Source organism: Mobula hypostoma, chromosome 30 (genome assembly GCF_963921235.1).
Source record: "Mobula hypostoma chromosome 30, sMobHyp1.1, whole genome shotgun sequence".
NCBI lineage: Eukaryota > Metazoa > Chordata > Chondrichthyes > Myliobatiformes > Myliobatidae > Mobula > Mobula hypostoma.
This window is the reverse complement of record NC_086126.1, coordinates 13750886-13870847: the sequence shown is the minus strand read 5'-3', so window position 1 is coordinate 13870847 and position 119962 is coordinate 13750886. Positions and strand designations below refer to the sequence as shown.

Sequence of the window (119962 nt, the reverse complement as noted above, 5' to 3'; positions counted from 1 at the left end):
TGTGTGTCTGTGTAACTCTGTGTGTGTGTGTGTGTGTGTGTGTGTGTCTGTGTAACTGTGCATGTGTGTGTGTGTGTAACTGTGTGTGTCTGTGTAAGTGTGTGTGTGTCTCTGTGTGTTTAAGCGTGACCGCTCTCCGTGACGAAGATGACCTCATTTGAAAAACTCTCCTCCGCCAATTGCAACATTCCTGGTCTCGGGATCGAACGGGTCGTGAGGCCCCGCCTCCTCCTGCCCCACGTGACGGGGCCGGCCAATGGGCGGCGGGCAGCCTGTTACATTGTTTCCATTTCTCAGTGATACTGACTCGCTACAATCGCGGCGCTTCCCCGGGGGATAGTGCCGAGAGCCGGCGTGCGGGGTGGCTGCGAGACCCTGTTCCCCCGGGAGGGGGGACGGTGCGGAGGATCGGCAGCTCCTCATGGCCAGGAAGGCCGGCGCAAGCGGCCCCAAGCCCGGGCTGGACAGGAACCGGATCGGGGAGAGGCTGGAGGCCAGCGTGGCGGGCCTGCTGGAGCTGAGGCTGCTGCGGGAGAGGCAGGAGGAGACGGTACGGAGGGTGCTGCAGGAGGAGCGGCTGGAAGGCGGCGGCGATCGCAAGCAGATCCCGGGGGATCTGCAGCCTCCGGGAGGGGCCGGCGCCCGGCAGGTGAGCCGGGGGGCGGGAGGGGGTCAGGCAGAAGCGGGGGTGTGGGGGGGGGTGAGACAACATCTGGGCGCAAGGGTCAACATCTGGGAACGTGTTGACACCTGGACCGGTGCGAAGTTCAAAGCTGGATGTGGAACGGGATCGCCCCGGCGATTCGGTCGGACTGTGTTGGTAAACAGTCGGTATCCCCCTGGCACGGGGCTCGAAGGGCTGAACGGCCGCCCTTGCCCACCCTGGGAGTCGCGGGGCTGGGTTGCAACTCCTCCCATCCGCGGGGTCCCTCTCCCGGACTCCAGCGCCGGTGTCTTCGGTCCGGAGGTTCCGGGTCCGAATCCCGCTCGGGGCTGAGCTGGGGCAGGGAGGGAGAGGGGTCAGAATTACCCGCTTGGGGGGCGGGGGGAGGTGGGATCGGTCAGGCTCTGCTGCCCTGGGGGAGACAACCCGGGGGGGGCGGGGGAGAGTGGGGACAGTTGTGAGGCATCCGTATAACAACCACCCCCCACCCCCTGGCCGCCACTCCCCACGGCCAGTGCAGAGACAAACCCGGGGTACCTCCTGTGAGAGGCCGACCACCACATGCAGGCCTAGGACCGGAGAGCAAGCCTGAGGGCAGAACCTCCCGTTGGATCAGAGATGAGGAGGGGTTTCTCAGAGCTGCAGAGAAGTAACAGCGCAGAAACAGGCCCTTCGGCCCGTCTAGTCCGTGCCGAGCCATTAAAACTGCCCACTCCCATCGACCTGCACAGCCTTCCACACCCCGACCATCCATGTACTCTTAAACGTTGAAATGGAGCTCGCGTGCACCTCTTGCGCTGGCAGCTCCCTCCACTCTCTCACGACCCAAGTTTCCCCTCGTGTTCCCCTTAAACTTTTCACCTTTCACCCTTAACCCCTGACCTCTGGTTGTAGTCCCACCCAACCTCAGTGGAAAAAGCCTGCTTGCATTTACCCTATCTATACCCCTCATAATTTTGTATACCTCTATCAAATCTCCTCTCAATCTTCTTCGCTCCAAGGAATAAAGTCCTAACCTATTCAATCTTTCCTTATAACTCAGGTCGTCCAGACCCGGCAACATCCTTGTAAATTTTCTCTGCACTCTTTCAACCTTGTTTACATCTTTCCTGTAGGTAGGTGGCTAAAACTGCAGAGGGGGGTGGGGAATCTGTTGCCACAGACGGCTGTGGAAGGCATGTCACCGGGTATATTTAAAGGGGAGGTGGGTAGGTTCTTGATTTGCTGAGGGGAAGGCGGGAGAACGTGGTTGAGAGGGATTATAGATCAGCCATGATGGGAATGGCGGGGCAGACTCGATGGACCGAGTGGCCTCATTCTGCCCCCGATGTTTTACGCTCTGAGCTGCGGTGCAGCGGGTAGGGTTGCTGTCTCAATGCTCCCGGAGTGGCGGGTTCGATCCCGACCGCTTCTAAGAGCAAATTCCTCATCAACACCTCCCGACGCGCCACCCCTCTGCTGTCGGCTGTCCCTTGGCGCTGGGATTCCTGCCAGTGGGTGCCAGTCTCCCACAGCCTGGTGCCCTGTGACTGTTCGGGGGGGGGGGTGAGAGAGGGTGCTCATTCACGTGACCTTATTCTGAGTGTGGGATCGGGTGCGGGCCTGTCCAGCACGGACTCGATGGGCCAAAGAGCCCCTCCGTGCTGCGGTGCGGAATTGGCTCTGTGCGCAGGCGGCGGGATGCGCCGCTGCTCGCCCCGCGGTGAGAGGGGAAAGCCCGGCCGCGAGAGCTGCCGCCGTGCACCCATGGTTTACTGACCCTAGCCCGCGGGCGGGAGGAAACTGGCGCGTAGTTACGGTAGGAATGTGCGGACTCCTCGCGGGAATCGGACCCGGGAACGTCGGTGCTGTGAAGCGTTACGCCTGCCACTGCGCGACTGGGCTGCTCACAAAGACTCGGCCTCCATGGCAACGAATTCCACAGACTCGCCACCCTCTGGCTGAATAAATTCCTCCTCACCTCCGCTCAGGGTGGGAGAATTGGGAAGAATAAGGGGAGCAGTTGACGGTCAGCACGGGCTCGATGGGCCGAAGGGCCCCAGTGTCTCATCAGCCGAGGAAGCAGCCCGTCTCTGACCCAGGCACTGTTCAGACGGGGTCACCGAACGCCAGCGGGCGCAGGCAGCGCGACTGGGGCGTGTTCGCGGTTTGCGGTTTCCCGGTTCCCCTCGCCTGAGCTCCACTCTCGGCCTGCGGCATAATCTCCCCTCGTGACACGGCGCACAGCAGCACGCCTGTCGGAATTTCTGCCAAATTAATCTCTTAATCGTTCGCCTGTCGGGTACCGACTTGTCAAAAAGTCTGTCTGATCCACAGCGAGCCTGAGAGTGTAAACACGAATTAGGCTTTTGTGACGAACTGGGACCTCCCGGTTCACTTGGAATGGCGCCTCGGGCAGGAGGGAGGCGGTTCTGTCTTCAGAGACACCGCAGTGTGGTGGGTGTTAACACTGGCACTCGGGCAACACCTCCCCCTCTGTCCATCCCTCGCTCCCTCCCTCTCTCCCCCATCCCCTCTGTCCATCCCTCCCTCTCTCCCTGTCCATCCGTCCCTCCCTCCCCCTCCGTCCATCCGTCCCTCCCTCCCGCTCCGTCCGTCCGTACCTCCCTCCTCCCTCCCTCCCCCACCGCCCGTCCCTCCCTCCCTCCCCCACCGCCCGTCCCTCCCCCCCTCCCCCACCGTCCGTCCCTCCCCCTCCATCCGTCCCATCCTCCCTCTCTCCCCCTCCATCCATCCCTCCCTCTCTCCCTGTCCATCTGTCCCTCCCTCTCCATCCGTCCCTCCCTCCCGCTCCGTCCGTCCGTACCTCCCTCCTCCCTCCATCCGTCTGACCCTCCCTCCCTCCCCCACCGTCCGTCCCTCCCCCTCCATCCGTCCCATCCTCCCTCTCTCCCCCTCCATCCATCCCTCCCTCTCTTCCCCTCCGTCTGTCCCTCCCTGCTCGTCACTCTCCCTCCTTCCCTGCCCCTCACTCTCCCTCCTTCCCTCCCTCCCTGCCCCTCGCTCTCCCTCCCCCTCCGTCCCTTTCTCCCTCTCCCTCCATCCATCCTTCCCTGCCCCTCACTCTCCTTCCCTCCCTCCCTGCTCCTCACTCTCCCTCCCTCCTTCTCACTCTCCCTCCTTCCCTCCCTCCCTGCCTGTCACTCTCCCTCCCTCCCTGCCTGTCACTCTCCCTCCTTCCCTGCCCCTCACTCTCCCTCCCTCCTTCCCTGCCCCTCACTCTCCCTCCCTCCCTCCCTGCCCCTCACTCTCCCTCCCTCCCTCCCTCCCTGCCCCTCACTCTCCCTCCTTCCATCTCTCTCTCTCCCTCTCGGTCCGTCTCGCTCAGCATCTGACGCGCACCAGTCTGCAGTACCATGTCCCGATCCGGGGCGCAGGTCCCCGAGCTCCGGCTGACGTTCCCGGTGACAGAACCTCAGGAAAGAGCCCCGCGGCTGCCGGGAATCTGGAATAAAACCCGGGGAGCGGTGGAAGCTCTCGGCAGGTTGGGCAGCCTCTGTGGGGAGGGACCTGGCGGGACCGGGAAGGAGATTGAAGACGTAGGAGTCGGGCCGCAGAGAAGCGTGCGAGAGGGCGGGACAGCTCAAGGGGATAGGGTAGGGATTGGCTAAAAACACTAGAATCACCATGACAACCCAGCTTGTCTATTTCCCTTGCCCTGTCCCCCATCCCCCGTCCGCTCTTTCGTGTTTCCATCCCCGTGCACGCTGCCAGACCTCCTGGGTGTTTCGAGAACGTTTTGTCTTTGCGCTCGGCGGTGTTTTGCGTTGGGTCGGTGCCTCGGGGGGAGGGGGGTCAGGTTGGTGGCCTGGAGACATGCCAACTGGTGTCACTAACTAGTAGGTAAGGAGAGCCCGCACCCCACCAGCGAGGGAGACTTCCCACGGCCGGGACGCCCCGTTATCAGAGAGGGTCACAGAGGAGGCAGAGAAGGGCGTTTCACCAACCACTTTTATTGCCGTGGTCCAATACCATTAAGCAGAGGGGACCATGGACTCCAGGGTGAGAGCCCCTGGTGTGAGGTGTCCTTGGACACAGGCCCTTTGGCCCATCGAGTCCCTGCTGACCCATTTACACTGATCCCGTTCTTTTCTCCCAGGAACTGGGAGAAGAGGTTATACAAGCCTGGTCTGTTTTCTCTGGAGCACCGGAGGGCGACGGGAGCCCTGACAGGGGCTCGTCAGATTCTGACAGACGGAAGTCTTTCCCCAGGATCGAAATTCCTAATGAAGGAAAAATGTGGGGAGGTGTGCGGGAGAGGAGGGTGAGATCGAACTCGGGGCGGGTTGAAGGGTCAGCACGGCGCGACGGGCCGAAGGGACTGCCCCTGAGCGGTACACAGCTGGGGCGCCCGAGGGTTTTGCGCCGTGCTGTATTTGTCAAGGTGGAGCGGAGAGCGATTTTATCTCTCTGGCGGGAACAAAGGGTGTGAGGTTAGAGTAGAGCACCGCAGGACAGCTGGCAAGGGTGGGGCAACTACAGACACACCCCAGCCCTAACACACGGGGCGGGTACATTCGATTCCAAACAACCGGTTTACTGATCATTACAGGACATCTCCCCGGTGCTTCCCTCTCCCTTCCCCTTTTCCCAACGCAGACCTTCTCCCTGCCCCCCCTCCCCACTCGCGAGAGACAGCGTGTGCTCTGATACCAGAAGGCGAGAGGAGGAAAGTTGAAGGAAGTGTGGGGCAGGACTGTTTTCTCAGACGCACGGGGAGTGGGGGGTGCGCGGGAAGCTCGGCCGAGGTGGCGGAGACGTTGGAGGGGTGTAATACGCTGTCGGCCGCGTGGACAGGCGGGTAGCCGGGGGTGATACGGATCAGGTGCCGGCAGAAGGGATTCTGTTCTCTTCGGCATGGCGCCCAGCAGAGTTAGTACGGGCCAAAGACAGTATGGCCCCTGCCCTGGGCTCACCCAGTAATCGGTCAAGGCCCAGTTGGGTGAGCATAAAGCTCAGTGCTAGTGTTTTTTTCCAGTTTGCAGAAATATTTTTATAGATAGAACGTAGAATAGTACAGCACAGTACAGGCCCTTCGGCCCACAATGTTGTGCTGACCCTCAAACCCTGCCTCTCATATAACCCCCCCACCTTAAATTCCTCCATATACCTGTCTCGTCGTCTCTTAAACTTCACTAGTGTATCTACCTCCACCACTGACTCTGGCAGTGCATTCCACGCACCAACCACTCTCTGAGTAAAATACCTTCCTCTAATATCCCCCTTGAACTTCCCACCCCTTACCTTAAAGCCATGTCCCCTTGTATTGAGCAGTGGTGCTCTGGGGAAGAGGTGCTGGCTATCCACTCTATCTATTCCTCTTATTATCTTGTACACCTCTATCATGTCTCCTCTCATCCTCCTTCTCTCCAAAGAGCAAAGCCCTAGCTCCCTTAATCTCTGATCATAATGCATACTCTCTAAACCATCCTGGTAAATCTCCTCTGTACCCTTTCCAATGCTTCCACATCCTTCCTATAGTGAGGTGACCAGAACTGGACACAGTACTCCAAGTGTGGCCTAACCAGAGTTTTATAGAGCTGCATCATTAAATCACGACTCTTAAACTGTATCCCTCGACTTACGAAAGCTAACACCCCATAAGCTTTCTTAACTACCCTATCCACCTGTGAGGACAGGGATTGCCTCCGTTACCCCCCCCCCCGTTAACAGATACTTATTTATTGAGATAGTTATTTATTTGAGCTGTAGCCCAGTAATCCCCCGATTTAGCCAAAATCACAGGCAATTTACAATGACCAATTAATCTACCAACTGGTCGGTCTTTGGACTGTGGGAGGAAACCCACGGGGCGAATGTACAAACTCCTTACAGGCAGTAGCGGGAATTGAACCCGGGTCTCCTGCACTGTGAGCCGTCGTGCTGATTGTACCTCCGCCGAGGCTGCCTGGCCTACCGAGTGCCTCCAGTGTTTTTGTCTGCGCGCACTGCCCTGGGTTTCCAGTGTCTGCTAGAACCGCGGGTCGACGGGACGTTCTCCTGAGAGATGGGGTGGGGCTAAAATGCAACCAGAAGAGGCGAGGAGCAGCCCCCCCCCCAAACCCCGCAGATGTGTGTGTGTGTGTGTGTGTGTGTGCGTGTGTGTGTGTGGTACACGGCCTCTTCCAGCCCGCAGAAGAGACAGCCGGCTGGGGAGAGGACGGCGGGTGGTGGGTGTCGGGAGTGGCGGGCGAATGAAGGGTTAAACGAGGGGAACGTTTTCGAGCGGCCGGAGCGTTTCCCAGGTCCGCCTGCCGAGGGCCGTTCGTTTCTGGGCTGCCTGTTCTGCGGTCGGGCGCCCCCCGGGATCAGATAAGGGGGAGTGGGGTCAGGCGCAGTTCACCTGAGGCCTGGAACAATGGGTACCTGGCATGGGGAGCGGCTGGATCTAATCTCTGCTCTCACCTGAGCGCAGAAACCGAGCCAGTGGCTCTAGTCAGCCGGGGGGGGGGGCGGGGGGTGAGGTTTCATCTAGCCTGGAGGGTGGGTCTGGGATCAGAACCCCTCCCTTGGCACAGTCTCCCCCTTCCTCTCCCACTGGTCCACACCCATTCTCTCTCCCCCCACCCTGTGTTCCCTCACGCTCTCCTTTCCCTCTCCCACTCTATCCCTTCCTCCTCCCCACATTTTCACACTCTCTCCCTTCCTGTCCCACCCTTGTGCATTCCCCCTCTTCTTCTCCCCACATTCCCTCTCCCCGTATGTTCTTTCTCCCCCACATATTTCCCCCCCTCCCACATATTCCCCCTCTCTCTCCCACATGTTCCCCCTCTCTCCCCCACATATTCCCCCCTCTCTCCCCCACATATTCCCCCCTCTCTCTCCCACATGTTCCCCCCCTCTCCCCACATATTCCTCCCTCTCTCCCACATATTCCTCCCTCTCTCCCACATATTCCCCCTCTCTCCCACATGTTCCCCCCTCTCTCCCCCACATATTCCCCCCTCTCTCCCCCACATATTCCCCCCTCTCTCTCCCACATGTTCCCCCCCTCTCCCCCACATGTTCCCCCCTCTCTCTCCACATGTTCTCTCTCCCCACGGTCCCCCCCCCTCCCCCCATGGTCCCAATCTGTCCTTCACACCCACACGTTCCTGTTCCCCCTCTCCCAACACTTTCTCCCCCCCCGCACACATTCCCTCCCTCTCCCTGTGCATTCTCTCGTTCCCCACCTTTTCCCTCCTTCTCGCCCGCACATTCCCTCCCCCCACACGTCTCCCACCCTAGCACACATTCCGCCTCTCCCCACGCATTCTCTCTCTCCTTAATCGTTTTCACATTCCCTCTCTCCCCACACATTCTCTCTCTCCTTCCTTAATCGTTTCCTCTCTGCTCTCCGTCCCCACACATTCCCCCCTCTCTCCCCCTCCCCCCTACGTTCTCCCCCACATGTTCCCCTTCTCTCTCGCCTCCCCCCCACATTCCCCCTCTCCCCTTCATGCCTTCCCCCTCTCCATCCCCCCCCCCACCCCGGCCTCTCTGGTTTAACCCCGAACATCCGTGTTCAGAAGCATTTCCTCTCTGCTCTCCGTCCCCACACATTCCCCCCTCTCTCCCCCTCCCCCCTACGTTCTCCCCCACATGTTCCCCTTCTCTCTCGCCTCCCCCCCACATTCCCCCTCTCCCCTTCATGCCTTCCCCCTCTCCATCCCCCCCCCCACCCCGGCCTCTCTGGTTTAACCCCGAACATCCGTGTTCAGAAGCATTAGGACAGGCCCCCGCCCTGCTGCCTTGGAACCGTGCCCGTCCCCTGCTGGGTGCCGCCCTGCTGCATTTTCCAACACCTGCTGCTTATCAGCTGCCCGGATGGCGGGCGCGGCGGATGCCGGCCGTGCCTGGACCTGCGAGCTGGAGCCAGGGTGCAGAGTCCAATGTCAGTGGGAGAGAGAGCTCGGCGCCCAGCCGCACCCTGCGCCCCGGGTCAGCTGCTGCGCTCGGGGAGGGAAAGCTCCCTCCCCGCCACCAAGCAGGCAGCCACAGTGCAGGAGAGGGCCGGCGGGAGGCCATTGGGGTGGGCTAGTCTTCCAACTGTCTCTTGTTTCTACTGTGTGGTTTGCGGACGCCAGTTCCCTCGGTAAAGCGTATCTGCATGGTGAAGCTCTCCCTGCATCAGTCATGCCTGTTATCCCCTCCCCGCATGTTTGCCGCCAGTCACGGAGTTCGAGTGGGCGCGTTGGGGGGGCTTCCATCCTCAGACTGAGCGGGGGCTCCGGCAGCCAATTCTGTTGCTGGGGATGGGAGGGGGCCCAGGCAGGAACGCAGTGTACCTCCCAGCTCAAACTCGCTTCACTCCGCTAACTCCGTTCACCGTCAGCTGCACCGTAGACTCTGTAAGGGATCTGAACGCAGGTCTGTGAAAACCAAGTTATTGGATTGTAGGTGGCCTGGACGTACTCTGAACCAGGCAGCAGGTAGAATTCTCGGATTCACCTCCCTCTATCCCAGGGGCTCCCAACTGGGGACCCTTTGCCTAATAATATTGGTCCACAGCTTAAAAATGGTTGAAAAACACCCTCTCTAAATCTTGGACAGCCTGGCCTTTAATCTGGGCCTCTGATTCTCATCATCATCATTACGTGCTGTATCGCATGACATCATTACGTGCTGTGTCGCATGACATCATCATTACGTGCTGTGTCATATGACATCATTACGTGCTGTGTTGCATGACATCATCATTACATGTCGTGTTGTATGACATCATTACGCGCTGTCGTAATACATCATTACGTGCTGTGTTGTATGACATCATTACGTGCTGTGTCGCATGACATCATCATTACATGCCGTGTTGTATGACATCATTACGCGCTGTGTCGTAAGACATCATTACGTGCTGTGTCGTATGACATCATTACGTGCTGTGTCGAATGACATAATCATTACATGCCGTGTTGCATGACGTAGGCGATCATGGTCTTTCCAGACCACGATTGGTTCCTGGCAAACTTTTCTACCAAAGTGGTTTGCCATCGCCGCCTTCTGGGCAGTGTCTTTACAAGACGGGTGAGCCCCCCAGCCATTATCAATACTCTTCAGAGATTGTCTGCCTGGCGTCAGTGGTCGCGTAACCAGGACCTCTGGTTCTAGGCTCCCTGGACTAGGGGAGACCGATTGTTTAGCCCCCAGGAGACGGGGGAGTGGTGGAACGGGCACCATTCTGGCTGGGCGTCTGTGACTAGCTGTGCTCCCCCGTTTGTGAAAACGGAAATAGGCGGATTAGGTAGATGTACAAAATGCTGGAGGAACTCTGCAGGGTCAGTGGAGGGCAATAAACAGACGAAGTTTCGGGTGGCTTAGTAAATTTACAGATTAGTACGTTTTAGAAAGATTGGGGCAGTTGTGCACAGCGAAGAGGTTGTCAGAGGATACAACAGGATGTAGGTTAGTTACAGATATAGAACAGTACAGGCCCTTCGGCCCACAATGTTGTGCTGACCCTTTAACCCACAATGTTGTGCTGACCCTTTAACCTACTCCAAGATCAGTCTAACCTTCCCTCCCACATAACCCTTCATGTTTCTATCATCCATGTACCCAAGAGTTTCTTAAATGTCCCTAAAGTACCTGCCTCTATCACCACCCTCGGGAGTGCGTTCGACGCACCCACCACTCTCTGTGTAGACAAAAACCACCTCTGGCCCTCCATACTTTCCTCCAATCACCTTAAAATTACACCCCCCCTGGTACCAGCCATTTCCACCCTGGGGAGAAAGGTGCTGGCTGGCCACTCCTTAGCTATGCCTCACCGTATGGGCAGAGAAATGGCGGATGCAGTTTAATTCAGGTGAGCTTGAGGTTTGTGCTTTGGGGGGGGGGGTCAAATGAAAGGAGAAAGGAGTTAACAGCAGGACTCTTAGATGTGGTTGGATCTTAGGGTGCAGGTCCGTAGCTCCTGGACAGTGTGTACATAACTAGATAGACATGCTTGTCTTCATTAGTCGGGGTAGTGAGTCCAAGAATTAGGAAGTCATATTGCAGCCACTGTGTGAAAAACAACTTACCTCTGATATCCCCCCCATACGTCCCTCCAAATGATGCTGTCTCGTGTTAGCTATTTCCTCCCTGGTTAAAGTTGCTGGCTGTCCACTCGATCTGTGCCTCTATCAGGTCTTAGGGAACAGGCCATTCAGCCCACAGTGTCTGTGCTGACCTGGCTAAAAAGCAAATCAAAAACACCCAAACACCAATCCCTCCTACTTGCACCGTGTCCACATCCCTCCATCTTCCTCACGTCCATCTGCCTATCCAAACATCTCTTAAAAGCCTCTGCCTGTACCACCACACCAGGCATCCACGACTCTCCGAGTAAAAAAACTTACCCCTCACATCCCCCCTCTCACTTTCAACGCATGCCCTCTGGTATTAGGCATTTCAACGCTGGGATACAGATACTCCCTGTCCACTCTACCAATGCCTCTCATAATCTTGTAACCCTCGATCAGATCTCCCCTCTGATGCTCCAGAGAAAACAACCCAAGTTTATCCAGCCTCTCGTGATAGTACACACACCCTCTAAACCAGTCAGCATCCTGGTAAACCTCTTCTGCCCCCTCTCCAAAGCCTCAGCGTCCTCCCTACAGTGAGCCAGTCAGAACTGTACGCAATACTCCAGATGTGGCCTGACCAGAGTTTTAAAAAGTTGCAACATAACCTCCTAACTTTTGAGCTCAATACCTCGACGTGTAAAAACAAAGTCTTGCAACACACACAAAATGACAGAACTCAGTGGACCAGGCAGCGTCCATGGAGAAAGAGTACTCGGAGCACTCCCTGAGTTCTCCAGCATCGTGTGTGTGTGTTGCTTGGACTTGCTGCATTCGCGGATCGATAAGCCTTCTTAGCCACATTATCGAACTGTGTTGTCACTTTCAACGAGCTAGGAGCTTGGTCCCCCAAGACCCTGGAGGGACTTGGCAGGTCGGGCAGCATCTGTGGAAATGAGTGAACAGTCGACGTTTCGGGCCGAGACCCTTCGTCAGGACCGAGAAGGAAGGGGGAAGACACCAGAATAGAAACGTTGTGGGGGGGGTGGTGGAGGGGAAGTAGATCGGTGGGTGGGAGAGGTCAAGGGCTGGAGAAGAAGGAATCTGATAGGAGAGGAGAGTGAGCCATGGGAGAACGGGATGGAGGGGGGCACCGTAGGGAGATGATGGGTGAAGTCGGGTGGACGGGAGAGGTCAAGGGCTGGAGAGGAAGGAATCTGATAGGAGAGGAGAGTGGACCAGAGGAGAGAGGGAAGGAGGAGGGGACCCAGGGGGAGCTGATAGGCAGGTGAGAAGAAGTAAAAGATCAGAGAGTGGGGGGGGGGGGCTATTTTGTTCACCGGAAGGAGAAATCGATGTTCATACCCTCAGGTTGGAGGGTACCCAGAGGGGATACAAGGTGTTGCTCCCTCCACCCTGAGGCACATGAGGAGGCCACGGATCGCCACGTTGTAAGGGGCAAGTTTCTTTTTTAAAGCGGAGAGTGGTAGGTGTCTGGATGGGTCTGGGAATTAGATGAAGACTTTTAGATAGCCAGATAATCGTTCAAGGAATGGAGGGACAGGGATGAAGACAAGAGATTGTGCTGACGCTGGAAATCCAGAGTGACACACACACACACACACACACACACACAAAACACTAGAGAGACTCAAAAAGTCAGGCAGCATCTATGGAGGGTGATAAACAGTCGCTGTTTTGGACTGAGACCCTTCAACGGGGCTGGAAAGGAGGGGGGAAAACCAGAATAAGAAGATGGGGGGAGTGGGGAGGAGGAGTACAAGTTGGCAGGTGATGGGTGAGACTGGGTCGGGGGGAAGATGGGATGGTGCCGGAAGCAGGGAGGGGAGGGGTGGAGGAGGCATACGAATGGGATTCAGATTAATTTGTCATTACGCTCAGACGTCAAGGGCTGTCGGGCCAGTTCCTGTGCGGTACTGATCCATGTTGTGCTGTATGCCGATGAGACCGCCTGAGAGCGAGCGCGGACCACTCGAACCCGCGGCGGGGCGCCGCGCTCCGCCCGTCGCCGGTTCAAACGCTGACGAGGGCTCTGGTTTACTCCCGACAGCCTCCGCAGCCGGCCACCGGCGAGTTGGAGCGGGCTCCCGCGCGAGACGTTAAGCTGGAGCTGGCGGGCAGCCGGGAGCACTGCGCGGATGGGCTGGCGGGGCCAGGCAGCCCGACTCCCCTGCCCGAGGAACTGGGCGGGGAGCAGTGGAGAGGAGACGCCGGCGGCCTCTCAGCGGAACCGGGGACCTCGGCCAGCCCCGCCCCGGAGCATCAGGAGCCGGCGGGGCGGCACGACTCTGTGACCCAGCTGGTGGAGAGGGGCCCGGACAGTGGCGACACGGACTCCAGGCCCAGCTCGGGTGAGAGGGGGCGCCGGTGGGGAGAAACGGGAAAGGGAAGGGGAGACGGCGGGAGGGAAGGGGCAGGAGAGGGAGAGGAAGGGGATGGGGTGGGGGAGGAACAGAGGACAGTAGGGAGGGGGGAAGAAAGGGCGATTGAGTGGGGATTGAGGGGAGAAGTGGGGGAGCGGTTGGAAGAAGGGGAAAGAGAGGTAAATGGGATGGTCCGAGGAAGAGAGAAGGTTAGAGGGTGCCGGTTGAGGGGGAGTGATGGGGGGCCTGTCTGTTCTGTGTGTCGGGTGTTCCTCCCCCGCCCACTGTAACCTGTCTTCACCTCCCCCCCCCACCCCGCCTGCCCCAGGTTTCTACGACGTGACCGACAGCGCCTCATGCTCGCTTTCCACCTCCTGCACCTCGGTGTACAGCGAGGGCCCCTCCAGCTCGCTGTGGAGCGTCCAGTCGGGCCCGCAGGTCAGCTGGCCCTGCGGCGGCCGCAGCCGGCCTCGCTCCACCGACGACGGGGCCGTGCGGCCGGAGCCCAGCACGCGGCGGGCCCTCGAGGGCGAGGGCTGCGTCTGGGGCAGGGTCGTCAGGAGGGGAAGGACCTCCCAGCGGCCCGTCTCGGCAGGTAGGGGGCCACCCTTCCCGCGGGGCGGGCTGGGGGGCACGGGTGGACAGCGGGGGTGACCAGGGCTGGGTGGGACGGGATGAGAAGGGGACACTGGGGTTGGGGTGGGGAGGGCGAAGGCAAGGCTCGAAAAGTTCTACAGCCCAGAAACAGGCCCTTCAGCCCATCTAGCCCATGCCAAACTATTATTCTGCCTAATCCACTCAAATTTATCCAAACGTCTCTTAAATGTTCAAAATGAACTCAAAACCAGCTCATCTTACACTCTCACCACCCTTTGACTGAAGAAGTTTCCTCTCATGTTCCCCTTACGCATTTCACCTTTCACCCTTAACCCATGATCTCTAGTTCTAGTCTCACCCAACCTCGGTAGAAAAAGCCTGCTTGTATTTACCCTATCTATACCCCTCTGTCAAATCTCCCCTTATTCCCTACGCTCCAGGGAATAAAGTTCTAACCTATTCAACCTTTCCCTAGAACTCAGTCCCGGCAACACCCTTGTCAATTTTCTCTGTACTCTTTCAACCTTGTTGACATCTTTCCTGTAGGTAGGCGACCAAAACTGCACACAATACTCCAAATTAGGCCTCACCAACGTCTTGTAGAACTCCAACATAACATCCCATCTCCTGTACTCAATACTTATGAAGGCCAGTGTGCCAAAAGCTTTCTTTACGGCTCTACCCACCTGTGGCATGACCTTCAAGGAATTATGGACCTGTATTCCCAGATCCCTCTGTTCTACGGCACTCCCCGGTGCCCGGCCGCTCACTGTGTCCTCCCAAAGTGCAACACCTCACACTTGTCTGCATTAAATTCCATCTGCCATTTTCCAGCTGGTCCAAATCCCTCTGGGAGCTCTGATAGTCTTTCCCGCAGTCCACTGCACCTCCAATCTAGGTGTCACCCGCAAATTTGCCGATGCCATTAACCACATTATCATCCAGATCGTTGATAAAGATGACAAACGACGGATCCAGCACCGATTCCTGCAGCACTCCACTAGTCACAGGCCTCCGGTCAGAGAGGCAGCCGCCTTCCACCATTCTCCGGCCTCTCCCGTGAAGCCGACGTCTCATCAAATTTACTACCTCATCCCGAATGCCGCGCAATGGGACCTTTTTGACCAAGCTCCCATGTGAGACCCTGTCAAAGGCTTTGCTAAAGTCCATGTAGACAACATCCACTGCCTTGCCTTCATCAGCTTTCCTGGTAACCTCCACGAAAAACTCTATAGGATTGGTTAGACGTGACCTGCCATGCACAAAGGGTGTTGGGGCGGAAGTGCATCTACCAAATGTTTATATATCTGGTCCTTAGAATACTTACCAATAACTTGTCCACTACCTGATTGTTCTAAAATTTCCTGGCTTATTATTATTAGAGCATTCCTTAAACAATTGACGTCAAATATCCTCCAATCCCCAAGCACCTAAGGGCGTCTTAGATCCCTCTGCAAGGGAGACTGCAATTCCTGTACTAGCCTCCCAATCATTCCTGGACCATTCCCGTGAACCTCCTCTGCACCCTCTCCAATGCCAGCACATCCTTTCTTAAAAAAGAGGTCCCCAAAACTGCTCAAGTACAGTGTGACTAATGCCTCAGAGACTTGGCATTACGTCCTAACTTTTATATTCCAGTCCTCTCGAAGTGAATGCTAACGTCACATTTGCTTCCTCACCACCAACTCAACCCACGTTACCCTTCAGGGAATTCTGCACAAGGACTCCCAAGTCCCTTTGCACCTGACTTCTGAACGCTCTCCCCGTTTGCAAAATAGTCTACACCTTTATTCCTTCGACCAAAGTGCACGACCGTAAACTTCCCGACATTGTACTCCTTCTGCAGACGCCTTGCTCCCCTCAACACAACCTGCCCCTCCACGTCTTCGTATCGTCTGCAAACTTGGCCACAAGGCCATCAATTCCATCATCGAAATCATCGGCATTCAATGTAAAAAGAACCTATCTCGACACCAGCCCTCGTGGAACACCACTGGTCACTGGCAGCCGAGCAGAAAAGTTCCCCTTTAATCTCACTGTGCCTCTGAACAATCAGCCAAACCCCTATCCAGGCTAGAAATATTTCCGATAATGCCACGAGCACATAGCTCGTTAAGCAGCCTCGTGTGGGGCACCTTGTCAACGGCCTTCTGAAAATCCAAGTACACAACATCCACTGACTCTACTTGCTCCAGGTGACCTATCTACCTTCAGACCTTTCAGCTAGCCCAGCACCTTCTCCTTAGTAACAGCAACTACACACACCTATGCCCTCTGACATGCTTGAATTTCTGGCATACTGCTGGTGTCTTCCACAGTGAAGATAGACAAAAATCATTTATTAAGTTCGTACAACTTCTCAACTTCTTTGTCTCATGTTACTACCTCTCCAGTCTGATATTTACCATCGCCCCTCTTTTATGTTTTCTATATCTGAAAAATCTTTTGGTATTCTCTTTGATACTGTCTAGCTTACCTACATATTTAACTTTTTCTGTCCTTATGGCTGGTTAGTTGCCTTCTATTTAAAAGCATCCCAATCCTCTTTCTACTAATGTTTGCTCTATTAAATACCCTCTCTTTTCCTTTTATGCTGTCTTTGACTTCCTTCAGCCATCCTCCCTTTAGAATACTTCATCCTTGGGACGTATCTATCCTGCGCCTTCCGAGTTGCCCCCAAAAAACTCCAGCCATCGCTGTTCTGCCATCGTCCCTGCTAGTGTCCCCTTCCAGCTTGGTCAACTCCTCTCTCGTGCCTCTGTAATTCCCCTTACTCCACTATAATACTGATACATCCAACTTTAGCATCTCCCTTTCAAACTTCAGGGTGAATTCTATCGTATTATGATCACTGCCTCCTAAGGGTTCCTTTACCTTAAGCTCCCTAATCAAAACTGGTTCATTACACAACACCCGATCCAGGATTGCCTTTCCCCTAGTGGGCTCAACCATAAGCTGCTCTAAAAAGCCACCCTGTAGACATTCTACAAATTCCCTCACTTGGGATTCAGCACCAACCTGACTTTCCCAATCCATCTGCGTATTGAAATCCCCCACTGGTATTGTAACATTAACCTTTTGACATGCTTTTTTTATCTCCCATTGTAATTTGTAGCCCACATTCTGGCTACCGTTCGGGGGCCTCTATATAACTTCCATCAAGTTCTTTTTTTTTCCCTTGCACTTTCTTAGCTCTACGCACAAGGATTCTACCTCTTCCGATCCCACGTCTCCCCTTTTTAAGGATTGGATTTCATGTTTTACCAACAGAACCACAAGGTCCTAGGGAATGCCTTGACAGCCCCTGGAGATTTATCCACCCTAATTTGCCTCAAGTCAACAAGTACCCCCTCCTCTCTAATCTGTATAGGGTCCATGATGTCGCTGTTGTGTTGCCTCACTTCTACAGACTCCGTATCCACCTTCCAGTAAACACAAATGCAAAAAAAAATCCATTTAAGATCCCCCCCCCATCTCTTTTGACTCCACACATCGATGACCACTCTGATCTTCTAGAAATCCAATTTTAACCCTTGCTGTTCTTCTGCTGTTAGTATATCTGTGGAAGCCCAAGGAATTCTCCTTCACGCTGTCTGCTAGGGCAACCTCATGCCTCCTTTTATCACTCCTGATTCCCGCGAGTGTTCTCTTGCATTTCTTCTGCTCCATAAGCACCTCATTTGTTCCTGCCTGCCCCTACCTGCTATGCGCCTCCTTTTGTTTTTGCTCAGTATCTCTCAAAACCCAAGGTCCCCGACACCTGTTATCTTTACCTTTTATTCTGACAAGCTTTGTACTCTCAAACTTTCACTTGTGAAGGCCTCCCACTTATGCCTTTGCCAGAAAAACGCCTGTCCCAATCCACACTTGCCAGATCCCTTCTGATACTATCAAAACTGGCCTTTCTCCAATTTAGAATCTCAACACAACAAGACCTGTCCTCCTCCAGAATTATTGAATGTAATGGCATTATGATAAATAGATTCAGCGTTCCCCTACACAAGCGTCTGTAACGGCCCTGTCTCGTTCCCAAACAGGATCACACTCTCTCTAGTCCCAACGTATTGATTTACAAAACTTTCCTGAACACTTTAACCAAACTTTATCCCATCCAGTATGGGGGTCCTGGGAGTGGGTGGAGGCATCAGGAGGGGCGGGGATGTTGGGGGATGGGAGGAATGGGGATGCCGAGGGGACAGAGGACGGGGGCACCAAGGGTGGTGGAAGGGAACTGAGGGGTAAGTGTAGGACGGGTCCTAAAACTCACCCCTTCTCTCTCTCTCTCTCTCTCTCCCCACCCCCCTCCAGGCGAGCTAACCTTCCTGCCCCGATACTGCAGCTCCGGCAGACTCTCCTCCAGCTGCCCGGCCGCCTCCTCCTCCACCTCCATCTCCCTCGCCTCCTCCATCTCTCCCTCCTCCCCAGGCTGCGGCGCGCGGCCCGACCCAAAGTTCCGCTGCGACCTGGTGTCCAGGCACGGCAGCGAGGTCTACCACTACCCGAGCCCGCTGCACGCAGTGGCCCTCCAGAGCCCGCTCTTCACCGCCTCGTCCGGCCGCCCCAGGGAGCTGGAGGGGGAGGGGGAGGGGGAGGGCAGAGGGGAAGGGGAGGCCGGGACGGGGTTGGGGGCTGGGACCAAGCCCGTCCCGCCGGCCAGCAGGGAGAGGCTGGACAGGTACATCTGCGGCCTGGTGCTCCGCTCCCGCTGCGGGGCCGGCTCCGAGCAGCCGGGCCCCAGGCGGCCTCCGCTGGCCTCGTACCCCAAGAGCCTGTCGCTGTCGTCGGTCTGGGGCCAGGGCCCGGCCGGGGCCTGGAAAGGGGCCAGGAGGCGGATCTCCACCAGCTGCCAGGCCCCGGAGCGGCCGCCGTCGCAGGACCGGCGCTCCCCGGTCACTCCCGAGCCCGCCGGCTTCGCGGCCCCTGAGGGCCCGCTCTACCGCGGCAAGCACCTCCACCACGAGCTGGTGAGGTGCCCGGCCGCGGGCGAACGGGACGTCCCGGAGCACGGGGGCCGCCGCGTGGACCTCTTCAGGCGGCTGGGCTCCAGGAGGAGGTCGCCCTCCCGTTCCAGCTCAGAGATGAATCTGAGCTCGGCGCTGCCGCGGGCTCCCGAGGCCTCGCTGGGGCTCGAGTGCCGGCCCGGGCCGGCCAGGAGGAAGCAGAAGTGGACATCGGTGCTGGAGATCCCAGCCCCGGGCAGGGCGAAGAGGGCCGGCTTCCTGGGCCAGGCCCAGGCCTTCCTGAGCCGCCGCCAGAGGTCCTCGCCCTGCGATTCCCTCCCTTCCTCGCTGGGGGAGGAGGGAGCTGGCTGGTTGCGGGGGGCTGAGACCCTGCCCCGGACCAGCCCGGTCTCCGAGACCCGGTTCCACCGCTCCAGATCCTTCAAGGAGCTCAGGAAGAAGGTGCAGTTGTCCATCAGGCCTTGGTCACTCAAGGCCAACAGTACTCCCAAATGAGGGGCATCTCCCTCACTCACTGGGGCCATTCCCCCTGCCTCATCTTTTCCTTTCCCAACCCCTCATCTGTAGAGGGGTTCGCCTCTCCCCCTGCCCCTCATCCATAGAGGTGGCCAATCCACCCTCCTCCTCTTCTAGAAGACATGATCAGAAGTAGGCCATTCGGCCCATTCAGTCTGCTATCATGGCTGGTTTAATATCCCTCTCAACCCCATTCTCTTCCCTCCCCCCCCTTCGTTTTTCCTCCTCCGCTCTCTGAGAATAAACCAAAACTGTGAACGCTGGGGAAGGAGAAAGCGACAGGGGAAAATCCGACAAAGACCTGTACCTAGTGCCTTAGCGTGCCGGACTGGCGAGGAGTCGCGTTAGTTTCAGATAATTATTTAAGTTGTCCTCCTGCTGGGCTGCAATATTTTTGGACGCTAGATTGTAGAGTTGGAATAAATAAAATTATTGACCAAAGACCCTGGACGCGTGTCCCATCTCCGTGTGTCGTCGGCGGGAGGGTGGGATCGGCGCCCTTCGCAGGGATATTCAGCTGGGGGGTGGGGGGAGACGCGCAGGATGGCCTCGACGCTGCCCGGGGCACAGCAGTCCACTCGGTGGGCAGCCCGCACCAACGCACAGCGGTACCCTCAGTGTCTACCAGCACCTGACGAAACAGGGGAGGCAAGCCCATGGTTACTGTAAAAACCGCTTTATCCACCAGATTGTGTTTCAGTCCCTGTGGTACTGCAGGTGGTCACCAACGTACACTCAGCTGCTGCTCTGTTAGGTACAGGAGGTACTTCGCTAAAGTGCCCACTGGGTGTACGTCGCTCACTGGGGAAGGGGGATAGGATGACTCCGTAAAGGAATAAAAACATATCACACACGATTCTGGCCATTGGAAAGTTCCAGTTGGAGTTGGAAGCTTATGTTACAGAACAGATCCTCGCAGCTAGATTTCGCGGTCGCGCGGACGCACGGTGTTCGGTGGGGAGGCCTTCAGACGCTCGTGAATCTTCCGCCTCAGGCCGGTACTGTGGTGGGACTGTCCGTGGGTCGCAAGCTGGCCAAAGGCCTCGCGCCGGTGTGCGCCGGGCACCCCTGGAGCTTCAGGAACCGCCGGCGCGCCGTCATTTGCCAAACATGCCCTTGTACATCGACCGCTCCTTCTGGTGATACCGGCTCAGGTGCTGCTCCGCCTGCTGGATGAACCGCTTCACGTTCGCATCTGCGGCGAGAGAAAAGGGCGAACCATCATCCTCCAGCCGGGCAGGTCCGCGGCCTCACGGTCCGATCCTGACCCCTCTCCCCCTCCTCTGTCTGAACCCCTCGCTCTCTCTTCCTCCTCTGTCTGTATCACTCCCTGCCCGTCTGAATCTCTCCCTCTCCCTCCTGTGTCTGAATCTGTCTCTCTCTCTCCCCCCTGTCTGAATCTGTCTCTCTCTCCCTCCTGTCTGAATCTCTCTCTCCCTCCTGTGTCTGAATCTATCTCTCTCTCCCCCAATCTGAATCTCTCTCTCCCCCGTCTGAATCTCTCTCTCTCCCCCCCATCTGAATCTCTCTCTCTCCCCCATCTGAATCTCTCTCCCCCCCATCTGAATCTCTCTCTCTCCCATCTGAATCTCTCTCTCTCTCCCCCCCATCTGAATCTCTCTCTTCCCCCCGTCTGAATCTGTCTCTCTCTCTCCCCCCCATCTGAATCTCTCTCTCTCCCCCCCGTCTGAATCTCTCTCTCTCCCCCCATCTGAATCTCTCTCCCCATCTGAATCTCTCTCTCCCCCCCGTCTGAATCTCTCTCTCTCTCTCCCCTCCATCTGAATCTCTCTCTCTCTCCCCCCATCTGAATCTCTCTCCCCCCCGTCTGAATCTGTCTCTCTCTCTCCCCCCCATCTGAATCTCTCTCTCTCCCCCCCGTCTGAATCTCTCTCTCTCCCCCCCATCTGAATCTCTCTCTCTCTCCCCATCTGAATCTCTCTCTCCCCCGTCTGAATCTCTCTCTCTCTCCCCTCCAACTGAATCTCTCTCTCTCTCTCCCCCCATCTGAATCTCTCTCTCTCCCCCCCATCTGAATCTCTCTCCCCCCGTCTGAATCTCTCTCTCCCCCGTCTGAATCTCTCTCTCCCCCCCGTCTGAATCTCTCTCTCTCCCCCCATCTGAATCTCTCTCTCTCCCCCCCGTCTGAATCTCTCTCTCTCTCCCCCCATCTGAATCTCTCTCTCTCCCCCCCATCTGAATCTCTCTCCCCCCGTCTGAATCTCTCTCTCCCCCCCGTCTGAATCTCTCTCTCTCCCCCCCATCTGAATCTCTCTCTCTCCCCATCTGAATCTCTCTCTCCCCCCCGTCTGAATCTCTCTCTCTCTCTCCCCCCGTCTGAATCTCTCTCTCTCTCCCCTCCATCTGAATCTCTCTCTCTCCCCCCATCTGAATCTCTCTCTCTCCCCCCATCTGAATCTCTCTCCCCCTCATCTGAATCTCTCTCTCTCCCCCCCATCTGAATCTCTCTCTCTCCCCATCTGAATCTCTCTCTCCTCCCGTCTGAATCTCTCTCTCCCCCCCATCTGAATCTCTCTCTCTCCCCCCCATCTGAATCTCTCTCTCTCCCCCCCATCTGAATCTCTCTCTCTCCCCCCCATCTGAATCTCTCTCTCTCCCCCCGTCTGAATCTCTCTCTCTCTCCCCGTCTGAATCTCTCTCCCCCCCATCTGAATCTCCCTCTCTCCCCCCGTCTGAATCTCTCTCTCTCTCCCCCCGTCTGAATCTCCCTCTCTCCCCCCATCTGAATCTGTCTCTCCCCCCATCTGAATCTCTCTCTCTCCCCCCATCTGAATCTCTCTCTCTCTCCCCCTGTCTGAATCTCCCTCTCCCCCTGTCTGAATCTCCCTCTCTCCCCCTGTCTGAATCTCCCTCTCTCCCCCTGTCTGAATCTCCCTCTCTCCCCCTGTCTGAATCTCCCTCTCTCCCCCTGTCTGAATCTCTCTCTCTCCCCCCATCTGAATCTCTCTCTCCTCCCTCTGACACTCTATCTCTCTCTCTCCCCCCCATCTGAATCTCTCTCTCTCCCTCCTCTGTCTGAATCTGTCTCTCTCTCCCCCCATCTGAATCTCTCTCTCTCCCTCCTCTGTCTGAATCTGTCTCTCTCTCTCCCCCCTCCATCTGAATCTCTCTCTCCTCCCTCTGACACTCTATCTCTCTCTCTCTCTGTCTAAATCAATCAATCTCTCCCTGTCTGAATCTCTCCCTCTCCCCCACTGTCTGAATCTCCGTTCTGGGACCCCTACTCATTGTGGTTTTCATAAATGACCTGGATGAGAAAGTAGAAGGGTAGGTTAGTAAGTCTGCAGGATGACACAAAAGTTGGGGGTGTTTATGGATAGGCTGGAGGGTTGTCAGAGGTCACAGCGGGACATTGATAGGATGCAGAACTGGGCTGAGAAGTGGCAGATGGAGTTCAACCCAGATAAGTGTGAAGTGGTTCATTTTAGTAGGTCCAATTTGAAGACAATTTAATATTAATGGTAAGACTCTTGGCAATGTGGAGGATCAGCTAGATCTTGGGATCCTTGGCCATAGGACACTCAAAGCTGCTGCACAGGTTGACAGTGTTGTTAAGAAGGCCTATGGTGTGTTGGCCTTCATAAACCATGGGATTGAGTTCCAAGAGCCATAAAGTAATGTTACAGCTGTATAGGACCTTAGACCCCACTTGAAATACTGTGCTCAGTTCTGGTCACCTCACTGCAGGGAAGATGTGGATACTATAGAGAGAGTGCAGAGGAGATTTACAAGGATGTCGCCTGGATTGAAGGACGTAACTCATGAGAATAGGTTGAGTGAACTCGGCCTTTTCTCCTTGGAGCGACGGAGGGTGAGAGGTGAGCAGATAGAGGTGTATAAAATGATAAGAGGCATTGATTGTGTGGATAGCCAGAGGCTTTTCCCCAGGGCTGAAATTGCTAACACAAGGGAGCATAGTTTTAACGTGCTTAGGAGTAGGTACAGAGGGAATGTCAGTGGTAAGCTTTTCACACAGAGTGGTGGGTGTGTGGAATGCACTGCCAGTGACTGTGGTGGAGGCGGATACAATAGGGTTTTTTAAGAGACTCTTAGATAGGTATATGGAGCTTAGAAGAATAGAGGGCTATGCGGTAGGGAAATTCTAGGCAGTTTCTAGAGTAGGTTACATGGTCGACACAACCTTGTGGGCCGAAGGGCCTGTAATGTGCTGTAATTTCTATGTTTCTGTGTTTCATCGGAGAAGCTCCAGAGGAGGTTCGTGAGAATGACCCCGGGGATGAAAGGGTGAAATGCATGATCAACATTTGATGGCTCTGGGCCTGTACTTGCTGGAGTTTAGAAGGTTCGGGGCGGGGGAATCGCATGTTCCCTGTAGTGGGGGAGGACACAGCGTCAGAACGCAAGCATCGATTCTTTAGAACAGAGACGAAGAGAAATTTAAAGAGTCTTACCATTAATACTATATTCTACCATCACATTTGACCTACCAAAATGAACCACCTCACACTTATCTGTGTTGAACTCCATCTGCCACTTCTCAGCCCAGTTTTGCAACCTATCAATGTCCCGCTGTAACCTCTGACAGCCCCCCACACTATCCACAACACCTCCAACCTTTGTGTTATCTGCAAACCCATCCCTCCACTTCCTCAGCCAGGTCATTTATAAAAATCACGAAGAGAAGGGGTCCCAGAACAGATCCGTGAGGCACACCACTGGTCAGACGCGATGGGACTGGCCGGCTTACCGTTGGGGCAGATCTTGGCGGCCTTGTTGAGGTGGCGCAGGGCTTGCTCGTAGTCGCCAATGTGGTAGAGGGCCACCCCTGCCCGGTACAGGGCCTTGCTGTTGTCCCCCTGACGCTCCAGCACCTTCAGGCAGTAATCCCTCACGCGCTCGTAGTTCACCTTCTCTGACAGGAGGAGGCAGGCTGTTGGGTTGGGGGAGGAAAGCAAGAAGAGGTGGTAATCAAACTGCGTCACCCCTGAACCGCTAGACGCCCCCACCCGAGTGAGGAGCACGCGATTATTGTTTCGTTCTTCTGCTCTGTTCACTGCAACAGCCTGGGTTTCCCAGTGGACACCCATTCCCACATGGTAGTCCAAGGCCTCCCATACCCCCACAGGCCTCTCTCAGGTTGATTTCACTAACTTTGGGTAATTTCTCACTCCTCCCCCTTCTCTTTTCCTCACCTGCCCATCACCTCCCTCTGATGCCCCCTCTCCTTCCCTCTCTCCCATGGCCCACTCTCCTCTCCTATCAGATTCCTTCTTCTTCAGCCTGTTACCTCTTCCACCAATCACCGCCCAGCTTCTGACTTCACCCCCCCCAGCTCTCACCTACCCGAGGGCAACAAGAGGGGAAACTTCTTCACTCAGAGGGTGGCGAGAGTGCGGAGCGAGCTGCCCCAGCGCAAGTGGTGGACCTGAGCTCGATTTCAACGTTGGAGAGAAGTTTGGATAGGTGCGTGGATATGGAGGGCAGGCCGATGGGAGTCGGCAGGTTAAATGGTTCAGCACGGAGGAGATGGGCTGAAGGGCTGTGCTTTTCTGTGACTCTATGGCCTGCCGGTTGGTAGTCGTCCTCCTCCTCCTCCTCCTCCTCCAACCACCTTAATCTGGCTGCTGCCCCCTTCCACTTCAATCCCGATGGAGGGTCTCATCAAAACGTCAACTCCTTATTCCCCTCCACGGATGCTGACAGACCTGCTGAGTGCCTCCAGCATTTTGTCTGCACCGCTTGTCCCGTGGCCGGATTCGACGCAAGGCCCACCCACGCCGGGGAAACAGGCCCTTCGGCCCATTGGGTCATGGCTGGCCCACTGACCGCGATCCTGTTTCTATCTGCCACCTTCCAGCCAACCACCCTCCTTACCCCCTCACTCAAACAGGTGGGGGGGGGGTGGATTATCAGTAACCAATAAACCCACTGACCCCAGGCGTCACTGGGATGTGGAGGGAGCTGGCGCACCCATGGGAGACCCGGGAAATCAGTCCATGTTTACGTGTATTCATTATAACAGAGTTCATTATGAATTGTACAATGAATTTTTATAATAGAATTCAGAAATTCTATTGTATTTCTTTATCCCCTGTAAGTGTAAAAGAAAATTCATCTCAAAGCGTTGTATGGTCACATATACATACCCTGCTTTGATTTTAAAACCCATACGGTCACAGGGAGAACGTGCAAACTCCAAGCGCGTGCGGGCGTGCGCAGACGTGTTGCCAGCAGCACCGGTGCACCGACTCTCAGGGAGAACGTAGACGTTGGCGAGGACAAGATACCAGAGGCACGAAGCAACGGCAAAGGCTCGGATGGCCGTCTATATCATGAAGGAACTCTGATAAACGTCTCTATTTCCTGAGGGGACTGAGGTCCTTTAACATCTGCCGGACGATGCTGAGGATGTTCTACGAGTCTGTGGTGGCCAGTGCGACCATCTTTGCTGTTGTGTGCTGGGGCAGCAGGCTGAGGGTAGCAGACACCAACAGAATCAACAAACTCATTCGTAAGGCCAGTGATGTTGTGTGGATGGAACTGGACTCTCTGACGGTGGTGTCTGAAAAGAGGATGCTGTCCAAGTTGCATGCCATCTTGGACAATGTCTCCCATCCACTACATAATGTACTGGTTGGGCACAGGAGTACATTCAGCCAGAGACTCATTCCACCAAGATGCAGCACAGAGCATCATAGGAAGTCATTCCTGCCTGTGGCCATCAAACTTTACAAATCCTCCCCTGGAGGGTCAGACACCCTGAGCCAATAGGCTGGTCGTGGACTTATTTCATAATTTACATATTACTATTTAACTATATATGGTTCTATTACTATTTATTATTTATGGTGCAACTGTAATGAAAACCAATTTCCCCCGGGATCAATAAAGTATGACTACGAATATGACTATGAAGTGATACCCACGAAGCAATTTCTGAATGGACACTGAACCCATGAACAGTACCTCGCTACTTTTTTTAAAAAGTTTCTGTTCTTTTAACTGAACTTTTTTTATATATATATATGGCCGCTCGTTCCACACTTGCGCCCCCTAGTGTTCCCCTTAAACATTTCACCTTTCACCCTTAACCCACGACCTCTAGATCTCATCTCACCTCACCTTAGTGGAAAAAGCCTGCTTGCATTTATCCTATCTATATAACCCTCACAATTCTATCAAATCTCCTCTGCTCCGGGGAATAAAGTCCTAACCTATTCAGTCTTTCCCTGTAGCTCAGTTCCTCACAACCCGGCAACAACCTTGCAAATTTTCTCTGTACTCTTTACCCGTAGGTAGGTGACCAGACCTGCACACAATACTCCAAATTAGGCCTCACCAATGTCTTATTCCCCAGGACTGAAATGGCTAGCACGAGAGGGCACAGTTTTAAGGTGCTGGGGAGCAGGTACAGAGGAGATGTCAGGGGTAAGTTTTTCACGCAGAGAGTGGTGAGTGCGTGGAATGGGCTGCCGGCGACGGTGGTGGAGGCGGATACGATAGGGTCTTTTAAGAGACTCCTGGATAGGTACATGGAGCTTAGAAAAATCGAGGGCTATGGGTAAGCCTGGGTAATTTCTAAGGTAGGGACATGTTTGGCACAGCTTTGCTTTTCAATGCTTCTGTCTTGTACAACTTCAACAAATTGACATCATGGGGTAATCTTGTGATTATAAAGTGGATTTCATGTCCAGAGGGAACTCACAGAAGCATGCTCAAACACCAACGTTCCGAAGGAGATGGGGGAAAGGATTCATTTATGAGACGGCCATTAAGCGCTGCTGGGAGATCGTCGGCTTGGTGTAGGAGGTCCTTTGGTTCTGTCAGAAACCTGTTGGTCCCCCGGCGCTGCCAGCACGTTCCAGGCTGCAGGAGGGCGCACTGAAGCTCGGTGTGGCCACGGCAGGGAAGGACCGCAGTCTGAGGTCCCGCGAGCGCCGGCGATCAGAAGTCCTGGTCAACAAGCATCTCGCGCATTTGGCAATGGCGCTTTGCACACAGACGAGTTAACAGCACAAGTTTCAGATCCAATAACACGAGGAATGTAAATAAAAGAGAACAGTACAGGCCATTCGGCCCGCAATATTGTGCTGACTTTTTAACCTACTCTAGGATCAATCTGACCCACCCCCTGTGTAGCCCTCCACTTTTCTATCATCCATGCCCTAAATCTAGGATCCCGTTAAATATCTGTAATGCATCTCCCTCTGCCAGGAGAGGCACCCACCACTCTGGGTAGAATACGTATCTCCAACATTTCCCCACCCCACTACTGTCACTTTAAAATTATGCCCCTGGTATTAGCCATTTCTGCCCTTGGAGAAAGACACTGGCTACATTTCTAATTGGACAGCTCTATCAAGTCACCTCTCATCCTCCTTCACTCCAGAGAGAGAAGCCCTAACTCACTCCACCTGTCCCCATAAGACGTGCTCCCTAATCCGGGCTTCCACGTCCTTCCTATAACGAGGCGACCAGAACGGAACGCAGTGCTCCAAGTAAATCGCTGCCTTTGTAGTTCTTGCAGATTATTTGAATCAATAAACCCCTTCCTTCGAAATAAAAAATACACTCTAGGAGCGTCGTAACCAGGCGCGGTGAAGAGTGGTGCATGGAGATTCTGGGAGGGAGGTTGCGAGTTTGGAGCAGGGGCTGTTGAAATCGTCGGCTGCTGACACGATCGAGGCCGGGCAGGGTAGGAGGGTTGGGAAGGGTGTGGGGGGGGTGGGTTCACAGAACCTCGCAGGGGCGTAAGGGGGCAGGCGGGGTAGGAAGGCCTGAGATCGTGCAGAGATCGCTCAGCAGGATGGGGGAGGGAAGTAACTGGTGAACGAGGCAGGACAGATTAAGAAATGGGGCTGCAGACTTTGTGGGGGGGGGGGGTGAGTCCAGGGAGCGTAGGGCCTGGTATAGTGCAAGTTGGACCCAATAGAGGAGGGTACACACCTTGCAGCACAGTCCCGCCTCTCCTAACCCTCCCCACCTTGATAGGTACAGGAGTGGCTTTCTGCTGCTGTAGCCTGTCCACTTAAATGGTTCGACGCGTCGTGCGTTCAGAGATGCTCTTCCGCACAGCGCTGTCGTAACGTGTGGTCATCTGAGTTCCCGTCAGCTTGAACCAGTCTGGCCGTGCCCCTCTGACCTCTCTCATTGACAAGGCGATTTCGCCCACAGGGCAGCCGCTCACTGGATGTTTTTGTTTTGTTTTTCGCACCGTTCTCTGTAAACTCTAGACAGGGCTGTGTGTAAAAATCCCAGTCTTGCACTTAGGTCACATCTCTTCCCCATTCTGATGTTTGCTCTGAACAACAGCTGAACCTCTTGACCGTGCCAGCATGCTTTAATGCAACGAGTTACTGCCGCGTGATCGGCTGATTTGCATTAGCGTGCGGGTGTACCTCATAAGCCAGCGGGTGCAGGAGCAGATCAGGCCATTCAGCCCATCGGGTCAGCACCAGCAGAGGCTGGAGGGAAGGGTTGGTTGGGGGGGGGGGGTGCCAGCTTACCGGCCAGGTTGTTGTAGCAGTCACACTCGACGCTGTGCAGCAGCTCGGTCTCCTCGGCCGTGAGCTTGCCCTTCTCGGCCCCAAAGGCCTGCGCCGGGGAGGGCTCCTGGGGATCCAGCCCTCTCAGGTGCATGAGGGCCCAGTGGTACCTGCTGATGGCCTCCCGAACCCTCTTCTGCTTGTAGTGCTGGTTGCCCTCGGCCTTGTAGCGGACGGCCTGCTGCAGCCGGGCTTGGAATTCGCCCTCCGGCTCGCCCTGGGGCGGGAGGAACAGCAGAGACAGGTGAGGGGCACTCCCGGGCGAACCCTGACCCAACCCCACCTACACGATCGTTAGACCCCAGGACGTAGGATCACAATTCGGCCACTCGGCCCATCGAGTCTGCTCCGCCATTTCCATTTCCCTCTCAGCCCCAATCTCCTGCCTTCTCCCTGCATCCCTTCATGCCCTGACCAACCAGGAATCTGTCAACCTCTGCCTTAAATATACATACAGACTTGGCCTCCACAGCCGCCACAGATTCAACCACTCACTGGCTAAAGAAATTCCTCCTCATCTCCGTTCTAAAAGGACACCCCTCTATTCTGAGGCTGTGTCCTCTGGTCTTAGACTCCCCCACCATAGGAAACATCCTCTCCATGTCCATTCTATCGAGGCTTTTCACAGTTTAATAGTTTTTAGTGAGAACCCCCCCCCCCCGCACCACCACCTCATTCGACTGAATTCCAGCGAGTTCAGGCCCAAAGCCTTCAAACGACAAGCCTTTGAATCCCGGACTCATTTTCGTGAATTTCCTCTGAACCCCCTCCAGTACCAGCACATCCTTTCTCGGATAAGGGGCCTGAAACTGCTCACAAATACTCTCAAGTGCCTTACAAAGCCTCAGCATTACCTCCAATCCCTCCTGCACGCAGTCTCATCGTCACAATGCACAGCACGGGGCCCCATTCAGACAAGAACTGACCCCAGTACCCAGCTCTCTATCCGGGTGCATCGCAGCTCGGTGTAGTTCAAGCCCCTGGGGCTGAACCTCACCCGGTCCAACCACGTAGACCTCACGGCGAAGGAAGCTCACCGCTCCCTCGGGAGGCTAGCGAAATTCGGCATGTCCCTGTCGACCCGCACCAACGCCCATCGACGCACCGGAGAAAGCACTGCGGCTTAGGACGGAGGGTTGTCGGCGCGGCTGAGCGCACCACGAGCCAGCCTCCCCTCCGCGGACTCTGTCTACACCTCTCCCCGCTGCCTCGCCCACCCTGGGCGATCTCTCCTCTCCCCCCACCCCAATCGGGGAGAAGTTGCAAAAGCCTGAAAGCGCCCACCCCTAGCTCAAAGAAGATTCCAGCCCTCTGCTGCCAGTCTCTTGAACAAAGCTTTTGTGCAATTAGACCGTTGCCCTCACAGTCTACCTCGTTATGATCTTGCACCTCAGCGTTTATCTGCTCTGCACCTTCTCTGTAGCTGTTTCAGAAATCAGAATCAGGTTCATTATCACCAGCACGTGTCGTGACATTTGTTAACTTAGAGGCAGCAGTTCAATGCAATGCATAATATAGAAGAGAGAAAAAAAATCAGTAAATCAATTACAGTATATGTGTATTGAATAGATTAAAAATTGTGCAAAAACAGAAACAATATATATTAAGAAATTGAGGTCGTGTTCAATTATAGACCGGTTAGCCTGACATAGGTGATGGGGAAACTGCTGGAGTCAGTTATCAAGGATGTGATAACAGCACATTTGGAAAGCGGCGAAATGATCGGACAAAGTCAGCATGGACTTGTGAAAGGAAAATCATGTCTGACGAATCTCATAGAATTTTTTGAGGATGTAACTAGTAGAGTGGATAGGGGAGAACCAGTGGATGTGGTGTATTTGGATTTTCAAAAGGCTTTTGACAAGGTCCCACACAGGAGATTAGTGTGCAAACTTAAAGCACACGGTTTTGGGGGTGAGGTATTGATGTGGGTGGAGAATTGGTTGGCAGACAGGAAGCAACGAGTGGGAATAAACGGGACCTTTTCAGAATGGCAGGCGGTGACTAGTGGGGTACCGCAAGGCTCAGTGCTGGGACCCCAGTTGTTTACAATATATATTAATGACTTAGACAAGGGAATTAAATGCAGCATCGCCAAGTTTGCAGATGACACGAAGCTGGGCAGCAGTGTTAGCTGTGAGGAGGATGCAGGGTTACTTGGATAGATTAGGTGAGTGGGCAAATTCATGGCAGATGCAATTTAATGTGGATAAATGTGAGGTTATCCACTTTGGTGGCAAGAACAGGAAAACAGATTATTATCTGAATGGTGGCCGATTAGGAAAAGGGGAGGTGCAACGAGACCTGGGTGTCATTATACACCAGTCATTGAAAGTGGGCATGCAGGTACAGCAGGCGGTGAAAAAGGCGAATGGTATGCTGGCATTCATAGCAAGAGGATTCGAGTACAGGAGCAGGGAGGTTCTACTGTAGTTGTACAAGGCCTTGGTGAGACCACACCTGGAGTATTGTGTGCAGTTTTGGTCCCCTAATCTGAGGAAAGACATTCGTGCCATAGAGGGAGTACAAAGAAGGTTCACCAGATTGATTCCTGGGATGGCAGGACTTTCATATGATGAAAGACTGGATCGGCTAGGCTTATACTCTCTGGAATTTAGAAGATTGAGGGGGGATCTTATTGAAACGTATAAAATTCTAAAGGGATTGGACAGGCTAGATGTAGGAAGATTGTTCCCGATGTTGGGGAAGTCCAGAACGAGGGGCCACAGTTTGAGGATAAAGGGGAAGCCTTTTAGGACTGAGATGAGGAAAAACTTCTTCACACAGAGAGTGGTGAATCTGTGGCATTCTCTGCCACAGGAAACAGTTGAGGCCAGTTCATTGGCTATATTTAAGAGGGAGTTAGATAGGGCCCTTGTGGCTAAAGGGATCAAGGGGTATGGAGAAAAGACAGGTATAGGGTTCTGAGTTGGATGATCAGCCATGATCATACTGAATGGCGGTGCAGGCTCGAAGGGCCGAATGGCCTACTCCTGCACCTATTTTCTATGTTTCTAAGGGTTCAATGTCCATTTAGGAATCGGATGGCAGAGGGGAAGAAGCTGGTCCTGAATCGCTGAGTGTGTGCCTTCAGGCTCCTGTACCTCCTCCCTGATGGTAACAGTGAGAAAAGGACATGTCCTGGGTGCTGGAGGTCCTTAATAATGGTTGCTGCCTTTCTGAGACACCACTCCTTGAAGATGTCCTGGGTACTTTGTAGGCTAGTACCCAGGATGGAGCCGACTAGATTTACAACTTTCTGCAGCTTCTTTCGGTTCTGTGTAGTAGCCCCTCCATACCAGACAGTGATGCAGCCTGTCAGAATGCTCCCCACGGGACATCTATATCTGTTTCCCTTTACTCTGCATTGTTACTGTTTTACCTTGTCCTACCTCAACGCACCGTGTAATGATCTGATCTGTATGAACGGTTCATAAGACACGCGATTCACAGCATCTTGGTAAATAATCATTGTCATCACCATGAACTGTGTCGTGCGACATCATCATTGTGTCCTGTGTCGCATGACATCATCGGTATGCGCCACGTCACATGACGTGGGCGTTCGTGGTCTTTGACCATGTTTGTTCTCGGCAAATTTCTCTGCAGAAGTGGTTTGCCATTGTGTACTTCTGGGCAGTGACTTCACAAGACGGGTGACCCCCCAGCTACCATCAATACTCTTCAGAGATTGTCTGCCTGGCGTAACCAGGGCCTGTGATCTGCACCAACCATCCACCGCCTGCCCCCATGGGTTCACTTGACCCTGATCGGGAGCTAAGCAGGTGTCACACCTTGTCCAAGGGTGACCTGCAGGTTGGCGGAGGGAAGCCGCCCGTTACACCTCCTTGGGTAGAGACGTCACCCAGAATCTCAGTACTTATGACGATGATAAACCAATTCCAATACCCTGTCAGCTCTTCACCCAGCTTGTGATTACAATCGCAGTGACTCTTTCAGGGGGAGGGGAACCCGGGAAGCAAGCCATTCAGCCCACTAGGTCCAAACTGTCTGACAGACAGCCAGCACTTGAATCTGAGTGCTCAGGAACAGAGTAGTGGACTCTGCCAGTATATCACCAGCACATCCCTCCCCGCCATCAGTCACATCCTCAAGGAGGCAGCATCTGTTACCAAAGACCCCCACCATCCGGGCCGGGCCATCTCCTCACAGCTCCCGTCGGGCACGAGGTACAGAGGCCTGACGTCCCACACCACCAGGTTCAGGAACAGCACTATAGCGTAGTGGTCAGCACGACGGTTTACAGTACCGGCGGCCCGGGTTCGATTCCCGCCGCTGCCTGCGAGGAGTTTGTACGTTGTCCCCGCAACGGTGGTTGGGAAGGTGTTGGACTGAGGGCGAGGTTTCGAGGTACTTGGTGACTAACGATGAAATAAGTCAAAGTCAGCATGGTTTCTGTAAAGGGAAATCTTGCCTGACGAATCGGTTAGTGCCCTTCGAGGAAGTGACGATCAGGGTGGACAAAGGAGAGGCAGTGAATGTCACTTCCTTGGATTTTCAGAAGGCGTTTGATAAGGTGCCACACATGAGGCTGCTTAACAAGATAAAACCTGTGGTATTACAGGGAAAGATACTGGTTTGGTAGCAGAATGCAGGAGGCAGCGAGTGGGAATAAAAGGGACCTTTTCTGGTTGGCTGCCAGTGACTAGTGGTGTTCCTCAGGGATCAGTATTGGGACCACTGCTTTTCACATTGTTTGTTAATGATTTAGATAGTGGAATTGATGGCTTTGTGGCAAAGTTTGCAGTTGATACGGAGATAGGTGGACGGGTAGGTAGTGTTCAGGAAAGAACGCAACTGCAGCAGGACTTAAGACAAATTGGAAGAACGGGAAAAAAGTGGCCCATGATGGAATACAGTGTTGGGATATGTACAATAATGCATTTTGGTAAAAGGAACAATAGTGCAGACTATTATCTAAATAGGGAGAAGTACAAACATCAGAGGTGCAAAGAGACTTAGGAGTCCTTGTGCAAGAATCCCAGAAGGTTAATTCACAGGTTGAGTCTGTGGTGAAGAAGGCAAATGCAATATTGGCATTTATTTCAAGGGGAGTAGAATATAAAAGCAAGGAGGTAATGCTGAACCTTTATAAGACACTAGTCAGGCCGCAATTGTCAACAGTTTTGGGCCCCATATCTCAGAAAGGATGTGTTGTCATTGGAGAGAGTCCGGAGGAGGTTCACGAGGATGATTCTGGGAATGAAGGGGTTAAAATACTAGGAGCATTTGGCAGCTTTGGGCCTGTACTCACTGGAATTTAGAAGAATGCGGTGGGGATCTCATTGAAACCTACCGAATGTTGAAAGGACGAGATAGGGCGGATGTGGAGATGTTTCCTAAGTGGAGAGGGCACAGCTTCAAAATTGAGGGATCACCCTTCAGAACAGAGGTAATCTTTTTAGGCAGAGAAAGGAGGAATCTTTTTAGCCAGAGAACGCTCTGCCACAGACTGCGGTGGAGGCCAAGTCCGTGGGTATATTTAAGGCGAAAGTTGATCATTTCCTGATCGGTCGGGGAATCAAAGGGATGTGGAGGCAGGCATACGGGGTTGAGTGGGATCCGGGATCGGCCATGATGGAATGGCAGAGCAGACTCGATGGGCTGAATGGCCTAATTCTGCTCCTACGTCTTATGGTCTTATGGTGCAGGTTTCTTCCTACAGTTCAAAGACGTACCGGTTGGTGTTAATTGATCATTGTAAATTGTCTTGTGATTAGGCTAGAGTTAAATCGGGGGTTGCTGGGCAACGCGGCTCGAGGGACAGGAGGGCCTACTCCGCGCTGTGTCTTAATAAATGATAAATAAACTACTATATCCCTTCAACCATTCAGTTCTTAAACTGGCACAACCCTAATCAGTACCTCAGAATAGCAACAGGACAAACATGGAAATAACTGCTGAGCCCCGACGCAGACTGGGAGACCGCTTTGCTGAACACCTACGCTCTGCCCGCCAGAGAAAGCAGGATATCCCAGTGGCCACACATTTTAATTCCACATCCCATTCCCATTCTGACATGTCTATCCACGGCCTCCTCTACTGTCAAGATGAAGCCACACTCAGGTTGGAGGAACAACACCTTATATTCCGTCTGGGTAGCCTCCAACCTGATGGCATGAACATCGACTTCTCTAACTTCCGCTAATGCCCCACCTCCCCCTCGTACCCCATCCGTTATTTATTTATATACACACATTCTTTCTCTCTCTCTGCTTTTTCTCCCTCTGTCCCTCTGACTATACCCCTTGCCCATCCTCTGGGGTTCCCCCCGCCCTTGTCTTTCTCCCTGGGCCTCCTGTCCTATGATCCTCTCATATCCCTTTTGCCAATCACCTGTCCAGCTCTTGGCTCCATCCCTCCCCCTCCTGTCTTCTCCTATCATTTTGGATCTCCCCGTCCCCCTCCCACTTTCAAATCTCTTACTAGCTCTTCCTTCAGTTAGTCCTGACGAAGGGTCTCGGCCCGAAACGTCGACTGTACCTCTTCCTAGAGATGCTGCCTGGCCTGCTGCGTTCACCAGCAACTTTGAAGTGTGTTGCTTGAATTTCCAGCATCTGCAGAATTCCTGTTGTTTATGGAAATAACTGTGTTTTTTTAATTGCATTCTTCCCTGTGAAAATTGCATCTTACTTATGCTTACGGTTTCCTTGAGCATGTTGTGTAACTGTGGTACAGCTGCATGGAGCATCACGCCTAGGGGGTACCTGTACACGCGGCAACGAACCGTACTTTGACCCATTTGGCCTTCTGTGCCGAGGGGGTTCGAGTCTAGACACTTTATAAATTATGCCGGTCCGGGATCGCCCAATAATTCGCCGGCAGAGCCGCCCACGGCCCCAGCTGCAGACCCCCGCCTGAGAACGTTCCTTCAGTGGTGCCAAACTCTTCACGTAAGCATTAACAATATCCAAAGACAGGCGGGTAGGGTCGTAAAGAGAGCTTTTGGCCCACTGGCCTTCATAAGTCAAAGTGCTGAGTACAGGAGATGGGATGTTATGTTGAAGCTGGACAAGACGTTGGTGGGGCCTAATTCGGCGTATTGTGAGCAGTTTTGGTTAGAGCCTTCAGCATTTTGGGCATCGAGGGAGAGAGGAAGAGGAGAGCCATCCGCAGTACCACCGATGCGGCAGAGAGGGCCTCAGGATGGCTGTGGCTCAAAAGAGGGGAGCCGTGGAGTCATAAGTAGCTAGCCATCTGGACACAAGCTGGGGTCTGATCAGCCCCGGCTTGGTCACCTGGAGGAGGTTGTATGATGTTGAAAGACCCGAAACACCCGATGATTCCAGCAACATCACTGAAGATGAGTCCAGAAGCAACAGTAGATGTATGCACACAGGTCACCTACCTACAGGGAAGATGTAAATAAGGTTCAAAGTGCAGCCAAGATTTACGAGCATGTTGCCAGGTCTGGAGGACTTGAGTCGTAAGGAAAGATTGAACAGGTTAGGATTTTATTCCTTGGAATGTAGAAGATTGAGAGGAGATTTGATAGAGGTATATATAGGGTAAATACAAGCAGGCTTTTATCCACTGAGGTTGGGTGGGACTACAACCAGAGGACATGTGTTCAGGGTGAAAGGGGAGAAGTTTAACGAGAACATGAAGGAAAGTTCTTCACTCAGAGGGTGGGAACGAGGTGCAAGCAAGCTCGATTTCAATGGCTAAGAGAAGTCTGGGTAGGTACGTGGATGGTAGGGGAGTGGTCCCAGTGCAGGTCGATGGGAGCAGGCAGTTTAACCGGACTTAGCACGGACTAGACGGGCTGAAGGGCCTGTTTCTGTGCTGCACCTCTCTACGACTCTGCTCGCACCCGTGAACATGCGAAGTGGGAGCAGCCTCCATTCTTGGGAACGGTCCAGCACACGCAGGCATTGCCCGGGGCGGGCCGGACACACCCGGGATCGGCCGCACCCAGCCCGTCTCGCCCGTCCGGCCATTCCGCCCGTCCTCCCCCGGGGCCCCGCTCCCGCGCCCACTGCCCTCACCTGCGTTGCCATGGCTCTCGGCAGCTTCCGCCACGCAACCTCGACCCGGAAGCGCAAACGTTCCGCGGCCGCTGAAGCCGAGCCGGAGGGTCCCACCCCTCCCCCGTCACGTGATACGGGGAGGGCAGTGCTTGGGGGCGCGGATACTAAGGAGCGGAGCAAAGTTTGTCTCGCCTTCTTTTCCTACAGATCAAACGTTACACAGTGTATTGAGGTGGTACAAAGTAAAACAGTAACAAGGCAGAATAAACTGCAACAGCTACAGGGGAAAGTGCAGAGCAGGAAATGATAAAGTACAAGATTTTAAAGATATAGACTATCTTAAGCGTTCAACATTCTGATAACAACGGAGTAGAAGTTGTCCTTGACTTCTGTATCTTCTTCCTGACGGCGAGGGAGAAGTTCATAGTCATAGTCATACTTTATTGATCCCGGGGGAAATTGGTTTTCGTTACAGTTGCACCATAAACAATTAAATAGTAATATGTAATTTATGCCAGGAGATAAGTCCAGGACCAGCCTATTGGCTCAGGGTGTCTGACCCTCCAAGGGAGTTGTAAAGTTTGATGGCCACAGGCAGGAATGACTTCCTATGATGCTCTGTGTTGCACCTCTGTGGAATGAGTCTCTGGCTGAATGTACTCCTGTGCCCACCCAGTACATTATGTAGTGGATGGGAGACATTGACCAAGATGGCATGCAACTTGGACAGCATCCTCTTTTCAGACACCACTGTCAGAGAGTCCAGTTCCAACCCCACAACATCACTGGCCTTACGAATGAGTTTGCTGATTCTGTTGGTGTCTGCTACCCTCAGCCTCAGAGAGAACGTCCAGGGTATTTGCCTCTACCACCACACCAGGCAGCACATTCCAGGCATGCACCACTCTCTGAGAGAAAAACTTACCCCTCACATCCCCCCTCTCACCTTCAATGCATGCCCCGTGGTATTAGACATTTCATTCCCGGGAAACTGCTGCTCCCTGCGCACTCTACCGATGCCGGTCACAATCTATGAACCTCTATCAGTTCTCCCCTCGGTCTCCGCCGCTCCAGGGTATAAAACCCAAGTTTGTTTAGCCTCTTGTGAAAGCAGACCATCAGCATCCTGCTAAACCTCTCCTGCACCCTCTCCAAAGCCTCAACTTCCTTCCTATAGGGGGCGACTGTACACAATACTCCAGACGTGGCCAAACCAGGGTTTTATAAAGTCGCGACATAACCTCCTGACTTTTGAACTCAATGCCTTGACTACCTTGTGATTCCTTCTTTCTGCATTCTTTACTTTTGCAACTTATAGTACTTCTGCTGCCGCAAAACTTCAGGTGATGTAAGTTAGCCATAGTAAGTCAGATAGCGCTCAAGTTGATATAAGAGTTTGAGGTGATTTGGTATCTCACCGAAGACACTGGTAAATTTCTATAGATGCTCTGTGGAGAGCATTTTGACTGGCTGCATCACCGTCTGGTATGGGGGGGGTTGGAGGGGGGCTACAGCACAGCATTGAAGTAAGTTCCGTTGAAAACTCAGTCAGCCTCCATAGTACCCAGGACATCTTCAAGGAGCGGTGCCTCAGAAAGGCGGCGTCCATTATTAAGGACCCCCGTCACCCAGGACATGCCCTCTTCTCATCAGGGAGCGGGTACAGGAGCCTGAAGGCACACACTCACCAATTCAGGAACAGCTTCTTCCCCTCTGCTACCCTGAGTGGACATTGAACCCATGAACACTACTTCACTACTTTTTGATTTCTAATTTTGTGCTACTTATTTAACATATTTGCTGTAATCCAGCCTTTTTCTCTATTATCATGTATTGCATTGTACTGCTGCCGCAAAGACAACAAATTTTACGATGTATGCCAGTGATGGTAAACCTGATTCTGACTTATTGATATATTTAATGAGGTAACCTCCGTTTCTCCTCATCTCCATCCTAAATCTATTCCCCTCGAATCTAGAGGCTACATCGCCTAGTTCTAGTCTCACATCCTGTCGAAACAACTTTCCTGCTTCTCTTTCACAATTTAATGTTTCCATCAGATATCCACTCATTCTTCTGAATTCCAGCAACTATACTCCCAGATGGCTCAATCTCTCCTCATAGGCAAACCCCCTCAAAGGTTCGAAGCAACATACATCAAAGTTGCTGGTGAACGCAGCAGGCCAAGCAGCATCTATAGGAAGAGGCGCAGTCGACGTTTCAGGCCGAGACCCTTCGTCAGGACTAACTGAAGGAAGAGTGAGTAAGGGATTTGAAAGCTGGAGGAGGAGGGGGAGATCCAATATGATAGGAGAAGACAGGAGGGGGAGGGATAGAGCCGAGAGCTGGACAGGTGATTGGCAAAAGGGGATACGAGAGGATCATGGGACAGGAGGTCCGGGGAGAAAGACAAGGGGGGGGTGACCCAGAGGATGGGCAAGAGGTATATTCAGAGGGACAGAGGGAGAAAAAGGAGAGTGAGAGAAAGAATGTGTGCATAAAAATGAGTAACAGATGGGGTACGAGGGGGAGGTGGGGCATTAGTGGAAGTTTGAGAAGTCGATGTTCATGCCATCAGGTTGGAGGCTACCCAGACGGAATAAAAGGTGTTGTTCCTCCAACCCGAGTGTGGCTTCATCTTTACAGTAGAGGAGGCCGTGGATAGACATGTCAGAATGGGAATGGGATGTGGAATTAAAATGTGTGGCCACTGGGAGATCCTGCTTTCTCTGGCGGACAGAGCGTAGGTGTTCAGCAAAGCGGTCTCCCAGTCTGCGTCGGGTCTCACCAATATATAAAAGGCCACATTGGGAGCACCGGATGCAGTATATCACCCCAGTCGACTCACAGGTGAAGTGATGCCTCACCTGGAAGGACTGTTTGGGGCCCTGAATGGTGGTAAGGGAGGAAGTGTAAGGGCATGTGTAGCACTTGTTCCACTTACACGGATAAGTGCCAGGAGGGAGATCAGTGGGGAGGGATGGGGGGGACGAATGGACAAGGGAGTTGTGTAGGGGTTCGAAGATTCATTTATTATCAGAAGTATACAACTCTGAAATCCTTCTTCTCCAGATAGCCATGAAACCAAGAAAGTAATGAAAAGCAGCACAGTCATCAACCCCCAAATCCCCCCTCCCCTCACAAAATGGAACAGGCACATCGGACCCCCCCCCACACAAAAAAAACAAGAAAGATCAGGTGAAAAACACACAATGTAAAAAAAACTAAAAGACTGGGGGGGGGGGGAGTCTACAGTCCAAGTCCATATCCAAAACACAGAAAACCTGGGTAACATTCTCCGAGCACAGTGGCAGGCCTTTCCCTCTCCATAGCCCAGCAATCCCACCAGCGATCAAAAGGCAGTCTGCCCTCTCCATAGCATACCCTACTCTCTCTACACCCACGACCGTGCGGCTAGGCACAGCTCAAATGCCATCTATAAATTTGCTGACGACACAACCATCACTGGCAGAACCTCAGATGATGATGCGAGGGTGTACAGGAGCAAGATATACCAGCTCGTTGAGTGGTGTTGCAGCAACAACCCAGCACTCAATGTCAGTAAGCAGCAGAGCTGATTGTGGACTTCAGGAAGGGTAGGACGAGGGAGCTCACACCAATCCTCATAGAGGGATCAGAAGTGGAGAGAGCGAGGAATTTTCAAGCTCCTGGGTCTCACCATTCCTGAGGATCTAACCTGGTCCCAACATATTGATGCACCTGTAAAGGAGGCACAACAGCACCTATATTTCATTAGGAGTTTGGGGAGATTTGGTATGTCACCAAAACCTGAGAAATCTCTACAGATGTACCGTGGAGAGCATTCTAACTACGTCACTGTCTGGTATGGGGGGTTGGTGGGGGCTACTGCACAGGATCGAAGTAAGCTGCAGAGAGTTGTAAACTCAGTCAGCTCCATCACGGGCACCAGCCTCCGTAGTGTCCAGGACATCTTCAAGGAGCGATGCCTCAGAAAGGCAGCGTCCATCACCACCCAGGATGTGTCCTCTTCTCATTGCTACCATCAGGGAGGAAGTACAGGAGCCCGAAGGCACACACTCAGCGATTCAGGAACGGCTTCTGCCGTCCGATTCCTGAATGGACATTGAACCCATGAACCCTACTTCACTACTTCTTTATTTCTGTTCTTGCACTGCTTATTTCAGTTTGTTGCCGCAAAATCAACAAATTTCACGACGTATGCTGGGGATATTAAACCTGATTCTGATATGGCGTAAAAAAAACCCCCACAATACATATAAAAATAAAGGCAATCCTTTTAGAAGGCAATGTACAAGTAATGGTTAAGTGTGGTCCATCATACATAAGATGAGCAGCCTTTGGCCCTGCCAAACTGGGTAATCAAGTTTGTGTGGATGCTGTGTGATGTACCCCACCCCGCCAAATAACAGACAATACACCATATGCGATTAAATGATTACTCTTTATAGATCTTACTGGAACTATGTAATTAATAGAGATACAATATAAAAGGAAAGTAAAAGGCACCAAACTTATCAAAGTTCAACCTCTTCGTGCACAAACAGTTGGAGCTCTAATAATGGGGTTGGTTTTCGACCATTCGATCCCCTCCGACCACCTCGACCCGCCGCCTGGGACCAACCACAGTGGTCGACCAGACGCTCCACACGAGCCTGTCTGCGTCTCCTCTCCTCGCCGAAGACCCTGGGCCTCGGGGTCCGCCCCGTCGCGTCCGCTCTCTCTCTCTCTCCCCACCATCGCGCCTTCTCCCCGAAAACCCGCGCATCACAATAGCTTACAGACACACAAGAAAGAATAACATCCATCCCAATTGGCTCACTCAGCCTCTTATCAATAATATAACCCAAACAAGCAGAGAGAGAGAACTCCTTACATCGCAGTTATTATTACAGAAAAGCATAACAGAGAAGCCATTTTGATTAGCCTACGCAGTAACATAAAAAAAGAAGCCCCTTACGTATACATGGGCTGAATGTAAGTACATTAAGTGAACTCAAGGTGACTCTGACAGAAACTGCAGCAGTGATTCTTGGCACGAGGAATCCTTCTAGGTGGCAGCAGGACAGTGACAGTGTAGGTATGAGGTGTAGAGCGCAAGGGTAAAGTGACAGGTCATGGGGGTGAGGATAAAGGGTCGCGGAGAGGAGTGGCCGACGTGGACGTGAAGGTTTAACGGGTAGAGGCGTTGATCGGCTCGGGGGGGGGGAAGTCTGGTGCTCCTGGGTGCTGCGTAGCCTCTTCCCCTCATGGGAGTGGGGCCAGCAGTCCTCGAGTAGGGCGGGTGGGATCCTTCATGATATTGCTGGCCTTGCTCCAACACAATTGCTTCGTATCTGTAAAGAAAGGGAGACACGGCCATCCCTGGAACCGAGGGAGACTTTGTGTCTCAAATTTTTTTTAATGTGCATGCAGTGGCCCCCACTTTATTCGGCACACCTGCTCGTTAATGCCAATACCGAATCGGCCAATCACGTGGCACGATACTCAATGCATAAAAGCATGCAGACGTGGTCAAGAGGCTCAGCTGTTCAGATCAAACGTCAGAATGGGGGAAGAAATGTGATGAGTGACTCTGACCATGGAACAATTGCTGGTGCCAGATGGGGTGGTTTGAGTATCTCAGGAACTGCCGACCTCCTGAGATTTTCATGCACAGTCTCTAGAGTTTACGGAGAATGGTGTGGAAAAAAAAATTCAATGAGTGGCAGTTCTGTGGGCAAAAACACCTTGTTAATGGGAGAGGTCAGAGGAGAACGGCCAGACTGGTTCAAGCTGACAGGAAGGCGACAGTAACTCAAATAACCACCCATTACAACAGTGGTGTGCAGAAGAACATCTCTGAACGCACAACACGTTGAACCTTGACGTGGAGGGGCTACAGCAGCACAAGGCCACGAATGTACACTCAGTGGCCACTTTATTGAGTACAGGGGTGTATATTTAAATGCTCCAGCCACGGTTTTGAACTTCCCTCTCTCCGGACCGTTCGCCCGGGCCTCGGGTATGCTAGTCAAACATCTGTTACCCCCCTGTATCGCCGGAACTAGCCTTGCAGCCCTGACGGGGGTTGTGACATCAAGTGCAGACAGCCGCAGATAGTTTGTCAAGCTGAAGAATCTCCGGCTCCTGGGAATCGCTGTCTTCTGAGGCAGCCCCTTGGGATGGTCAAGGGGTTGCCTCCTTCCCCACGGCCCAGGGCTGCGGTGCTTTTGACCTGGGGGAGCCTGCGATCGCTGGTGATCTGGCCCCTGCAACGAAGGTTCCTGTATGATCCCACACCGGCCTCTTCTGCCTCTCCCCACCCCCACAATCCCTCCCCACCTCTATTCTGATTCTATTCCTCAGTCTCCGAATCCACTCGTTCTTTCTCTGGCTCCCTGTTCAAAATCAAACTCAAAGTAAATGTATTATCGAAGTACAAGCATGTCACCATATACAACCCTGAGATTCATTTCGCCAGAGAAATTTAGAGCACAGAAACAGGCCCTTCAGCCCATCTACTCCATGCCAAACCCCTTAATCTGCCTACTTCCATCGAACTGCACCGGGATCATCGCCCTCCACACCCCTACCATCCATGTAGCTATCCAAACTTCTCTCAAACATTGAAATGGAGCTCGCGTGCATCACTTGTGCTGGCAGCTCGTTCCACTCTCTGAGTGAAGAAGTTTCCTCTCATGTTCCCCTTAAACTTTTCACCTTTCAACCTTAACCCCTGACCTCTGGTTGCAGTTCCACATGACCTCAGTGGAAAAAAAAAGCCTGCTTGCATTTACCCTATCTATGCTCCTCATCAAACACCTGTATCAAATCTCCCCTCAATCTTCTACAGTCTAAGAAATAAAGTCCTAATCTATTCAAACCTTCCATAAAACTCAGGTCCTCCAGACCCGGCAACATCCTTGTAAATTTTCTCTGCACTCTTTCAATCTTACTTATATCTTAGGTAGGAAAATGAATTTATGGGGAAAAAACATACATAACAAAGACTGGCAAACAACTAACATGCAGAAGAGGACAAAGCATGCAAATTTAAAAAAACACATGACTGAGAACGGGAGTTATTATGAATTCTTCAAAGTCGGTGTATAGGCTGTGGAGTCAGTTCAGAGTTGAGGTGAGTGAAGTTATTCACACTGGTTCAGGAGCGTGATGGTTGAGGGATAATAACCACTCCTGAACCTGGTGGTGTGGGACCTGATGGTTGAGGGGTAATAACCGCTCCTGAACCTGGTGGTGTGGGACTTGATGGTTGAGGGGTAATAACCGCTCCTGAACCTGGTGGTGTGGGACTTGATGGTTGAGGGGTGATAACTGTCCCTGAACCTGGTGGTGTGGGACCTGAGGCTCCTGTACCTTCTTCCCAATGCTAGTAGCTACCACTCTTCCCTTTAACTCTGGGTAAATTCGGTCCCGGATTTAAACGACTGACGAGACTAGGCTCAGGAACGAATATCCTATATCACTTTTATTCCATCGATTCGCCTCACGGTATTTATTTACAGAGAACGGGGAAGGGTGTTCTTTTTGCGCAGAGTGAGTAGAGGAGGAAGCTGCCGACAGTTCCAGACAGACAGGGCTGCGTTGTGTCGGGGCCCCCCGGCAGCAGGAGCCCCCTGGTGCCAGACGTGGGGAAAACACTGTCCCACCGGGGCATTGCCAGTCCCCTAGCGATCGGCCCAGACCTGGTCTTTCTGCTCCAGGAACCTGTTCTGGGAGAAACGGACGTCGTGACGGTTAGCGAGCATCCGGCAAGGGGAAAGTATTGGCACAGTAAATTCACTGGAATATTCTTTCATCCGGCTCTTACCAACATTCTCTCCAGCTCATCGATGTCTTCCTTATCCTGGAGTGTCCTGTAAATCGAAGTGAGCGAGCGTGGGATAGTTAGAACATTAACAAAATCTTCCTCCTTCCCTTCCTCCCAAGGTCCACTCTCCCGTCCTATCAGATTCCCTCTTCTTCAGCCCTTTACCTCTTCCACCTATCAGCTCCCAGCTTCTTACATTATCTCCACTGGCTTCACCTATCACCTGCTTGTACTTCTTCCCCTCCCCCCACCCCATCTTCTTATTCTGGCCTCTTCCCCTCCGTAGATGCTGCCTGACCCGCTGAGCTCCATGTCAACGTTTACAACAAGTTTGGATAGGTACATGCATGGTGGGTTAGGCTCAAGCAGATTGAATGGTTTGGCACGGACTAGATGGGCTGAAGGGCCTGTTTCTTTACTATGACCCCTGAGTTCCTCCAGTCCTTTGTTGCTAACCCAGATTCCAGCATCTGCAGAGGTTCTTGAAGAGAGTTGAGGCATACGAACTTTACCCTATTGACTCCCCCTAGCGCTGACCTGGCGCCGCATTCACGCATGCGCGCCGCTGCGATGACGCATGGCGCAGTTCTACTCGGAGCATTACGGTACCACGATCGCTCGGTCTATTACGGTAATATGAATATTAATGATCGCGCCCTCCCCCCCGTCATGAATATTCAACGATCGATTCCCCCCCACCTCTCCAGGCGGCCGTTCATCAGCCGCAAATTGCGACTCAGGGCCCGGGTGACGGCGGTCAGCTGCCGCAGGGCAGCGGCAAGCACGGCCGCCTCGGTGTGTCCGTCGGGGAGCTGAGTGAGGAGGCCGCTCGGGATCGGGATCGGGATCGGGATCGGCATCAGGCTCGGGTCCGTGTCCGTGTCGGCCTCGACGACAGCGCCGCCGCCCCTTGAATCTCCCGCCGCCATTCGCAGACCACGTGACTCACAGGCTGACCCCCACCCCCCTGCCCATTGACGTACTGACCTCGTGATTTGTGCATGGCATTATGGGAACTGTAGTCATTTCACCCTTGATGTAGGAGAGTTGCCTTATGATGGAAAGTTGAGATTGAGTCTGAACAGAGGAATGTCTTCCAGTTGTCTTCACCTACCATCCCGCCGGCCCTCCTCGTCCAGCAGATAATTCACCGTAACCTCTGCCATCTCCAACGGGATCCCCCCACCAAGCACATATTTCCCTTCCTCCCACACTTTCCACAGCGAATCCATAGTCCATTCATCCCTCCTGGCACTTATCCTTGCAAGCAGAACAAGTGCTAGACCTACCCGAACAGCTCCTCCCTCGCTGCCATTCGGGGCCCCAAACAGTCCTTCCTGGGGAGGCGACACTTCACCTGAGAGTCTGTTGGGGTCACCTACTGTGTCCCGTGCTCCTGTAGATCGGGGAGACCCAACTTAAATCAGGAGTCCGCTTTGCGGAGCACCTTCGCTCCGTCTGTCCTAGTGGCCACCCATTTCAATTCCACTTCCCATTCCGATTCCGACATGTCAGTCCATGGCCTCCCCTACTGCCGCGATGAGGCCATACCCAGTTTGGAGGAGCAACACCTTGTATTCCGTCTGGGTAGCCTCCAACCTGATGGCATGAACATTGATTTCTTGAATTTCTCATAATGCCCCCCTTCACCATTCCCCATCCCCTTATCCCTTTCTCACCTTACCTGCCCATCACCTCCCTCTGGTGCTCCTTCCCGTTTTCTTTCTTCCATGGTCTTCAACCCTTTCCTATCAGATTCCCCCTTCCCCAGCCACCTCTTTCACTGATTGACTTCCCTTACTTCACTCCTCCCCCTCTCCCTGTTTCACCTATCACCTTGTACTTCTTTATCCCCTGCCTTCCCCCCACCTTTTCACTCTGACTTCTGCCCCCTTCCTTCCCACCCCGATGAAGGCTCACAGCCCGAAACGTCACCTATTTCCGTGGGTTCTCCCTGGCCTGCTGAGTTCCTCCAGCATTTTGTCTGTGTGTTATTTTGATTTCCAGCATCTGCAGATTTTCCCCAGTGTTTTGTCAATTCCATGCATTTTTTCCGTTCTACTGTGAATGCCTGGTTCCTTCAGGTTGTCATAGCCAGGGGTGCGGTAATGGGGACAAGCTCCCACTGCCTATTAAATGCTCCCAATGTCGTGTGCCTCTGACAACCAGGCCCAGCTCCCGGCCTTCATGTGTGACTTAGCTACTAAGCCCAGCGGAACCGTTTCTACTGACAGGAGAAGGGGCGAAGGCGGGTTACTGGCGGCTTAAAACCGGTCACTTCGGGCAGACGGGGCTCGTCAGCCGTGGTTGGCAGCTCAGCTAGAAGGAAAACTGATCTCAAACCTCTGCTGCCTTGCAGCTTTGGGAGTAAACCCCGAGGGAAAAAATCTGGAGCTGGAGCCCCAAAGGCAGTCCGACATTGAGTATTATAAACACCTTGGCTACCGGAACAGATCAAATCCTGCGGCGTGTAACTGTCCACCATCTACAGGGCTCAGGTCAGGAGTGTAATGGAATACTCGCCACTCGCCTGGGTGAGTGAAGCTCCATCAACACTCGAGGAGCTCGACACCATCCAGTACCAGGCAGCCCACTCGATTGGTACCCCTTCCACAAGCGTCCAGTCCCTCCACCATCGACAGACAGTTGTAGCAGTGTGTACTATCGACAAGATGCACTGAAACAACACACCAACATTCCCAATGCAGCACCTTCCAGATCCACGACCACCACCATCTCGAAGGACGAGAACAGCAGATACCTGGGAACACCACCACTCGGAAATCCCCCTCCAAGTCCCTCACCATCCTGACTTGGAAACAAATCAGGAAGGAGGAGAAGATGGCGGCGCGATGCAGCGCGCGCGGCCGTTCCGAATGATATCGTGTGTGTTAACTAGGGGCCGTGCACAATCCGGATTTGATGGAGATGGACGTGAGAAGCACGGAGGAACATCTGGAGTAACTTCTGAAATGCCCGCTTCGCTGCCGCTGCTACTGTGCGATCGAGAATCTCCGGAGACAAAGGACCCAAATCCTCGGCTTTGCCTATTGCCTGTTGCTGGGGCCGGGGTCGAAGCGCCCGGCAGAGGTGGTGCTCGGTGCTCGGTGTCGGAGAGCTGGTCGGAGGCTTGGAGTTTTCAGACGGACTCGGAGTCGGACTGTGGTCGGATGCTTCATCGGCAAGTTTGCAGTGCTGGAAGTTTACTGTCTGTGTGAGATGATGGGACTTTCGAGAGACTTTGAGACTTTTACCGTGCCATGGTCTGTTCTTATCAAATTACAGTATCGCACTGTTGTAACTACATGTTCTAATTATGTGGTTTATGTCAGTTTTTAAGTCGGTTTGTCATGTGTTTCTGAGATATCATTCTGGAAAAACATTGTATCTTTTCTTAATGCATGCATTACTAAATGACAATAAAAGAGGACTGCGTGTCCTCATAATCTAATCTAATCGAATATCATCATTTCTACACTGTCTCTAGGTCAAAATCGTGGAATCCCCTCCCTAACAGCACTGTGGGTGTACCCACACCTCAGGGACTGCAGCGGCTCAAGATGGCAGCTCATCACCGCCTTCTCAAGGGCAACTAGGGACGGGCGATAAATGCTGGTTTAGCTGGTGACATAGGTAATCCCGTAAATTAATTTTGAAGAAGTGTTTTCTGTCTCACACACCAAACCCGCGAACCCGCTTCCTCGTTACAGGTTAGCTCATGTCAGAGTTCAATTCTGACACTGCCTGTAAGGAGTTTATACGTTCTCCCCCGTAACTGCGTGGGTATCCTCCGGGTGCTCTGGTTTCCTCCCACAGTCCAAAGCCGTCCCGGTTGGTGGGTTAATCAGTCACTGTAAGTCGTCCTGTGATTGGGCTAGGGTTAAATCGGAGATTGCTGGGCCTGAAGACCCTGTCACGCACTGTACCTCTAAATGAATAAATTAATTCCCCTTCACAGACGCCGCCTGACCTGCTGAGTTCCTCCAGCATTTTGTGTGCGCGCGCGGTGCGGATTTCCAGCGACTGCAGAACCGCCCGTGTTTGCGTCTTACACATTCTGCAGTTTTCCACTCACCGCTGTGAGCTTCACGTCAGCAAGGAGTTTCACTTCACTCCAATGTGTGCGACGACACACCGATCTGAATTTCTGTCCCCTTGACCCCTCTCCGTTCTCTCACCCACGAGGGTCCGGGCTCCTGCGTCGTGCAGGAAGCTTTTATTTGGCACCTTGCCCTTTGGAAATCAGAAATCCTTCCGGTGATTCCCATTTTATTCCCACAAAAACACTTGGATTCACAAAAGTAGAAAATTGTCCAATGCTGCTCCTGTTTGTTTAATAGCACAAATTTCTTCCCCTCGCTGGGTGTCTGTGTGAGACGGGGGTAGGAAGAGAGAATAGGGATAGGGAGAGAGAGTGGGGGTAGGGAGAGATGGGGAGGGAGGGACAGAGAGAGAGACAGACAAGAAATGGGGGGGAGTGAGTGGGACAGGAAGCAGGAGAGGGAGGGAAAGGGGGTTAGAGAGAGAGAAGAGGGGGAGACAGAGAGAATGAGGGAGGGGGAAGAGAGTGGGACAGGGAGCTGGAGGGGGAGGGAAAGGGGGTTAGAGAGAGGATGGGAGAGGGACAGACAGCGAATGGAGGGGAAGAGAGTGGGACAGGGAGTAGAAGAGGGAGGGAAAGGGGGTTAGAGAGAGAGGAGGGGAGACAGAGAGAATGAGGGAGGGGGAAGAGAGTGGGACAGGGAGCAGAAGAGGGAGGGAAAGGGGGTTAGAGAGAGAGGAGGGGAGACAGAGAGAATGAGGGAGGGGGAAGAGAGTGGGACAGGGAGCTGGAGGGGGAGGAAAAGGGGGATAGAGAGAGAGTGTGTGCGAGACTGCCATGTTCTTCCTGTGACAGTGTTGGTTCCCCACCCCTAGGTGCTCTGGTTTCCTCCAACATTGCAATGACGTGCAGGTCGGTGAATTGACTGCTGCGAACTGCTCCCCACCCAACCCAGTGTGCGAGAGAGTGATAAGAGTCTGGGGTGGGGTGGGGGGCGGTGGTTGGAAACTGGGAATAAAATGGAGCAACATTGGGAACATCTGAGGCAAATTAGGGTAGGTAAATCCCCGGGGTTGGACAACGCCTTCCCTCCTACCACATCGGAGACAAGTGCAGACATCGCCGGGGCCCTCGCAGAGATACTTAAATCGTCCTGGGTGACAGATGAGGTATTGAAGGATTGGATGTTGTTCCACTGTTTAGGAAAGGCTGTAACAATAAACCAGGAAATTATAGGCCAGTGAGCCTGACATCAGTAGTGGGAAAGTTATTGGAAAGTTATCCTAAGGGACCGGATACACGAGCATTTGGATAGGTGGTGTAGTGGTATCAGCTCCGGACTTCAAGGCAGGAGGTTCTGAGTTCAAACCCAGCCGGGTCCCAACCCGGGCAGCGGCAGTATCTTGCACAGAAGAAAGGCCTGGCAATCTACTTCCGCATCTTGCCATGGAAACCCGATGGACCATGAGGTCACAAAGAGTCAGACTCAACCTAATGACTGAACAACAACAGACTGTGGTGTTCCTCCGCCTTCCCTGGCTTTCTGGCCTCTCCTGTCCGATTCTCCCTTCTCCAGCCCTGTACCTCTTTCACCGACCAACTTCCCAGCTCCATACTTGACCCATCTCCATCACCTATCACCTTGCACGTCTTCCTCCCCTCCCTCCCAACTTCTTGCTCTGGCTTCTTCTCTTTTCTCTTCAGTCCTGATGAAGGGTATCGGCCCCAAACATGGACTGCTGACTCTTTTCCAGAGATGCTGCCTGGCCTGCTGAGTTCCTCAGCATTTTGCGTCTGCTGCTTGGACCTCCAGCATCTGCAGATTTTCTTCTTTGCAAACGGACTGATTGGGGGTAGTCAGGTCATGTCTAACTAATCTTATAGAGTTTTTCGAGGAAGACAATGGCAGAGGAAGTAAGGGACGTGGAATTGGGAGGGAAACCTGAGAAGGACCACATCACCCTTAACTGCTGAACAGTGAGGAATCCATGATCTAAAGCCGCACTCAAAAGATGTTCCTCACGGGCCGTGGGCTCTCGTTGAGTGGCCGCGTGTTTTCAGTGTCTCCAGGTGCGGCCGTACCGACAACCCGATTCCTCGCCGATATCACCGACAGGAGCGTTGCGGGAGATTGAAACATCGAGACAGCGGGCAGAGGCCACAGCTGCTGGAAGGCCCCCGAACTCGAGCAACCTCCCTCGATGGAGAGTGAGAGGCTGTTGGTCTTCGAGTCGGGGGGGGCGGGGGTGGGGAAAGAGACTCGGACAAGCGACGCGCCAGACCGTAACATCGAAAGAGCAAGCTGTTGGTCTACCCTCTCACTGTGGCAGGAACAATCTCTCCCGCTCCTTTTCGAATGAGAGAGCGCTCCTGGCTGAGACATCGAAGTGTTGGGATGGACGGTAGTTTCTGAGGGGAGTCTCGATCATGGTCTCTTGGGGGCTTTGATACTGCTTGCATGGGGGGGGGGGGGTTGATGCTCTGCTCCAGTGAGTGGGAGGGGGAAGGATGAAGGTTGATGCTCTTGTGCAAGGGAGGGGTTTAGGGGTTCTTTTTCTGTCATTTGTTCTTTGGGGGTCCCCCCTCCGTTTCATGGGTGTAAGAATTTCAGGTTGTATACTTTCTCAGATATTAAATTGAACCATTGAGTGCCTCCTGCTCTTTGCCACATTTTAGAATCTTCTACCATGGGAACAGCTATACAATGTTTGTTCAGTCCCTTGTTTTTTTTTCCATTCTCCCTATCACCAAGGGACTAATGTTTATTCTCTTTTTATATGTAATCATGGTTTTTGCTGTTTTGTTCACAGCTGGTTTATACTCAGGTGTGTGTATGTTTTTGCAAAACCCTTTCAGTTTTGCGAGCTCAGCCTCTGGTTGTGTGTCGGTGGTGAGTAAGGAGGTAGGGAGGAGAGGTAATGGGGAGAGGTGTTGCAGAGACGAGGAAATGGAGCTGCCATCCTATCTGACCGACAAGGGTGAAATTTCACCTGTCAAGGCCACATCGAACCATGGAACAATTCAATTCCTGAGCAGCTCTGCCAGACGGAGATCCTTGCCACCAGGAGCAGGCAAAAGACATCTCCCATCCTTACCTGATGTGCCAAGGGAGTAGGACATACAGCATTACAAGAAGACATCAGCCTACAATGGTGTGCTAAGCTTTGAACCTCCTCCAATATCTAACTAGCCCTTCCCTTCTACTTAGCCCTCCATATTTCTATCATCCACTTGCCTCTCCACGAGTCTCTTAAATGTCCCTAATGGACCTGTCACTTCCACCGCCCCATGCTCCCACCACTCTGTATTTTTTAAAAAACTTACCTCTGACAATCTCCGCACTTTCTTCTAACCATCTTAAAATTATGCTGCCTCGTATTAGCCATTTTCGTCCTGCAAAAAAGTCTCCAGCTGCCCACTCGATCTATGCCTCTTATCATCTTGTGTACTTCTAGCAAGTTACTTCTCATCCTCTGCCCTAAAATGCCCTGGCTCACTCAACCTTTCCTCATAAGACACACTCTCTAGTCCAGGCAGCATCCTGGTGAATCTCCTCTGCACCCTCTCTAAAGTTTCCACACCCTTCCCACAATGAGGTAACCCAGGAGTTCCCAACTTTTTCTTATACCGTGGAACCCAGGCCTAACCAGAGCTGCAACATTACCTTATGGCTCCTGAACTTGACCCCCCAACGAATGAAGGCCAACACACCATATGCCTTCTTAATCATCCCGAGGGTAAAGTGGTGGATGTTGTCTATATGGACTTCAGTAAGGCCGTTGACAAAGTTCCACATGGAAGGTTAGTTAGGAAGGTTCAGTCGTTAGGCATTAATATCTAAGTAGTAAAATAGTGGCGGGATGGGAGATGCCAAAGAGTAGTGGTGGATAACTGTGTGTCAGATTGGAGGACGGTGTGTAGCGGTGTGCCTCAGGGATCTGTACTGGGTCCAATGTTGTTTGTCATATATATTAATGATCTGGATGATGAGGTGGTAAATTTAATGCTGAAAAATGTGAGGTGCTACATTTTGGTAGGACTAATCAAAATAGGACATACATGGTAAATGGTAGGACATTGAAGAATGCTGTAGAACAGAGGGATCTGGGAATAATGGTGCATAGTTCCCTGAAGGTGGAATCTCATGTGGATAGGGTGGTGAAAAGCTTTTGGTATGCTGGCCTTTATAAATCAGAGCATTGAGTACAGGAGTTGAGATGTAATGCTGACATTGTATAAGGCATTGGTGAGGCCAAATTTGGAGTATTGTGTACAGTTCTGGTCACCTAATTATAGGAAAGATGTCAATAAAATTGAGAGAGTACAGAGGAGATTTACTAACCTGTTGCCTGGGTTTCATCTCCTAAGTTACAGAGAAAGGTTGAACAAGTTAGGTCTTTATTCTGTGGAGCGTAGAAGGCTGAGGGGGGACTTGATAGAGGTGTTTAAAATTATGAGGGGGATTGATAGAGTTGACTTGGAAAGACTTTTTCCATTGAGAGTGGGGGAGATTCAAACAAGAGGACATGAGTTGAGAGTTAAAGGGCAAAAGTTTAGGGGTAACATGAGGGGGAACTTCTTTACTCAGAGAGTGGTGGCTGTGTGGAACGAGCTTCCAGCAGAAGTGGTTGATGCAGGTTCCATGTTGTCATTTAAAGTTAAATTGGATAGATATATGGACGGGAAAGGAATGGAGGGTTATGGGCTGAGTGCAGGTCGGTGGGACTAGGTGAGAGTAAGAGTTCCGCTTGGACTAGAAGGGCTGAAATGGCCTGTTTCTGTGCTGTAATTGTTACATGGTTATGAAGTCTCTCTGTATACACTTATTAATCCTGTCATCAACACCCTGCCTGTATGGTCTTCAAATTCGACCGACCACACAGAATGTCTGCATTTATATAGGATGCCCCATGATGCCAGACCACTCCAAACTGTTTTGCAGGCACTAAAATGGTGTGTGTGTGTGTGTGTGTGTATATAGAAAGAGTACACATAATACCTCACTGCATCACACAGCATATCCATAAATATTCTCACCACAGCAGGTCTGGAATTGGGATAGTAATAACTATCATCCAATAGAGTAACATCCTTTATGGGAGAGCATTTTTTGTGGAGAGGGTTTTGTATGAGCAGTAAGGGCCAGTTGGATGAACTGGAATCCTTCTCTGTGAGTTTGAGGCCGCGGGGAGACCTGATTTATCATAAAAGGCATTGATAAGATTGAATGCCTTTCCTGGTGGCCACCCATTTTAATTCTACTCCCATTCCAGCATCAGTTTACAGCCTCTTCAACTACCACAAGTGCACTCTCAGGTTGGAGGAACAGCAGTGTCTCATACTCCGTCTGGGCAGCCCCCAACCTAATGGCATGAACATTAATTTCTCCAACCCAGTTATTTCTACCCCTCCCTTTCTCCATTGTCTCCCCCTTACCCTTTCTCTTCTCCACCACCCATATTCTCACTATGGCTCCCCTCCCCCTTCCTTTCTCCCATGGCCCACACTCTCCTATCAGATTCTTCCTCCTTTCAGGCCTTTACCTGTCGCACCTTTCACCTCCCAGCTTCTTACTTCATCCCCTTGCCCACTCACCTAGCTTCAACTATCACCTGCCATCTTGTACTCCTCCTCCTTCACCCACCTTACCTCTGCCTCTTCCCCTTTCCTTTCCAGTCCGAATGAAGAGTCTCAGCCCAAAATCTCCACTCTTTATTCTGTTACTATGCTACTGTCATTGGTTTCCTCTGCGAGTGATTGCTATTGTCACTTTTTTTTGCGAGAGAGTTGGTCGGGGATTGTTATTGTCCGGTTTTCTTTTCCCTGCAGGGAGGGAGGATTTGCAAGTTTTGTTTCTTTTTAGTGTGGAGGGAAAGTTGATGTCTTTTCTCTCAACATCTCCCATGGTCTTTCTGTACTTCATGGCCATCTGGAGAAGACAAATATCAGAGTTGTATTGTACCTGCACGCTGTGACAATAAACTGAACCGTTGAACCTTTGTTCTGTAAATGCCGCCCGCTCTGCTGTGTTCCTCCATCATTTTGCATGTGTCCAGCCTCTGCAGAATCAGCTGTGGCTTTGCTAAGCAAACAGTCTTTTCACCTCCAGGGCAGAAATGTCAAGTACCAAAGGACATGCAGATGATGGGGGGAAGAGTTTAGAGGAGATGACAGGGCAAGTTTTCTTTTTTAAAAACAGTGGAAAATACCTGGAAAGTGTGTAGGAGCATATACGATAGCAGCATTTAAGAAGCCGTTATATAGACATGAATAGCAGGTGAGAGAGATTGAGTTTAATTCAGCATCATGTACAGTGCAGATTTTGCGGGCTGAAGGAATACTGCCTTTTCTGTACTGTATCCTAAATCTGAAGTGGGGACGAGCTGGTCACCCAGTGCTGCAGGGGGAGGCCTGTGGCTCAGGCGCTGGGTTTGCCACCCACCGACGGCGCGGTACAGCTGTTCACTTGGATTTGAGTTACAGCTTTTGTACCTCAGGTTAGGGCACCTCTTCGGGTAGGTGCATTGGGAAGTACAACATAACCGTCGACAGGCAATGTACAGCAAATCCTTTTATTTACTGAGTTTTTTCATTTAAAATCTCTCAGTTTTATACTACCTTAACATTTCACTACCGCTAGGCAGCGCTGTGCCCAATTACAGACACAAACTCCATTGTACACACATTTATTATACCAGACAGTCCCATTTGCCTGCATCGCCAATAGGCTCTCCCTCCCCCCCCACCCCCACCCACCCTCGCTCCGTCCCACCCAGAGTTAAAAACAGATGCAAGTCAGCATTAGAAATTGAGAAGACTGAACTGGGGCCAAGGTGGGAGTGTGGTCTTCAGGGTTTCACTCTGTAAAGCCGGGTCGGCGACATAGTCTGTTCACACCCGATGGAAGAGCTGTGGTGAAGTGTCAGTTGTAATTATAGGACTCAGTTTTGGGACGGCGATCAGATTTGGCTTCTAAGTGCCTTTTTCTGTGTGTGTGTGGAACTGGCCACTCCCTGGTGGCACTGCTCAGGTAGATGGGAGCTTGGGCGACTGTTTTAGATTGTGTTCAGCTCATTATCCTGGTGTTATATTCCAGCTGGCGGTAATCCTGTCCCTCTTGTGACAAGGTGCACACCGTGTCTTTCAAAGGCCAAATATCCCAACGACCCCTGGCTCAATTAGTGGCATATCACAAGGGCTCCAGAGCAGATCCTGGGGTCAATTAAGTGGTAGCACTACCTTTCCAATTTTTGAAAACATAATTCATGGAGACATTCTCTGTTACTGTGAACATTTCCTGCACATTACACAAAAGATTGGCTTTTCTTTTGAAAAGAAATTGTATCCCACACACTGAACGAATGACACCTGACAAGAGACAGTGCATCCCAGACAGTTTGAATGTAAACGTACACTTCATTTCGTGCTAAACACTGACTCAATCACAGGGAGGAGCTCAGTGGGTTTGGTGTCTTGGAAAATGACCGGGGTGGGGGCGGGGGAGACAGGACATTTGTTCAGGGGGTGGGGAAAGAAGAAGCAAAGACAGGTCCAGGGGCAAAGTGCCGTGTCAAATCCAGCAAGTGCTTCAACGGTAGGCAGGGTTAGTTGGAGGTTTGTTACAGACTGAGTGCACCAACTTCTGTTTGAGCAGTGGGGAGAGATGGCTGGCGGTGGAGGCACGGGCAAAGTTGGGGAGTGTGGGGGTGAAAGGAAGACACCCATTACGGACACAAGAGTTGACCTTCCAGCACGCTGGAGGAGGACTGGTCACTTGCGCAGGACGGGGGAGCGGAGAGGTGTAGGGACATAAAGGCCGCAGGAGACCGTGGGATGGGACTACCTGTGCTTTCGGGGACCACACACACGACACCCGGCGGTGAACAATAAGGGCACACAAAGCAGCTAAGAACAGGGAACTGCACTGGTACAACACGCCCGAGCAGCCTTTGGTGATTGCCCAAGAAAGCACAAATTTGGTGACGTTCGAGGGGCCAGGTTTCTGCTACGGGATCTAGCCCTGCGTTCCTTTGCAGCTCTCTCTCACACACGCACGCGGGAGACGGCGGCTGCTGCCAGGAGGTCACAGCGTTCTCTCTCTCACCGTGTCTTCCGTGTGACTCCCAATAACTCTAGAAAAGATATGTACAGTATCTGTATACGACCTGTGCAGAATTTGAGAATTTTTAAAAGACTATAACCACAGGATAAGGAGCCAAACCATTGCGCTAAACACTTTAACTCTCTCTGCTTCCATTCGCCCGCTTCCAAATATCCTTTGAAAGTCTAAAAGGTTCTGCCAAGTCCTATGATTAGAAAGGACACTTCACGTGGGTACTGACTGAGGAGGGAGCCCAGAAAGTAGTGCTTTGCCTCTATCAGTCTTGTTTTACTTGCCTACTGTGCTCTCCTCCCCTACTGGACTGCTATCGACGGGAAGCATTCCCGGTTAACACACCAGGGAGGCCGGTTAAGTGCGGTCGCAGATCAGAAGACCACAGCTGTCGGGAGCAAGGCCGGTTTTATGCCATAACCCAGCCACAGAACCCTTCCTCCAGCACCATCGCACGGCGCAGTGATTGGAAGGAAAGGAAATCAGAAGGAATGGTGAACTTATTTAACCAAAAACGGCCCCATCTCTACCCTCCCACCATGCCCCACCCCTTCCACCCCTCCCTCCCTAAACTCCCCTAAACTTGACATTAAAAAGGCTGCATCATACAATTAATAACCTGCACGCTGATGATTGGAAACATCACTCGAGTTTTTTTTAAAGCAAAATTTTCTGTAAAAATTAAGAAACACACGCAGACGAATCAAAAAAAAAGCTTGCTGGAAGGCCATGGCAGGAGACTGTACAAAGTTGAAAGCGCTGTGAATACCCAAAGCGAGTGCACTGTGGTGCTTGCACCCCGTCCCCCCCGCTACGCCCCGGGGCCTGTCGAGACCCCTCCGGCTCGCTCGGGAGGCAAGCAGCCTAACAGTTACTGCGACAAAGAACAGAAGAACCAGACTAAAACTAAGAGAGGATCTCCTCCTGCCTACGAAACCGCATCACCTCCCCCCCACCCCCCACCTGAACTAACCCGTCTCCCTGGCCAAGCCAAGCCACCGGAAACAAACCCATCCCAAACTGGCAGGGGGAAAATTTGAATCCCTTCCACCCTGAGCCAACCTGATCTTGACTACTTGAGTACTGGCTACTCAAGAAAAAAACCTTAGAGTCTCTACAGCCACATAGAAGGACCATCTATTAGTGAGCGGAGACATACAAACTCACAGTGCACTCTCATAACCAGCCATTTTTAAGCCCCTGCTCCCACGATCGCAGCAGTGATCACTCTCCACTTGCCACCAAATTTGAGCTCAAGTACAAAGTCCCAACAACACAGCGGTCACTGCGCCAACCAGTGCCCCCCCCTCCCCCGGGGTCTGCTCCGCCAGTGAAGGGGCACAGTGGCTGCCATCCTGTGACGGGCTACTATGGCCGGCAGGCTCCCACGCAAAGCTCTGGAGCCTTCAAGCCGTGAATTGCAGGAGGTGCCGGCTTTAGGGGGAGGTGCCAGTGTCAGGTTCAGCTTCAGGGCAGCCTAGATCTGAGCAGGTGGGTGAGGGCGGACTCAGGGTGAGACAGGGTCTGTGTTATGTGCTGGCAAAAGTGCTGGTTGTGCAGACCCCACAGGGAATTCCGGGAAGTGGGGGGGGGGGGTTCTGCTGATTCTGGAAGCTCGATGTGGTTTAGGAATGGCGGGTGGGGGGGTGGTGGAGATGAAGAGAGTGGTCGGCAGAATCCCAGCGCCTGCCTCAGGGCACGCTGTAAACCAAAAAACCAAAAGAAAACAAAAAAAGGCTCCTTGGTTTCATGAATTTCAGGATTGCCAGCAGAGCTGCCGTACCGTCCCGGTGAGCTGGTGGCCTTAGGCTTCCAAACTGAAAGCCTTTGGGGTGAGTGACAGCACAGGAAAGTAAGGCAGACCTGGGTGGTTTCACAGCTGTGCACGCCCTTTCCACCGGAAGCCAGGTTTCATTCAATGCCTCCTTGGCGCTCTTAGGACTTAAAGAAGGTTAGCCGTCCGTCTGGCTCCGTACCACGGTGCCCGCTGGCACGGGACGGAGGGCTGCTTGCCATCCAAGGTTCCGAAGCCAATGATAATCGATCATGGAAGCGAGCACAGGAAAAACACCCTCAACCACCCCCCTAGCCCCACCGAACCTCCATCATCCCGTCCCAGAAATCAGGAATCTGCCAGTGCTATGGAACGTCACTCCCAGGGATGGGGGGGGGGGGTAAATCACCCGCAGAGCAGTACAAAGGGGGAGTCAATGAAGGATTTGTATGTATGAGGGGGAGAGAGACTGTGTGTGTGTGTGTGTGTGAGTGAGTGACAGAGTAATAACATAGGCATGTGCACAATCAGGGGAAGTGGGCCAGCCTGTTTTATACATTCCAGATTAGATACTGCGGTTCGTCTGCTGAAGAAGCTGAAATGCTCCGTAAAGCCAGGCACTCACTTTGTTAAAAGGAGTAAAAAATAAAATTAAAAACAGAACATCTAACACTAGCCAAAAGGATGAGTAAAAGCCCCACAGCCACCTGGCGCTCCACTGGAATGAAACTATGTCGGAGACGGGCTAGGGACGCACGCGTACAGTCACTCTTTCATCGGTAGCCATAGTAGTTGTTGTAGTTGTTGTAGTAGCGGTTTCGATCGTCGTAGTAACGGTTTCGATCGTCGTAGTAGCGGTTCCACTGGAAACAGGGCAAACAAAGCAGAACGTTAGTTTGGGCCAGCCCCACCAGTTACTTTAGCCTGACATTCACCGTGCACACGTCTGGGGACACTGGGTTTCTCAGCTTAAAGATACATCCCAAGTCTCTGCAACCCCCTCCCCCCTTTCCCTACACACAAATTCAGCACCAGACAGGGTACCGGTGACCCTCTCCAGCCCAGTGGTGTCACAACATTTTCCTGTGGCCAAGGTTTGCTAGAACAAAGTTCAAAGTTAAATTTATTATCAAAGTACACCAGATAATACCAAGATTCATTTTCTTGCAGACGTTCACAGAACCATTTAAAAACTACAAAGACTGTCAATCAATGCGCAAAAGACAAACTGTGCAAATGTTTTTAAAAGATGATGAACAGGAGACGTAGTCCTTGAAAGCCAGTGCGTACTACATATCAAAAGCGGGGACCCTGTGAATCAGCCACAAACAGCAGGCAGCCATCTTTCTGCCAGGTTGCACAGGTCCAGTTACTGACATGGCCTCAGGTGGACGTGGTTTGGCACACCTGCTTTCATTGGTCAGGGCACAGGGCACGGGAGGGTTGGGCCACTGCGTTGTAACTGCACAAGACATTGGTGCATACCGTGCGCACCTCTGGTTGGGAAGAATGCCATTAAAACCGTAAACGATGTACTGAGTATGGGAACTGAGTTATAAGGACTGGGTAGATAGTCTGGGACCTCCTCACCCTGAAACACGAGGCTGAGCGGTCATCTTATCAAGGTTTATAAAATCAGGAGCGGCATAGATAAGGTGGTTAGTCACAGTCATTTTCCCATGGTAAAGGAATCTAAAATTAAAGAGCATTATTTACATTAAAGAGCATAATGTTAACATTATTTTTATCATTTACTTATCTATTATCATTAGTTTCTTTTTTGTATTTGCAGTTTGTCTTTTGTACATTGCTTGTCAGTATTTGTGTGTAATTTTTCATTGACTCTATCGTATTCTGTTTTACTGTGAATGCCTGCAAGAAAATTAACCTCTGCTATTTGGTGATGTACATCTACTTTGAACTTTAAGGTGAGAGGGGAAAAGTTTAAAGGGGGCCCAAGGGGGATGTTTCCCTCACACACACAGGTTTACGGGACGATCAGCTCAGAGGAAGCAGTAGCGTAGGGTACAATTATGATGTTTAAAAGGACAGGTACACGGATAGAGAGAGGGATGTGGGCCAAACGCAGGCTAATGGGACTAGGATCTTGGTCAGCATGGACAAGTGGTTTTGAAGAGCCTGTTTCCATCCCACGCAGCCCTATGGTGCGGCGTGAACCTCAACCAACACAAATGGGAACCTACCTCACGAGCGTATTCGCGATAATAGTCCCGATATCTGGGGTAGTCGTAGCCCTGCGTGTAACCCCGGTCATACTGCTGCCTGTAGCGGTCGTAGGCTTTGTGGTAATCCTGCGACAACAAGAAATGTTCAGTGAGTCAGTTCAGCATTGGCCACCTGCTGTGACGTGGGCGGGCAAATCACTCGCCGAAGGGTGGGAGCCCTGCACAATGGAACCTGCAATTCATCTCACCGGACTTCACGGTGACACGAAAGAAATTACCAGGCCACAGGTTACAGTTATACCTGACTCTCAGCTTGCTTGTCTTCTGGGCCCAATGTTGAAGAAAGGATGTGCTGGCATTGGAGAGCGACCATGATGTTCACGAAAATGATCCCAGGAATGAAAGGGATAACACGAGGAGAGTTTGACGGCTGTGGACCTGTACTCGCCGGAGTTTAGAAGAATGGGGGGGGGGGGGGCGGGGAATCTCACTGAAACCTATCGAGTATTGAAAGGCCTAGACAGGATATTTTCAATACTGGGGGAAGTCTAGGACCGGAGAGCACAACCTCATCTTTAGCTGGAGAGTACAGAATTAATTGCCACAGGCGGCTGTGGAGACCGAGTTTTTGTGTATATTTAAAGAAGAGGCTGATAAGATTCTTGATTAGTAAGGGTGTCAAAGGTTACCAGCAGACGTGAAAAAGGGGTTGAGGGAGATAATAAATCAGCTGTGATGAAATGGCAGAGCAGATTTGATGGGATGAACGGCCCAATTCTGCTCCTGGTTCTTTTCGACATTGTGGAGTTAACAGTCGTAGGGAGTTAATATACAGACCAAATAGGATGTAACGGAATGGCGGAACAAGCTCGAGAGGATTTCGGTTTGCCTCTTACCTCCCTGTATGCCGGGTTGTTGCCATAGGCTGGACCCCAGCCTTGACCATATGCCGACCGATCGTAGTTCCTGTTGTCCCATCTGGCCATGCGGTTGCCACCTGCAGTGATACAGAGGTTAGGGTAGGGTGTACTACACCAACATCCTAAACAACCTGAGTAAGAACAAGGCCTTAAGCCCTCACAATTGCACAAAAATGGCGCGGGGGTGGGAAAGAGCTACATTTATCCTGGAAGATGCTGAACATTGGGATATGTTGATGCTGTGGACATAGAGGCAAGAGAGGGGTGTTCAATCACAATTCTCAATGTGTACAAAATGAAACAAATCAAAAAGTCTGTAAGAACTCACTGGGTCAGACATCTGTGGAGGGAAACGGACGGTACATATTTCAGGAGCCCACCCTCCCGCCTCCCAAACCACCACGACGCTGCCTGACCCCGAGTTTGCTCCACATTCCAGTGACTGGGTCTCCATTTCCCATGTGCTTTGGAATGTCAGGAGATTCACGGAATACCCAGATCTGCTCCAGTCGCCCAGGCTGAGTTTCTGGTTGAAGGTGACAGGGGTTTCGGCAATGCCAAGGCAGATTCAAAGATTCAAGATTCAAAAAACTTTATTGTCATTCTAACCACACATCAGCTCTGCAGGGCAGAATGAGACAGCGTTTCTCAGGGGCAGTGTAGGACATAGAACAGTACAGGCCCTACATCCCACCATGTTGTGCAGGCCAACACCAACCTAACCCTTCCCTTCTGCATTGCCCTCCATTTCTCTATCATCCATGTGCCTATCTAAAAGTTTCTTAAATGCCCCTAACGTGTCTACTCCTACCACCACCCCTGCCAGGGTATTCCACACATCCACAGCTCTCTGTAAAAAAAAAACATTACTTCTGACATCCCCCCTATAAGTTCTTCTAATCACCTTATAATTATGCCCTCTCATATTAGCAATTTCTGCCCTAGGAAAAATGTCCTGCCTGTCCACTCAATCTATGCTTCTTATTACCTTATACACCTCCAGGAAGTCCTACTTCTCTCCAAAGAGAAAAGCCCTGGCTCGCTCAACCATTCCACACAAGACATCTTCTCTAAATCCAGGCAGCATCCTGCTAAATCTTCTCTATGCCTTCGCATCCTTCCTACAATGATGTGACCAGAGCTGAACACAATACTCCAAGTATGGTCTAACATACTTGTTTGATCTGGTTTTTGCCCGGTACGTAAAGATTAGCATGCGCACTGAAACACAGTGAAAGGCGTCGTTGGCCTCGATGACCAACACCGTAAGCTGGGGGCAGCCCGCAAGCATTGTCACACTCCCAGGGCCAACACAGCATGCCCACAACTTACACCGAACCCATGCGTCTTTGGACTGCGGGAGGAAACCAGAGCTCCCACAGGACACCTGGAGAATGGACAAATGGCGGGAATTGAACCCCGACCTTCAGATCGATCGCTGACACAGTAAAGAGTCACCACACTTGTCATTTCTCAGGCCATAATATGTCGTCCAGATGTTGTGACATTCAGGCAGGGGTTGAAGGGGCAAGACCAGCAAACAGCCCCCTTTCTGACCTTGGGAGGCTGCAGAAGGTGGACAACGCCCCTGAGGAACCCCTGACAGCCACATTCTCTCTAGTGAGACAAGAAGACTCCAACCCTTGGAGAGTTTTGGCCCAGGACAGTTTCTCGCCCCCGATCCTGGATCTGTAAATCAGGACACTGATTTTTGCCCAGAAGTGCGGTTGGGCTCCCCGAAACTCACCGTAGTTCCTGTCGCGGTCGTTGCGGTTACGGTAATTACGCCGGTCTTGCCGCTTCTCCTGCTGTGGCCGGGCTTTCCTCGCCTCCTCCTTATATTTGCTCATCAGCTTGCCGGCTTGCTCCTTCTCCAGCTCTACGTAAGTCACCTTGTCCAGGAAGTCACTCGTCTCCGGGAACGTAAAGTTCACTGGAAGCAGCACAAAGCCCGGCAAGTCAGAATCAGGATCAGGTTAATAAAGTTCGCTGCTTAATGGCAGCATTATAGTGAAAGATAAACCAGAGGATATCATAAAAAAACTGAAGGGCCATTGTTGGCCTGCTCTTTCAAGGGACAGGGCAACTTGTCCAGGGGCCAAGGGTGATACAGGGACGTTAGTAGGGGACTGAAGGGCGAGACAGAGAAGTCTGTAGAGGTTATAGAAATAGGTAGGGATGTACGGGCTGTAGATGCCAGAGGTAGGGTTGGATCAGGGATGTTAGGGATAAGGGGATTACAGGGAGAGCGATGAGCATATGGGTCACTGAGATGGTGGGAGAGCGGGTAGAAAGGGGTCTCTGAGTTGGGGAGGGGCATTAGGCATTGCATGGACCCTTGAGTTGACACACTACTCTACCAGTCGATTTTCACTCTCCCCTCATCCTTAACCCAAGGGTTTCCCCCTCTGAACAGGGTGAACCTCACCAGTTCTTCCGACCAACCGTACACGCAGTGGCTCCTGCAACCAGCCCACTCCCCTCAGTTCTTCTGCATTATTGCCGGATCCCTTGATGCCCTGACCAACCAGGAAACAATCAACTTCCGCTTTAAATACACCCACAGACTTGGCATACTAGCTGCATCTCCTGGGTACAGCGGAGACCGGAAGGAGCAGCACAGTCCGGCGAACCACAACAAACGCACCCCAGCTGTCCTCCTCACCTTTCATTTCATGCAGTACAAAGTCCGGCAAGTCCTCGGTCTCCTCCGCCAGTCGCAATTTCATTCTGGCCTTCCAGTCCTCGTCGCTCGGGCAGATCACCACCGCCTGGCGGGAGAAGCCTTTGAACGGGATCATCTTCCGCCGCTGGGCCGAGCTGTACACGTTGCTCTGAAGGAGAGAAGAACACAGGAGCTGTTCACAAGTGCTGCCTCTTACCTTAGTGACCAGAAACTTTCATTCCTCCCTCTGCACTTCCCCCTTCTCCGGATGCTACCCACAGCCACCGCCACTAGGTGACCCACTCCAAGTGAAAGTAAACTCCATTTCCTGAGGGAAGGGGTGGAGGATAATTCAGGGTAGGAGTGGAGACTGCAGCTCTGCTCAAGGGACACCACAAAGGCGAACGGCTGAGTCAGAGTGCCCATGAAGCTTCAGCTGGAGATGATTGGGCAACTTCTGTCAATTCGGTCTCCAACTTCCGCACAACGTACAGGGTCATTCAGCCCACTGAACTGGCGCAGGGAAATCCCAGTGACCCACCAATTTCCCCTAAAACCCATATTCCCAAAATTCACTTCAGCAACAGCTTGCTGTTTTCTACAGCCTGCCCAAGGGATAATTTAACAGCCAATTTAACTAGCAACTGATTATTTCCGGGACCGCCGGGGGCCAAGCACAGAATTGGGAAAAGCTTTCTGGGCACTTAGCTTCCCCACCATCGAGGACATCTCCAGAAGGCGGTGTCTGTGATCAAAGACCCCCACCACCCAGGACAAGCCCTCATCCCATTACTAGCATCAGGGAGGAGGTAAGGGGCCTGAGGACCCACATTCAACATTTCAGGTACAGTCCCTTCCCCTCCGCCATCAGATTTCTGAATGGTCCAGAAACCCACAAACACGATCTCACTATTCTGCTCTTTTTCAGTACTTACCTGTGTGGGCACGTGCTATAATATATATTGTTTTATGCATTTCACTGTACTGCTGCCGCAAAACAACAAATTTCACTGACACTGATAGTAAACCCGATTCCTATTCCGGACGTAGGAGGGAATCAGAGCAGCCAGGGGATGACCGCACGGTCACAGTGAGAAAGTTCGAAGGTCAGACTTGAACCCTGGTTGCTGGAGCTACAAGCGAGCGGCTCTATTAGCCTGCCAATGTACCGTGTTTGGAGATTTGCATTACTAGCTATCCCCATAAATAATTTTGCTCTCATCAAGCATGGGTCACGAGTTGTGTTTCCAGGCTATTTAAACAATCTGATTTCAGATTCCAGTAAAGCCTGCTCCCTGAGTAACTGGCAGACACAGAGACTTCGACCCTTGCCGGGGCAGGAGGACGACGAGTACCTGATCGAGGATGTAGTTGCGCTTCTTGCAAGCGGCAACCTGGATCAGCTTGTTCAAAGACTGGGTTGCCTGCTGGATCAGCGTATTCCGAAGTGCCACGCTCATTTCGGGACCATCCTGCCCCTTGACCTATTAAAAAGTCCAAAGAGCACCACCGTGAGGTACATAGAACATAGAATAGGCCCTTCACCCCACAATGTTGTGCCCACCTTTCAACCTACTCCGAGATCAATCTAGAGCTCCCCTCCTTCATGGCCCTCCATTTTTCTTTCATCCATGCGCCTAACTAAGAGTCTCTTATATATTCCTAAGGTATTTGTCTCTACCACCACCCCTGGTGTGTTCCACACACCCACCACTCTGTTAAAAAAACACACACCTCTGACATGTCCTCCATGTAATGCCATTACCCCACCTGTTTTAACTTCCTCCTTGCCTCTTTTGAAACATGCCGTAGCCACAAAGTCGTAGTCCCATTGCTCACCACCCTTGTCCCTGATACACTTTGCGTTAAAGTGGACTCTTTTCAACCCGGTGAACTGACTGCCTGTCCACCGCCCACCCTAAGATACGATCCAAACAACAAACTTGACACACGATGTCAGCCAGACCAAAGAGTTGCTCCATAAATTGTCATTCCTGAAGCACCCAGAGGAAACCCAAGTGGTCACAGTAGAAATATGCAAACCCCACAGTTCACTGGAACCCTGGGATATCAGCACGAGCTATTATGTAAGGGGGGGGGGGGTCCTTTTAGTAAGCCCAATAGGATCTGTAGAGGCCGCCTTGTGGAAGACAAGATAACAACTGGGGATTAACTCTGCCCTTGATTTGAGACATGAATTTTAGTCAGCAAACTTTCTTGAAATGTAGTAAGACCATAAGATATAGGAGCAGAATTAGGCCATTCGGCCCATCGAGTCTGCTCCACCATTTTGTCATGGCTGATCCATTTTTCCTCTCAGCCCCATTCTCCTGCCTTCCCCCCATATCCCTTCATCCCCTGACTAATCAAGAACCTATCAACCTCTCCTTAAATATACACAGACTTGGCCTCCGTAGCCACCAATGGCAATGAATTCCACAGATTCACCACTCTCTGGCTAAAGAAATCCCTCATCTCCATTCTAATTGGACATCCTCTGGTCTTATACTCCCCCCACCACAGGAAACATCCTCACCACATCCATTCTACTGAGGCCGCCCCGCCATTCTTCTGAATTCATTTGAGCACAGGCCCAGAGCCTACAATCATACAGAATTAGAATCTTAATCGGGGAGGGAAATTGAAACCTAGTATCTCTTACCCTCATTCTCTCCAGCATGTTGAGGGTTCCCAGTATGTTGTATCTTTTGTCTGGGTTCTCAGCCACATGCTTCTTCACCCAGGTGGTCTTACCAACCCCTGGCAAGCCAACCATCAGTAGAACCTGGAGGAGAAGAGAGAGGCATTTTAACGACCAATATTCATCTCAGTACAGGCACACGGACCCAATACAGAGTGCTAAAGATCCTGCATTCAACACTGTTACATTCCCAATATCACAGTGACAGAAAGGGGGAGTGTGCTGAAGTGGGCAGCATGGTAGCACAATGGTTTACAGTGCCAGCGACCCGGGTTCAATTCCCGCCACTGCCTGTAAGGAGTTTGAACGTTCTCCCTGTGACCGCCTGGGTTTCCCCTGGGTGCTCCAGTTTCCTCCGATAGTCCAAAGACGTACCGGTTGGTAGGTTAATTGGTCCCATGATTGGGCTAGGGTTAAATCAGGCGATTGCTGACTGGCGCAGCTCCAAGGGCCAGAATGGCATATTCCGTGCTGTATCTCAATCAGTAAGTACTCGGGCAAAGTTTTGCTGCACCACCCAACGCACCCCCGTGTCTCAAGATCCAGCCCCTTTCCAGTGGGCCGTCAGCGTTCACCCTTTAGTAGCAGAATTTATCTGGGAAGATTCTTGGAGCAGGAGAATAACGAGGCTTTACTTCTCAGAACACGGGCAAGCATCCAACATTAACTGGTGCCCACACGCCAACGTCCTCTGTCCAGTGAGCACAGTTACCCATTGCACAACATTGAGTTAAGTACCAACGAATTGCAATCTATTGTTTCATAAGGCAGTGTAATCGGATGAGACATCCTTGGCAGAAGTGGCAGCTACTTTCTCAAAGATCAGGGACACCAACCACAACCCCCATTAAACGAGCAGAACAAGGAGGCTGTTCATGCCTGATCTCCGATTAAAATTGTAGCTGGGGTGGGGGGAATAAAAAAGCAGACGCTGGGAAGTAAAATAAAAGCAGTGTGCTGGGAAGTATCCATCAGGTCAGGAAACATCCTTTGATTTCTATTGGAATAAATGGACATCATTAACAGATTGAATACCTTCATCGCAACTGTGTGATGAGACTGCAAGCTCACCCCTGCCTTCTTGGAAAGGTAGTGGGCACCTTTTAAAGCAGAGGATGAAGTATCTGATCAGAAAGCGTACTGAAGGCTCAGGACCCTCAGAGAGAAAAAGACACGGTCTTAAATGAAGGGGCTATTATTTTCAAACAGTGGCCTTGAAGTCCTGGATTCTCTTACAGAAGGAAGCACCCTTTCCATGTCCATCTTAAGTCAGGGCTGGGAACTAACACAAGAAACGACTGCTCTCTGTGGGTTGGTACCTACAGAGTAGCCCTTTTCAGTACTTGCCTCACACGCATCCCTAGTCTTGGGCCCAACTGCTCCATGAACTCTGTCCTCCAGGGCAACGTTCTGGATGATAGTGTAATCCTCTGGAACAGGGAAGAACGGTTCCTCCTTCTGACCGAAGTTACACTCCAATGCACAGTTTTTAGTCAGGACATGCGGGAACAATGCCTTGTCGCCCAAAGACTCCTTGCTGGCTGTGAAGGCAACCCCGAGACACGCACCATTCAACGAAAAAGAGAGCTCCACTTCCTCGCCATCAAAGTCCTGTGAAGCAAAAGAAAGAAACCTGTTAGAACGGACTTGCAGGGGCCCAGCTAGTTTTATTGCTCCCAATTAGACTGGTCATGTCACCACCCACAAACAGACTTTCTGATCTCCAAGCCACGAACAGTTCAATCAAAGCTCAGACTGAGGAGGAAAAGGGAAGGGTTGCAGGCTCAGTACAAACCTTGGTCAACACAGAAAATTGGCGCTCTCTCTCTCACTCAGAGATCAGCAGAGAGCTGGTATGGGGAAAGGCTACGTTGAGTGGTACTGCACACAACACTGAGACAGACATTTCAGTCCATCATATCCATGATAAAGTCTAAAGTTAATTTTATCATCAAAGACCATAGAAACAGGAGCAGAATTAGACCACTCGGCCCATCGTGTCTACTCTGCCATTCCATCATGGCTGAGTTATTATCCCTGTCAACCCCATTCTCCTGCCTTCTCCCCTTACTAATCAAGAACCTATTAACCTCCACTTTAAAAATACCCTATGACTTGGCCTCCACAGGTGTCTCTGGCAATGACTGCCACAGATTCACCACCATATGGCTGAAGAAATTCCTCCTTATCTCTGTTCTAAAGGGAGGTCCTTCAATTCTGAGGCTGTGCCCTCTGGTCATAGACTCCCCGATTTTAGGATCATCCCCTCCACACCTACTCTATCTAGGCCTTTCAATATTTGATAGGTTTCAAACGAAATCCACCCCCCCCCTCATTCTTTGGAACTCCAGTGAGTACCTTGAGATTCATTTTCTTGCAGGCATTTACAGGTATACAAAAAAACCAAATATAAAAGACAACCAACGTACAAAAGAAGATGACTGTAAATAAAAATAATACTGAGAACACAAGGTGTACAGTCCTTGAATGTGAGTCTGTAGCTTGTCCAGAGTAATGAGGAATTAAGCTGGTTCAGAAACTTGCTAAGTTTAGGTCAGGGGGTTCCCAATCTGGTTTCCATAGACCGCTTCTTTCTCATTGGTCCATTACTTAAAAAAAAGTTTGGGAACCCCTGTTACATAGTAATAACTGTTCCTGAGCCTGGTGGTGTGGGACCCAAGGCTTCTGAATGGTAGTAGAGAGAGGAGAGAATGGCCTGGATGGTGGGGGTCTTCGATAACGGATGCTGCTTTCTTGTGCCAACGCTCCATGTAAATGTGTTCAATGGTGGGACTGGGCTGCATCCACCACGTTCTGTAGCTTTGGCCATTCCTGGGCGTTCGTGTTTCCGTTCCAGGCCGCAATGCAACCAGTTAGGATACTCCCCAATGTGCATCTACTCATTGTACCCGTCTACGTTGATCCCGATTGGCGTTCTCTGCCCTGGCAAGCATTACACCCTCTTTACCACCTTATCCACTTGTGCCGCCACTCTCAGGGACTGAGGGACATAAGCCACGTGGTCCTTCCGTTATCAGTTCTCCCCAGGGTGCTACCAAAAGCACAAGACGACTGGCTTAGACAATGTACTAAGGCTGTATCTAAGCTAATCCCACTACTTCTCTTGGGGTTGTGTAAAGGTGGACAGCACAGGCTCCAAATATCCAACTTACAGGACAGACCACACATACGACTGAATGTTCGGGAGACGGGGCGGGATGGGTGGGAGTGGGGCATTTCAGCACTCCTCTGACAATATTATTTTACATGTTGTGATACACCTACTGTGTTTTGAGCTCGGTCCTGGACGAATGTGCTTTCATTTCATTGTATACATGTGTCATGGTAGCACGATGGTAGGAGTCCTGGGTTCGATTCCCGACGCTGCTCGTAAGGAGTTTGTACATTCTCCCTGTGACAGCGTGGGATTTCCCCAGGGGCTCCGGTTTCCTCCCACAGTCCAAAGACATACTGGTTGGTAGGTTAATTGGTTGCTGTATATTTTCCTGTGATTAGGCTAGGATTAAATCGAGGGATTGCTGGGGAGTGTGGCTCGAAGGGCCTGTTCACATGCCGTATCTCGAACAATACGGTTAAACTTGAACTCCAAGCTGCTATAACTGGGGGGCAGTTACAGGGTCAGTGAGGCTGCTCTACTAACGCCTGCTTCTCCCACTGACTGCTGTTCACTTCTGGGATGGATCTCAGCACCGAGAAACTCAAATCACAGAACAAGCTCATTCCTAACGCTGCTCAAGGGTATCAGTACTTACAGCAAAACAACCGATGACATCATTTTCATCAAACTTTTCTCCGTACTTCTCAAACACGGAGTTTCTCCACTTTCTCCCAGCTCCGTCGTAGCCAAAGGAAAGCTCACCATCCCCTGCACAGTGTTAAAAAAAAAAGGTAAATGTGTAAACGAAGAACCAAGCCGAGGCAGTAGCCCAGAAATGGAACGGGAAAGCACATTACCCAGCTGTAGTGAGGAGCTGTCCAGCGACCAGCCCACACGCACAAGGTGTCGTTCATTTTCATTCTCAGTCACCTGCTTCACAGGGAACTTCTGGGTCATCTGTGAATAAATACAATACAGCACCGGTTAATATGGGCTCCTTGGCTGCTAATGCAATCAATATTGGCCGAAACGGTATGCTGGTATTTATAGCGAGAGGATTCGAGTACAGGAGCAGGGAGGTACTACTGCAGTTGTACAAGGCCTTGGTGAGACCACACCTGGAGTATTGTGTGCAGTTTTGGTCCCCTAATCTGAGGAAAGACATCTTTGCCATAGAGGGAGGACAAAGAAGGTTCACCAGATTGATTCCTGGGATGGCAGGTCTTTCATATGAAGAAAGACTGGATGAACTGGGCTTGTACTCGTTGGAATTTAGAAGATTGAGGGGGGATCTGATTGAAACGTATAAGATCCTAAAGGGATTGGACAGGCTAGATGCGGGAAGATTGTTCCCGATGTTGGGGAGGTCCAGAACGAGGGGTCACAGTTTGAGGATAGAGGGGAAGCCTTTTAGGACCGAGATTAGGAAAAACTTCTTCACACAGAGAGTGGTGAATCTGTGGAATTCTCTGCCACAGCAAACTGTTGAGGCCAGTTCATTGGCTGTTTAAGAGGGAGTTAGATATGGCCCTTGTGGCTACAGGGGTCAGGGGGTATGGAGGGAAGACTGGGTTCTGAGTTGGATGATCAGCCATGATCATAATAAATGGCGGTGCAGGCTCGAAGGGCCGAATGGCCTACTCCACCTATTTTCTATGTTTCTATGAAACCAAACCCAGCCCCAAGTTCAAAGTAAACTTATTTTCAAAGTATGCCTGTCACCATACACTACCCAGAGATGCATTTTCTTCACAGCAAAAGAAATACAACAGAATTACATACAAAGACTGACAAACAACCAATGTGCAAAAGACAAACTGTCCAAATACAAAAAAACTTAATGATAAATACAAACGTTTGTAAATACTAAATAAATAATACTGAGAACACAAGTTGTGTAGAGTTCTTGAAAGTAGGGTCCATAGTTTGTGAAATCAGCTCTGATAGTCATAGTCATACTTTATTGATCCCGGGGAAAATTGGTTTTCGTTACAGTTGCACCATAAATAATAAATAGAAATAGTAATACTAATACTACTATTAGTAAATAGTAATAGTCATGGAAATAATAGTAATAGAAAGATAGTAATAAATAGTTAAATAGTAATATGTAAATTATGCCAGTAAATTATGAAATAAATCCAGGATCAGTCCATCGAGGTGTCTGACCCTCCAAGGGAGGAGTTGTAAAGTTTGATGGCCACAGGCAGGAATGACTTCTTATGACGCTCTGTGCTGCATCTCGGAGGAATGAGTCTCTGGCTGAATGTACTCCTGTGCCCACCCAGTACATTATGTAGTGGATGGGAGACATTGTCCAAGATAGCATGCAACTTGGACAGCATCCTCTTTTCAGACACCACCGTCAGAGAGTCCAGTTCCATCCCCACAACATCACTGGCCTTACAAATGAGTTTATTGATTCTGTTGGTGTCTGCTACCCTCAGCCTGCTGCCCCAGCACACAACAGCAAACATGATCGCACTGGCCACCACAGACTCGTAGAACATCCTCAGCGTCGTCCGGCAGATGTTAAAGGACCTCAGTCTCCTCAGGAAATAGAGACGGCTCTGATATGGTTGAAGAGTAATAATTGTTTCCCTAAAGATAACACCGACCTCTTGGCATTTGCTATGGATGACTACTACGTCAATTTATCAGCAACTCTGTGACTCGCACGTGCCTGCAACCTGCTTGACACAGGAGGCAGTCCACAGGCACACAATTTCCAGCAGGGAATACAGGGTTTCAACCATGGCAGAGATCGGAAAGGCAATCACTCTCAAGTGATGTTATCGAGCAACAAGCAACCCATCTTCAACCTGTGCTCATTCTATATGCAGAGTTACCCAGATACAAAGGCACTGCATCTACCTACAACCCATTTAGGATCGGTTCCACATTTCGCCGATAACATTTTCGAGGGACATCAAGGGGAGCGTGGAAGGCGAGCGAGTGTTCAGCCTATCCACCACCAGCCTTCACTCACTGCTGCCGAGGGGAAGGCGCCTGTGTGATGGTCTCTCTCTGCTCCCAAGGGAAGGCCGCTGCGTTCGAATGGTCTCTCTCCCTCAGTGCTGGAGGATTGTACCAAAGTTCTGGGTCTGCGACTTGTGGATTGGACTGTCGTTCCTGGTCCCTCCCTTTCTGCTGCTATTTTGTACGACTTTGAATCAGGGCAGGCTGCAGATAACAAACACTGAGCTGCTCTGAATATGGACTCTTTTCGATTTTGTGTTTTATTTTCTGTGCTTCCGCTCGTCCCGTTTGTGCGACTCGCTTTTTTGCATGTGGGTGTTTACTCCTTTGAACGGGTTCCATGCTTTTCTTTGTTTCGTGGCTGTCTGTGGAAAGATGAATCTCAGGGTTGTGTGCTGCATACGTACTTTAATAATATATGTACTTCGAATCCTTTTTGAACCCGTCAACCGTCGACACAAGACTGGTATAAAACCAAATTAATTGCACATTTACACATCTGCCAAGTAGCGTTGGCCAGCTGTTGCTCTGATGTTGACGCAGTGTTAGGAGCTCGAGCACATCCAACCGTCAACTGCAAGTCACGGGGGCCCGGTCAGGACTCACCTTCACCTCAAAGCAGACTTTGCCCTTCGTCACGCCATAGGTCGCCCGTGCACCACCCCAGAGATAGACAAACTTCTCGGGGAAGAGGGGCTGCCCACCGTAGCGGTCCTTCGACACTTGGAAGTGAAGATCGGAGTTATCTGTTCAAAAGGAAGGAGGTACAAGACAAGTCATCAGCATTGGTTGAGCTGCTAGTCAGTAACTACACAACTAGCCACACTAACCAACCCAAGCTGCTCCCCACTGCAGAACCAGTAAGATACAAAGTCTGTTCTGCTGACCAATGTAAACCCGAGAAGTTAGTTTTAAGCTCTGACAAGAGATTTATCACGCAGCGACAAATGGTGCGTGCGATGAGCGACGTGCCAGTAATATAGCCCGGGTCTACCGGAGAAAATTAGCAGCAAACCCAGCAAGGCAAATCATCGTCATGTCTTCAGGTTGCACAAACAAATACAAACCCCGACCCCACTCTGTAGCATCCGTTCTCCAGGCTCAATGCCAAAATTAAGAGACCGTTAAAAATATAAGGGTTCCACCCAGAACGTTAAGACTTACAGGTGTCGAGACAAACTAAACTGTCATCGAATTCTTCTTCGGCCTCCACATTCGCCGCAGGCACGGGGGACTTGCCCCTGTAGGGATGAACAGACATAACTTAGAAAGAGTAGCAAAACAGGGCATGGGACAGCAACAAAGTGGGGAGACTTTGGTGAGGGCTGAATTTCAGTGTTCAACAAGAGGAACATTCGTAGAAAAGTACCCTTGGGCCCATCTCGTCCATGCCAAAACCATTTCAATTGCCTCCTCTCCTCCACCTGCACTGGAACCATAGCCCTCCATACCCCTATTCAAACTTCTCTTAAACATTGAAATCGAGCTCAATTGCACCATTTGTCCTGGCAGCTCGTTCCACTCTCTCATGACCCTCTGACTGAAGGAGTCTCCTTTCATGTTCCCCTTAAACTTTTCACTTTGCACCCTTAACCCATCACCTCTAGTTTTCACCCCACCCAAGCTCAGTGTTAAAAACCTGCACTTACCCTATCTATACCCACCATAATCTTCTATACCTCTATCAAATCTCCTCTCAATCTTCTATGTACCAAGGAATAAAGTCCTAACCTATTCAATCTTTCATTATAACTCAGGTCCTCCAGACCCGGCAACATCTTTGTAAATTTTCTCTGTACTCGTTCAACCTTGCTTACGTCTTTCCTGTAGGTAGGTGACCAAAACTGCACACAATACTCCAAATTAGGCCTCACCAACGTCTGATACAACTTCAACATAACATCCCATCTCCTGTACTCAATACTTTGATTTATGAAGGCCAATGTGCCAAAAGCTTTCTTTACGACCCTATCGACCTGCAACATTGTGAATTATGGCACTATATTCCCAGATCCCTCTGTTGTGTCATTTGTTTTCAAATCTGAAACAGGCTGGTGTGAAAACATTACAGAGAGCACGTCATCTAAAACTCAGGGCGTGAAACTTCCATTTAGTCTAACCCCCTCAAGTGCAACCAGCCCATTAGATTATCTGACACGACTTCAGCAAGCGGGTCGGAATACACGCCCCTGTACCCTTGATGCCGAGGTAGAGACACCAATTACTTGTCCTGGTCCAGCCAAGAAAGCACACCCGTGTCTCTAGAAGTGCCTCAGAAGGCCAAGGAAAATTCCCAGCTCTCCAATGACACTTGCTAATTTTTCTTCCAGTTTGGCAGAAATTGCAGAGTTGTGAACTTAGCACAAAGCAGCCAACCCTTCACTGACCTCCCTACCCCGTCTACACATCCGCTGCCAACACAATCAAGGACCTCTCCCAGCCCAGTCATTCCTTCTGCCCCCCCACCTCCCCACCCATGGGCAGAAGATACAACAGCCTGAAAGCATGTACCACCAGGCTCAAGGAATCTGTTAGCAGAGTCTTGAAAAGACCTCCTGTAAGATAAAATTAAACTCAATTTTTCAATCAGCCTCATCACGACCCTTGCACTTCAATATTATACTTTTGTTCCCTTTTGTACTGTCTCAACATACTCATGTATGGAATGACTGACATGAAATCAAAAACCTTTTACAGTACGTGTCAGTTACCAACACCTTACCCAAAGCCTCAGCAGGTTGCTGCCATCGCCTCGGGATAATCAGATTAAAACCCGAGACAGAACACTGAAGCAAATCAAAGTTATGTTTGCCAACTTGTGTCAATTCGCTATACTCCAAACCCTCCGGTAAAGCCTGCTCAAAACAGAACCCTTCCCCCCAAGGCTTTTACAGCATTCGGTAAGACTGTGACCGATCCAATTGTGGTCTTGATGGTTTCCCACCTTCTCTCCCAGGACCCCTCAACCCCCCTGCAGTTCAGGTGTTTGTCACTCTCATCCTCGAATGACTCCATCAGCTCCAGAGAGCCGTGATGGCCCTCAGAGAAAGAAATTCCCTCCCTCCTCAGGCTTAAACACCTGACTCCTTATTAGGATCTAGAAGCTACGGCTGCTGGTTTTAGATATCATCGTTAGGGGAAGCCATAGCATCCAACCCACATTCTTCTACGTTACAATACGGGCTCGAGACACTCAGCTGCCCCTCAGAAGAAAATCCCCTTCGTCCCACAAATTATCCAGTGAACCTTCGAACAGTCCCGTCTAGTAACAACCCCTTCTGCCTATGAGATTGTACCAAACTAATTAAGTGCCTAACTAAACTTATCATTTGTCTCCATAATCCCTCCAGTCTTTCACATTTATGCGTCTAAGAACCGCTTAAATGCCCGATGGTATTTCCCTCAGTACCAACACTGGCAGCACATTCTAGGCACCTATCACACTGTGTTTAAGAAAAAACTTACCCTGCACATCTTCTCCCTCACCTTAAATGCATGCCCTCTAGTCTTAGACATTTGAAAAGCCTCGGGAGAGTGGATGTTTCTATGGTGGGGGAGTCTAAGACCAGAGGATACAGCCTCAGAATAGACATGGTTTTTAAATCTTTAACACGTCAGTGCAGCAGATGATACAAACCACAACTAGGGATTAACATTTAGGCCAGGAAAGATACTGCATTAGCCGATTAAAGGCAGTAAGTGCAGCGATTTAACCCCGACCGTGAACTCTCACCGGTTGTAGTTTGTCTCCTCCCGGAATTCATAGTAACCACGACCACGGTCTTCGTGGCGTCGCTTCTGTCCTCGACGCTCAGACTCGGGTGGCCGTCCCTCGCTGCCCGACGCGCGCTGCTCACTCACACCCTCTCCAGCTTCGCTGTTCTGTTTACCTGGCAACAAGAATAAGGGTTCTAAGTTACTGTTCAAGGGCTTTTGAACCAACTTCTGCAACAGGAGAGCTGCTGATGCCAACCTGCAGAATTTCACCTACCAGTGGAAGTTAGCACCAGGACATTCTGGAGTTACACCTCTATTATCTGTCAACTGGTTTTGGAAACCGCATGCAAAGGACATATCGATAAGTAATATACTATGATAAGGGAATAAGAGAAAGAAACGACAAAGAATCTAGGGGAGCTCAGCAGGTCAAGCAGTGACCCGCTGAAACCCTGTTGCGGATTGGTTGTTGCTCCTGGTTCCACCAACTTCAGACTTGTGTCTCTGGATAAAGAAGTGAATTAGATCCTCAAGACAGTTTAGAATCAGAATCAGGTTTAATATCACTGGTATATGTTGTGAAATTTGTTACACTTTATACACACACACACACACACACACACACACACACACACACACACGTATCAATATCCATTCAGAAATCAGGTGGCAGAGGGGAAGGAGCTGTTCTTGAATCGCTGAGTGTGTGTCTTCCGGATCCTGTACCTCCTACCTGATGGTAACAATGAGAAAAGGACATGTACTAGGCACTGAGGGCCCCTCCTAAGGCTCCGGTCCTTGAAGATGTCTTGGATACTACGGAGGCTAGTACCCATGATGGAGCTGACTAAGTTTACAAGTTCCTGCAACTTATTTCAATCCTGCACAGTAGCCCCCTCCCCCCACCCACCCCCAACATACCAGACAGTGATGCAGCCAGACAGAATGCTCTCCACGGTATATTTGTAGAAGTTTTCAAGTGTTTTTACAGATCATATCTCAAACTCCTAATGAAATATAGACGCACACACAAAATGCTGGAGGAACTCAGCAGGCCAGGTAGCACCTCGAGTAAAAAGTACAGCCGATGTTTCAGGCCGAAACCCTTCACCGTCCTGCCTTCTTTATGGCTGCATCAATACATTGCGTCCAGGTTCGATCCTCAGAGATCTTGACATGCAGGAACTTGAAATTGCTCACTCTCTCCACTTCTGATCCCTCCATGAGGATTGGTTCGTGTTCCCTTGTCTTTACCCTTCCTGAAGTCCACAATCAGCTCTTTGGCCTTGCTGACATCAAGTGCAAGCCGTTCAATTTGATGACAAGTGACCCGTGCCTTCAAAGTAGCAGTTCAAAACCATGAAGACTTGGGGAATTTGTTGTCATAGCTCAATCTACACGAACTGAGCAGCTTTATTTATTAAGGCTGACGGCAATCAGTCCCAATGACAATCTGATCACTAGTCAACATAAGCCAGTCACAGTCAAAGTATATTTGGGACTTGCTTCACCGAACAGCAGATGTCTTTACATTGGTGTACGTTTGGAAACAGTCGGAAGGAAAGCAGTGGACTGGAATTTGATGAAATCGTAGCTAACCTAACATGTAGCTCTACGTATTCTAGTTAATAAAGCTGTATGCATAGTTTTAATGAAATTACGACCCTCTAAAGCAGGGATTCCTAATGGTATTGGTCCATGGCATAAAAAAGGTTGCAAACTCCTGCTCTAAATTCTGGACATATGACCTTGGCTGTGCATTTTTGTAACCGAACATCTGTTATACAAAACACTTCGGAAGCATTGTCACTGTTGTAAAGTAGGTAACTGAGGAAACCAATTCCACACACAGTTGTTCGAAAGGGTCTTGGGTTTAAATATTGCTCAGGATAGCATTAAAGACAATATTTCTACACTTTTGAATGGGGACTTTAGAATTCCAAATATTGAAAGAATCTTCTTTGATCCTTTCAAAAATGGACCAAGGTTTATGCTTACAATTGAAATGGTTTATCTTTTGCCCATCCAATTCTAAACTACTGTATAACTTGGAGGGTTTGATCTGCTCAAAGATCTGGGTGGTTTCATTGCCTCATGGAAAGAGGTACACCGTATAGTCCTGTTACTTCCAAGAGGACCACAACCTTCTTGCGTGCCTCAATGACCCGGACAGCTGTGTTTGCTAGCGTCAGGGTCTTGTGCTTTGACTCTTGGTACAGTCACTCATGGCGAACAGGTCAAAGGGTAAGAGGCCAGACTAAGAGTGGTCCACTGGTCCTCTAGCGCAGGGCTAACAACCCTGACCGGTCAAAAAAACACTTTGTTATGGAAACAGCATCTTCATCTGTGAGATCTGTATTCCTGAGTCGACACCCAGGACTTGCACTTTAAGATGTGCGTGTGCACACATCTTTTGCTACAAGTGCACAAAGGAATTTAAACTGCAGACAAAAGCTTGTCACCATCTACCCCATCGGCATGTTCACGATCGAAAACCATCTCATTTCCTTTTCCGGTTTCTGATGCGGACAGTTTTGACAGCATGGAGTTTTCGATGATTTGTCTACTGATTTTAAAACTGGCTTATTTATACTGTTTTTAATGAAGAAATTATTTAGTGCACACATGTTGTTGTCATTGGGCAAAAAAATTGCACAGCCCAAGATTTTTACACATACTGGTCTTTACAAATTAAGAGGGAAAAGAAATCTTCAAGGAAGCTAATGGCACGATAATGAAAGCCCTGAACACCACCAAGATCAAAACCAAAACTGATTTTGGATCGTATGAACCATGTACTACACTGGCAAGGTAGCACAAATAACTGCAGAAATGCATTGTTACAGCCTACATAGTCTGATTCATTTAATATGGAGGGGCGGGGGGGGGGGAGTCACCTTAAATATGAACAGCAATGCTTTGTATAAGGAAAGGTGACCATTTCTGTTCACTGGGCACCGTTGTTAACAACAGCCCACGAGTAAAGGTCTCCATAACCTGTTCATCCTTCCAAGGAACATTGCACCACTTGCATTGTTTTCCCAGCTGACTTTAATCCAGCCCCAAATCACCCTGCATATCAGTGACATCAACCTCTTGCAGATCAGCATGACACAGATATATACTCAACGATTTAAATTCTTCTTCCAGTGCTTTCATCCTCAAAAGCGTTCACACCTACAACTAGTTTATGACCTCACCCTCCTCTTGAAGTTGCTATGGTCCCTGAAGTCCCCATCGTCCCTAAAGCCTTTCTTTAGCCAATGAAATTTTTTAAAAATGTGCTTTCAACATCCATGCAACCAGATAACACTCCAACTGCAGCATTGAAAACCCACGCTTCAGAAATAGCTGCATCTCCAGCCAAATTGTCCAAGGACAGTTAACACACCCATCTACTTGACGATTGGGAAAGAACAAAAAAAAATCACCCAGAAACCACTGAAGACTCACAGTAAGAATGATGTCAATGGGAAGATCCCTCAGGCTGGAGGCATGCCTCACATAGAGAAAGATAGCTCTGATTGTTCAAAGCCAATCATCTCACTCACTACGTCATCACTGTGAGCGTTTATCAGGACAGTGCCATGGCCAACTACTTTTCACTGGGTAGTTAAGGCTGACATCAGTAGTGGGGAAGTTATTGGAAGGTATTTTGAGGGACCAGATAGTACTCAGATAGACGTGGACTGATTAATGTCAGTAAGCATGGCTTCATGTCTCACCAACCTTAAGAGTTTTGAGGAAGTTACCAGGAAAGTGGAAGAAGGCAAGGCAGTGGACTTCATCAAAGCATTTGACAAGGTCTTGCTTGGGAGGTTGGTCAAGAAGGTTCAGCTGTATAAGACATTGGTGAGGCCTCATTTGGAGTATTTTGGTCACAGGAAAGATGTAAATAAGATTGAAAGAGTACAGAGGAAATTCAGAAATCAGGTTTATTATCACTGGCATGTGACGTGAAATTTGTTAACTTAGCAGCAGTTCAATGCAATACGTAATCTAGCAGAGAAAAAAATACATAAAATAGATAATAAGTAAACCAATTATGTACGCTTAATAGATTTTAAAAAGTTCAAAAACAGAAATACTGTATATTAAAAAAAAAGTGAGGTACTGTTCAAGGGTTCAATGTCCATTTAGGAATCGGATGGCAGAGGGGAAGAAGCTGTTCCTGAATCGCTGAGTGAGTGCCTTCAGGCTCCTGTACCTCCTACCTGATGGTAGCAGTGAGAAAAGGGCATGTCCTGGGTGCTGGAGATCCTTAATAATGGATGCTGCCTTTCTGACTGAAAATTTACAAGGATGTTGCTGAGACTGTAAAACTTGAGCCATAAGGAAAGAATGAACAGGTTAGGACTTTACTCCTTGGGATGTAGAAGATTGAGAGGAGATTTGATAGGGGTATACAAAATTATGAGGGGTATAGATAGGGTAAATGCAAGCAGGCTTTCCCTGCTGAGGTTGGGTGAGACTAGAATTAGAGGTCATGGGTTAAGGGTGAAAGGTTTCGGGGGAACATGAGGGGAAACTTTTTCCACTCAGAGGGTCGTGAGAGTGGAACAAACTGCCAGCACAAGTGGTGCGAGCAAGGTCAATTTCGACACTTAAGAGCAATTTAAATAGCTACATGGATGGTAGGGGTATGGAGGATATGGTAGGTAGTTTAAATGGTTCAGCACAGACCAGACAAGCTTAAAGGGCTGTTTCTGTGCTGTACTTTTCTGTAACTCTATGACTAGAACTGGGCACTGTTCATTGTCCAGCTGCATTCCCCAGCACCTCAAGCATCCTTGCTGGCCAGACCTAACGGATGGGCAGAAGTGACTTGGCTGAAAGCGCCCCTGCCGAGCTCAGGACATTGAGGACACATTACAATGCTGCCACTTTGACGGGGTATTGAAGTCGAGATTGTCCGATTTACAGCCGTCAGTCATGACATCACGAAGCGAAGTGGGACTGATGGTCAATCGCTGCTCGGCGCTCGACCGACGTCATTCGCTGCAGGGAAAAGCCCCGCGTCGTTTATAAACCTCATCAGAAACCTAATTAAATTAGTGCCAACCCGCCACAGCCTCATTAAAATGGAATGCAATATTAACGACAGAGCTAAAGGGAGACAAAATTATGTTAATAAATTTCATATAAAGGAGCTCGACACAGGTGGCAGCCTTCAGGAGACTCCCTTTGGTACTTGGAAGCTGCAGAGACTTTAGCAAAGTGCTGGTTTTATTTGTCTTAAGCCTCCCAGTGGATCCAGTGTTGTTATGCAGCTGCTTAAGATTTGAAGTGTTTTGGGATTACGCTACAAAGCTAGGTGGCGGTGTGACTGCAAGGATCTGGCACAGCTACAAAGAGAGACTATAATAAGGAAAAATAAAGTGAGGCCACTCACCCCAGTAGGAGAAAAATTAAAAGGTGCAGTATCCTTTAAATGAGAGCGGTGGAAAGGCCTTGGTGCTCAGAGGGAGCTGTTTGTATATTAATTATGCAGGCTCACTGGCTAATTAGGAAGGTCATTATTACAAGTGGATTTGAGTGCCGGAGCAAAGAAACCTTACCCCAATTACACAGAGCCCTGGTGAGACCACATGTGGATTATTGTGTACAGATCTGGCCTCCCTGGCAAGAGGGATGGTATACTTGCAGTAAGGGCTCACCAGACTGGCCTGTTGTACAAGGAGAGATTAAGCCGACTAGACCTGTACTCCCTGGAGTCTGGAAGAATAGGAGCTGATCTGGCTGAAGCAAACAACAGCTTTACTTGGGGGAGATGCAAAGTGTTAGGAATTTTAACTTACTTATTTATTGAGATGCACAACTAATGATCTCACTTTAAGGGCTCATTATCTTGTTATTTCATGTTCTCATTATTCATTACTATTTATTTGCATTTGCAGAGTTTGTTGTCTTCTGTATGCTGGTTGATCTTACATTGTTATAGTTAATATTCTATATACTTGTTGAGTCTGCCCACGGGAAAATCAACCTCACGGTGACATTTTTGTTCTTAGGTAATAAAACTCTGAACTTTGAGTGGGCCCTCTGAGCCCCACTGCACAGCAACCCACCAACTTAACCCCAGCCCAATCGGGACAGTCTACAATGAACAATTAACCTACCAACTGGTACGTCTTTGGCCTGTGGGAGGAAACCGGAGCACCTGAGCACCCGGAGGAAACCCATGCGGTCACGGGGGAGAACGTACAAACTCCTTACAGGCAGCATTGGGAATTGAACCGTAAAGTGCTGTGCTAGCCACTATGCCACCGTGCAGGAACCAGATTCAAAAGATTATTTATTAAATTTTAATATAATCAAGGATACAAGAAGAAAGGCACTTCACTGAAGTGAGGAATGCTTGGAATCCATTATGCAAGCAACAGCATATTTAAGGGGTTAGATCTTATGATATTAAGGAAATGAAGGGATGCAGGAAAGGGAAGCCGAGGTAAAGACCATCTGAGATCTTGCTGGAAGAGAAGGTGCAAGGACCAAAATGACCTCCTGTCGCTTCATTTCCTGAGCTCAAATGTTAGAAGTAAATTTATTACCAAAGTACATATTTATCACCAGATACAACCGAGATCGCTTCTTTTGCGGGCATTCGCAGCAGAACAAAGAGATACAATAGAATCAATGAAAAACGACCATGAAGACTGGATAGCTACATGGATGGGAGGGGCTATGGGGCAGTAAATGGATCGGTGCAGACTAGATGAGCCAAAGGGCCTGTTCTGTGCTGTAGTTTTCGATGCCAAGGAACGACAAACAACCAACGTGCAAACCAAGACAAACTGCTCAGACCGAGGAACAATGGGAGGGACAGGCTCCCTCTGAGAGATAATCTGTTCAAACGTCCGAGTCTGTGGGCTCAGAAGCAGAAGTATAGGAAAATACAGCTCGGTATCATTCCTCATGCACGACATCAACATCACACACAAAATGCTGAGAGGGCTCAGCAGGTCAGGCAGCATCTGTGAAAATGAACAAACTGTCAACGTTTTGGGCTGAGACCTTTCTTCAGTGCTGAGAAGGAAGGGGGGAAGATGCCAGAATAAGAAGGTGGGAGGAGGGGAAGGAGGATAGATGGAAGGTGAGAGGTGAAGCCAAGTGGGTGGGAAAGGTCAAGGGCTGAAGAGGAAGGACTCTGAAAGGAGAGGAGAGTGGACCAGAGGAGAAAGGGCCCCCGGGGGAAGTAACAGGCAGGTGAGAGGAGGCAAGAGGCCAGAGATGGGAATAGAAAAGGAAAGGGATTTTTTTTTTAAACCTGAAAGAGAAATCGATATTCATGCCATCAGGTTGGAGGCTACTCGGATGGAATGTAAGGTGTTGCTCCTCCAGCCTGAGGGTGGCCTCATTTGGCACAAGAGGAGGCCACAGACTAACATGTCCAACGGGAATCAGGATTAAAATGTTTGATCATTGTATCTAACATCTGTGATTAACTTCACTATTTTATTATTGTTGCACAGGGTCTCTCAATGTCAGAATTGTCGCTGGGAGTGTTTACACTGGGAACAGTGTAGATATTGGAGGAAAAGAAAACACAAAATTGGCACTACATTTTTGAAAACAAATCAGATTACTCTCAACAATGACAAATTTATGCTTGCTGGTGTTTTGGAGATTAGAACAGTCACAGTCAGGGAAAAGAGCAGGTAATTTACAACATTATATCAACGGGAAGCCGCTCCCAAACATTTTTTTTTAAACAAGTTGTTTGCTTTTTCCAGAACAGGACCCAAGTCAGTTGTAGTGCCTGGCCTCGTTCCTCGAGGGAGCTGTGATAACTGGGCAAACAATACTTCTGGCATAAGCACAAGGCAAGGGCTTAATCAGGAGACACAAACCTCGTTAAACTGATGCTGGAAACGTAGCACAGGCAGTTAAATCAAACTTCCTCGACAATACCTGGATGTGGCAGGCACTTCTTCTCCAGCTGCCAATAGTCACAGAGAAAAGGATGGGGAAGTCCCTTTATCATTATTTTACAGTACTTTACCCAGAAATGGTCAAGGAATACAGTCATACAGGGCTACAGCACAGAAACCTTTGTCCCATCTCATCCATGCCAAACTGTTAAACTTCCTCATACCATCAACCCACTCCTGCACCGTATCCCTCCCATCTAATTATCCACCAAAATTATCTTAAATATTGCAATCACATCGACCACTTCCACTGGCAGCTCATATTATCATCTGTGTGAAGTAGTACTCCCTCATATGCTCCCGGCATAAACATAGAAACATAGAAAATAGGTGCAGGAGTAGGCCATTCGGCCCTTCGAGCCTGCACTGCCATTCAGTATGATCATGGCTGATCATGCAACTCAGAACCCTGTACCAGCCTTCCCTCCAATAAACGTTTCACCTTTCACCCTAAACCTGTGGCCTCTAGTTCTAGTTCCACTCACCCGACTTCAGTGGGAGAAGACTGCTTGCATTTATCCTATCTTTACCTCTCATTTCTATACACCCTATCAAATCTCCCCTGCGTTCCAGGGAACATAGTCGCAAGTCAGAGGGTGCAAGCAAAACTGAGGCTCGCGTCCTTCGTTGCGGTGAAAGGTCACAGGTTTAGGAGACGTCTCCAAAGAAGCCTCATCAAGGCATTTTGCAGACAACACAGACTGAAGTCACAGTTTGCTGGGGGTGGAGGGATGCCTGTTAAGTGAGCTGCCGTACCCTGGATATTATCGAAGACACATGCTGCAAGATACCCCGCCTTTTCATCTGCTATTATTTGTCAGCTAGAGTTAATGGTGACCTCGTGCTGATGAGGGCCTCACAGTAATGTCATTGAACGTCAAGCAGAACGAGAGACAAGGTAAACCTGAAGATGTTGGAAGTATGAAACAAAATACTGGAGACCTGGGGAAAGAAAGTGAGTTGATATTTCAGGTCAAACAGTTTTCAATCACAACTAGTAATTCCAGCAGGTTTAAGTTGCAGAGAAGATAGAGGAACAATGGAAACAACGAGGATGTTGGTGACCGAGAGTAACGAACCGGCCAAGGGAGGGTGAAGGCTTGCTAAACACAGCTGATCTGACAAGAGGTGTACAAGTTGATGGAGGAGAGAAAAAATAAAAGTTGGCATTGGGTAAAATATAGTTCATTGTGGTTACTGGAAATACTCCAAAGTCATGCAGCATCTGCAGAGACAAGATCTGAGCTTTCATTTAGAAAGGGCAATTATCTGAAACGGCCAGATTCAAATCAGTCTAGTCAGGAGGTGAGCTTTAGCTCGCCTGAGCGTGTTTAAGAGCTGAGCAGGTGGGCCGTAGACTGGGGGCAGGAGAGGGTGTGGTCGGAGTCAACTGGATTCAGAATCGGGGATTACGACACGTAGAGTGAAATGCGTGGTTTGCATTATCGAACAACACAACCCAAGGATGTGCTGGGGGCTGCCGACAAGTGTCACTACACATTCCGAGGCCAACACAGCGTGGCCACAATGCTTGGCAGAACAACACCGAACAGAAGTGACGAAACAACAGAGGGACAAGCCCCTTTCCTCCCTCCCACACACATACACTCATCGAACCATCTTCCTCGGCCTCCAGCGCCTTTAGAATGGAAAATTAAGAGTAGAGATGATCGGAAGCTCAGGATTGTCCTGCGAACGGAGGAATTCCCCAACAAATAGGCCGCTGCATCATGAGCACTAAATTGGGAACAATACAATTACTCGTTACGTTTACCTGCACTGCAGGCAGGAGGGAAGAGAATCGGTTAAAACATAGAATGCTGCAGCTCCTGTGGTTGTGTGGGAAGGTGCTGAGAGGGAGGGGAGTGCACGGCAGCCGATGAAGTGTCAGAGAGAGAACAAAGGCAGGAGGGAGTGTGGGGTGGTGGTGGTATCACGTTGAAGATGTTATCAATGGAAGGATGACCCGTTGAATGTGGGAGACTGGCCATATCGCAGATGAGGACAAAGTGCAGGTAACCTATCCTCGCTCTCAGTGGGAGGAATGTGGGAAATGGAACAGATGAGGTTGAGAGCCTTGTCAGCTATGTTATACAGGAAGGCAGAAGTATTCAGCAGCTCAGTTGGAGAACATTGGAGACTGCGAAGTTTTAACCAGCCCAGATACGGTTTAGGAAAAGCACAAAGGGAGCAGAGCAAGGAGAGGCATTAGAACAGGACATCAGGAGGATAGTAGGCACTCACTGACATTGAAGAATATGCCAGGTAGAGTAAGACACCCAAAATGCTGGAACTCAGGCAGCATCCATGGAGAGACGTTTCAGGCCAAGATCCTATCACCCTTCTTCAGCACGAAGGGTTGCTCAAGACAGGCAGCATCTGCAGAATGTTCTGTGTAGGAAAAGGGAAGCCCAGCTCTGCACACACACAAGTTGTACATAGTGAAATTAGGAACACAAAGGGGGAATACGAGGAAAGATTAAAACAGGAAAGGACAAGATTGATCTGCTGCATATCCCTGCCTTCCTGCAAGACACAGCAGACAGGGCTCTCAACTACCTCTGCCCCATTTCTCATATTCCTATTCGTGATGCCCGAGCCAGAAAGTGGAAAATGTCACATTCTGAATGAAAACAATGAATCTATCTTCCCAGAATTTATACTGGTATACGCTCTGATAATACATAGGAGTCAAGAGAAAAAGTACAGTGCAGAAACAGGCCCTTCGGCCCATCTAGTCCGTGCCAAACTATTTAAACCGCCAACTCCCATCGATCATACCCCTACCATCCACGCGCCTATCCAAACTTCTCTTAAACATTGAAATCATGCTGGCATGCACCACTTGTGCTGGCAGCTCGTTCCACACTCTCACCACCCTCTGAGTGAAGAAGTTTCCCCTCATGCCCCCTTAAACTTTTCACCTTTCACCCTTAACCCATGACCTCAGGTTGTAGTCACACCCAACCTCAGTGGAAAAAGCCTGTTTGCATTTACCCTATCTATACCCCTCATAATTTTGTATACCTCCATCAAATCTCTCAATCTTCTAATTCCAAGGAATAAAGTACTAACCTATTCAATCTTTCCTTACAACTTAGGTCTTCCAGACCCGGCTTGGAATAAAAAGAGAACCAATTAGTGAGACCAATATCGTATACATTCCAGCTGTCGGCGCAAGTCTTGACCCGGATCTGGGCCGTGCCCTCCAAATATCCGGACCTGCATCTCGGTTTTTTTTGTACTACCTTACTTGCAATTTTTCTATTTATGATTTATAATTAAAATTTTTAATATTTACTATCGATTTGTAATCCAGGGAGCCGGAAGCACAGAATCAAATATCGCTGTGATGATGGTACGTTCTAGTATCAATTGTCTGGCGACAATAAAGTATGAAGTATAAAAGTCTAAGGGAGGAAACAATGGCTAGAGATTGGATCGCTTACCAAAAGTTCTTGGCCACAGATGAGGCGGAAGATGGCTGGAGTGAGTGAGTGAGTTAGTGTTAGTTATTTAGGGCTGATGGTCCTGCTCCTTTTTTTTGTGCCGGGAGGGGGGTCATGTTGCCATTCTTTACTTTCTTGGTTTTGTAGCTATCAGGGTTTGTATACTTTGATAATAAATGAACCTTTGAAGGGCAACATGCAAGTGGATTTTTTTTTAACCACTTGATTGATTGTAATTGTAAAAACTCAAAAGGAAATTGGCAAATTGATTAAAAACTGGCAGCTCAGTCACACAGAGCTGACGATTTATCGACGTTTAAAGATGATAAATCGCACTCTTCGGTAACATCAGCGCCTCTATTCACCCCACTCCTGAAAAGAAGTTCTGCAGAGCATTCGACCCGAATATCAGAGGAAGTGAGGGCAGAAGTGTGAGACAAGGAAAAGCAGTCCACAGTCCTGTGGACCCGATGGACAGGAAGCTGGAAGTATTCAGCAGCTCTGGGGGACAATGATAATACATTTTTATTTAACCCCGTTATGAAACAAATGGCAATGTTAGTTTTAGTAAGTTCTGGGCATGGTACGTTGACGCTGGAAGCAAGGCAACACTTGCGGGCTGCCTCCCAGCAAATATTTGCCTTTGTACTTACTGCAAACAACACATTTCATTGTATGTTTCAATGTACAGGTGATGCTGAGCAGAGATCTTCGGATCCAAGTTCATGGCTCCTTGAAGGTGGCAGCGCAGTCTGATGAGGTGGTTAGGAAGGCTTATGGAATGCTTGCTTTATTAGTCGCAGCGTCGAGTTCAAAAGTCAAGAGGCTATGTTGCAACTTTATAGAACTCTGCCTAGGCCACATCCACAGTACTGTGCACAGTTCTGGTCACCCCACTACAGGGAGAACGTTGAGCCTTTGGAGAGGGTGCAGAGGAGGTTCACCAGGATGCTGCCTGGTTTAGAGGGTGTGTGTTATCACGAGAGGCTGGGCAAACTTGGGTTGTTTCCCCTGGAGTGCCAGAGATCTGATAGAGGTTTACAAGATTATGAGAGGCATAGATAGAGTAGTATCTTTCTCCCAGAGGGAGAATGTCTAATACCACAGGGCAATGCATTGAATGAGGGGGCAGGGGGAGAGAGGTTCAAAGGGGAATGTAAGGGGCAAGTGTTTTTTTACTCAGGATGCCTGGAATACGCTGCCTGGTATGTAGGTACGTACGGGTAAATATATTAGAGGCTTTTAAGGAATGTTTAGATAGCCACATGAATATGAAGAAGATGGACTGATATGGACATTGTGTAGGTAGGAATGATTACTTTTTGGTGCTTTTTTAAAAGAAAAAATTGCTTTCTAGCTGGTTTTGCATAACATTGTGGGCCGAAGGGCCTGTTCCTGTACTGTACCATTCCACGTTCTAGGTGACAAATAAAGCTAATCTTATAAATAGCCCAAGGTGAAGTAAGCAGACAAAATTCTAACGAGCACTGGAGGGCTCACAGTGTCCGAGATCAAGATCCGGTCTGGGCTTCCTCCCCGAACTGTGGGGTTCCTGCCACATACCAAGGACGTACAGGCTGGGAGGTTTATTTGGCCACAGTAAATCACCCCCAAGTGAGGTGTGATAAAATGAAAGTGGGGAGTTGATAATGCTGGGAGAATTAAAAAAGGATGAATGTGGTAATTAGCACAAACTCGATGGGCTGAAAGGCTCACCTATCCTCCACGTCTGTAAGTAAAAGGAAAAGTAAAAGTCTGTAAGTGAAACGAAAGGTTAATGATCAGCAGTTTTAGTGACCAGAATATTCTCTGCAGAGCCCTGATGCCCAGTCCATTTGTTCTATTAAGCAGCAAGCTGATGATTCCCCAAACTTGGCAGAGTTACTGGAAGTGACTAATTCTAGGGTTCAAGAAACCCTTAATGAACTGGTTCACAATCACAAAAGCAATTGATCCGGCAAAACTGAAGTGAGTTTGAGAAAGGCACACAAAGCAAGTCGTTCTGAGACCTCAACTCCAGCAACATAAACTCAATGGTAATGTCTCTGTGGGTGAAGTGACATTGACACACTCTCCCTGCCACGCCTCCTCACACTTCTCAGGTTCAGTGTGTGTGTGGTGGGGGAAATGGGACGGGTGTTGATGGGGATGAGGTGGAGAAGGGTGGGGGAAGAGGATTGCCTGGAAATCAGCATCCACTCAACGGGCCAAATAACAAACCCCCTCCCCAACCCCTTGTTTTTGAGAAGCGTGAAATAAATATGTCAGGGAGATAAAGAATAGGATACTAAAAGTTGTAGAGCAGAGGGCATTTGAAGGCACAGTGTGGTTCACGATAGTGTACACAGCCTGAATACACCGGGATAAAGGCCAGAGTGTAAATACAGCCCCAGTGAGCTTCAAAATCGACATATCCATTCAAACTTCATGACAACATCAGTTACGTGTACAAACACAAGTTGACCAGAGGGGAGAGCACATGGGACAGTGTAACATAGCCAAGCTGCAAAAGCACAAAGGCAGTCATTAAGACAGTGTTTACACTTGGACACATTCTGAAACTCACTATGACAGCAGTCAGAGGCACCAGCCGTTCACTATGACAATAGTTATATTGTAAACATGTCCAAAACTTTGCTGAAATCCACCATGCTGCAACATCGATATGAAATTAATTTTACTCTACATGCACCTGGAATTTCTCAATGGCACTGATACGGTGTGAACTTTACCCACATTCTGCGGACGTGCACTGATTACAGACATGGAGCAGCCTGACACCCGAAAACACGACGACACTGAAGACAAGTGTTTCACACTTCATTGTTCTGACACCAATCATAATGCAATTCACCTTGACAGCAATATTAAATGCACCCAAACTAACAACCACGCTGATTACAACAGACAACGGCCCAAAACGTGGGATGGAAATTACCATAATCAAGACCAAACTTCACAACACTGGTTACAGGGTAAAAACATTCCGGAATCCAAGATAATGTTACTTAGCAGGCTAAATAGAAGGAATACTAAACTAAAACCGCATTTCTCAGTGACACAACTTACGGTATGAACACTACTGAACCCTGACTGGGACTCAGTGACACTAGTTACACTACTGAAATCAGACTGCGATTTACAGTGACACCAGTTACAGTGTGATCACTACTGAACCCTGACTGGGACTCAGTGACACAAGTTACAATGTGAACACTACTGAATCCAGACTGTGACTCACACGAGTTACAGTGTAAACAGGACTGAACCCAGACTGGGACTCACCATGACACGAGTTACAGTGTCAACATGACTGAATCCAGCAACTTTGATGTGTGTTGCTTGAATCCAGACTGGGACTCAGAGAGACACAAGTTTAAGAGTAAACAGGACTGAACCCAGACAGGGACTCTCAGTGACACAAGTTAGTGTAAACACGACTGAACCCAGACTGTGACTCACTGTGACACAAGTTTAAGAGTAAACAGGACTGAACCCAGACTAGGACTCTCAGTGACAGGAGTTACAGTGTAAACACGACTGAACCCAGACTGGGACTCTCAGTAACACGAGTTTCAGAGTAAACACGACTGAACCCAGACTGGGACTCTCAGTAACACTAGTTACAGTGTAAACACGACTGAACCCAGACTAGGACTCTCAGTAACACGAGTTACAGTGTAAACACGACTGAACCCAGACTGGGTCTCTCGGTAACACTAGTTACAGTGTAAACAGGACTGAACCCAGACTGCAACTCACAGTGACACGAGTTACAGTGTAAACAGGACTGAACCCAGACTGGGACTCACAGTGACAGGAGTAACAGTGAAACACAACTGAACCCCGACTGGGACTCACAGTGACACGAGTTACAGTGTAAACAGGACTGAACCCAGACTGGGACTCACACTGACAGGAGTTACAGTGTAAACTGGGACTCTCAGTGACACGAGTTACAGTGTAAACAGGACTGAACCCAGACTGGGACTCACACTGACACGAGTTCGTGTAAACTGGGACTCTCAGTGACACGAGTTACAGTGTAAACACGACTGAACCCAGACTGGGACTCACACTGACAGGAGTTACAGTGTAAACTGGGACTCTCAGTGACACGAGTTACAGTGTAAACACGACTGAACCCAGACTGGGACTCAGTAACACGAGTTTCAGAGTAAACACTACTGAATCCAAAGCGTGACTTGGATTAACACTAGATACTTTGGCCGGGCCCGGGACCAGCCCAACCCGCAGCACCGGGCCCGCTCCCAGCTCCCAGCCCCTGCTGTACTCACCGGCTTGAGCCGCAGCATGCGGCTTGTCTCCGTTCTGCTGCTCGGCCTCGGGCTGCTGCTGCTCCGGCGCGGCCTCCTCTTCCGGGCCGGCCTTCACAGGCTGGTGCGCCTCGGCCTCCGTTACCTCCTGGCACGGGGCCTCGGGCTGCTGCTGCTCCTCCTCGCCGGCCCTCACCCCTGCCTCCTCCTCCTCCTCTTCGCTAGGCCGCGGCTCATCGCCGGGCTCTGGTGCCGCCGCTGGCTCCGGCCCGTCCTCCTCTTCGGCCGGCCCGTCCTCCTCCTCCTCCTCCTCCTCGTCCTCCTCCTCCTCCTCGTCCTCCTCGTCTTCTTCCAGCATCAGCTTGTCGTCGTCGCCCGCTTCCTCGTCGCCGTCGGTCGGGCTCGGCCCGTAGGTCTTGCTGGGCCTGGGCTCGTCGCCGCCCGCCTCGTCGTTCAGCATCTCGGCGTCCAGGGCCTCCTGCAGCCGCTGCGCCAGCTCGGCCTTCAGGCCTCGGGTGTCGAGCCCGCGCTCCTGCAGCTCCTGCCGGAGCTCGGCCACTTTCAACCGCTTGACGTCCAGGCCGCTCATCCTCGCCTCCGAGTGCCGGCCTCTGCCGCCCGGCCCGTGGGGGGGAAGAGGGAAAAGGTTCAAATCCTAACCGCCGCTAACGGCCCAACTTTCAAAAAAAAACAAAATGGCGCCGCCAGCTCCCGCTCCGCTCCCCGGGCCCTCTTCCTCCTCTCGCCGCCGTTGGCTGCACTGCCTATCACTCCCCCGCGCTCCGCCAATGGGCTTTGGGCCGTTCCACACCGCCTCTGTCCGGCTCCGCCAATCGCCTGCGACGCGGCCCGCCCGCCTTTCTCCGTCCCCACCAATGCCGTCCGTCCCTCCTGCCCGCCTCTGCGGCTCAGCCAATGGGCTCCGTCGGCGCCACTTTTCTCGCTCGCCTAGTGGCTGTCTCCGTACCTGCTCCTTTCTTTCCGCTCTTGGCCAATAAGGCACCGACTACTTCTCCCCATTCGGCCAATGGGCTCCGACTACCTGGCAGCACTCGGCCAATCGGCCCTAACTATTCCTCCTCACTTGGCCAATCGTCACCATCTAATTCTCACTCTTGGCCAATGGTCTCAGACTAGTATTCGCCCCTTGGCCAATGGTATGCGACGCCTCTCCCTCTCGGCCAATGGGCAGAGAGATCTGAAGCCCAGTCTCTACAATTATGGTCTCCATGGGATAGCACCAGCAAGAAGGTCTGTCCCTCCCCACTGATCTCCCTCCTGGCACTCATCCCTGCAAGCAGAACACCTCCGCCCTCACTACCATTTAGGTCCCCAAACAGTCCTTCCAGGGGAGGCAACATTTCACGTGAGAGTCCGTTGGGGTCCCGTCCTCCTGTATATCGGGGAGACCCAATGTAGATTGGGATCTCCCACTGGCAACCCATTTCGATTCTACTTCCCATTCCCATTCTGACAGGTCAGTCCACGGCCTCCTCTACTGCTGCGACGAGGTCACACTAAAAACTCATAGTTATAGTCATACTTTATTGATCCCGGGGGAAATTGGTTTTCGTTACAGTTGCACCATAAATAATTAAATAGTAATATGTAAATTATGCCAGGAAATAAGTCCAGGACCAGCCTATTGGCTCAGGGTGTCTGACCCTCCAAGACAGGAGTTGTAAAGTTTGATGGCCACAGGCAGGAATGACTTCCTATGACGCTCTGTGTTGCATCTCGGTGGAATGAGTCTCTGGCTGAATGTACTCCTGTGCCCACCCAGTCCATTATGTAGTGGATGGGAGACATTGTCCAAGATGGCATGCAACTTGGACAGCATCCTCTTTTCAGACACCACCGTCAGAGAGTCCAGTTCCATCCCCACAACATCACTGGCCTCACGAATGAGTTTGTTGATTCTGTTGGTGTCTGCTACCCTCAGCAGAGGATAAAGAGGAGCAACACCTTGTATTCCATCTGGGTAGCCTCCAAACCTGGTGGAATGAACATCGGTTTCCCAAACTTCCGATATTTGCCTCCATCCCCATTCTCGTATAACTCGTTCACCCAATCTCCTTACCTGCCTCTTACTGCCCTCTGGTGCTCCCTGCCCTTCCTTCCATGGCCTTCTGTCCTCTCCTGTCGGATTCCCCCTTCTCCAGCCCTGTATCTCTTTCACCAATGGGCCTCCCAGCTCTTTACTTTACCCCCCTCCTCTCCTCCCAGTTTCACCTACCACCACGTACTTTTTCCTCCCCTCCCCCCACCTTCTTACTCTGACTTCTCATCTTCTCTTCCAGTCCTGACAAAGGCTCACGGCCCAAAAAGTCGACTGTTTACTCAGTTCCATAGGTTCTCCCTGGCCTGCTGAGTTCCTCCAGCATTTCGTGTGTGTGTCTGTGTTATTTTGATTTCCAGCATCTGCAGATTTTCTCTAGTTTTTTAAAAATCTATTCTGGGACACCTGCTCTTTGTGATTTTTGTAAAAAATTTGGATGGGGAAGTGGAAGGAGGAGGAAGTGAATAAATAAATACTTATTTACTGAGATACAGGGTGGAAAAAGTCCCTCCCTCCCCTTTGAGCCGCGCTGCCCAGCAACCACCGATCTAATCTGAGCCTAATCACGGGGGTAATTTTTACCGTGACCATTTAACCTGTGGATCTGGGCCTGTACTCGCTGGAGTTTTGGAGAATGACAGAGGATCTCGTTGAAACATATTGAATATTTGGAGGCCTAAATAGAGTGGATCTCACTTTAAGGACTCTTTATCTCATGTTCTCGTTATTTATTGCTGTTATTTATATTTGCATTTGCACAGTTTGTTGTCTTCTGCACTCGGGTTGATCTTTCATTGATCCTGTTTACAGTTACTATTCTATAGATTTGCTGAGTATGCCCGCAGGAAAATGAATCTCAGGGGTCGTATGTGGTGACATGTATGTAGTCTGACAATAAAATTACTTTGAACCTTGCTTTTCGATAGAGTGCAGAGCTGGGCCAAGAAGTGGCAGATGGAGTTCAATCTGAAGGGACTCACTTTGGAAGGTCGAACTTGAAGGCAAGAGCACAGGACAAACGGCAGGATTCTTAACCGTATACAGGAACTGAGGGGTCTTGGAGTTCACGTCCAAAGCTCCCTCAAAGTTGCCGTGCAAGTTGATTTGGCGAGGGGGGGGGCGGTGTTCCCAAGAGCCGTGAGGTTACGTTGCAGCTCTCTGAAACTCAGTTCTGGTTGCCCCATTATCGGGAGGATCTGGAGATGTTAGAGTGGGTGCAGAGGAGATTTAGCAGGATGCTGCCCGGATTAGACAGCATGTCTTATGATGAATGGTTGAGCAAGCCAGGACTCTTCCCGTTAGAACGAAGAAGGAAGTTATGCTCCAGTCAGCTGGACAGAAGTATAATAATATTAGACTTGATTACGTGCCTTATAAGAGGCATCATCTACCTCCTCAGGAGTCTGCGGAGATTCAGCACAACACCTAAAATGTTGACAAACTTCAGTAGATGTGTGGTGGAGAGTGTGTTGACTGGCTGCATCACGGCCTGGTATGGAAACACCAACGCCCTTGAATGGAAAATCCTACAAAAAGTAGTTGATTTGGCCCAGTCCATCACGGGTAAAGCCCTTCCCGGCATTAAGCACGTCTACACGGAGCGGTGTCGTAGGAAAGCAGCGTCCACCATCAGAGATCCCCACCAACCAGGCCGTGCTCTCTTCTCGCTGTTGCCATCAGGTAGAAGGTACAAGAGCCTCAGGACTCACACCACCAGGTTCAGGAACAGTCACTACCCCTCAACCATCAGGCTCCTGAGCCAGGGGGGATAACTTCACTTCTCTTATCACTGAAATGTTCCCACAGCCAATGGACTCACTTTCAAGGACTTTTCATCTCATGTTCTCAATATTTATTGCTTATTTATTTATTATTATTATTATTATTATATCTTTCTGATTATATTTGCACAGTTTGTTGTCTTCTGCACTCCGGTTGATCTTTCATTGATCCTGTTTACAGTTACTATTCTATAGGTTTGCTGAGTATGCCCGCAGGAAAATGAATCTCAGGGTTGTATGTGGTGACATCCATGAGTATTTTAATAATAAATTTACCTTGAACTTTGAATGGAGTGGACGCCAATGCACTGTTTCCAAGGGCGGCAATTGCCAAGTCAGAGGACGCACGTTTCAGTCTGACCTGACTCTATAACCTATGGGCCCACTCTCAAGGACTCTACAACTCATGTTCTCAATGTTTGTTATTTATTTATTTATTTATTATTGGTATCTCCACAGTTTTTGTCCTCTCTTGCACATTGTCTGTCAGTCTCTGTGTGCAGGTTTTTATTGATTCTGTTGTGTTTCTTTGTTCTACTGTGAATGCCTCCAAGAAACTGAATCTCAGGGGAGTAAAGAAAATGGTGGGCGACGGGCTGTGTCAAAGACAAGGGTTAGAATGATCATGGAGCAGGTTAAAAGTTTGGCACAACATTGTGGGCCAAAGGGCCTGTACTGTGCTGTACTGTTCTATGTTCTATGTCCTGGTACTTCTACCCCTTGGCCAATAGTCTGCTATCAGATCTCCCCTTTGACCAATGGTCTCCGATCACTCCTTCCGCTCAGCCAATAGTCTGCTATCATATCTCCCCTTTGACCAATGGTCTCCAGCCATTCCATCCCCTCAGCCAATAGTCTGCTATGACATCTCCCCTTTGACCAATGATCTCCAATCACTCCTTCCCCTCAGCCAATAGCCTGCTATCACATCTCCCCTTTGACCAATGGTCTCCGATCACTCCTTCCCCTCAGCCAATAGTCTGCTATCACATCTTCCCTTTGACCAATGATCTCCAATCACTCCTTCCCCTCAGCCAATAGCCTGCTATCACATCTCCCCTTTGACCAATGGTCTCCAATCACTCCTTCCCCTCAGCCAATAGCCTGCTATCACATCTCCCCTTTGACCAATGGTCTCCAATCACTCCTTCCCCTCACCTAACAGTCTTCTATCATCTCTCTTTAGACCAATGGTCCCAAACCGCTCCTTCCCCTCGGCCAACAGTCTCCTATCACATCACTCCTTTGACCAACGGTCTCCGACCACTCCTTTCCCTTGGAAAATACTTTCAAACCACTCCTTCCCTTCAGCCAAGAGTCTCCTGTCACATTTCCACCTTGACCAATGACCTCCAATTACATCAGCAAATGAGCCAGTCGCCACCGACTATTCCTCCACCCTGCCCTACTATCTGCCAATGACAGAGTGGACAGCCAGTTCCTTTTCTCCCCCAGTGGCTAATACGAGAGGGCACGCTTCTAAGGTGGTTGCTGAAAAGTCAGAGGTACATTTTTAATACAGAGAGCACTACCAGGTGTAGTGGAAGAGAAGCAGACACATCGGAGGAGATTTTAGAATACAAGAGATTCTGTAGATGCTGGAAATCCATACCAACAAATGCAAAATTCCGGAGCAACTCAGCAGGTCAGGCAACATCTGTGGAATAAACAAATTCAGACCGAGATCCTTCATCAGAACTAAAATGCTCTGAAACAGGCCAAGGGATGACAGCAAAAAGCAGGGCAAGGTTGTGTCGTGGTCCGGTCCATGAAATCCGGATTCCGGTTCATGGTCCGGTCCATCGCTCCTTATTCCAGGTTTTCTGGTTTTCCCTTTTTCTGTTGGGTGCTCTAATTAAGGCAACTGATCCGCATTTTGAGCTGGCTACATAAATAGCTCCTTGGTTCAGCTTCGGTTGCTGGGGAGGAGCTGTAAGTTAAACGGGAGTTGTGACTGGAAAATGGCGGAGAGAGAGAACATCATGGAAAGAGCCAAGCCGTTGAAGGAAGTTTTTGGCGAGAGTGGAAGTGAACTAGAGACGGAGGTCGGCGGGAAAGAGGAAGAAAAGAAAGCAGAGGTACGGGATATCAAACTCTGAGGAGTCAGCGGATGATCAAAACAGGACAGCAAAACAATGGAAAGAAGGTGAGATTAAAGCAATTATAAAACTAAGTGCAGACGGGGCGTCTTTTGGTGATTGGAACCCAATTCGTTTGACGAAGATGCTCGACAAAATTATAGGCGAGATTAAAGGAGCAAAGATTTTACGAAATGGATCGCTATTAGTGATTTGTCGGGATAGTGCTCAGCAAGACAAAGTGATAAGATTGTGTAAAATAGATGGCAAAGAAGTACAATGCTCCATACCCAACAATAGAAAGTGGACTAGAGGAGTTATTTCGGGGATACCAACAAAAGTTACTATGGGTGAGAATAAACAGAACATAAAAGGAGCAAAAATTATTGAGGCCAAACATTTGAAAGTTACAAGAAACGGGAAAAAGTGTGATAGTTTATCGGTAATGATTAGCTTTGATGAAGAGGGATTGCCGACTAACGTTTACTTAGGGTATATCCGTTATGCGGTTAGAATATATATACCACTGCCTTTAAGATGCTATAAATGTCAGAAATTTGGGCACATTGCGGCGGTCTGCAGAGGAAAACTAAGATGTGGGAGATGTGCTGGAGAACATGAATATGGGAAATGGGAAGCGGGAGCTCGGCTGAAATGCTGCAATTGTGGCGAGGAACACAGCGCAGCTTATCGAGGGTGCATTTATAGCAAGAGGGCGGCTGAGATACAATATGTAAAAGTAACTCAAGGAACCAGTTGTGCAGAGGCAGTGAAGGAATTTGATGAAAAAAAGGCTGTCAAGCAAACAAATACAGGGAATATTAAACTGGTGAATTGTGAGGGCTGTAATATGAAAAATAAGGATACACTATTAATGAGTAGAAAGGATTTCGTGCTTTTTATGGTGGATGCAATTACTTGTTCAGCACAAACAAGCCAAAGAACTGAGAAAATTAAAATTATCGTCAAGTCTGCAGAAAAGTATCTTGGTATTAAAGGGATTAGGTGGGAAGTAGTCAAAGAAACGCTGAATGGAGGATCCAACAGTTCACAGGCAGGGGAGATGGAATCTTAATGGCAGCATATTTATCGCAAAGGGTCAAGAATTTAAGAAATTGTTTCAGAACTTAAGGAAAATCCTCAGATTTTATGGTTGAAGCCCAGGGTAAATGTACAGAACTCCAATAACAAATAGAAGTACCCGACAAGAACAACTGTGAGTTGGAAAGAGATTGGAAAATGGAGGAAATTATTACAAGGATACAAAAGGAAAAGGAATTTGTTGCAAAGTGAATTGTCTACATTCAGATTATAAAATGAAAACATGGAATCAAATGAAGAACTCCGAGGTCTCAGTAAACAACTGCAGGCGACGATCCAAGAAAAGGAAAACCTTAAAAAGCAGATAGACTTGGAAAAACAGCAATTTTAAAAGTATAACATGCGATAATTACTATCCTTTAACAAGACGATTTTACTCTTACAAGTGATGTAGATGAAATCAATGTAATTGAGGTAATGCAACTACACGAAAACGTGATAAAATTAGGGAGGAACAGCAGTTTGCGGCATTATCTAATGAGCGCATTAAGCAGTTACGAGGAATTGCAACTACAGAGTGATGCTAATAGAGAACTGCAGGCTGAACGAGATTGTCTAAAGTAGGGAACTCCAGGACATATTTGGTTGGAACACCACAAGTCTAGCAGGTGGTGGTAATGCACTGAAAAACTGGTTGCCAACTGCAATAAAATGAAGAAGAAGAAGAAGAAGAAGCTTCAGTTGCTGGATTGTTCCTGTGCAAACACCCTTTCTGAATCCCTTCTCTGCCCCTTCCTCGTGAAGCCTTGCCCTGCAGGCAGTGTCTGAAGCCTAGCCTTGCCTCACCTGTAACCTTTACCTGCACTGCTGTCAAGTTCAACCACTGGAGCAGGATAAGGAAGTGTCTATTGTTGTTTTGAACTGTCTCAGTGTCCATGCATTCGCTAGGTAGGTCCGGCCGTTTGCCGCTACCTTGTGTTGGGAACTGTCTCTCTGTGTTCTGTGTATGAGTCCCGGCCCTACGTCCTGTTTCTAAGGAGAGGTCCCGGCTTTGTGTTCCATGTTCCTGTCTCTCAAGATTTCCAAGGCTTTGCGTTCCTGTCTCTCCCTTGACCAAGGCTCTGCGTTCCTGTCCAAGCCAAGGCTTTGTGCTCTTGTCCCATCCACATGCCTCGTCCTGTTCTGTAGCCATGTCTTGTCCTCGCCTAGTTCCGGAGTCCGAACCCGAGTCAAGACCCAGGTTCTGGGTCCGTGTCCAGTCTCTGGCTCGGAGTTCAAACCCAAGCCTCGTCAAATCCTCGCCTCGAGGAACCCAAGCCTCGTCATGTCCTCGCCTTGTCCAATCTCTGGCTCGGATTCCAAGCCCAGGCTCCTAGTTCCCCGTTCCTTGTCCTGGTCCCGCTTGCCTAGGCAATGACCTAGCCCAAGTCTGTGTTTTTGTCCCAGCTCTCTAGTCAAGTCCTGTTCCTAGTTCTTCAGTGTCTGTGTCTTGCATTTGGGTCCGCTCCCAGCGCCCCTGATATGACAGGTTGATTTTAAGTAGGTTAAAAGGACAGTTCAACACAGACATCCCGCCCTGCAAAAACTGATTTCAGGGAGGTAGCACCATCAATTTGCCGGAGACTTCCGGGAGAGGTGGGATGTCTGCAACAGAGTAGCTCCTTAGCAGCTAGCCAGCTAGTTTAAATAATGTTAGCTATGCTAATGAACGAATGACACCTGTTAAACTCACCTCAACATGTCTTTTACAGTCTTAACCCACCATGGGCAACAGAAAAGTCACTGTTGCAAACAGTGCAGCGAGCAACGCTGTCATCATTTTTGACCCCTATTAGGCAGGGGTACACTTTAGTGTAGTCTGGGGTGACGTACATTTTATATTTTCTTTTTTTTTTGGAACACTTTGCCATGGTGCGCATGCATTCCCTCTCTTGTGGTATCTATCTCTATCTCTATCTCTCTCTCTCTCTCTCTCTCTCTCTCTCTCTCTCTCTCTCTCTCGGTCACTCGTGCTCTCTCACTCTCAAAAAAAATTGGTTTCCGGGACATTGTATATAAATTGCGGGTGTCAGGGAGCCACTATTAATATGTGGGAGACTCCCGGAACTTCTGGGAGAAGTGGGATGTCTGTCAACATCATAGGCCAAAAGGCCTCTGCTGTGCTGTGATGTTCTAAAATATGTTCCTTATCTGAAAGGGAAGAACTCAAGATCATATTTTTTCTTCCAATCCACTGTACTGCGACAGTGGCAACAAAGAGGCCTACTCTTTGCAGCGGTAACATGGGTGATGGTATTGTGAAGCTCCTGTGTTTAGTCTGTAGGGGTGACGGTATTGTGGAGTTTTCTTGTGTTCAGTCTGTAGGGGAGATGGTATTTTGGAGATCTTGTATCCAGTCTCCATGTGTGATGATATTGTGGAGTTCCTGTATTCAGTCTGTAGGGGTGATGATATTGTGGAGTTCCTGTGTTCAGTCTGTAGGGGTGATGATATTGTGGAGTTCCTGTATTCAGCCTGTAGGGGTGATAATATTGTGGAGTTCCTGTGTTCAGTTCGTAGGGGCGATGGTATTGTGGAGTTACTGTATTCAGCCTGTAGGGGTGATGATATTGTGGAGTTCCTGTATTCAGCCTGTAGGGGTGATGATATTGTGGAGTTCCTGTATTCAATCTGTAGGGGTGATGATATTGTGGAGTCCCTGTATTCAGCCTGTAGGGGTGATGATATTGTGGAGTTCCTGTGTTCAGTTTGTAGGGGTGATGATATTGTGGAGTTCCTGTATTCAGCCTGTAGGGGTGATGATATTGTGGAGTTCCTGTGTTCAGTTCGTAGGGGTGATGATATTGTGGAGTTCCTGTATTCAATCTGTAGGGGTGATGATATTGTGGAGTTCCTGTGTTCAGTTCGTAGGGGTGATGATATTGTGGAGTTCCTGTATTCAGCCTGTAGGGGTGATGATATTGTGGAGTTCCTGTATTCAATCTGTAGGGGTGATGATATTGTGGAGTTCCTGTATTCAGCCTGTAGGGGTGATGATATTGTGGAGTTCCTGTATTCAGCCTGTAGGGGTGATGATATTGTGGAGTTCCTGTATTCAATCTGTAGGGGTGATGATATTGTGGAGTTCCTGTGTTCAGTTCGTAGGGGTGATGATATTGTGGAGTCCCTGTGTTCACTTTTCAAGGATGATGCTCCTTTCCCTCTTGATTGCCACATTAATTCTCCAGCCCAATGTCCCTCTGACCTCTCTGTCTCTCTCTGTCTCCTGCACCGCTATATCGAGGCCCAGTGCGAATCTGACGAAATGTTTTCTGGGCACATCGAACCGGAGTGTCATAACACACAACAAGAGGCCCCCTGGCCCAACTCTTGCACGTCGCCTACCCGAGCTCGGGAGTCCTTCATCAGAACGTTTTGATGCGATTTGCTTCATCACCAAGCGCCCCTGCAAGCTTCTGCCAGACGCCTGGCGGCCGGCACCCTGTCTGGCTGCCTCGCTGCCTAGAAAGAAGGCTCCCATGCAGGGCTTCGCTGGAGCACGCAGGCGGCTGGGGATTCAACCAGGTTTGTCAAGGGGCTGTAGTTCCCCAACGTCAAGAGCATCTTCAAGACTTGGTGCCCGGAGAAGGCGGCATCTGTCCCTCAGGGCTTTCAACATCCGGGACGACAACGTCTGAAGAATTACAGTCGATGTTTGAGGAATGGTTTGCTCCCCTCCAACATCCGACTTCCGAATGGTCCGTGAACAGCACTTCAGGGTCCCTTTCTTCCGCATTAGTTTATATTTTTGTACCTTGGAGTCGTTTTTTCACATATCGCATCGTACTGCCGTCGCAGAGCAACAACCTGCACAACCCGTCGGCGGTAATAACTCTCGCACGGGGGCGAGTTAGATCATCTGGTGGACTGGCGGCACGGCAACAGCCGCCCACTCAACGTCCGTAAGACCAAGGAGCTGATGGTGGGCTTCAGGAAGGGTAAGACGATGGAGAACTACCCAAACCTCGGAGAGGGACCAGAAGCGGAGAGGGTGAGCAGTTTCGAGTTCCTGGGTGTCAAGATCTCTCAGCACCTGTCCCGGGCCCGACGCGCCGACGCCGCTACGAAGGAGGGCTTGTCAGCGGCTGTATTTCATTCGGAGTTCGAGAAGATTTGGTTTGTCACCAAAATCACTGGAATATTTCTCCAGATGTGCCCCGGAGAGCATTCTGACTGGCTGCATCACCGTCTGGTATTGTGGGGTGGGGGCTACTTCGCAGGATCGAAATAAGTTGCAGAAACTTGTAAAGTTAGTCAGGCCCATCAGGGGTTCTAGCCTCCATGGTATCCAAGACATCTTCAAAGTCTGGTGCCTCAGAAATGTGGTGTTCATCATTAAAGACCCCCAGCACCCAGGACATGCCCTCTTCTCATTGTCATCATCAGGGAGGAGGTACAGGAGCCTGAAGACACACACTCAACGATTCAGGAACAGCTTCTTCCCCTCTGCCATCCGATTTCTGAATGGACATTGAACCCATGAACACTACCTCACTACATTTTTAAATTTCTGTTTTTGCACTATTTATTTAATTCAACTATTTAATGTATATACTTAACGTCAATAAGTTTTTAATTGAATTTACTTCATTATTTACATCCTTAATATACATGAGTAGTAAAAATCTTTACGTTACGTCTAATTGTGCAATGTGCAATTAGAGTAATTTATAATAAATATTATTGCAACAGGATAGGTAATATAGCATAGAAATACAATTGTGTTGGCATGAGTTAATCAGTCTGATGGCCTGGTGGAAGAAGCTGTCCTGGAGCCTGTTGGTCTTGGCTTTTATGCTGCGGTACTGTTTCCCGGATGGTAGCAGCTGGAACAGTTTGTGGTTGGGGTGACTCGGGTCCCCAGTGATCCTTCGGGCCCTTTTTACGCACCTCTCTCTGTAAATGTCCTGAATGGTGGGAAGTTCCCACCTACAGATGTGCTGGGCTGTCCGCACCACTCTCTGCAGAGTCCTGCGATTGAGGGAGGTACAGTCCCCGTACCAGGCAGTGATGCAGCCAGTCAGGATGCTCTCAATTGTGCCCCTGTAGAAAGTTCTTGGGATTTGGGGGCCCATACTAAACTTCCTTAGCCGTCTGAGGTGAAAGAGGCACTATTGTGCCTTTTTCACCACACAGCCGGTATATACAGACCACGTGAGACCCTCGGTGATGTGGAAGTTTTCTCTCTATTATCATGTCATGCATTGTACTGTTGCTGCAAAGTTAACAACTTTGACGGTGCACGCCGGTGTTTTTAAACCAGATCCCGATTCCGGTTCTGCGCTCGCCCTATTTGCCCGGGCTGGGCCCAGAGCCCTCTGGAATCGGCGTCAGCGCCATCGACAAACGTTGTGAAATCGGTCGCTTTGCGGCAGCAAGCCGCAACCGACCAGCGCCATTCGCGGTAAGAAAGCAGAGCAAAACAGTTAATGGTCTTTTCAGAAACAGGACGGCAGAGGGGAAGATGGAAGAAGCTGTTCCTAAAACACGGGCTGACGAGCCCCATCTGCACGAGGTGACCGGTTTTAAGGTGCCAGTTACCCGCCTTCGCCCCTTCCCCTGTCAGTAGAAACGGTTCCACCGGGCTTAGTAGCTAAACCACAGGTGAAGACCAGGAGCTGGGCCTGGTTGTCAGAGGGCGTTTGAAGCACACGCCTTTGGGACCATTTAATAGGCAGTGGGAGCTCATCCCCATTACCACCTCCGGCTATAACAACCTGAAACGGAAATTTTAGAGAGGTAGCGTTCATGGTCCATTCAGGAATCGGACAGCAGAGGGGAAGAAGCTGTTCCTGGATCGTTGAGTGTGTGTCTTCAGGCTCCTGTACCTCCTCCCTGATGGCAGCAATGAGAAGAGGGCATGTCCTGGGTGAGGGGGGGTCCTTAATGATGGACGCTGCCTTTCTGAGGAAGGTGTCCGCCACGGAGGGGAGGCTAGTGCCCGTGATGGAGCTGGCCGAGTTTACAACACCTTTTTCCCGATCTGCAGATTGGCGTCGACCAGTCGGACTCCTCTCCACGGTGCAGAAATTTGCTAAGCTTTGGTGATAAAATCTCCTCAGAGTCCTGATGAAATACCACCTCTGGCCCGCCTTCGTCTCGATTGAACCGATACGTTGGACCCAGGAGAGACCTTCAGAGATGTTGACAGCCAGGAATGTGAAAGTGCTCGTCCTTTCCGCTGCTGATCCCCTCAATGACGGCCGGCGTGTGTTCCCTCGTCTTCCTCTTCAACAGGTCTACATAGAACATGGACGCAGTAAAGAAAAGGCATCCGTTCGCCTCGCGAGACCATGGATCTGCGCCTGGAAAGTCTTCACTCTCCAGGGCGCAGGCCTGGGCAAGGTTGTATCGGAGACCGGCAGTCGCCCATGCTGCAAGTCTCCCCTCTCCACGCCACCGATGTTGTCCAAGGGAAGGGCATTAGGACCCATACAGCTTGGCACCAGTGTTGTCCAAGGGAAGGGCATTAGGACCCATACAGCTTGGCACCAGTGTTGTCCAAGGGAAGGGCATTAGGACCCATACAGCTTGGCACCAGTGTCGTCGCAGAGCAATGTGTGATTAAGTGCCTTGCTCAAGGACACAACACGCTGCCTCGGCTGGGGCTCGAACTCACGACCTTCAGATCCCCAGTCCAATGCCTTTACCACTTGGCCACGTGCCCACACATGGACATAAAAGAGCACAGCAGAAGAACAGGCCTTCAGCCGGGAACCAGGCAGAGTCGACATTCAGACGGGCAGAGTGCAATCCCAAGTGGCAGACAAAGTCGGCTTCAAAGTTCAGGCAGAGATCAAAACATCCAGGGAAATCCAAAAAACCAGAATCAGGAAACAGGCAGAGTCGAAATTCAGACAGACAGAGTGCAGATTCGAATTCTAGAAAGGCTCAGGAAAAATTACTGGCAACAATCAGGTGAAAACACAGGACTGGAATACACTGAGCAATAAACAGAGAGGCAGGTGATAGGTGGAGCACAATGAGACCCAGGTGGCAGCAATACAGGTGATAATGGGAAGCAGGTGAGAGACGGAGTACTCAGTGATACAGGGGCCGGAGTAGAGCAGGAGCACATGGCCATACAAACCCACAGACTGACCTCTGGGGGGGAAACACACGAAAAGACAGAGTTCAGCTGGAGGTACTGACCGCATCCTTCCATCTCCATCACATTCATGTGCCTCTCTAAACATCTCTTAAAAATCCTGACCGTATCTGCCTCCACTACCAACCCAGGCAGCGTATTATAGGCGCCCGCCACTCCCTGAGTAAAAAAAACTTGCCCCTCACATCTTTGAACCTACCCCCTCTCACCTTAAACTGCCCTTTGGCATTAGGCATTTGAACCCTGGGAAACAGATACTCCCTGTCCACACTGTGTATGCCTCTCGTAATCTTGTAAACCTCGATCAGATCTCCCCTCAGCCTCTGGCTCTCCAGAGAAAACAACCCAAGTTTGCCCAATCCCTCATGACAGCACACACACCCTCTAGACCAGGCAGCATCCTGGTGAACCTCCTCTGTGCCCTCCCCAAAGCCTCAACACCCTTCCTATAGTGGGGTGACCAGAACTGTACACTGGCAGGAGGAGAAGATGGCGGCGTGACGCGGCTCGCAGCGGCCACTCCGGTGATGATGTCTGTCATTTGTCAAGTAGGGTGCCGTGCACGATCCTGATTTGATGGAGACGGACGTGAGAGTATGGAGGAACATCTGGAGAAACTTCTGAAATGCCTGCTTCGCTGCTGCTGCTACTGTGTGATCCAGAATCTCCGGAGGAGAAGGCCCGAGTCCTCGGCTTTGCCTGTTGCTCGACGGCCGGGTCGAAGCGCTCGGCAGAGGATGGTGCTCGGAGAGGCTGTGTCGGAGGGGCTGGTCAGAGGCTCGAAGTTTTCAGATGGACTCAGAGTCCGCTGCGGTCGGGTGCTTCCAATGGTGCTGCATCGGCAAGTTGGCGGTGCTTGGAGGTTCATGGCAGGGAGAGTTTCTCCCTTCTGCTGTCTGCGTGAGATGATGAGTCTATCGGGACTTTGAGACTTTTTTTTTACCGTGCCCATGGTCTGCTCTTTATCAAATTATGTATTGCTTTGCACTGTTGTAACTATATGTTATAATTATGTGGTTTTGTCAGTGTCAGTCTTGATTTGTCCTGTGTTTTTCTTGTGATATCACTCTGGAGGAACGTTGTATCATTTTTTAATGCATGCATTTCTAAATGACAATAAACGAGGACTGAGTGTCCTCATATTCTAATCTAATCTAATACTCCAGATGTGGCCTAACCAGAGTTTTATAAAGTTGTGACATAACCTTCTGACTTTTTGAACTCGGCCCTCGACTAATAACAGCAAGAATTCCATAAGCCCTGTCGACCTGTGTGGCCACAATCAGTCCCTTGAGTGTGAGGTTCGAGTCATAGAAAAGTACAGCACAGAAACAGGCCCTTCAGCCCATCTAGTTTGTGCCGAACCATTTAAATTGCCGACCGCCCCCCCCCCATCGACCTGCACTAGGACCATAGCCCTCCATACCCCTACCATCCACGTACCTATCCAAACTTCTCTTAAACATTGAAATAGAGCTTGCAAGCACCACTTGCACCAGTAGCTCCCTCCACACTCTCTGAGTGAAGAAGTTTCCTCTCATGTTCCCCTTAAACTTTTCACCCTTTCTCCTTTAACCCTGGTTGTAGTCCCACCCAACCTCAGTGGAAAAAAGCCTGCTTGCATTTACCCTATTTAGTTCCCTCATAATCTTGTATACCTCCGTCAAATCTCCTCTCGATCTTCTACGTTCCGAGGAATAAAGTCCTAACCTATTCAATCTTTCCTTACAACTCAGCAACATCCTTGTAAATCGAGCTCGCACACACCACCTACGCTGGCAGCTCGTTCCACTCTCTCGCGGCCCTCTGAGTAAAGAAGTTTCCCCTCGGGTTCCCCGTAAGCTTTTCACCTTTCAAAGATTTCCCCAACCTTTGGAGGCTGTGACCGAAAGAAGCTGCAGAAGGTTGTAAATTACACCTCGGACTTCAACTACTGCACAGAGTCTTGCCACCTTCAGAAGTTTTCTGATGACTCTGCCATAGTTGGATGCACCAGCAAGGGAGATGAGGTTGAGTACATGGCTACGGTAGGAAACTTTGTCACATGGTGTGAGCAGAATTATCTGCAGCTTAATGTGAAAAAGACTAAGGAGCTGGTGGTAGATCTGAGGAGAGCTAAGGTACCGGTGACCCCTGTTTCCATCCAGGGGGTCAGTGTGGACATGGTGGAGGATTACAAATACCTGGGGGTACGAATTGACAATAAACTGGACTGGTCAAAGAACACCGAGGCTGTCTACAAGAAGGGTCAGAGCCGTCTCTATTTCCTGAAGAGACTGAGGTCCTTTAACATCTGCTGGACGATGCTGAGGATGTTCTACGAGTCTGTGGTGGCCAGTGCGATCATGTTTGCTGTTGTGTGCTGGGGCAGCAGGCTGAGGGTAGCAGACACCAACAGAATCAACAAACTCATTCGTAAGGCCAGTGACGTTGTGGGGATGGAACTGGACTCTCTGACGGTGGTGTCTGAAAAGAGGATGCTGTCCAAGTTGCAGGCCATCTTGGACAATGTCTTCCATCCACTACATAACGTACTGGTTGGGCACAGGAGTATATTCAGCCGGAGACTCATTCCTCCGAGATGCAACACAGAGCGTCATAGGAAGTCATTCCTGCCTGTGGCCATCAAACTTTACAACTCCTCCCTTGGAGGGTCAGACACCCTGAGCCAATAGGCTGGTCCTGGATTTATTTCCTGGCATAATTTACATATTACTATTTAATTATTTATGGTTTTATATTGCTATATTTTATACTCTATTCTTGGTTGGGGCAACTGTAACGAAAATCAATTTCCCCTGAGATCAATAAAGTATGACTATGACTATGAAATTTAGTTGACTCCATCTTGGGCACTAGCCTACAAAGTACCCAGGACACCTTCAAGAAGCGGTGTCTCAGAAAGGCAGTGTCCATTATTAAGGATCTCCAGCACCCAGGACATGCCCTTTTCTCACTGTTACCATCAGGGGGGAGGTACAGGAGCCTGAAGGCACACACTCAGCGATTCAGGAACAGCTTCTTCCCCTCTGCCGTCCGATTCCTAAATGGACTTTGAACCCTTGGACACTACCTCACTTTTAAAAATATATAGTATTTCTGTTTTTGCACGTTTTTAAAATTTATTCAATATACGTACAGTATACCATAATTGATTTATTTGTTTATTTTTAAATTTTATTTTTTTTCTTCTATATTATGTATTGCATTGAACTGCCACTGCTAAGTTAACAAATTTCACGTCACATGCCGGTGACAATAAACCGGATTCTGATTCAGATTCTAGAATTCAGCTGCTGCAAAGCCAATGGTTAAACTTTCCCTTTTCACTCTCATGATTGTTCCTGGCTCCACCACTTCCTCCGGCAGCTCGTTCTGCATACCCTCGTCCCTCTGTGTGAAAGTATCGCCCGTCAGTTCCCTGTTACATCCTTCCCCCTCCAGTTACCCTGGGAAAGTGACTGTGGCTGTCCCCTCGTCGTCTTATGAACCTCTGTAGAATCACCTTCTCAGCCCCTTCGACTCCAGGGGAATGCAGTGTCTGCCCGTCCCGTCTCTCTGCACAACTCAGCTGGAGGGGGACTAATAACCTAGCAGGAAGGTTTGCTCCTGCTGCATGGGGACGGGGTTAAACTTGAGCTGCAGGGGGATGGGAACTCAGACATCCCGCCCTGCAAAAACTGATTTCACGGAGGTAGCACCATCAATTTGCTGGAGACTTCCAGGAGGGGTGGGATGTCTGCAATAGAGTAGCTCCTTAGCAGCTAGCCAGCTAGTTTAAATAACGTTAACTATGCTAATGAACGAATGACACCTGTTAAACTCACCTCAACATGTCTTTTACAGTCTTAACTCCCCATGGGCAACAGAAAAGTCACTGTTGCAAACAGTGCAGCGAGCAACACTGTCATTATTTTTGACCTCTATTAAGCAGGGGTACACTTTAGGGTAGTCTGGGGTGACGTACGTTTTATATTTTTTGGAACACTCTGCCATGGCGCGCTCTCTCTCTCTCTCGCTCTCAAAAAAATTGATTTCCGTGACATTGTATATAATTTGCGGGCATCAGGGAGCCACTATTCATACGCGGGAGACTCCCGGAACTTCCGGGAGAGGTGGGCTGTCTGGGAACTAGTGCCGGAACGGTTAGTGGGGACAGACGTTGCTGAGACCTCAGACAAAGTCGGGAATCGGCAGGTTTTGAGTGCGGTGCGACCCGTGTTCTGAGCTGCAAGGAGCAGCGTAGGAAAAGCAGATGAGCTCAGGGCGTGGATCAACACATGGAATTATGATATTGCAGCCATTAGTGAGAACCTGGTTGCAGGAGGGGCAGGACTGGCAGCTCGATATTCCGGGGTTCTGTTGTTTCTGACGTGGCAGTGCAGGAGGGATTAAAGAAGGAGGGGTGGCCTCACTAGTAGGGCAGTGTTCAGTCAGGTCAGACTGGTGAGCACATCTAGTGAGGTGTTGTGGAACTGAGGAATAAAAAAGGTACGAGCATGTTAATGGGATTATATTACAGACCACCCATGGGATTTAGAGGAGCAAATTTGAAGAGGGATCGCTGACTGTACTGAGTCCTTACGGGTGGAGCTGAGAAACAGGAAAGGTATGGCCACATTAGTGGGATTGTATTACAGACCACCCAATAGTCAACAAGACTTGGAAGAGCAAATCTGCAGAGAGATAGCAGGCAACTGCAGGAAACATAAAGTTGTGGTGGTAGGGGATTTTAATTTTCCATATATTGATTGGGACTCCCATACTGTTAGGGGTCTAGATGGTTTAGAGTTTGTAAAATGTGTTCAGGAAAGTTTTCTTATTCAATATATAGAGGGACCAACTAGAGGGGATGCAATATTGGATCTCCTGTTAGGAAATGAGTTAGAACAGGCGACGGAAGTCTGTGTAGGGGAGCACTTTGGTTCCAGTGATCATAACACTTTTTTTGAGGAAGCTACCAGGAAAGTTGATGAATGCAAGGCAGTGGATGTTGTCCACATGGACTTTATTAAGGCCTTTGACAGCTTCCACATGGGAGGCTGGTCAAGAAGGTTCAGTCGTGGCAACTTTTTGGTTTTGCCCATTACTGACTGGATTTTGGTCCAAAATGTTCGACTGGTACTCAAAGGCCTATAAAAGGTCCTTCCCCTTGGAAGCTGGTCTCGCCGTATTTGGCTGCTCGAAATCTGTTATTTGTTTCCCTGCAGCCAAACAACAGTCTCTGATGCTGGGGATGATTGTTGCCAGAAGACGTACCTTGAGGGAATGGAAATCACCCTCTCCCCCTTCCTTTCGGAGATGGATGGCTGATATGATCTCAGTCATACAGATGCGGGAACTTAGGTTCTTGAGAACCAATTCAATTAAAAAATTTTCTGGCTATCTGGGATCTATTTCTTGCCTACCTGGCCGGGGGGGGGGGCTGTGGATGAACAATTTCCCCCCAGCTGATTTCTCACGGCCCTCATTTGAGATTTAATGTTTAGTATTTTTGAGCACTTTGCACAATAGGCATCCCTCTAATGTTATGTCCCTTTCTTTTGGCTTATTTCATTTTTACACATGTCTGAGCTGGTATGTTCTTGTTGATTTCGTAGTTTTTTTTTGGAAAAATTTGAAAATAAAGTTTTAAAAAAAAAAGAAGGTTCAGTTGTTCGACATTCAAGGTGAGGTGGTAAATTTTCTGGCTATCTGGGATCTGGGATTAGACATCGGCTTTGTGGGGGAAGCCAGGGAGTGGTGGTAGAGGGTTGTCTCTCTGAGTGGAGGCCTGTGACTCACGGCCTGTGACTCACGGTGTACCACGGCGACCGGCACTGGGTCTGTTGTTGTTTGTCGTCTATATCAACGATCTGCGTGATAATGTGGTTAACTGGATCAGTAAATCTGTGGATGACACCAAGACTGGCGATGAGAGGGTGGACAGGGTCACAAAGAAAGCTTTTGGCACATTGGCCTTCATAAATCAAAGTATCGAGTACAGGAGATGGGATGTTGTGTTGAAGTTGTATCAGACGTTGGTGAAGCCTAATTTGGAGCATTGCGTGCAGTTTTGGTCACCTACCTACAGGAAAGATGTAAACAAGGTTGAAAGAGTGCAGAGAAAATTTACAAGGTTGTTGCCGAGTCTGGAGGACCTGAGTTATAATAGTCATAGTCATACTTTATTGATCTCGGGGGAAATTGGTTTTCGTTACAGTTGCACCGTAAATAATAAATAGTAATAAAACCATAAATAATTAAATAGTAATATGTAAATTATGCCGGGAAATAAGTCCAGGACCAGCCTATTGGCTCAGGGTGTCTGACCCTCCAAGGGAGGAGTTGTAAAGTTTGATGGCCACAGGCAGGAATGACTTCCTATGACGCTCTGTGCTGCATCTCGGAGGAATGAGTCTCTGGCTGAATGTACTCCTGTGCCCACCCAGTACATTATGTAGTGGATGGGAGACATTGTCCAAGATGGCATGCAACTTGGACAGCATCCTCTTTTCGGACACCACCGTCAGAGAGTCCAGTTCCATCCCCACAACATCACTGGCCTTACGAATGAGTTTGTTGATTCTGTTGGTGTCTGCTACCCTCAGCCTGCTGCCCCAGCATACAACAGCAAACATGATCGCACTGGCCACCACAGGCTCACAGAACATCCTTGGCATCGTCCGACAGATGTTAAAGGACCTCAGTCTCCTCAGGAAATAGAGACGGCTCTGACCCTTCTTGTAGACAGCCTCAGTGTTCTTAAACCAGTCCAGTTAATTGTCAATTCGTATCCCCAGGTATTTGTAATCCTCCATGTCCACACTGACCCCCTGGATGGAAACAGGGGTCACCGGTACCTTAGCTCTCCTCAGGTCTACCACCAGCTCCTTAGTCTTTTTCACATTAAGCTGCAGATAATTCTGCTCACACCATGTGACAAAGTTTCCTACTGTAGCCCTGTACTCAGCCTCATCTCCCTTGCTGATGCATCCAACTATGGCAGAGTCATCCGAAAACTTCTGAAGATGACAAGACTCTGTGCAGTAGTTGAAGTCCGAGGTGTAAATGGTGAAGAGAAAGGGAGACAAGACAGTCCCCTGTGGAGCCCCAGTGCTGCTGATCACTCTGTCGGACACACAGTGTTGCAAGCACACGTACTGTGGTCTGCCAGTCAGGTAATCAAGAATCCATGATACCAGGGAAGCATCCACCTGCATCGCTGTCAGCTTCTCCCCCAGCAGGGCAGGGCGGATGGTGTTGAACGCACTGGGGAAGTCAAAAAACATGACCCTCACAGTGCTCGCTGGCTTGTCCAGGTGGGCGTAGACACAGTTCAGCAGGTAGATGATGGCATCCTCAACTCTTAGTCGGGGCTTGTAGGCGAACTGGAGGGGATCTAAGTGTGACCTGACCATAGGCCGGAGCAGCTCCAGAACAAGTCTCTCCAGGGTCTTCATGATGTGGGAGGTCAATGCCACCGGTCTGTAGTCATTGAGGCCGCTGGGGCGCGGCGTCTTCGGCACAGGGACGAGGCAGGATGTCTTCCACAGTACAGGAACCCTCCAGAGCCTCAGGCTCAGGTTGAATACATGGCGAAGTACTCCACATAGCTGAGGGGCACAGGCTTTGAGCACCCTGGTGCTGACACCATCCGGTCCTGCAGCCTTGCTTGGGTTGAGACGTTTCAGCTGTGAAGTCCACCATGGTGGTTTCGTGTGGGGAAGGGGTATAGTCATGAGAGCAGGGTGGGGGACTGTGAGGAGGGGTAGGAGGGGAGAGTGGAATATGTGTTGGTTGGGGGCCGACAACAGATGCCTCATAAGGAAAGATTGAGTAGGTTCGGACTTTATCCCTTGTAGAAGAATGAGGGGAGATTTGATTGAGGTATACAAAATTATGATGGGTGTAGATTGGGTAAATACAAGCAGGCTTTTTCCACTGAGTTTGGGTGGGACGACAACTAGAGGTCGCGGGTTAAGGGTGAAAGGTGAAAAGTTTAAGGGTGATGGTCCCTATGCAGGTCAGTGAAAGTAGACAGTTTAAATAGTCAAGCACGGACAAGGGGGACCAAACGGCCTGTTTCTGTGTTGTACACAGAACAAGAAGGCACAGCAGGACCCTCACTTTCTGAGGGGATGGAGGCCAGCGAGACTCTCCCTCCGACCTAAACTGAATTTAACCGGAGCACCATCGAGAGCGTCCTGACAAACTGCATCTCCATCTGGTCTGGGAGCAGCCGAGCATCGGACCGGAAGCCCCTACAAAGGACTGTGAGAACGGCCGAGAGGATCATAGGGGTCTCCCTACCGACCATCGGGGACATTTGTCAGGAGCTGCGTACGCAGGGCCCTTAGTATTATCAAGGGTCCCACCCATCCATCCAGCATCCTCTTTGACTTTCTACCATCAGGCAGGAGACTCCGATGCATAAAGACAAGAACGGTCAGGATGGGAAACAGTTTCTTCCCTCAGGCCATCAGGCTTCTGAACTCGCTGCCGCATCATATTCAAAGTGTCACCGGTTAATCTGTTCTGTACGTCAAAATTTATTTAATTTATGCATTTTAGTTTGTTATTTATAAGTGATTCATCTCCAGATTTTATTCTTGCTTTCATAAGTGTGTTATGCATACTACTGTGTTTTACACCCTGATCCGGAGAAACGTCTCGTTTGACGGTGTACGGGTATATAGTTAAATGACAGCAAACTTGACTTGTACTTTTCTGTGTCTCTATGCCGCAAGCTCTCCAACCCCAGAAGTATCTTTGTGAATCTCCTCAGTACTCTCTCCAGGTTACTCCCATCCTCCCCGTAACGTGGTGACCGGACCTGCCAACAAAACCCCAGCGGCGGCCGATGAGAGGGTGCGCCAAGTGGGAGGTTCTGCGGATGCTGGAAGCCTCGAGCCGCGCACGGAGATCACTGGGGGAGCCCGGCGGGTCGGGTGCCAGCCGGGGAGGGGAATAAACCGGCAACCTCTCAGGCACCTGGCCCGGTGTATCGACGCGACTGGGCCCGGGTCCTAGTGCGGGCAGCGACCTGATGTTTGGACGACATAAACGCCCCGACCGGCGGCGAGGGTCGGGCCGGTTCTGTTCGCTGCCCCATGATGCTCACTGCGCTGAACTGAGGCTGCGGCCTGCTCCGGGCCTCATGTCTATGGAATCACTGTTTACTTACTTTTGTTGTTTGCCCGGTTTGCTTTTTTCTCTCTCTCTCTGCGCGGGTGTTTGAAGGTTGTTTCAAAAATGGGTTCTTTCAGGGTTCTTTGCTCTGTGGCTGCCTGCGAGGAAACAGATCTCAAGGTTGTATAACGTACACGTTCTTCGATACATTCTCTGATATTAAACGGAATTATTGAACTACAGGTGAAACAAAACTGTTACGGAAACACCAGCGAAGAATCCTCCTACATCCGAGCGCAACAGTATTCCTGAGCCTCCACCCGGGACTCGCACGGCTGCCAGGGGTTAGAAAACCGAGAGTGATGCTTTGAACTTTGACCTATTTACAATAATTGGTTAAAGTCGCCAAAGGAGGTTTTGCTTTCCACTTGAATAAAGAGGCAGCAGAAAGAGGAAGGAGGTGGGAAGTGTGACGAGAAATGGGAAGGCGACAAGCCAGGAGGATACAAACAGAGTGGAGAGGAGTGGAAAATGGGATAGATGGGGAGATGCGATCGCTTTCAGAATTATTTATTACATGCACGTTCAACTTCGTGCCTGTGACACCGCCAGCGTTTGGGGCAGCGATGGGGGTCCTCCATCTCTGGCGGGGTTCGGGGCTTCCTTCATCGTGTCAGCAGCTTCCCTCTCAGTTTTCACGATCTGTCAGTCGTGCAAATCCCGGACGGAGACTCAGGAATACCGTCACACTCAGATGTTTCCGTAACAGTTTTGTTTCACCTCTCGTTCAATCATTCCGGGCTCAAGGACGGCTTCTACCCCGCTGTACAAATTCTGTCGAATGGTTTGATAAGTTGGACCCTTGACCTCATAATCTTATTGTCTGCCTGCACGCTTTTACACATTTTTCTGCACTCTGATGTTGATTTTCCTTGTACTGGTCGTGGTTTGATCTACGTGAGCAGGATGAAATTGAACAGAAATGGAACAGGCATATCGTCCCCGCTAAATCCCCCTCCCCCCCCCACACAAAAAACGAGAACGATCAGGTGAAAAACACAGAATATAGTCATAGTCATACTATATTGATCCCGAGGGAAATTGGTTTTTGTTACAGTTGCACCATAAATAATTAAATAGTAATAAAACCATAAATAATGAAATAGTAATATGTAAATTATTGCCAGGAAATAAGTCCAGGACCAGCCTATTGGCTCAGGGTGTCTGACCCTCCAAGGGAGGAGTTGTAAAGTTTGATGGCCACAGGCAGGAATGACTTCCTATGACACTCTGTGTTGCATCTCGGTGGAATGAGTCTCTGGCTGAATGTACTCCTGTGCTCAACCAATCCATTATGTAGTGGATGGGAGATATTGTCCAAGATGGCATATAAAAAAGTCTACAGTCCAAGTCCATATCCAAAACGTAGAAAACCTGGGGAACATTCTCTGGGCACGGTGGCTGGCCTTTCCCTCTCCACTGGCAGAATGATCCCAGCAGTGATCAAAAAGCAGACTCCCCTCTCTGGCAGCAGAGTGATCCCACCCGTGATCAAAAGGCACTCTCCTCTCTCCATAGCAGAGCGATCCCACCAGCGATCAAAGGGCAGGCCGCCGGCACTCACCTTCCGCATTTGCCTCGATGTTTCAATCTCCCTGCGTGAGGAGTTTGTACATTCTCCCTGTGACCGCATGGGTTTCCTCCAGGTGCTCTGGTTTCCTCCCACAGTCCAAAGACGTACCAGTTGGTAGGTTAATTGGTAAATTGTCCCGTGATTAGGCTAGGATTAAATCAGGGGATTGCTGGATGGCGAGGTTCGAGGGGGCTATTCTGCATTGTATCTCAATAGACAATAGGTAATAGGTGCAGGAGTAGGCCATTCAACCCTTCGAGCCAGCGCTGCCATTCACTGTGATCATGGCTGATCATCCACAATCAGTACCCTTTTCCTGCCTTCTCCCCATATCCCTTCACTCCGCTATCTTTAAGAGCTCTATCTAACTCTTTCTCGAAAGAATCCAGAGAATTGTCCTCCACTGCCTTCTGAGGCAGAGCATTCCACAGATCCACAACCCTCTGTGTGAAAAAGTTTTTCCTCAACTCTGTTCTAAATGGCCTACCCCTTATTCGTAAACTGTGGCCTCTGGTTCTGGACTCCCCCAAAATCGGGAACATGTTTCCTGCCTCTAGCTTGTCCAATCCCTTAATAATCTTATATGTTTCAATCAGATCCCCTCTCATCCTCCTAAATTCCAGTGTATACAAGCCCAGTCGCTCCAATCTTTCAACATATGACAGTCCCGCCATCCCGGGAATTAACCTTGTGAACCTACGCTGCACGCCCTCAATAACTAGAATGTCCTTCCTCAAATTTGGAGACCAAAGCTATACACAATATTCCAGGTGAGGTCTCACCAGGGCCCTGTACAACTGCAGAAGGACCTCTTTTCTCCTATACTCAACTCCCCTTGTTATGAAGGCCAACATTGCATTAGCTTTCTTCACTGTCTGCTGTACCTGCATGCTTATTTTCAGTGATTGAGGAACAAGGACACCTAGATCTTGTTGTACTTCCCCTTTTCCTAACTTGACACCATTCAGATAGTAATCTGCCTTCCTGTTCTTGCCACCAAGTGGATAACCTCACATTTATCCACATTAAACTGCATCTGCCATGCATCTGCCCACTCACCCAACCTGTCCAAGTCCCCCTGCATTCTCATAACATCCTCCTCACATTTCACACTGCCACCCAGCTTTGTGTCATCTGCAAATTTGCTGATGTTACTTTTAATCCCTTCATCTAAATCATTAATGTATATTGTAGATAGCTGTGTCCCAGCACCGAGCATTGCGGTACCCCACTAGTCACCACCTGCCTTTCTGAAAGGGACCCGTTAATCCCTACTCTTTGTTTCCTGTCTGCCAACCAATTTTCTATCCATGTCAGTATTCTACCCCCAATACCACTTGCTCTAATCTCCATTAATAAACAAACAAACAGTCCACAAAACAAACTATTCACTGTAACTTGGTCCATGTGACAATAATAAGCCAATGCCAAAAATATATGTAACCCTCCCCGGGAAAGGTTTCACTGCTAACGGAATGGTCTTTCTGTAAAGTTATGGTTAGAGATAACGGGTGCTTTTGTGTTGTGCGCCTGACACTGGTGTGAGTTGGGGGTCTTCATTTGGCGGCAGATGGAGAGAGAAGAACTGGCCCGGTGGGGGACCGTGACTCGATGGAGCCAAGGCGGGGAGGTTGACTGGGGATCGGTGAGCGTGACTTTCGGAAGAGCTGAGCTCCAACTGGTGCACTTTTCACTGTTTAATTATAATGGGGCCCTCTTTGTTTTTTCCTTTTCTTTACTCACCCTTTAGTTAACATTCATAAACATGATTCCTTTAATCGTGCGCAGTGTGCTGTCTATTATTTATCGGCACCGAGTTGTGACGGGGTAGCAAATCACGCAACATCCACACAAACCGGGATTTGGGGTGTGAGAGCTGTCTGGATCTCGCGGATTTAGCAGGACTGGAGTGTGTATTCCCTGGATTTATACAGCGCAATGGAACTGGGCAGAGGTGGCGGGGGGTACATACACAGATACATAGACACATGTAAAAACACCTCTACTTTTCTTTAGAAGTTTGAGCAGACTCTACATGTCATCTAAAACTTTGACAGACTTCTGTAGATGCACAGCGGAGAGTATCCTGACTGGCCGCATCATGGCCAATGCCCAAGAACGGCAAAACCCATGGAAAAGAAATGGATACGACCCAGTCCATCACAGGAAAAGCCAACCCCCCCCCCCAAACATCGATTACATCAACAGGGAGCTCTGCTACATGAAAACTGTCCATCATCGAGGACCCCCACTGTCCAGGCCACGCTGTCTTCTCGCTGTTACCATTAGGAAAGAGGTACTTAGCCCCCCACCCCGCAACGCCACCAGGTTCAGAAACTGGTATTCACCCACCCTCCCTGTCCGTTTGCAAGCTTCTTTACAGTTCTGAAGGAAGATCGCCAGCATTGGCCTTCCTGAGGTTGCCCTGAGTCAGGTACTTCCAGCATTTTCTGTTTCTGACTCTGATATTTCGCCCTGGGCCGTTCTGTTTGCTCTATACCGCCACTGCTGTGTCCGCTGAAGTAGGTTCACAGTCGACAGGAGGGCAAGGCTCTACCTCAACACTGCCCTTAAAGACAGCGTAGTGCTCTCACGGTTCAGGCCTCCCTCAGCGCTGCCCATAAAACATTGCAATTAAAGTTCCACCATAACAAAAATGTTCAAAGTACAGTTATTACACAACTTTGAAATTCGTCTCCTTACGGGCAGCCATGAAACAACCCCAAAAGAACTCTTAACAAAGACCGTCAAACACCCAATGTGGAGAGGGAGGGGGAGAGGGAGGGAGGGAGGGGGAGAGG

The 119962-nt window shown here is 50.1% G+C and overlaps 3 protein-coding genes across 4 annotated transcripts; 1 reads left to right on the top strand and 2 right to left on the bottom strand.

Moving 5' to 3' along the window:
• The first annotated feature begins 253 nt into the window (after nucleotides 1–253).
• On the top strand, nucleotides 254–19329 carry si:ch211-168f7.5 (dapper homolog 2). The gene is made up of 4 exons (XM_063036140.1): nucleotides 254–649; nucleotides 12722–13022; nucleotides 13363–13629; nucleotides 17940–19329. The coding sequence occupies exons 1-4, from the start codon at nucleotides 422–424 to the stop codon at nucleotides 19085–19087; spliced, it is 1944 nt and encodes a 647-aa protein (XP_062892210.1). The 5' UTR covers nucleotides 254–421; the 3' UTR covers nucleotides 19088–19329.
• Nucleotides 19330–19768: 439 nt separating this feature from the next.
• LOC134339534 (tetratricopeptide repeat protein 9C-like) lies at nucleotides 19769–36673 on the bottom strand. 2 transcript variants are annotated; one of them, XM_063036142.1, is made up of 5 exons: nucleotides 36645–36673; nucleotides 30007–30058; nucleotides 28597–28852; nucleotides 23838–24020; nucleotides 19769–20303 (listed from the first exon to the last, which is right to left on the bottom strand). In XM_063036142.1, exons 3-5 carry the CDS (start codon nucleotides 28727–28729, stop codon nucleotides 20206–20208), a joined length of 414 nt encoding a protein of 137 aa, XP_062892212.1. In that variant the 5' UTR covers nucleotides 28730–28852; nucleotides 30007–30058; nucleotides 36645–36673; the 3' UTR covers nucleotides 19769–20205. The 2 variants fall into 2 exon arrangements, with proteins under 2 accessions (XP_062892212.1, XP_062892211.1); XM_063036141.1 differs by lacking the exon at nucleotides 36645–36673 and adding an exon at nucleotides 35140–35228.
• An 18366-nt stretch (nucleotides 36674–55039) lies between these two features.
• LOC134339743 (heterogeneous nuclear ribonucleoprotein U-like protein 2) lies at nucleotides 55040–93058 on the bottom strand. The gene is made up of 14 exons (XM_063036485.1): nucleotides 92333–93058; nucleotides 76671–76827; nucleotides 74102–74178; nucleotides 73544–73683; nucleotides 70816–70915; nucleotides 70614–70726; nucleotides 68188–68451; nucleotides 66802–66924; nucleotides 65495–65623; nucleotides 64140–64308; nucleotides 63222–63407; nucleotides 61451–61551; nucleotides 60573–60680; nucleotides 55040–59231 (listed from the first exon to the last, which is right to left on the bottom strand). Exons 1-14 carry the CDS (start codon nucleotides 92898–92900, stop codon nucleotides 59142–59144), a joined length of 2325 nt encoding a protein of 774 aa, XP_062892555.1. The 5' UTR covers nucleotides 92901–93058; the 3' UTR covers nucleotides 55040–59141.
• Between the last annotated feature and the right edge of the window lie 26904 nt (nucleotides 93059–119962).

Bases quoted from the DNA above. Each gene is read 5' to 3' on its own strand.
- si:ch211-168f7.5 (XM_063036140.1), top strand. From the start codon at position 422: ATGGCCAGGAAGGCCGGCGCAAGCGGCCCCAAGCCCGGGCTGGACAGG. The intron at 650-12,721 runs GTGAGCCGGGGG...TACTCCCGACAG, and splicing joins GAGGGGCCGGCGCCCGGCAG to CCTCCGCAGCCGGCCACCGG. The intron at 13,630-17,939 runs GTAGGGGGCCAC...ACCCCCCTCCAG, and splicing joins CCAGCGGCCCGTCTCGGCAG to GCGAGCTAACCTTCCTGCCC.
- LOC134339534 (XM_063036141.1), bottom strand. From the start codon at position 35,213: ATGCTGGAAATTCAAGCAACACACTTCAAAGTTGCTGGTGAACGCAGC. The intron at 30,059-35,139 runs GTACAGTCGACG...TTTCTGAAACAG, and splicing joins GGCAGCATCTCTAGGAAGAG to CTACAGAGAAGGTGCAGAGC. The intron at 28,853-30,006 runs GTAGACTGTGAG...CTCCCGCCCCAG, and splicing joins AGGTGCAAGATCATAACGAG to GGCGAGCCGGAGGGCGAATT.
- LOC134339743 (XM_063036485.1), bottom strand. From the start codon at position 92,900: ATGAGCGGCCTGGACGTCAAGCGGTTGAAAGTGGCCGAGCTCCGGCAG. The intron at 63,408-64,139 runs GTGAGGAGGACA...TGCTGCTTCCAG, and splicing joins TGTACTGCATGAAATGAAAG to TGAACTTTACGTTCCCGGAG. The intron at 59,232-60,572 runs GTAGGTTCCCAT...CCCTGTTTCCAG, and splicing joins ATCGCGAATACGCTCGTGAG to TGGAACCGCTACTACGACGA.